This window comes from Anopheles arabiensis, chromosome 3, assembly GCF_016920715.1.
Source record: "Anopheles arabiensis isolate DONGOLA chromosome 3, AaraD3, whole genome shotgun sequence".
NCBI classification, from domain to species: domain Eukaryota; kingdom Metazoa; phylum Arthropoda; class Insecta; order Diptera; family Culicidae; genus Anopheles; species Anopheles arabiensis.
This window is the reverse complement of record NC_053518.1, coordinates 52,105,130-52,249,308: the sequence shown is the minus strand read 5'-3', so window position 1 is coordinate 52,249,308 and position 144,179 is coordinate 52,105,130. Positions and strand designations below refer to the sequence as shown.

At 40.9% G+C, this 144,179-nt stretch overlaps 5 protein-coding genes, 1 long non-coding RNA gene and 1 pseudogene across 11 annotated transcripts; 3 read left to right on the top strand and 4 right to left on the bottom strand.

The window, feature by feature from the left end:
• The first annotated feature begins 36,385 nt into the window (after positions 1-36,385).
• Positions 36,386-42,147, top strand: LOC120904045. The gene is made up of 2 exons (XM_040313767.1): positions 36,386-37,790; positions 41,798-42,147. Exons 1-2 carry the CDS (start codon positions 36,399-36,401, stop codon positions 41,834-41,836), a joined length of 1,431 nt encoding a protein of 476 aa, XP_040169701.1. The 5' UTR covers positions 36,386-36,398; the 3' UTR covers positions 41,837-42,147.
• On the bottom strand, positions 40,630-41,454 carry LOC120904047. Its single transcript, XR_005739689.1, has 2 exons — positions 41,071-41,454; positions 40,630-41,010 (listed from the first exon to the last, which is right to left on the bottom strand). It is a non-coding gene; the product is annotated as an uncharacterized LOC120904047 (long non-coding RNA).
• A 1,064-nt stretch (positions 42,148-43,211) lies between the features above and the next one.
• LOC120901514 lies at positions 43,212-44,185 on the bottom strand (annotated as a pseudogene).
• A 1,312-nt stretch (positions 44,186-45,497) lies between these two features.
• LOC120903422 (DDB1- and CUL4-associated factor 13) lies at positions 45,498-47,013 on the bottom strand. Its single transcript, XM_040312845.1, has one exon. It carries the CDS (start codon positions 46,920-46,922, stop codon positions 45,582-45,584), a length of 1,341 nt encoding a protein of 446 aa, XP_040168779.1. The 5' UTR covers positions 46,923-47,013; the 3' UTR covers positions 45,498-45,581.
• Positions 47,014-51,865: 4,852 nt separating this feature from the next.
• On the bottom strand, positions 51,866-91,785 carry LOC120900881 (vacuole membrane protein 1). 3 transcript variants are annotated; one of them, XM_040308452.1, is made up of 6 exons: positions 91,525-91,769; positions 79,743-80,032; positions 59,920-60,155; positions 59,454-59,735; positions 52,564-52,879; positions 51,866-52,495 (listed from the first exon to the last, which is right to left on the bottom strand). In XM_040308452.1, exons 2-6 carry the CDS (start codon positions 79,974-79,976, stop codon positions 52,040-52,042), a joined length of 1,524 nt encoding a protein of 507 aa, XP_040164386.1. In that variant the 5' UTR covers positions 79,977-80,032; positions 91,525-91,769; the 3' UTR covers positions 51,866-52,039. The 3 variants fall into 3 exon arrangements, with proteins under 3 accessions (XP_040164386.1, XP_040164387.1, XP_040164388.1); XM_040308453.1 differs by lacking the exon at positions 79,743-80,032 and having other exon boundaries at positions 91,525-91,766; XM_040308454.1 differs by lacking the exons at positions 51,866-52,495; positions 52,564-52,879 and having other exon boundaries at positions 59,619-59,735; positions 60,071-60,155; positions 91,525-91,785.
• Positions 91,786-95,366: 3,581 nt separating this feature from the next.
• LOC120899583 (ubiquitin-like modifier-activating enzyme atg7) lies at positions 95,367-134,072 on the top strand. Of its 4 annotated transcripts, XM_040305585.1 has the most exons (11): positions 95,367-95,627; positions 95,688-95,886; positions 95,970-96,325; positions 96,412-96,618; positions 96,682-96,826; positions 108,928-109,086; positions 109,169-109,360; positions 109,495-109,680; positions 109,760-109,869; positions 133,615-133,912; positions 133,988-134,072. In XM_040305585.1, exons 1-11 carry the CDS (start codon positions 95,425-95,427, stop codon positions 134,027-134,029), a joined length of 2,097 nt encoding a protein of 698 aa, XP_040161519.1. In that variant the 5' UTR covers positions 95,367-95,424; the 3' UTR covers positions 134,030-134,072. The 4 variants fall into 4 exon arrangements, with proteins under 4 accessions (XP_040161519.1, XP_040161521.1, XP_040161520.1 ...); XM_040305587.1 differs by lacking the exon at positions 95,688-95,886 and having other exon boundaries at positions 96,296-96,325; XM_040305586.1 differs by lacking the exons at positions 133,615-133,912; positions 133,988-134,072 and adding an exon at positions 113,780-114,067.
• A 4,937-nt stretch (positions 134,073-139,009) lies between these two features.
• LOC120899584 lies at positions 139,010-143,169 on the top strand. The gene is made up of 3 exons (XM_040305590.1): positions 139,010-140,285; positions 142,501-142,683; positions 142,752-143,169. Exons 1-3 carry the CDS (start codon positions 140,153-140,155, stop codon positions 142,928-142,930), a joined length of 495 nt encoding a protein of 164 aa, XP_040161524.1. The 5' UTR covers positions 139,010-140,152; the 3' UTR covers positions 142,931-143,169.
• Positions 143,170-144,179: the final 1,010 nt, after the last annotated feature.

Sequence of the window (144,179 nt, the reverse complement as noted above, 5' to 3'; positions counted from 1 at the left end):
TGTAAGCGAGACAACACGATTCCCTAGGCGGAATGTCGAGTTGAGGCGCCTCTAAATGGTAACTGATGACAGAGAGGAGGGGGTACTGACACACAGCTGTTGGGAAATAGAACAGTATACTTATATTGCCGGCGGGGGAGGGGGGGGTGGCCATAGGACCCCTACGATCATCGGTCACAGGCCCTAAAATTGTTGTCGCCATGGGGTGGGGGGGGGGAGGTGCAAATGGTTTTCCTGCCACGGAGCCCCAACGACCATCTTTCCGGGGGCCCTTGTCGCTAACACTCTGTCCAATTGTAGACATACGGCATACTACAGACTAGAGATCTTCGGTGACCGCCTAGTCCGCCTACCGTTAGATCCACCGCTGGTTCATGACGGGGTTTTTTTTTACTGTGGATGTGCATCCTTCCCCCTACCTGCTGCGTATGCACCGGGCAGGAGACAGTGTGGCAGTATGCAGGTTGCACACTGGATAGGAGCGGGCCCGCGGCACCGCCATCATTCCGCACATCTGCATGCCCGTCGTGGGTTCTAATCGCGTATGAACCGGCCGTCGTAGCAAGGGATTAGCCACCGGCTCCGGCTACGTGGTACTCAAGTCCTGAAAAGGCCCGTATGATCGCGTAGGCCATAATGACAATAATAATAATAATAATAATAATACTAATAATAAAAAGAAGAAGAAGAACTTAGCATAGCAGTCCACACTCAGGGAAGGACTGCCGGCAATCGGCGTCATGATAACGACTACAAACCAACAAGCCACCAGATTCTGGACAGACAGGTGCAGCACCATACGCGCACCGTAATAAACAAATCCAGAATCCTCTTTTGTATGGATTCAATTCAAAATGTTGTTTCCACTTGCGTCCGCTAGCTGAATTAGAAATAAATGTGCAACATATCGCAAGCACGTTTGCTTAGATCGTGTGTCTTTTTAATACCCCCAACAGCAGAGCCGATCGCAAAGATGCCAATGCCAATGGTTGTGTTGTCTCTTAGGTAGCGAGATCGAAAATGCATGGACTTTGTAGCCGCAGCGGATGAAAATGTACCCATCAGAATCAAATAGTTTTGGGGTTTCCAAACGCACGCACACATACAAACACGCGCGCAAACTCACACACACACACACACACACACACAAGCGCGCGCGCACACACACGCGCACGCACTAACGCGCGCGCGCGCGCGCGCGATAAGGCACCTACGAACGCGCGCACGCGAGAACGCGCCTACGAAAGCGCGCATGCAAGCACGCACCCCCCATCAAACCCCCCCTTCCCTTCCGTTATCATCAGCTATCATATAGCGCATCATCATCCAAAGCGCAAAAAAAATCAGATTAGTCTTAGACGTTCTCCTACGCTTGTTTTAAATAGGCTTCTTCACCCTCAACTGGCAGGGGCATCGAATGGTCTCATCAGCAGCGGCACGAAATAAAATAAACCATCAATACACCGATAACACTTTGAATCCCAATCCAGCTTCTCCCACAGCGTCTCAAGGCCACACACAAATTAATAAATGCTAACACCCACCAATAACAATACACAACCGCAATGCACATATATGAACCAACGCATACACCACAACAACCAATCAGCTGGCGGCGGAAGGCACGGGCAGAAGCGCCGCAATTACAAGTAAGGCAAGGCAGGGTGAGGGAGGGAGAAGAAGCGGACGAGAAAATGGGCGCCAATATTTTTAAATGTTTTGACCGTTTTTTTTGCTCCGCTGCCATAAATAGTTCGTCCATTTCGCCAACAGATGGCGCTAAACTTGCTCGACCCAGCGCAGGAATCGCTGAAGTCCAGCGCGGGTGACCAGCCAAAATCTGCGCTGGCCAGCGCAGATTTTGGTACATTTCCTGCGCTGGAAACTGCTCGAATTTGCGCAGCGGGGTACCAAAGCCCTGAGACGCTGTGGGAGCTGGATTGGGATTCAAAGTGTTATCGGTGTATTGATGGTTTATTTTATTTCGGGCCGCTGATTATGAGACCATTCGATGCCCCTGCCAGTTGAGGGTGAAGAGGCCTATTTAAAACAAGCGTAGGAGAACGTCTAACACTAATCTAATTTTTTTTTAATTTGAACATGTTAGATGCTTCAACGACATTCTAAGCATTATGTGGCACAGTGTAAAGTGGCAATATACATATTTTTTATGTGCCGAGTTTTCGGGTCTCGATACACACACACACGCACACACACAGCGGGAAAGTGACCGTTCACTCTATCATGTCGTGATTCCCCACCCCGCCCGGCGATAGGTATGAGGATGCGCTACATGATAGCTTAACCAGCCTTTCTTCCGATAAGGTAGCCGTACTCGCTCTTGCGGGAGAGGGGGGGGAGGGTTGGTGGAGGGTGCGTGGTCGCGTGCGCGACATCGGGGGTGCGTGCTCGCGAGCGCGCTTTCGTGGGTGTGTGCTGGCGTGCGCGCTTTCGTGCGTGCGTGCTCGCGTGAGTGCGTTCATGCATGTGTGTGTGTGTGTGTGTGTGTGTGTGTGTGTGTGTGTGTGTGTGTGTGTGTGTGTGTGTGTGTGTGTGTGTGTGTGTGTGTGTGTGTGTGTGTGTGTGTGTGTGTGTGTGTGTGTGCACGCGCGTTCGTACGGAAACCCCAAAACTGGGGCCCTTTCCATTTGAAATTCGTAGGCTGAAATTTCAGCCTGTCAGTTGTTTGCATTGTATAGCAGTTTTCGACCAGCTATCTAATAGAGTATAATATACAGGTGGCCTTATCCCAAGGTGTATGAATTGAGTTTGAGTATTCGTAATATGTTTTGAGTATTCGTCAAGCCTCCAGAAAGCTTGTTTGAGAAAAAGTTTTCACCCGTTCTGCCAAAAAGTGATGTTCAAAATTGGTTATAAAAAATGCTATGCGACCACCTGGACTACACACACCTTGATTCTATATTCCACCACCTGATCTCTTTAATGCACCTTAGGGTTAATGTAAACAACACCGTGTTTTCGAGCAGGTACACGCATCTAATTCTAGCTTTTAGGCTAAAATTTTCTAGGCTGAAAATCGCAGGCTAGTTTTTTGTGTGGATTTGTATGTACTATTTACAAGATTTCAGCCTCCAACTGTCAAACTCCATACAAAAAACTAACTAGAATCGTGAAGGCCCCCCACTGTTTGATTCTGATGCGTACAATTTCATCCACTGCGGCTACAAAGTCCATGCATTTTCGATCTCGCTACTTGAGAGACAACACAACCATTGGCATTGGCACCACCATCTTTGCGATCGGTTCTGCTGTTTGGGGAATATTAAAAAGACACACGATCGAAACAAACGTGCATGTGATATGTAGCACATTTTTTCCAATTCAGCTAGCGGACGCAAGTGGAAACAAAACTTGAATTGAATTCGTACAAAAGAGGATTCTGGATTTGTTTATTACGGTGCTGCACCTTGTAGTATCGTGATAAAACACGTCTTGACTCCTCGTAGTTCCACATGCGATTGCTCTTTATTGTTTATCCATCTTTCATCTGTCAAGCAACATAACAAGGTTTATATATACAACGTATCTATAAGGTTGCTATACTACATTCACTTTCCTTTTTTTATAGATAATGTATTGCTTACTAACTATTGGAACTGCTAATATAGTCGTTTAAGTAATTTGGTTTTTGAATAGTTCTTTTAGATCTTGTGGTCTCATTACTTGGCTTATAGCTAAGACTTTTATCAGTTAATTTGCTTGTGGTATCTTTGCAAGTAACATTCTTTTCTTTGTTATTTGGATCTACCATTTCGTTGTCTACTGATTCTGGTGCAAGGGGGTTACCTTCTTCTGTAGAAACTTTAAGCAAATGAGATACGTGCCTCCGGTATTTCAAACCGGATTCTTTTGATGCTATTAACACATCTCCTCCTTTCCTTTCAACCACCTTAAAAACGTCCCAAAGTTAGATGATAGTTTGTTGGTTTTACGCATTCGTTTGACCAGAACTTCGTCACCCGGGCATATTGAGCTAACTTTTGCGTTTATTCGTTTATCTGAATACATTTTACCTTTGTGTTTAGCTTCCTTATCTCTGTCTGCCACTTCTTCATGTTCAACTATTGGATTAAATATAGATGGTAATTTATCTCTTATGTTATAATTAAAAAGCATCTCCGACGGTGTTTTCTTAGTGACTGAATGAGGAGAAGATCGATACATTAATAGGTATTTGTTAAGCTCTTCGATCCAATTTGCATTCATTGATTGACTGATGACAAGTCGTTTAAGAAGGAATCGGGTTTGTCTTTCGACTTCACCATTTTGTTGCGGCCAGTATGGGGTGGTACTGATCAATTTAATGTTATTGGTGGTGCAAAACTGTAGGAACTCTTCGCTGGAGAACTGAGGCCCATTACAGTATCGGACAGAATGATAGGATTCTAGTGTTTTCAACGCAGCATGCACCCGTTGGGACAGGTTTATGTGTGGTTTGTGTGTTTGTGTTTGTGTGTTTGTGTGTGCATGTGTGTGTATGTGTGTGTGTACATGTGTGTGTGTGTGCATGTGTGTGTGTGTGTGTATGTTTGAATGTGTATTGGTGTGTGAGTTTGTTTCACAAGTATGTCGTTTCGGATAGATTTGTTAGTAGTTTTTTTGTATTTTGGGTTAGGTTTTTGTTGTAATTAGCAGGACCACCGCCCTCGCGAGCAGTGATCCCTATTCAAAAATGCAATAAGCTCAGTTTTTGATCTTATTGCCGTCACCCACGAACACATTAATCATGCGTTGACGCATCGACATCACCAGATTCTGGATCGTTTTAGGTGGAATTTTACTCCACACCTCTTGCATGTGATCGAAGAGGTGATCCAGATCTTCCGGTATGTTTTTACCCAGCCTCTTCTTGAATATTGCCCAGAGGTTCTCAATGGGATTGTTTGTTTGTTCATTGTTTTGACATTGTTGTCAGCAAGCCAAGTTTGGACAGTCCCGGAAGTATGCTTAGAATCGTTGTCTTGCATAAACATCCAAGACCGAGGAAGGTTCTTCCTAGCATGCGATAGCAAATGAGTATCAAGAATGTCTCGATAGCCAAAACGATTTAAATTACCGTGGATTCGAACCAACGGACCCATCCCATAGTAGGAGAAGCATCCCCACACCATGAGACTACCACCGCCATGCTTGAAAGTTTTGAAGCAGTACTTCGGATCAAGAGCACAATTAACAGGGCGCCGAACCAACCTGCGTCCGTCCGACCCCTGTCGATTGAATTTCGACTCGTCTGACCACAAAACCCTGCGCCAATCCTCCTCATCGAAGAACATTTGCTCAATTGCAAATAACACCCGTGCGTTTTTATGCGCAGGTGTTAAATTGGGCACTTTGCGTGGCACTCGCGCGAGTAGCCCGGCACTGACCAATCTTCGCTGAACTGTTCTCGGCGTCACCGCCAATTTCAGTCTGCCTCGGATCTGGTGCCGAGCTAAACGGATGTTTCTTCGATATGTTTACGATCTTACGGTCTTCCTCCGCCGTGGTCTTCCGAGGACGTCCGGGTGATTTGCGCGTTTCGGTTGTCCGAAGCGCGTTTGCCACAAAGGTGCGCGATCGTTCCATTACGAACTCGATCGTTCTGCGCTTAATGCCAGTAGCCGCCATTCGCTTAATGATATGGCGCTGATAATCGGTACAATGTTTACCTCGACCCATTGTAATAAAAATTGCTTGCTAAGACCGTCAAGAACACACTGGTTAAAAACTTGGACACGATTGATGCCGTGCTCTGCCTGCATTCTGCTTTTATACGCGATGAATTACATCGTTGTCGAGCAGCAAAAAAGCGTATTGATAAAAACTATCAATGAGTAAGCGAGTGAGCATCTACCCATTCAAAACCAGAACAGAATACTGCCGCGCTCATGAAACAAAACGCCCATTGAAAAGAATACCTGCGCTCTTGCTCAATGCACACACAAAGTTTTCCATGCGCACACAACGTTCAACGCAGAGATGCACGCATGCCTTTCAATGGCGTGCACTGGTGAAACACCTGTGAGGGAATGCCGAGTTCATTGTTATTGTGCGCGTTTCCATTTCGCACCGGTGTCGTATTCACATTCATTAAACAGCACACGTTTCTTCAGACAAAAACCCGCGCACTCGCACACACACACACACACACACACACACACACACACACACACACACACACACACACACACACACACACACACACACACACACACACACACACACACACACACACACACACACACACACACACACACATAAACACAAGTAACGTGGCAAAACAAGTGCACGGTGCGTTGAAAACACCAGGGTTCTATCTTAATGTCCGATACTGTATCTGCAGTAATAGATAGAGGTAGTCCGAATCGTGCAAAAATTGAGTTTAACCGTCCTATAGTCTGGATAGAATCCGTCTTTTTCATAATTTCTACTTCTATGTAGCGACTGAAATAATCTACTACTACTAACAACGAATGGCCTGATGGGAGAGGTCCTAGAAAGTCCAATGGGCACGTGTTGCCATGGTGCTGATGGCTATTCTCTTCGCTTCATTGGTTCTGGAGCGAGCGCTGCAGAGACCAGCATACATCCCCGGCAATTCCTGACGTATTGTTCTACTTGTAAGTCAAGTTTTGACCACCATACTTTGGCCCTTAATCGCTGTTTCATAATGCTCATACCTGGGTGACCTTCATGGGCTAGATGTAAGGTCCTTTCTCTTAGTGAAGCAGGCATAACTATTCTGTTTCCTCGCAACAGTATGTTGTTAGCAAAGCATAGTTCAGTAGAAAATATTTTGAATGTCGAAGTATCTTCGGTCCATTCATTCTTTTCAATTCCCTGACGAACCGCTTGAATAGTTCCATCGGCTTCTGAAGCTTATTCTATCTCTGTAAGCTTTTGCGCTACTGGTGATGCATTGGAAATAATCCATGCCACATACTGTTCAGAAAACTCATCAAATGGTTTACCTTCTACGGTCTCTGTGATCGCGAGGCGTGAAAGTGGATCAGCAATATTGGATTTCCCTGGTCTATAAATAACAGATGCTTTGTAAGATTGCAGCCGAATTACCCATCTCTCGATCCTAGCACATGGTTTCGATTTTGTACTAAATATTTTTTCTAATGGTTTATGATCTCTCGGATTTCCCTTTGAATTTATATGTATTAATACCGCTCCTAACCCAACAGGACTTGCGTCAGCAATTAACTGTGTTCTATCTCCAATATCAAAAAAACCTAGTGTTGATGGGCTTATCATAAACGATTTGAGTTTCTCAAACGCTGAATGATGCTCTGATTTCCATAAAAAAAATTTCCTTTTCAACTGTTAGTTGTCGTAATGGATGTGTAAAGGTTGCCATATCAGGGATAAATTGTCCTACATAATTTACTAAACCTAAAAAACTTAGAACTTCTTCTGCTGATTTTGGTGCCCTGAAGTTTCGTATCGCATTTAGTTTATCTTTGTCTGGTTTTACTCCTTCTGCAGATATAAAATTCTCATTTCTGATACCCCGTAAACGCATTTATCTGCATTGAGCACCACGTTCCACTCTTTGAGCCTTTGGAGAACCTTTGTCAGTCTTTTGTCATGTTCATCTCTATGCGATCCGTGTACAATAATGTCATCGATGTAATTCAAGCATCCTTCACAGCCTGTAAGAATTTGTTCCATAGTTTTCTGGAACAGCTCTGGTGCACAGTTTATCCCAAACATAAGTCTGGTGTAACGGAACAACCCTCTACGTGTGATGAACGTAGTAATCCCCCAAGATTGTTTTGAAATTTCTACCTAAAATGAAACTCATTAGGATTAGTTTCTGATATAATATATTTCGATTGAGCTATAAGCAACGTAATTCAAATAGATTAGGTTAAGAAAAGAATTTAAATCGCAATCAATCCTTAATCAACCTTCGTTTGCACTAACCTGGTGGAAAGCATTTTTAATGCCCAGACGGGAAAATACCTTTGCCTTAGCCATATGTGGTTAGAAGTCCTCAAAAGTAGGTAGTGGATGATTTTCTCTCTCAACCGCCTCGTCAGCGCGCCGCATATCTACACATATGCGAACATCGTTGTTTCCTTTAGGGACAACTACTACAGGTGATACCCACTTAGATGGCTCATTTACTTGCTCGATAACTCCCTGAATCAGTAGTTCATCCAGCTTTTATCGACTAGCTTTTCCAGGGACTCGGTATGGCTGAGCGACAGCTACTGAACCTGATTTTATTGGTATATCTACCACAACATTCTTCAAGGTCGACAGTTTATGGTTTTCGTTGTCAACCGTATTTACAGGAACGGTAATTTTCAACGCTCCCATGAGAGTAGCCGTATCACGCCCAATTAAAGTTTTGCCATCACCCTTCACAACATAGAAATCGGCAGTAGTTTCTGCTGAGCCTAAAGTGACTGTAGCAGTAAACACACCTACGAGCGGCAGTACCTGTCCGCCATATGCCTTGAGTGTAATTGTGGCATCACGGTGTTGATTTGATACAACAACATGTTGGGACTTTAGTTGCTCCCAGACAATTTGGCTGATTAAGTTGTATTTTGATACCGAATCGATCATAGCGTTTATAGGGATACCACCTATTTTACAACACATTTCGCTGCTGTTATCATATGGCGTGAGATGGAAGACGTATTCCGTGGTATTGTTATCAATATGTTTCACTGTTGTTCTGGGTTTTTAGTGCGACACCTCTTAGCGAAATGATTCATGCCGCCACATTTACTACACGTTTTTCCTTTGGCTGGGCATTTCTCGTCTTTGGCGAGATGTCCCATAAACCCACAACGTTAGCATTGCATTTGATTTGTTTCAGCAAAAATTCTTTTTATGAACAGAACACCCATCAATTTTATTAACATCGTCAACTTGATGCTGACTTCCTATGAACGATTTTTCTTGATGAGCAACTGTTTCAAGAATTTTTGCTACACTCAATATTTTATCGAGATTAGCGTCGCCTAGTCTCAATAACTCTCTACGCAATTAAGCTGACTGACAGTTCTCAATAATCTGATCTCTAATATTTTCTTCTGTCTTGTCGCCATAGCCGCATCTTTCTGCTTGTATGCGTAATTTCACTATAAAAGTGTCAAAATTCTCTCCTGGTTGTTGTTTAATTTACTGCAATATGTGTCGTTCATAGGTGGGGTTTTGTCTCGGCAAGAAGAAATTATTTAATTTTGCTACGACCTCTTCGTAGCTGTTCATATTGGGGGTATATTGTTCAATATTTGAAAGAGGTCCTCGTTTCTCAATGTTTGGTAGTTCTGGCAGAGTTTCATAAATTTGTTGGACCTTTGGTCCCACAAAATGCAATAGTAGGTCTTTCTTCCACTCCTCATCATCAATTCGAGATGCTCGAAGCATGATTTCGAAAGATTTAATCCATTTTTTCCACTCATTTCCAAGGTTTTCTCGGTGACCCTCATAATTAAACGGTTGAGGCGTCAGCCCTGGGAAATGAAATAGATCTGTAAAAATAATACAACAGAATTTAGTCATTCAGAAGAAATCAGACGTGTGCGTCTGTGAAATTCATGAGAATAGTCAAAATACATTAGGATTGTGTTTATTCACACATCCAAACATGCAGCTCTGCATTATGCATTATGAGTTTGACAACACTGCATCACACTAACACTGGTGCAATAACATAATACTTATTGTAGAACACTCGATCTTTCAATCATATTATTATTATTATTATTATTATTATTTTTTTTTTTATTATTCAGCGTTTAAGCAATTTTCAGGAAAAATCCCATCACGCACATTTGATTGATTTGCTTTTTTTATAATTCACATGTCTTTCCGTTTTTCTGCGTTTCATCCTCCATTTTGACAAAGACGCGCACTCATACATAAGCCATCCTTGCATGTATTAATACTCGACTTTGTGCCAAACACTCACATATGGATTCCGCATTGAAGCAATACCTGTTCCAACATGTTTTCCGAGTTCTGCATTCAAGCAAACAAAGGAACAATACTCATTCTTTGTTACACATAGATTCGGCGTTTAAGCGAAACTTGTTTCAACACGTTTACCGTATTCTGCATTAAAGCAAATTAGCAAGGGAGCAATGTTCTTTTTTTTTAACCACACTTTTCACTTGGATAGTCCTGCATTTAAGCAAATTTTCAATTGGCTTCATTTTTCATAAGCTTTTACGCAAGGCCGAATTGAATCGGGGTTCACTGCATTTAAGCAAATTGCAATACAAATGTACTTTCAATCACATTTTCCTTCTTTCACATTTCCGAAGTAACAAAACGAAGTAAGCTTACCAATCGTATTCATTCTATCTTGCCGTCTGATTTTGTTCCACTGCTAGTTCTCTTTGTTTCTTTTTACTCGTCGCCAAATGTAGTATCGTGATGAAACACGTCTTGACTCCTCGTAGTTCCACATGCGATTGCTCTTTATTGTTTATCCATCTTTCATCTGTCAAGCAACATAACAAGGTTTATATATACAACGTATCTAAAAGGTTTCTATACTACACACCTGTCCGTCCATAATCTGGCGGCTTGTTGGCATGGAGTCGGTATCATGACGCCGTGCGACCGGTAATGCCTTGGAATGGGTAAGGCTCGGTAGGTTCATGTCCTTTGGTCAAGTGTATTCTGTGCATTTTTCGAGCCACGGATGTAGACCCGGCAGCAACAAAGTCAAGACAAACTCTTCCTCGGTACGGATGGCGATTCAAAGGTCTTTTGCTTATTATTATTCTTGTCATTACGGCCTACGCGAACATGTTGGCCTTTTCATTACTTGAGTATCACGTCGCCGGACAGTCAGCTCTAGCTACGGCGGACGGTTCATACGCGGTTAGAACCCACGACGGGCATGCAGATTTGAGTAATGAGGTTCCTATCCAGCGTGCAACTTGCATACTGCCACACTGTCTCCTGCTCGATGCGTACGGTGCGTACGCTTACAAGTGGACAGAATATTAGCAACAAGGGAATGACAGAATATGAGCGACCCCCGGAAAGATGGTCGTTGGGGCCCCGTGGCTGGAGAACCATTTGCCCCCCCACCCCCCCCCCCCCCCCTATGGCGACAACAATTTTAGGGCCTGTTTCCGATGATCGTAGGGGTCCCATTGCCACCCCCCCTCCCCCCCTCCCGCCGGCAATTTAAGCATACTGTTCAATCTTCCAACAGCTGTTTCTCAGTACTCCCTCCTCCCGGTCATTAGTTACCATTTACAGGGGCCTCAATAGGTCTTTCCGCCTATCATGAACACCTTCCTTTCTTTGACCGATGAATCGTAACATTCCGAAAGAAAACACATTTGGCGAATGTGTTGCTCACACACGCACACTCATATCCATGCGCCGACAGCTCATCATATCTGTGCAATCTACACCATAAGAAAGCAAAAGCTTAAGGCCTTACTACATGAATCGAAATTTCAAAAAGTTTTTGGTCGAGGCCTCGCTACATGAATCGAAATTTCAAAAAGTTTTCGGTCAAAAGGGGGGGGGGGGCTGGCGAAAACTGTACGTCAAAAAGATTTCAGCTGAAATCTCTTCCGAAATCTTTTTGACAGCAACCCGAAAACTCAAAATGACAGTATCTTAGGTGTCAACAGGAAAAGAAAGAGCATAATCAAAACAAAACACGCAAAAAGCCGGCATTGTAAAAGTACGGTATTAATTATAACTTATTTTCGTGTTGATTTTAAACAAACATTCATGTGTATATTATTTTAACAGAACCAAACAAAACATTTTAAAAAATGAATGTAAATCAGAACAGATCAGGACCGGGAACGGCGTCAGAACAGCGATAGAAATCGGTACAGCAATCGGGACCTGGACTAGCAACGATATCAGTACTGGCACCAGCATCAGAACAGGCACCGGTATTAGGACGGGCTTCGGGAATAGGGCTGGCATCGGGATCAGGCCTGGCATCGGGAGCAGGACTGGCACCGGTATCAAGACTGGTGTAGTAAGTTTGGAAGATAGTTACGGTAGCCATGTAATGTGATGAGCGTACATACGGTACAACTGATCAACGCGTACCATCGCGGTAGGTCAGTGTTTCGCTGACATGTATCGAGGTAGAATAACACTTTGTTCGAAGCTTTTCGACACTTGATCGTCCAGGCGATCATAGAAACCTTTAGAGGGTTTCCCTTACTGTAAACGTTGGAGTTTAGAAGCCTTACCTTGGGTAGGGGGACATATCTAAACTCTTGAAATGAGAAGTCGATATATGTTGGTTGGGCATAGTCCTTTCCTGACAGTCCGAACGAATCTGACTTGCCATGGTCGGAATTAGTTATATTTATACTCGGGGTTTCGTTTTGGTTTTGGAATGTGTTTTTGTCCTAATTAAATGTTATTGTTATTGGTAACCATTTATAAACTGAAATTGTGTGGGGTGTGTCGTGATTTAAGGTTCTTTTTGACATTTTTTTTTATTTCAAATAAGTTCCTTCTAATTAAAAGGGTTCTTTAAATTATATTAAGCTTGTTCTAGCTTTACGTCTGTCTTCGACTTCTCTAAACACAAGACTGAATCGTTTCCTCTTTTGACGTTTTCTTCATTTTCCTTGCCTGACGTTTCCTACGTTTGGGTTTTATTTCGCCCTGATATTGCTATCTCTCTCTGCTTCTCCATTTCCATCTCCTTCTGATTCGCCGGCTATTTGAAATCTCTGTTACGTCGCAAAGCCGGTTACGTTCTTCTATGTGAAATTAATTACTTTCTTGATGTTTTTAGTACAAGTTTTACGTTCTCTCTTCTTTTGCTCCTCCTATGCTATTTCCATTCTCTACAGGGTGTTTGTCGAAGTGTATCTATGCTTCGGTTTCACTGTATTGCGAAATAAGGTTTCAACTATTGTTGCTAAAGAATAGATGTTTTCGTCGCTGAGCTTATAACTTGCTATGCGTTCTCGGTTCACCTAGTTTGCCTGCAGTAACGCCTGATTTGCTTATTATGCGTCTGTCGGGTGTTTTCAAGAAGTGTGTCACAATTGTTTTTATATGAACGGTGTGGCCTGAATTCTTCCGGTTACTTTGTTATTGTTATGGGCCAACCTGATGGTCCCGAAGATCGCCACCGACGACACTCATCGGGCGTAGATCGAAGTGTGTATGCGATCTATCAGGAGGTCAGCGAACGCGCGCTCGGCACGTTGCGTGAGTGCCGATCGGGAGGAGAGGAAAGATATGGCGCGCGCTTGAGAAAGGTCGTGTAACAAAGTGGTAGCAAATCATTTAAGAGCAATTAATAATAAACAAGGACAAGGAAGTAATGCGTTAACGTTTCTTAACGTCCTTCGAAAGAAAACGAAGACATAACAGTGGCGACGAGTTGAAAAAACAAAATAGACTTTTTCAGTGCAGTGCAGGTTAGTACGAAAGGCATTTTTAAAGTGTTCGCGTGTGAACTGCATCTTTATCCGGAAAAGAGAGACAATTCCATCGAAGCGGCATTAAAATGTTTAATCCCGAATGGGGAAAAAAACCCGGGCTTTGTTCAGCCAACGCAAAGTGCACCGATGCAACCAGCACAACCGCCATCGCAAAATCCCGTTGCTTCATCGGCACAAGCAGGACTGGTTCATGAACGGTTCTGAAACGGGAATGTTTTTGCAAATGCTGAGTCTTATGCAGCAGCAAATGCAGCAGCAGCAGCAACAGCTATCTCAGCAGCAACAAATGATGGCACACATGATGCAGCAAACACCACACACGACAGTGATTGTTCGTACCGGTCGCATAAGTGCGAGGATTGTGGCAAGTATGGGTACCGCGAAGGGCATTGTAACACTGCAGGGCGAAAGAAAAGAAAAAATAATTTCTACAAGCGCTCTTCAATAGCGACAAGGGTAGTTTCCGTTGATATTTTTAGCGTACAACAACACCGGAAATATGTGACTATCCACATTGGGCAGAAATCGGCGGATATAACAATTAACGGAAGGACTACAACGGCGATAATAAGAGTCATTCCTTCAGATTTGCAGCTATTAGGAGCCGACCTAATTGATATTTTTTCGCTTGCAGCCATGTCGATGAACCAGTTTTGCAACAGAATAGAGACCGATTCTGCAAAATGGGAGAAATAATTTCCATCTGTTTTCCACGGTACAGGTTTATGTACAAAGGCCAACATAAAGCTGCAATTGAAGGAAAATGTCCGTCCTATTTTCTGTCCGAAGCGTCCCGTAGCTTACGCTATGCAGGCAAAAGTCGAGAAAGAGCTAGACAGGCTACAAGCACTCAAAGCCATTACGCCAGTTGACTATTCCGAGTGGGCCGCGCCGATTGTCGTCGTTAGAAAGGGGAACGGTAGTATCCGCATTTGTGGGGACTATTCCACCGGACTGAGTTCGGCTCTTCGGTCACACGAATACACATTACCGCTCCCAGACGATATTTTTGCTAAGCTGGCCCAATGCAGATTCTTTAACAAAATCGACCTTTCAGACGTCTTTTTATAGGTCGAAATTGATGCCAGATACCGACCCTTGCTAACCATAAATACACATCGCGGCTTATATTATTACAATCGCCTGCCGCCCGGCATCAAAATAGCTCCTGCAGCATTCCAGCAGCTAATAGACACCATGCTTGCAGGACTAAAAGGAACATCCGGATATATGTATGACGTAATCGTTGGTGGCGAAACGGAACGCGAGCACGATGAAAATCTGCTGAATCTATTCCGCCGAATACAGGAATTCGGATTCACTATCCGTGCAGACAAATGTGCGTTCAAAATGCAGCAGATAGAGTATCTGGGTTTCATCGTCGATAGTCGTGGCCTTAGACCAAACCTAGCAAAAATCGACATAATTCAGAAGCTGCCAACACCAACAAATATCAGCGAGGTACGTTCATTCCTAGGCGCGATCAACTACTATGGAAAGTTCGTTTCGAAAATGCGCGACCTACGATACCCGCTAGCTATGCTATTGAAAGACGAGAGCAAATTTTTATGGACTCGGGAATGTGATCGAGTCTTCAGCAAATTCAAGGAAATTCTCTCGTCCGATTTACTGCTGACACATTATGACCCGAACGCCAAAATTGTGGTATCTGCAGATGCATCAGCAGTAGGACTTGGTGCAACAATTAGCCATAAATACGCCGATGGCTCGATAAAGGTTGTACAACACGCATCAAGGGCGCTAACGCAAGCCGAAACAAGGTACAGCCAAATAGACCGCGAAGGTATTGCCATTATTTTTGCGGTCACTAAGTTTCACAAGATGCCTGAACATTACCGAGATTTTAATTTCTAATTTTATCCGGCTCTTTGTAATTTTTTCTAGTTATGTCTTTTTTATTCCTTCTTTTTTGTTTTAAATATTTTCCTCTTATCCGCTGCTTATTTTCCTTTCACTATGGATTTCCATTCTGTTACATCCTTTTCTATTTCCACTTAGTTTAATTAAGTTACAGTTAGTTTAGTACCAATAGGGAAAAAACTAGGTTTTAAGTAATTATATGTTCAACCCCAGAGGCAGATATATTGAAATTAATAAATGAAATGAAATGCTGTATGGTCGTCATTTTTGCCTGCAGACAGACCACCGTCCACTAGTAAAAATCTTCGGCATTAAAAAAGGTATTCCGGTTTACACGGCAAACAGACTGCAACGATTCGCACTGACCTTGCAGCTGTATGACTTCAGTATCGAGTATGTTCCCACTGCTAAGTTCGGTAACGCCAACATACTATCGAGACTGATAAGGGAACATGCCAAACCAGAACCGGAGTACATCATAGCCAGCGCCGAACTCGAGGAGGATGTAAGTTTTGTAGCAACAAATTCTATTAATGCATTTCCTCTTAATTTTAGAGACGTTGCGAGAGCTACAAATACTGACGCAGTTTTGAAGAAGGTTCACCAGTACGTCAAGGAAGGTTGGCCTCGAAACCTGAACTACGGTGCAGACCTGGCACACTTTTTCAATCGAAGCGAAGCTTTTCAATCTTCGGTTCGAGGATGCATTTTGCTCGAGGAGAGGGTAGTGATCCCTACCAGATTACGCGAGAAATGTCTGAAGCAGCTACACGAAGGCCACCCCGGGATGCAAAGGATGAAGGCACTTGCCCGGAGTTATGTATACTGGCCAAGCTTGGATGAGGACATTTCCGAGTGCGTTAATACTTGCCATGCATGTGCGGTAGCCGCAATATCGCCTCCTCATGCGAAACCATTATCCTGGCCAGCCACTAAACAGCCCTGGGAAAGAATTCACATCGATTATGCAGGGCCCATTAACGGCGAATACTAAATGGCCAGAGGTTATAAAGGCAAATTCAACATCGACCGCTGGAACAATTGCTATTTTGAGAGGCTTTTTTTGCTCGTTTTGGGTTCCCAATTACACTCGTGAGCCCTAACGGGCCGCAGCTTTCGAGTGCTGCATTTACCGATTACTGTTGTAGCAAAGGCATACAACATGTTACAAGCCCACCGTTTCATCCACAGTCGAATGGGCAAGCAGAACCTTTAAACGGTCGGTCAAAAAGATAGAAGAAGATGAAGCGTCCCATGGAGAAGCTCTCGATATTTTCCTCCAAGCGTACCGATCAACGCTCAACGTCGCTCTCGAAAACCATCGCTCACCTGCAGAGGCAATGTTTAATCGAAAAATAAGAACAGCGATGGAACTGCTAAAGCCTCCGCCGACCACTGAAACGCTGCCTGAGGAACATGGTCGGGGCTTCAAGAGTGGTGATTGCGTTTACGCGAAGTGGTATTCGCGCAACTCTTGGAAATGGGTTGCCGCGCAGGTTGTTCGCATGATGGGGAATGTACTATATGAGGTTAAGACGAATGACGGCCGTATGCATCGCCGTCACGTAAACCAGCTGCGGAAACGGGACACCGGCCGTTCAGAGCAGTTAACTAATCTCGCGGCTCGTATGCAATTGCCGCTAGATCTGCTCATCGAAGGGCCAAGAGATGTCGTGCCATTTGAGGACCCTACAGTGATATCCTCACCGCTCCTACCATTATCATCCGACGAGGTCGTGGTATGACCTCCTCACCGCCGTTACCATCTCCACGACCAGTACCTGTCCAACGAAGAAGACGTCAGCAGCCGGTACAATCGCCACGCAGATCCAAAAGGTCCAGACGATTCCCGCGTAGGCTTGATTGGTACCTGCTGCTATAAAAAGAGGGAGATGTTATGGGCCAACCTGATGGTCCCGTAGATCGCCACCGACGACACTCATCGGGCGTAGATCGAGGATGTGTGAGGATCGGGAGGAGAGGAAAGATATGGCGCGCCCTTGAGAAAGGTCGTGTAACAAAGTGGTAGCAAATCGTTTAAGAGCAATTAATAATAAACAAGGACTTTCCGAACACATCGTTTTAAAGGAAGTAATGCGTTAACGTTTCTTAACGTTCTTCGAACGAAGATATAACAGTTATGGTATGATCTGATTAACTGAGTGTGTTATATTCATATAAAACTTTGAGGCGTTTACAAAACCTTTACCTTTTCCTATTCCTTTGACCTAATTTATTGCGTCTTTCCGCCTATCATGAATCTAATCTAATCTAATCTAAATCTAATGTTCTCCGTATGCGGGCATGGGTTGATTATGTTATTCGCCGTGAATGGATGCATGGATTGCTCTCGTATCCAGCCTATTGTTTTATTGCACCGAGTTGTGCGTCTGTAGATTTATGCATATTTCGTATCCTCGAAAAGGATATTGTTCATTTAGGATAGCGATCATGATCCCTAAGTATGATTTTTTGCTAGTCTGAACTGTTGATTATTCTGTGCTATGCTGTTGCAATGTTTTTTCAGCTGAATTTGTTAGAAATCTGAAATTATTTATGATACGCTTTTTCGAACACCGTTTCCTGTCTATGGTTTACTGCTTTGAGTAAATACAAAAAGACGGCTTGCGAAGTACAGTGGAGCGCCGTGTTGGAACGGAATGACTAGCTACCTTGATACATGTATGCACCTTGTTGAGATGTCAAAAGAAAAAGGAATAATAATAAAACAACTCTCTTGAACTTCGACCAGCAAAGAAGGTAGTTGTGCGTCGCTTCTCGTCTGGCATCCGAAATACATGAAAAATACCAAATAACCATCAGGTTATGGGCCCAGTGCATCCCACCGTATCCCAGGTATCCCAGTAATCCGATAGTTGCTTTAATTTCACAAGGAATTCACCAAGGTAAAAGGCGTGTATTTAGCTGTGAAATTGTTCCCGGTGTGTCGCTGGCATTGTGCGTTGTTCCGTGATCGTGAAACGCTACAAGATGGCTGCCGAAGGCTTGAAAGCTTGCTTTACAAAGCTGAATGCTACAAATTATGTGGCATGGAAATTTCGGATGCAAACGCTGTTAGAACGAGAAGAAGTATGGGACGTTATCGAAAAAGAATGTCCGGTTCAAGAAAGTACAGAGTTCGTATCTTGGAAAAAGATGGATCGAAAGGCTCGAAATACGATCGGTATGCTCGTGGAGGATAATCAGTTGCGTTTTATCAAAAAGGCTGAGACTGATTTCGAAATGTGGGATAACCTATGTGCCTATCATGAAAAGGCAACGATAAGCAACCAAGCGATGCTTCTTCAGCAAATCTGGCAAATCTGTGTTCGACAAATCTGGCTGAATATGGTGATATGGAGCAACACATTGAGCATGTAGAGGACTTGTATGAGCGATTAGACAATAGCGGTGTCGAGATCAGTGAACTGCTGCGAATAGTAATGTTGTTACGATCTTTGTAGGCATGGGACAATTGTGCGAGACCTATGCCGCACACTCAGTTCATTATAGTGTGCGGTTGATCGCCGCACGCGAAAAAGTGAACGGGTAGGTCTTCCGCACGCATACAGAACTAACTGAAATGTGCTCTGAAAGAGATGCAAGATAACTGTCGGTGTCATAGACCAGGGGCCTTCAAACTTTTCAGCTCGCGGGCCGCATTGCTTCAAAAATAACTATATTGAGGGCCATTTGACGCTTCTTTTAACTGATGAGTGAACGTTTAAGTCTCGTGTTTATAACAAAATACTAACGGTACTTGTACAGCTTCGTGTTACTAAAGCTTGATTTTTGTCTAAGAAAAGTAAAAAAATAATTTAATTTGAAATAGTTAAAATAACGTAATATTTATTTTAACTCTGGCAAAGGCATCGTGAGCCGTATTATAAGCTCTTGAGGGCCGCATGCGGCCCGCGGGCCGTAGTTTGGAGACCCCTGTCATAGACAGAACGAAAAAAAAAATCGTTTTGGGTCGGCAGAATTTGTCACACACAACGACACAAGAAGATCGATCGCACTTTGCGCGAGAAAGAATGCACATATTGCTAGCATGGTCAGATTGATCAATCGCACACAGCCGCACAAAAAGAACTCCTGCCGCACACTGACCCCATACTGAGTGAGAAAGAACACTCATAGCCGATGGGTCATTCGCACACAGCCGCACGCGTGTTCAGTTGGGTCAGTCGCACACTACCGCACAAAAAGAGCTCTTGTCGCACACTGCCACACGCGCGTTCAGTTAGTTCAGTCGCACACTGCCGCACTCGTATTCAATGGGGTCAGTCGCACACTACCGCACAAAAAGAACTCTTGTCGCTCACTGTCGCACGCGCGTTCAATTAGTTCAGTCGCACAAAAAGAACTCTTGCCGCACACTGCCGCACGCGCGTTCAGTTAGTTCAGTCGCACAAAAAGAACTCGTTAAGCGCACAGCAACATAAAAGAGAAAGCTTGTAGATTTTACTCGTTTAGATTAGCTTTCGTTATAAATCAACTTAAGTATATACAGTTTGTTCTCGAGCTACGTTTTCTAAGTTCTTGTGTGCAATTAGTATAATTTGGCTCAAAGGATTCTCAAATGCAAGATAAATTACTGTTTTACCAAAAATTTGAGAGCCTCTTAAAAACCAGAAATTTTCAAATTTTCTGCATGAATTGTGATACATAAATGGTTTAATGTAAAAACCTAGTTACCTAATTATGTATGAACCGCGTATCTCGGACTGACGGTATGTATAATTAAAAATGCAGCCTTAAAAGCAATAACTTTTAGTTCTTGCATTAAAATCTCGATAAAATTAAACATGATATTTTAAAAAATGGTACTTAGCTCCAATTGAGCGACTGACCTACCGCACGCGTTCAATTCATCATACTGAACGAACTACATCGCACGCGTTCACTGAAAAGAATCAAATTGCCCAAGCCTAGATCTTTGCCACCATCGTACAGCAATTTTGTTACGTCGTTGGAAAATTGGCCACAGGAGGATTTAACTATGGATATAGTTTTGGGCCGTTTGCGGGATGAAAGCTTGAAACGACAAAATCAGGATGGAGTTGGCAATAACGCAGTAAAGGCGTTGAAAGCAGACGTAAAGAATAAAAGTGAAAATATGAAGTGCTTCTGTTGCAACCAGTCGGGTCATTTCCGCAGAAACTGCCGAAAATTTCTAGAGTCAAAGAAGAAGAACGCAAGCTATGCACAGCAAGCGAGACAAACAGATGCTAGGCCAATATCTGATGACGCTCATGCTAACGTATGCGATATGGTTTGTTTCATGGCAGGTGAAGTAATTCCTGGAGCTTGGACTGTGGATAGTGTTAGGATTGGCAATATCCTACACTTCAATCCTTCAACCCGACTGGATAAACCTACAATCAACCGAACTTCAAACTGATAGAAGTGTGTGTCTGCGCTTTTCGTAGCGTCACGTTCTGTCTCTTTCTACAACCACGTTATTCTTTTGTACTCTGTATTCGACGCATTAACCTTGTACCGTGAAGTGTGAAATAAAAGCTTGAACTCAAATTCTAAATCTTTTCCATCAATCTTATAAGATAGAGGCTGTACTTATCACATGACGAATGACCGTGATTTCTTTACTGAATTTAAAAGTGATATTTTCACTGATGTGATGTTAGCCGATGGAAAGAAAACAAAATCGACAGGCCGAGGTAGCGGAACGATGTTTGGTCTGAATGACGCTGGAAAGCGGGTCGCGATAAAAATCGACAATGTACTGTATGTTCCTGGCTTGGAAGGTGGTTTGATTTCAGTCAGAATATTAGTCATGAAAGGTTTCAATGTTGTATTTGTAAGATCGCGCATGTAAGATCGCTTCCAACAAGGGCGATGTCGTCGCTGTTGGTGAAATACAAGGCAATTTGTACAAATTGAAAATGACTGAGCAGTGCAAGTTAGCTACCACAAATCTCTTACAGAGTTAACTATTTACCGTAGCCTAATAGGTGCACTAATGTACATGGCCGTAAACGCAAGTCCCGATATCTCATTAAGCGTTGGCTTACTAGGGAGAAAGGTGGAAAACCCGAATGAGAGCGATTGGGCTGCCGCTAAGAGAGTAATACGTTACTTGAAAGGCACCAAGGACACAAGTTGTTTTATGGTCCTCGAAACGGATGGATACTTGAAGGCTATTCCGATGCAGACTGGGCAGGTGATAAGCAAACCCGGAAGTCTACAAGCGGTTTTGTGTTCTTCTACGGAGGAGGGCCAGTATGCTGGGCTAGTAAAGTCCAGGCTAGTGTTACATTATCTTCCCTTGAAGCAGAATATAATGCGCTTACCCTGACATGTCAGGAAGCAGTGTGGTTGAGACGACTATTGGCGGACTTTGGCGAACCACAAACTGCACCAACTACTTTCAAAGAGGACAACCAAGGGTGTATCAGTTTCGCAACGGCGGAACGATCGAGTGGTCGTGTCAAACATATTGACACAAAACGAAACTTTATCCGTGAGCTGAGTGACCAGAAGGCTGTTAAAGTGATCTACTGTCCATCGAACGAAATGGTAGCTGATGCTTTAACGAAGCCCTTACCTTCATCACAGTTTGACAAGTTTGTGAAGCGAATTTATTACGAATCCGTATAACTTTTTTGTTTTGTCTTGAATTCGTTAGTAATTCAGGAGGAGTGTTGGAACGGAATGACTAGCTACCTTTACACATGTATGCACCTTGTTGAGATGTCAAAAGAAAAAGGAATAATAATAAAACAACTCTCTTGAACTTCGACCAGCAAAGAAGTTAGTTGTGCGTCGCTTCTCGTCTGGCATCCGAAATACATGAAAAATACCAAATAACCATCACGCCGTTTATAGGGTACCTTTTATCCGGCTATCCGTTTATCAGTGCTGTTGAGAAATGACAGTTCAATACAAAGGTGACATTGCGTTCTGAGGAGGATATTTGTAGAAACGGTTATCAGAGCACATTATCATAACAAAAAACACTATAATTCTTGGCAAATTTCAAATATTCTCATTGGAAAAATATCAAGATAATTAAAATTTGCTAATTTATATCAAAACATAAGATAAATTTCAAACAAAAATCAAGAATTTTGTGCTTAAATATATTCATTGACTCATTATCCGTGTTATTCGCATATCCGGGCGGGGTCAAGTCCCGATGGGCCCGGATAAACGGCGCTCCACTGTATGTTGATTTTTACGAAATCTAGGCTTATCTTTCTTAACGTTTCTTTCCATCTAACATTCGTAAATGATCGATAAGTTTGAAAATGTGATCGTCGTGGCGATCGCTCGCAAAGAGAAATTGATTTAAATGAAATTCATAAAATTAAGGGTTTCGTTAAAGTTAAAGATAAGTAGATATTATCAAGAAATGCTCGTTAAAGAAAATCATTTAAATTCAAATTTGAATATCGTCGTTGTCGGTTAACTATTTTTAAAAAATGTTCGTTAAAAATGATTGATTAATTTTAAATTGTCGCGTTCTCAACAATGAATGTGTTGCAAAAGTGTGGTTTGGCTTTCCGAAGCGTGTTACAATGAGTCTATAGCTGATAGTGTGTATAATAATAAGTTATGTATAGCAGATATTAAAAGCAGAGCGAAGGAAAATATGATATGCGGAGCAAGAATCCTTTTTGCGGAGCAAAGTAAATACACGTGCGTTCGGTTCAGTTAACAAAAGCAAAAAGAAATATTATTATTATTATTATTATTATTATTATTTATTTAGTTAAATTTGTTGGCCTCTAGGGTTTTACAAATGTGTTCTTATAATCTAGGGAAACATAAGGGATGAGGATTCACGAAGACGGGAGCGGAATTGGGAAACTGGGACGTTGAAGTCGAATAGGAGATATGAGTCGTTGAAGGCAGAAAGAGCGCGCAAGAAAGGGTCATTCTGGCCATGACGAGTTTGGCGGGAAGGAATAAGGAGCGGGGGTCGGTCACGTCATTCTGTCAGATTGACATATTGACATATAAATAAAGATAAATAAATAAATAAATTTGTTGTGCAGGGTTCTTCGGTGTACAACTACGTCGTTCTATGTTTGTCCGTTAACACCCCTCCTCAAAACATATAACGGTTCAACTCCCAAGACGGTTCGATGTTTGATAAACGATACCTGAGGAAGTCCCTTTATTAAAATGTCTGCTGGTTGATCAGTGGTTGGGATGTAGCACAGCTTCACTCTATCTTCATGGACACACTGCTTGATAAAGTGCAATTTGATTTCAGTGTGCTTGAGCCTTTTCGACTAACCATTCGAATTTGCTATAGCTATAGCAGACTGATTGTCTTCGAAGACTTCTACAAGTAGATTATCTCGAAGGCTCAGCTCCTCGAATAGTTTGCATGTCCACAGTACCTCACAGATGCAGTCGGATAGAGCTGAACATTCTGCTTCAGTTGATGACAATGCTACCGTCCGCTGCTTTGTAGTGCTCCAAGCTGTAGTTGCCCCATAGACTTTAATTAAGCAACCTGAGGTGGAACGCCTATCCATCACATCTGTTGCCCAATTCGCATCTGCAAATCCAATTATTTGACGACATGTAGGATCGCTTTTCTTGTAAATTAGCCCATAGTCAATTGTGCCCTTCAAGTAGCGAAGAATCCTTTTAGCATGTTTCTAATGTTCTTCCCCGGGATTACTGTGGAACTGACTGAAGTAAGAAACCGCAGCACTTACGTCAGGACGAGAAGTTATTGTCAAATAAGTGAGACAGTCGATCATCTTCCGGTACGGCTTGTTTAGGTTTTGATCGATTTCTGACTTTTTCATCTGTAGGTTCGGTTCCATTGGAGTAGATATTGGGTTACACTCTTCCATTCCGAAACGCTTCAATACGGCATTGATGTATTTCTGCTGACTCAGTTTCATGATTCCATTCATTGGCTCTCTTTCAATGCACAGGCCTAAGAACATTTTAGCCTCATCTAGATCTTGCATTTTCTTTGCAATGATAAGCACGTCGTCAACGTACAACAAAACGTAGACAGGACCAAGTTCCCTTTTTTCGTATATATAGACAGCTATCTTCCAAGCATTGACGAAAACCACAACGTGAAATGTGTTCATTGAAACATTCATTCCACGCCTTAGATGCTTGCTTTAGACCGTAAATGGATTTGTTGAGTCAACATACTTTATTCCCCTCCTCAAATCCTTTAGGTTGGCGCGTGTAAATTTCTTCTTTCAATGTTCCGTTGAGAAAGGCAGATGAAACGTCCATTTGATGAACAGAATAATCAAATTGGTTTGCTATGGCAAGCATTGAGCGTACAGTCGACATTTTTACTACAGGTGCATAAGTTTCGGAAAAGTCGAAACCATATCGCTGTGTAAAACCTTTGGCGACTAAACGTGCCTTTCGTTTTTCCACGGTTCCATCCGGTCCAAATTTGAGACGAAAAACCCATTTACAATCCACTGGTTTGCGTCCGATTGGTAGGTCCACCAATTCCCACGTGTTATTTTCAGCAAGCGATTCCAGCTCTTTATCGCTGGCTAGTTTCCATTCAGGCCAATCTGCTAGCTTTTTCAACTCATCAATACTGTCTGGAATATTTTCAACAAAATTTTAAGCATTCAATGCATAGGCAAAACACAAATAATCGTCCAATTTTGCAGGAGGCTTACAAACTCGACCACTACGTCGAGGAAGATCGCTTTCTTCCTCTTCAAGAGGATCTTGGTTTACGTTGAATGAATTATTTTCTGCATCATCAAATGTATCTTCTCCCGTATCGATTTCTACTGGAGAGAACGGCAATGTTTGCTGAAATTCTACGTCACTTTCAGCGAGATCAATGTCAGTTGCGATTGGCATAACCGATGATCGTTGAATGGATTCCATTACATTTTCAGCATGATTGGAGGCAGCCAAGGGGGTGTAAGGTCCAAGTAATTGACCATGATGGAGATTGACATTCTGATCTTGGGTATTATTGGCTTCATTGCTCATATGCCGCTGTTTAACTGATATTTCTTCGATAACAACATCTCTGGCGATAAAAATTTGCTTACCATCCCATAAGCCAGGGGCCTCCAAACTTTTCAGCTCGCGAGCCGCATTGCTTCAAAAATAGCTATGTTAAGGGCCATTTGACACTACCTTTATCTGATGGGTGAACGTTTAAATCTCATTTTTATAACAAAAAACTAACAATACTTGTACAGTTTGGTATTACTAAAGGTTGATTTTTGTCTAAGAAAAGTAAAAAATACAATTTTATTTGAAAAAGTCATAATCATTACGCATATTTATATTAACTCTGGCAAAGTCATCGTGGGCCGCATTATAAGCTCTTGAGGGCAGCATGCGGCCCGCGGGCCGTAGTTTGGAGACCCCTGCCATAAGCGATAACCACCACCGCCATAGCCAACAAAGTGACTGGTTTTGCTGCGAGGTTCCAGTTTGCTACGTTTTTCTTTCGGGATGTGGCAATAAGCTTTGCTGCCAAAAATACGAAATCGAGATACATCCGGCTTATGCCCATACCAGAGTTCATACGGCATTTTATCGGAATTCAGTGCTGCTGTGGGGCTTCGATTCAGGAGATAAACGGCCGTCAGAACCGCCTCGTTCCACATGTTTTTCTTCAGATTCGAGTCAGCTATCATAGCTCTGGCTTTGTCAAGAATAGTACAGTTGAATCTTTCGCTGACCCCATTTTGCTGGGGAGTATATGGCACAGTAAATTCCATTTGTATGCCCTTCATACGGCAAAATTCCATAAATCTCTGACCCACATACAGTGGAGCGCCGTTTATCCGGGTACCTTTTATCCGTGCTGTTCACAAATGACAGTTCAATTCAAAGGTGACATTGCGTTATGAGGAGGATATTTAAAAAAGTGGTTATAAGAGCACATTATCATAACAAAAAACACATGGCAAATTACAAATATTATCATGGAAAAAACATGAAGTTAATAAAAACTGGGTTATTTTTATCAAAAAAATAGGAGTTTTTCAAAGAACTAATCAGAAATTGGTGATTAAATATATCATTTGACTCATTATCCGTGTTATTCGCTTATCCGGTCGAGATCAAGTCCCGAGAAGCCCGGATAAACGGCGCTCCACTGTACTCTCCTCCGTTGTCACAACGTAAACGGCTAATGGTGCTGTCGAAATGAAATATGAAATAAACTACACATAAATGTGTGAAATCATCCATAAATGTTACAAAATAACGTTTTCCGTTCCATGAGGTTGGGTTCATATAACCACACACATCGCTATGTATCAATTCAAGCGGTTGGGAACTACGTGGCAGTTTATGCTCCTGGAAAGGTTGGTCTGTTTACCTTCCATGCAAGGACCACATATACTACCCTGTCCATCTGCTGTGTTAATAGCTTCTTTCTTCAGTGACAATCCTCTGACCATTTCGTCAGAAATGACCTACATTAAACCATGCTTGCCTATGTGTCCGTATCTTCTATGCCATAACTGAGCATCATCCATTGCACTCTGCGATACTAGCGCTTTTGAATTAGACGGTTTAATCGGCTTCCCGTGCACAATTCATGCCCATCGTGCTTAATAACCGCAACATTTTTCGAAATAATTACTTCCATTCCAAGCTGTCCAACGCGAGGAATCGAAAAGAGATTATACTTCAAATTGGGGACATATAGAACATCGTCAACAACATAATGCATCTGACGATCGCCGATTTTTGCTAGTATGTCCACTTTTCCTTTACAGTTGCTCTGTTTGATTTCATCCGATGCGACCTTAACCATAGTAGGCTAATGCAGTGTTTTGACGTCTCGAAGAAATTCACAAGAATTGATCATATGATCGGAAGCGCCAGAATCTAGGATCCATTTGAAACCATTTCTATCGCATTTCTTTGATAGGTTTTTGAAATCACTACATAAGAAAGTGACAGCTGTTCACTTACATTCGCTCTTTTGCTCTCGTTGTCAAACGACCTTCTATTGTTTTGCATCGCAGCAGTTCTTTCTTGCAATAGAGGACAATCAACTCGTCTGTGCCCAAACTTTTTACAATAAAAACACTTCATCTTCGGTTTGGCACCTGTTCCAGCAAACGCCATGGAATTCATGCTGTCTCTCATTTCTTCAATATTCTCACGTTTCATACTTTCACTTAGAAGACGTGCCTTGACAAAGTCGAGCGTGCATTGCTCCGGTGCCAGCGTTTCCAGAACTGTTACAAGCTGACCATACGAGTTCGGCATTGTTTGTAGCAAATAAAATACGATAAGCTTTCTTGCAGCTTTATGCCAGCAGCTTCCAGATCCCGCACCATCCACTCGAACTCGAGTAGGTGCGCCTGGAGAGAACCGGACTCCACAAACTTCATCGCTGAAAGCTTTTTCAGAAGATATAACTGTCCCGAGATGCCCTTTCGGGCAAACGTGTTTTCAAGCGTTGTCCAAATCTGACGCGGGGTTTGCTTACCCTTAATGTACTCAAGCTGGGAATCCGCGATGTTTCGCACCAGTACCGATTTACATTTCACGTCCCTCTTCTTTCTATCTTGCAGTTTAATCTCCTTGGCCAGCCGTACTGCATCCGAATCAGTCACCAAAACCTGATAATCTTCTACCTTTTCCGCTTCCTCACAAACACAATCTAAAAGATCCAGCTCCTCCAGGAGCACTTCCATTCGGAACCTCCAATTGTTGAAGTTCGCACCATCAAACAGATATACCTTCTTTTCCTCGTCCATTCTACTTTCTCCGAACAAGCTTAGAACAGCTACAACAAGAAAGAAAAATTAATCGCTTATACGTGATTTGGGTTATCCTGGGCCCATAACCTAAAAGCAGAGCGAAGGAAAATATGATATGCGGAGCAATGTAAATACACGTGCGTTCGGTTCAGTTAACAAAAGCAAAAAGAAATATATTCTGTCAGATTGACATATTGGTGTATGGTGTCATTTGTTGTGCAGGGTTCTTCGGTGTACAACTACGTCGTTCTATGTTTGTCTGTAAACAGATATGCTACAGAACTACGCGTTACGAAAAAAGAAGAGTGTTGGTATTTGCCACTAGGAATAGTACCCTACCCGCAAATTTCCGATAAAAGCCTTCTAATCGCCTTGTAATCACCGGCGAATTGAAGGCGAGCAGCAGTGCATTTAGCAGTTATTAAATGCCTTTGAAATATGTCAATGAAAAATTTCGACTTCAATTTGAAATTTTAAATTGCAACTGTCAAAAAAAACCTTACAAGCGTCTTCAGCACTGCACTGTTGTAGTGTTCCCAGATATGAGCGTGAGATTCGATAGCACGATTTACCCCAAATAACCAAGATACCGAAAACGCCACCAATTTCATGTACTAAGAATCCAGTTGCATCGAACAAAGCCAAAAAACTGTCAGTTTGGTGGGTTAAACCACACATCTACAGAAGCGGCCACTTCAATGTTTGTTAAAGTCAGTTTTTTTAAGCACAGGTAATTCATTTACTCAACATGTATCACCCCAAAATGTGTTTAATTGCGCAAAGGAAACTATAAAACTTGTGTGTTTAAGTTCATTTGTTGTGAAACATACAGGGTTTAGAATCATATAAGGTGTTGTGGACAGACCGCTGCCTCATCCTGAGGGCTCGCCGTTGACAGCAGGGCTGTCATCCGGTGACGTCCTCAGTGAGGATCGCGGCGCGAGCAGGACCGGTCGTCCTCTCCCCGCATTGCGTGTGCTGTATTTATGTTATTTATTACGTGCGTGTGTTATTGTATAACATATACCAAAGATAGTTGTAAATACACATATTCTGTTTGTGTCGTACATCGTCTATGTTTGTTTTGTGCGGACACAACAGTGGCGACGAGGATGGGATCCTCCTCGCGTAGGGGGGGATCCTACAAAGGACCGCCTGAGCACGGAGGTCACCATCGCGGTTCCACCATCGCGCAACCGCCATCGCGCAGGATGGGCACGCTTGGGCTTGCGCGAAGCCCCGAAGAGATCCTCACTCCGCTGCAGCGTATTCCGGCTAAGGCGAAGGGACAATCCGCCTTTTGCCGACGACACACGGTATCACCACCACCCGCTGCAGCGTCATCGGACACACTGGTGCAGTATTGTCGTGCGCGGCATCACGGCCGCCCCTGCTGCACCAGCATCATCGTCCAGCCCGGTGAGCAGGCACAGTGCTGAGCAGTGTTGTTAACTGTTGACATTTTTCATGACAGTCACCGTAAACAGCCGGTCAAAATAATTTTTGGCTGATGACATTCAATGCTTCCACGACACGACTGTCATTAAACGAAATTCATTCGTGTCGCTACCGTCAGGGCTGATCCAATGACATGAAATGTAAACAATGTGGTCTGAATGTCATTTGACATTTTTGAACAACACAAATCGATACGATCCGAGGATTATGAAGTATATCGTCGCTGAATATGGGGATTCTAGTGAAATAGCAAAAACTAGTGAAACGAAAGCCTTTGCACCGCACGCTCTGTTGTAGTTTGACATGAATACGGCCGTTTGCAATACGACACAGTTCACGATTCATACAGGTTGGCGAATGTCAAATGAATGTATCTTGAAAATGTCTTCATGTCAAATGACATTTTTTGACGGGAATGTCAAATGACAGAGAGAGATGGGAATGGGAAGCTTCAAATCGAATGAATGTTTACAATTTTATGTCGATGAACGTCACCGTTCGCAACACTGGTGCTGAGGCATTTCGGCTGCCCCCTGTGCGTCTTCATCGCCGGCGCTCCAGCTGCACAGGTGCATCTCGACGGCGACACCACTGTCGCCCCTGTGCAGCAACATCGTTCGTATGTGTCCCGGGTAACAGTCGTCGTGCGCGGCATCACGGTCGCCCCCTGTGCACCCACATCATTATCATCGTCATTACCATCATCCTGCGCGCCCCTGCACAGCAGTTCACCGGCAGCGACAACACGGTCGCCCCTGTGCAGCCCCACAGTGACGCCCCATCGGCAGCAGCATCCAGGAGAGCTGCCTCATCATCATCGGCGTCAGGTGCAACAGCTATCGACAACGGCAGGATTATCCGCTACTGTTGCACCATCAACAACAACACCACAGCGGCTGCAACGGAACGAGCGAGCGCAGCACATCGGCTGCCCCCTGTTGCAGTCCGCAACGCTCATCCCGTTCGAGCGTTAGGCACGGAGGCCGTTCAGCACTCTCCCCCGTTTTACACAGCGCCACTTGAGCCGTACGCTTGCCACTCCGGTTTTAAGTACATTAAAACCGCTGTGTTGGCTTAAGCCGTACCGGCTTAATTAAAACGGGGAGATGTTGTGAACAGACCGCTGCATCATCCTGAGGGCTCACTGTTGACAGCACGGCTGTCATCCTGTGACGTGCTCAGTGAGGATCGCGGCGCGAGCAGGACCGGTCGTCCTCTCCCCGCATTGCGTGTGCTGTATTAATATTAATTATTACGTGCGTGTGTTTAATGTATTACATATACCAAAGATAGTGATAAAATATATATTCTGTTTGTGCCGTACACACACCGTCTTTATGTTTCATTGGTGCGGACACAACATAAGGGAATAGTTCAATCACTTAGGGGAATGTTGCAAATCGTTAGGGGAATATTGCATGCATGCTGTGGATGTTTGCAATCACTTAGGGGAGTTGTGCAATCGATTAGGGGAATGTTGCAAGCGTACTGTGGAGCTGTCATCAGACTGTGGGTGCCGCTGTAAATACCTCAAACTATTTTCGTCAATCTTACTAACTTATCATGTTTAATTATGGCTCCGCAGCAGGATTTATTTAGTTTATCATGTGTACAGCAGAATCCCACACGAAAACAACTCCAAACGATGTTTTTAAAAAAACATCATCGGTATCAATTCGTAGCTTTTTACACCGGCACCCACAGTCTGATGACAGCTCCACAGTATGCTTGCAACATTCCCCTAATCGATTGCACAACTCCCCTAAGTGATTGCAAACATCCACAGCTTGCTTGCAACATTCCCCTACCGATTTGCAACATTCCCCTGAGTGGTTGAACTATTCCCTTATATGATTCGAAACCCTGTATTTGTGGATGCGTGTGTTTGTTTACTTGCAAATGGACTGTTTCATTTCGCTGGTCAGTGCACAGTTTATTTATTAATAATATTGCCGAAGTTATGCTGTGATGTCAGTGAATGAGTTAAAGTAATCGATGTGTTAAAATCATGTTCAGCATATTGATCTTAGCCCGCACTTGATCCATCTTATCCTCATCAACATGTTTAAAAAAAGTGGGCCAAGCGTGGGCAAGGTCAATACATCTTATTAGATCTGACAGCTCCGATTGTTCTAAAATTTGGTGGGTTAACGACTGAATCGACCACCACTAACCCACGTGGGTTTGAAGTGGCTTTACAGTGGGTTAAGGCCGATTTGGTTATTTGGGACGTGCTATGATCTCTTGCGTTAAGCTCTGAGCTATTTCACTTTATTAAAGATGGTCTGCATTATTCGGTTGTTAAAGACCAACCCTTTGAAAGGTGTTAATATATCTAGCTCATTTCGATAACTGTTAGGATAGCTCGAACGAACTCGGCCTGCGATTGTAAACGCGTGAAGTAGCAGGTCGTTAGAGGAAGAGAGGAACAGGAAGCACGATTATCCGGGCGGATTTGATCGGTCTCTTGATCGGTGAACGCCATACAAATCGGACGTGTTTTTAAACCTAGCGCTAAAATAAAATAAAGTTAAAGGTTCTAAAAAAGTCCTAAAGTCGTTTACCGGGAGCCGCAACATTTTTAAAAACACTCCAACTACACGCGACAGTACATTCATACGCGTTATTAGTGAAGTGAAACCAACACCAAGCCAAGCATCACGATGAACACCGCACAACAGCACAGCATCTCGGCAACGGATGGCACGCGTGACGAATCCGGTAAGGTAGGACAAAGCTCCACTACCACAATCTCAGCGGTCACAGAAGTGCGCGAAGAACCTTGCTACGAAGCGAGTGGAAGTATGCAGCAAGGCAAGGTGCGTGCCACGGTGGCGAGAAGTACAACCTCGTCATCGAGTAAGGCAGAAACCATGAGGAAGCTTAACCTCTACAAGCAAAAGGAGATCGATCTGCGACGCCAGTTGATCGAACTCGAGTTAGAATCTGTAAAGTTGCAACAATCGAGGATCGAGCAAGACATGGAGGAGGAGATAGACGAAGAGGAAGAAGTCCATTCTATCACGGATGCGGCCTACACATCGACGCTGATCGATTACGCTGTACCGAGGATGGACCAACGAGAGCAGCCGAAGGACGTTGACCTAGCGAAACTGAGTAGCACTCGATACGCTACAATGCTGGGTAATGAGGATACGAGTGCCGATCGTCGCAGCAAAAACGACCACAACGCAGCTACGAGTGATGCACCGGTACCCGAGAAACCAGCGGAGCAGCAAGATGCAGTACAGGTGAGAAAAGTGACTAAACCTAACGCAGAACAATGGGCAGCGAGACACGCGGTCTCGGCGCTGCCTCCCTTTGCTGGGGAACCGGAAAAGTGGGTACGTTTTATAAGTAGCTACAAAAGCAGCACAGCGTTGTGCGGATTTTCTGAAGAGGAAAATATTGAAAGATTACATACCAGTTTAAAAGGGCCAGCCTTAAATCTGGTTGAAGGTTTATTAATGCTACCTGGCACACTTGAGGAAGCGTTAGAGACGTTAAAAAAGCGATTTGGCCGACCGGCGGTCATGGTAGAAGCATTATTATATAAAATTAGGAAAACGCCAGCGGTGAAAACTGATAAACCAGAAACCTATCTAGAATTCGGCGCAGCGGTTAGAAACGCGTGTGATTATCTTAGGGTTGCGGGTTTAGAAGAACACTTGTGCAACCCAACACTGATTGAAGAAATAGTTAATCGCCTACCAGGGCATATGCAAATAGACTGGGCGATAGCTTGTGAGGAATATGTGGAGGGAACAAAACGGAAAGTGACGTTACTCGAATTTAATCATTTCATGAAAAAATAGTGAATGCAGTGGGAAGGTTAACGCACTACAGTGGACACAACGAGCGTAAGCAGGAAAGCAAACAGAGAGATAAGAATTACTCGCACGTTCATAGAGAAGGCAACCATGAAGACCAAATGTGTTACGCGTGCAAGTTGAGAAATCACGAAATACGAGACTGTAGGAAATTTGTGAGGTACAGTACAAGTGAAAAGTGGAATGTTATACGAGCAGCTAAATTGTGCATTAGGTGTTTGCGATCGCACGGGCGAAGGCCATGCAACAATCCTGTAGTTTGTTTCGTTGACAGTTGCACAAGGTAACATCACCCATTACTCCATCAATCGCCGGAAAATCAGAATGTCGCTCCGTGTAATCACAGTGCGCACATAGAAAAAAAGGAAGAATGTTTATTTCGTATAATGCCAGTCACATTGTATCGCGGGAATAACCAAATTGACACATACGCCTTTGTTGACGAAGGATCCTCCCTAACCATGATCGAAATGTCTTTAGCTAAAGAATTGGGTGTCCTTGGGGAAAAGGATCCACTGCAGCTTGTGTGGACAGGACTAATTTCAAGAATCGAAGAAGACTCGGAGCGAGTTAACCTCAAAATATCTGGGAAAAATCAATCTAAAATATTTTCACTAGCAAACGTTAGAACAGTTAGCAATTTAAATTTACCCAGCCAATCATTGTCGACCAAAAATATCTATCGTTTTCCACATTTAAAAGGCCTTCCTATACAATGTTACACAAATCAAACTCCTAAATTGCTTATAGGTATCGACCACCTTAAACTAATTGCTCCATTGAAGGTTCGTGAAGGAGCCAAACAAGAACCAATAGCGGCAAAAACACGCCTAGGGTGGGGCGTATATGGCGGAAATTGCGATTTAAATCGAACACATTATCTAAATAATTTTCATTCTAAATTTGATTTAATGATTGAAAATCAACTAAAATTTTATTTTTCTGGCGAAGATATAGGTACAAAACCCTTACCCAGACCGATTTCTCAGGAAGAAGAACGAAGTGCAAAACTATTAAAGGAAACTACAAAATGTATAGGAAACCGATAGGAAACCGGTTTATTGTGGAAATGGGACGAAATCCAGTTGCCTGACAGTTACCAAATGGCGTTGAAAAGATTGCATCAACTAGAAAAGAAATTACTACGAAACAGTGATTTGAAGGAAAATGTTGAGAACCAAATCCAACAGTACGTAGCAAAAGGTTACGCCCATGCAGCCAACGAAGAGGAGCTGATAACTGTCGATCCTTAAACCTGGTATTTGCCAATTGGGGTAGTTATTAATCCCAAAAAACCAGGTAAGGTGCGAATAATATGGGACGCATCAGCTACAGTGCAGGGAGTATCACTTAATAGCACACTTTTAAAAGGTCCAGAGGAATTAATAACCACAATACTTCCCTCTATTTACTTTATATTCAGGCAGTTTCCGTATGCAGTTAGTGGCGATATATGCGAAATGTTCCATCAGGTGAGGATAAGGAAAGAAGATAGAAATGCCCAGCGCTTTTTGTGGAGAACCGATTCTTCGTCAAATCCCACGATTTACATTATGGATGTGGAAACTTTTGGATCTACTTGTTCGCCAGCATCTGCAAGATACGTGATGGATTTAAACGCGGCAACGTTCAAGGATCAGTATCCAAGGGCTTACGATGCGATCATAAACGAACATTTTGTCGATGATTTTGTTGCAAGTTTTGAGTCTATCGGTGAAGCAAAAACGATCGCTAAGCAAGTCAAGGACATCCATTCTAATGCAGGATTTTGTATGAGGAACTGGATATCTAACCGACCAGAAATAGTGAAAGAGTTAGAAGAACTAGACAATACTAACGAAAAAACCATTGGTCTCCCAAATGAGGAGTACTCAGAACGTGTGCTTGGCATGTTATGGACGCCAACCAACGATTCTTTAGCTTACTCAACAGCATTTAGCGCTGAAGCAAAACATTTATTTGATACAATCAATAGACCCACTAAGAGACAGGTACTCAAATGTTTAATGAGTTTATTCGATCCTTTAGGTTTGATTAGTAACTTTACTATTCACGGCAAGATACTAATGCAAAATGCTTGGCGTAAAAGATTAGGATGGGATGAACCAATAGACGAAGACCTTTACGTAGAATGGAAGAGATGGATTGAAAACCTAAAATTTCTATATACACTAAAAATTTCACGATTTTATTTTGCGGGAGTTTCTAGTAAAATTTATAATACCTTGCAAATGCATATTTTGGTAGATGCAAGCGAACAGGCTTATTGTACAGCAGTTTATTTTCGTATTGTTAGACCTAACGGAAGTATAGAATGTTCCTTAGTGTCGGCAGTCTAAGGTAGCACCATTGAAAACTATATCCATTCCTAGATTAGAATTATGTGGAGCTGTGCTTGGTACAAGGTTAGCTGCTTTCATACAAGCACAGCACAACATAAACATTTCCAAAAGATACTTCTGGTGTGATTCAAAAACCGTTTTAGGTTGGATCATAGGTGATCCCAAAAGGTACGAGTCATTTGTAGCTTGCCGCATAGGTGAGATTCTTAGCGCTACAAATGTAAGAGAATGGAATTATGTCCCATCAAAACTAAATGTAGCCGACGATGGTACCAAGTGGAGTAGACAGTCTGCATTAGATTATAACAGTAGATGGTTCCAGGGACCAACGTTCCTATTTGAGACAGAAGACAAATGGCCTCAACAAGAAAACATACAAGAAATCACAGAGGGATTAAAAGCCAAGTACTGTTTGAACGTACATACATCACCGGAGACAGAACTTAATATCGAATTTGAAAATTTTAACGATTTTAAATGTCTGCTTCTGGCAACAGCACAAATGGTAAAATCGTCTAAGAACTCTTCAGGTGGAACTATTGAAGAGTCAATGGACTTTAGTAAGGAAGAACTTATTGAAGCAGAAAATTATATATGGAAATTAGTTCAACACGAAACTTTTCCAACCGAAATCGATAGCATAAGAAAACATAGATGAATCGCAGGTAATCTGCGAGACTTAAGCCCATTTCTAGACGAGATAGGAGTTTTGAGATCAGAAGGTAGAATCGCCCTAGCTAAATGCATTCCATACGATATAAAAAATCTCCAATTATATTACCAAGAAATCATAGAGCTACTAAGCTTCTTATCAAACATTATCACGAAGATATGCACCATGCTAACGGAGAAACGGTAGTAAATGAAATTCGCCAAAAATACAGTATCCCACGATTAAGGGCGACATTACGCAGCATTACGAAAGATAGTCAATTTTGTAAAATCCGCAAGGCAACCCCATGTATACCACGGATGGCCCCATTACCACCTGCTCGTTTGGCAGTCGGATTTCGTCCTTTTACCCATGTAGGGCTCGATTATTTTGGTCATATGACTGTGAAGGTCGGTAGAAGTGCAGTTAAACGTTGGGTGGCCTTATTCACATGCCTAACCATACGCGCAGTGCATTTGGAAGTTGCTCACAACTTGACAACCGAGAGTTGCATAGCATGTGTGCGACGATTTATATGTCGTCGTGGAGCACCTTCCGTGATATACAGCGACAACGGAACCAATTTTAAGGGTGCAAAGGCCATACTAGAACAGCAACTTGCTCCGATAAATAGGGAATTGAGCATTAGCTTCACAAACACCGATACACAGTGGAATGGCATACCCTCTGCTACACCGCACATGGGTGGCGCATGGGAGAGGATGGTGCGATCGGTAAAGGAAGCTATGCGTAGTATTGCTTGCGCAGAAATGAAAAATTTGAACGATGAAGGCTTGCTTACCCTAGTAGGAGAGGCTAAAAATATAGTAAATTCTAGACCCCTTACCTATCTACCATTGGATTCAGAAGAAAGTGAAGCATTGACCCCAAACCATTTTTTACTTGGTAGTTCAAGTGGTTCTAAACCACTACTAGATCACGACTGTACCTACCCTGTCAGGATTAAAGGAAGCTGGGAGCTAATTCAAACACAAACAAATCAATTTTGGCGTCGATGGGTTATTGAATTTTTGCCTGTAATAACACGCAGGACTAAATGGTTTAACGAAACAAAACCCATTGAATTAGGAAACATAGTATTTATTGTTGATGAGAAGAGAAGAAATAAATGGCTTCGCGAGAAAGTCATTGAAATTCGGAAGGGTTGGGATGGAAGAATTCGTCAAGCTGTGGTGGAAACCCATATAATGGGTACCCATATAACCAAGATACCGAAAACGCCACCAATTTCTTGTACTAAAAATCCAGTTCCATCAAACAAAGCTAAAAAACTATCAGTTTGGTGGGTTAAGCCACATGACCACAGAAGCAGCAACTTCAATGTTGTGGAAATCAGTTTTTTATGCACGGGCAATTTATTTGCTCAACATGTTTCACCTGTGTTAAAATTTTATTTAATTGTGCAAAGGAAGCAAAAAAAAAGTGTGTGTTTAAGTTGGTTTGTTGTAAAACATTCATGTGTAATATGCAGTGCTGCAAAATGTCATGACTATCACGAGATTTTCACCAATGAAAACAATCAACATATCCGTGGTAGCTTGATGTTCATTGTTCATAGTCAATAAAAGTGCATCATGACATGCTGAACACGACATGTGAATTCTTGAGTCCAACGCGATACTCTGACTGACAAACTTAGCTTACTGCCCGCATAAGCATAATCATGACTATTGCTGGCTGTGTACTGTGCTGCCAAATATCACTGTTTCAGTCACCAACGCTCATGACTGAAACGAACCTCAAATCAGCTCACGTACACAAGTGCGATGATCAGACGCAAGATGAACATAGTCGTTGTGACGTGTGACCAGATTGGTGACATTGCAGCAACCCCTCTTTGTCGGTCACTTTGACGTGACTTTGTTTGTATGTGATCAATTTCGAAATGTCACTGGTTCTATCACGAGCACTCGTGATTGAAATGAAATTCATTTCGGTTCACGTACACATGTGCGATGATCAGGGATGAGCACATGGTCGTTGTGACGTCTGATCTGATTGGTGATATTTTGGTAACCAACTCCTGGTCAATCAGTTTGTCGTGATTTTTTGGTATTTTATTATCGCGATAGACTTAGAATATACGTGGCGCGGGCGAGTGGTGTTTTATTAACCATGTGCATTTGATTACAAGCAGTAGTCGGTTCTGCTAGCTGGTTAAATGATCCCGCATCCTACATATATTGCCAGACTCATTTTGCTGATCCAAACGTTTATGTATGAACTCTCGTAAGCAGTGCACATGCAAGGATGCCGCGAGCATTGCCTTTCTGTGAAAAATTCACAAACCCGCGACAATCACGGTTGCCTCTGATTTAGTTCTAAAACTGAGAAGTTGTTTTAGAACAAAGAGCTCGCAAAAAATTGTCGCGGAAGATTTTGTGGGTCGTCTAGAAGCGGTGTGACAGAAAGTAGCCCAATTTTGCAAACAGAGCTACTTGCCTAGCGCAATAATTCTGCTGCACCAAATAGAATCAAATTATCCAGTTTGTTCCAGCCAGATTAATGCCAAAATAAAAGAAAAATAAAATTGAGCACGATTCAACTTGTTTTTTATGTTTTTTTAACAAAAAACAAGCAGGTTGACTGGGTAAACTGAGCTGATTTGATCTACTCGGTGTCAAATTTATCAATGCAATTCACCAAAAACGTGAGCGAAATTGTCGCAAAAAACGTTGTCGCTTTAAGTTTATTTAAACGGTTACGGGTTTCAATCATAATATGCCATTCTATTAAGTCACTAATATTAAGATGTGTCGTACAAATTTGGAAATTAAAAAACAGGCTATGAGCAGCCTGGTCTCCATACACCTTGGGCTTGGAGAACGATTGTTGTTGATGTGTGTTTAATATTTACATTTCAAGAGGCATAGCAAGCGGAAAACGGTTTGGTTTGTTATTCGAAGCTAGGAGATAAAATTGCAAACGGTTCGTGTTTCATACCATTTAACATATCAGCAAGTCGAAGCACACGTAGAATGGGATCGAAGTAACGGCTTCATATTTTGGAACCATGCACCAGCGTTGGATGCTGGTGTCATACTTAGCACTCATACTTAATTCATGGTAAGTTTTGCTTCTTTCTTTCACTCGATTGATTGATAAACATTATTATTTGCTATTTTTAGGAACGGTTTATAATGTAATAAGCTCGCGTGAAGTTTTTCCAGCTTAGTTAGATTGCGTTTCAACAGCTTCTACCGTGTGATTTAGCTGTTTCTCCGAGTGTTGACGGTTTCAAAGGATACCCGCTCGCTGTCGGTTACCTACCAACGCTGGATGTATACAGGAGTGCATTGCCACGATTACGACGGTGCAGGCCATTTGACGTGCCGGCTGATTCTCTGACCGATCCAGTTTTGACTACCACATTTGCTCGCTTTGATGTCACCATGCTGTTGCATGCCATCGCCGAGATAAGCATCTACTTGGCTGTGAATCCACTGGATTCGATATCGCGTATAATAAACCCAATACATCACCGACGCTGAGCATTATAACATTTACCGTGGCGTGCAGCGGATCCTGTAGAACTACAGGACGCTCCAGGAAATAATTCCCATCCTGACAATGAATGAGCTGTTCGTAGTGTTGCACATAGTGCATTGTGCTAGCACTTTCCGCACAGTTTGGTCTACGAGAACGGTGCGCTTTTTGTGCTCTTAACGTGCTATGCGCTTTGAGTTTTTGAGCCCTGTCCGCTCTTTAAGCACTTGAGGTTTGGTCTCCATTTTTCCACGTCCACGTAAAATTTTCCGCACAGTCGCGTACTTTAAGCGCTGTGTTGTAATGCGCGCATAATGTGATGTGCTGTGCGCATGATGCGCCGTTTCTAGCGTTTCGAATTACAGGCGTTTCAGGTCACAGAAGTGTTCACGGGCTATGCCGGCAAGCTGGTGAACAAAGAGAATATTATCAAGGTTTACACCATGCTCATGAACGGCAAACTCGACCAACTGACGGAGATTGCCTTTTGGTCATGGTCGGTACGATCGAGAATTTTGGCAAAACGAAGTAAAGCGTCTGGCCAAGGAACCGGCCTAAGAATCCGGTCGACTCAAAAAGATAAAGTAGGCAGTTTTCCAGTAGTTGCGTCGGCGTTCGAATTCGGTTGGAAAACGATCAAGCAGAGCTCCTCGGATGTGAACTCACTTCAGCGGCACCTCCTCATTCACTGTGCTGTTAGTGTAATAATTTTAATCGAATCGATGATATTCTTAGCATACGAGGCGTGTAACTTGTTAGTTTCTCCATAGTGAAAATATAAAAAGATGTTTTATAGATGGATGAAAAGGTAGATAGTTTTTGTTTTACATCCTGGTTTTATTATTTTCATATCCGAAAGCACTGACTCTAGACAAAGCCACCAAATTCCTGCACCTTTCATAATCCACCTTTGGCGCAATTGACACCGCGCACGGGTACGGATTTTCTAACGGGCACGGCATGCTGACACCTAGCGTCTATCCACTGCCACCAACAACAGCCCGTGTATCCGCCCCCGGAGATCACCATTAACATAGGATTCCCGTTACCATTGAACAGCGTAAAATTGGTCATCTAGACAAGAAACTTAGGTAATGTCCGCTAAAAGTCGTACTGACTCTTCCTTCCCTTCTTCCAAATCGCCTGAAATTCCAGTGCCGGCTGTTTGTGGGTCTAAGTGTTTTTCTAGAGTAACTAATAAATACATTATGAAGCGGTAATCTTTGCATGTGCACTGCTTACGAGAGTTCATACATAAACGTTTGGATCAGCAAAATGAGTCTGGCAATATATGTAGGATGCGGGATCATTTAACCAGCTAGCAGAACCGACTACTGCTTGTAATCAAATGCACATGGTTAATAAAACACCACTCGCCCGCGCCACGTATGTTCTAATTCTATCGCGATAATAAGATACCAAATAATCACGACAAACTGATTGACCAGGAGTTGATTACCAAAATATCACCAATCAGATCAGACGTCACAACGGCCATGTGCGTCTTACCCCTGATCATCGCACATGTGTACGTGAACCGAAATGAATTTCATTTCAATCACGAGTGCTCGTGATAGAACCAGTGACATTTCGAAATTGATCACATACAAACAAAGTCACGTCAAAGTGACCGACCAAGAGGGGTTGCTGCAATGTCACCAATCTGGTCACACGTCACAACGACTATGTTCATCTTGCGTCTGATCATCGCACTTGTGTACGTGAGCTGATTTGAGGTTCGTTTCAGTCATGAGCGTTGGTGACTGAAACAGTGATATTTTACAGTGCTGCTCCTGGTCCAGAAAATTTCATAACAGTGATTGACTAAAAGTTTATTCCCAAATTGTCACCAATCATATCACTCGTTACAACCACTTGAGAATTTCACCTGTGATAATCGCAATTGAGTACGTGACGCTGACAAGGTTTTTGATTCACTCAGTTTTTTTTGTGATATTGATGGTGACATTTTGCAGCACTGGTAATATGTGAATATGTGTGTTTGTTTACTTGCGAATGATATCTTCCATTTCGCTGGTCAGTGCATAGTTTTTAGACTAATAATATTGCTGAAGTTGAAGTGCAGTGATGTAAGTTAATGAATTTAATCAATCGAGGAGTTAAAATATTGACCTTAGCCAACCCTTGACCAAACTTTTCCTCAAAGCATTTTTGGAAAAGGTGGGTTAAGGGTGGGCAGGATAAATACATCGGATCGGAACTGGGAGCTACGATTGTTCTAAAATTTGGTGGGTTAACGACTGAATCGACCACCACAAACCCACGTGGGTTTGAAGTGGTTTTACAGTGGGTTAAGGACGATTTGGTTATTTGTGGTATTATGTTGTTTAAAAAGGTATTATTTTAATTTTTCTTCATATAAATTTTGTTTGTATTAATTATAGCAAGAAAATATTAATTAAAAAAAATAAACACAAAAAAGATCATAAAAATCAGGATTTGAACACACGCTTTGTCGGTTCGGAACCAAAAGCGCTGTCACTGCAGTTACATTAGTAAGGGTGCATAACCAGTATATAAAAAAGCAAAGATGGCGGCAAGCTATCTGTTCTCGTTGCGAGCACCTACACACGTAGTCCAAAACAGCCAAAGTCATACAAAATCATGAAAAAGTCTGCGCCCTTTTGTTCCGGCATCCTCGTGAAGTTTACCGAGCCGAACCGTATAGTTGTGTTCGATAAACATGTGTGCGTATCAGGTAGCAGCATTTGTACTGCTTACTTGTCGTATGCCGCTGTGATACCGAGCGAGACGCATAGACAACGCGTCAAAAGGACATGTGTAGCCGTGAGGAAATTTTTCTGTGTCTCTTTTGCCTTGTCCTTGCCTTTAGATCCTGATGAGTGAGCTCTGTCCCTCTAATGTAAATGGTAAAGATAGAATCGTATGCCATCGGCTCTGCAATCGGGCGTGGGCAGGCCCGTGGACGCCGTCTGTTCGCACGCGTTGAATCAAAAAGTTGAATGATTTCGAAGAGAACCCGTTACAGCCGTGAAAGTTTCGGTTGAAATCTTTATTCGCCTTCCAAGGCGACTAAGGCCTTAAATGCCTTCTGAATGCCTTCAAAGCCGTTTAATGCTGGTAGGGTAACCAATCCAAAAAAACAAAAAAAAAAATAAGAAAAATTTGGGATGCAGCAGCCACGACGCAGGGAGTTTCACTAAATTCCGTGCTTTTGAAAGGTCCCAATCTACTAAGCTCGCTGATAGCAGTGCTTTATAATTAAAGCAAATATCAGAAAATAGGTCTTTGCATTGACAGGTAACATACGTAAGAGAGATGTTCCACAGACTACTAATCCGACCAGCTGATCAACAATATCAGAGATTTCTGTGGAGAGAAAAAGCGACAGAAGATGTGAAAGTGTATGTAATCAGTGTTGTTAATATAATTATTGTGTCTCTCAGTACGAATAATAAAGATTGCCTTACGTTGACCTACAAGGGGGTTTGCAGAATTTCAAATTAGTAGCGGCTAGTAGTAGCGGGTCTCCTCAAACATTCACACGAAAACAAGGAAAGAAAGAAAAAAAACCGAACGACTCGGTGGACCATAAGATCCGTGTCTTATTACTCCGATCGTTACCGCCCATTGGATTGGAAGATGAAAACAAAACCAATGAATCTCAACACCATGTCCGACACGTAGCAAATGGGCCGTGTACCGTAAGGGGAACCGGGATGAATTTACGCGAACAGAACACGGATGGAGAACGGGGAGACGGACACGTGTCCTTCGCCTCCGGTGTTTTTGGGCTGGTTGTAGATCGATTTACGATGAAAAAGAGACCGGAAGCCTCCACGTTTAAGCCTAGCGATGGTGGGATGTAGCAGACTTGTTTATGCACGCGTGTATTTGCCCCAGATGTGCAGCATGAAGACGGAGGCGATGAAGAGCAGCGACATGACGAGCACTGGGACTGGGCCAACCTTGATGCCGGGGGAGTCATCGGGTTAGAAGCGCCACATGCCACCGGATCCGCTGCCCGTGTTACGATTCCGCGCGGCGGTCGCGGTCGTGGTGGTTTTGCGCTGCTTCAACGTGCTGGAACCTCCGGCCGCTGCCCGCGGGGCGGACGTCGGCTTCGACGGTGATCGGCTACCGCTGCCGACGGAAGTGGAACTCGCTGGAGCAGGCATTGTAAACTTTGACTGATGCGGACTACAAACAACGGGACAGTGAAACGAAAGCCAGTTTGAAATGTACGGAGCACGATGCACGATTCGATCGCAACTACGGACGAGGTACGGGCGCGGATCAACCTGCGCGTGCTGGAAAGGTGAATTTAGCTGTGAAAACGCGAAAGTGCCAACCGGACAATCCCACCAACAACAATGCAAAGTCGACATTTTTTTATGATATGCGCAGTAAGCGGCGACAATCATTTGTGCAATAACACTCTATGCTTTTGCGATGACATGATTGCAAAAAATGTAGAATGAATGTCATTTGACATTTTTCATGTAAGAGAACTTGCAGCACCCACGGATCGGAGTCGCTTATGTTTTCTCGCACCTACTGATCTTTCGGGTCGACCCGAACTCGTTGCACCCGCGGGTCGGATTTGATTCCGACTCCGACCTAGCGCACCAGCTGCACCCACGGGTCGGAATTGATTTCGGCTGGCTCGCACCCGACTCCGGGTCGGGTCGTGAAATGAATCGTATGACCCAACACTACTTCAAACCAAACCAGTCAGGGAGAGACACCGACTCAAGAACACTTTGCTAAGGCGGAGAGAACATTATGTACATGGGCCCAACGTGAATACTATGAAGAGTCAAGTAGTATATACGAATTAGCCCCATTTTTGGACGAACAAGAAATAATGAGGATGGGAGGTAGAATAGGAGCGTCACCATGTATATCATACAAAGACAGGGACCAAGTACCCTATAATTCTACCATAACAATCCAGAATCACATTTCTATTGGTAGATAAATTCCATTCCTAAATCAATAGAAGATTCCGACATGGTAACCGTGAGACCGTAGTGAATGATTTAAGGCAACAATATTATGTCCCTAAGCTGCGTGCACTGATAACACGCGTTACTCGCGAATGCATTTTCTGCCGGGTAAAACATGCCAAATGAAGTAACCCGCCCATGGCCCCATTACTTGTCAGGTACCCTCAATGTTCGCCTGTCTCGGTTCGCGTCCTGCATCAAACTTGCTTTATCATGTCGCCCCTTTATAACGATGGTCCATCGTCCCGGCTCTCTGTTCCATTTTGTAATCCTATCCGGATTGATTATCGCCACAGTTGTTTTGATCAATGACCAAATGATCAAAACAAATCAAAACAATGAAAACACGACAATAAATCAACCAAAAATGTATTAAAAATCGTTAATTTCATCTTTTTTTAGTTTGTTTATATTCAGTAATACTTCCCTAGTGGCCATGGTGATCATATATGATAGCCATAAAAAATGAAAACAAAAAGTGCTTGGCCCCCAGAGAAACATGAACTGAGATAAACTGAGTGTTAACTGATAATCACTCCAGTCGAAACACATCCAGTTAGTGGTCACCTATTGATTGTAATTGTACGGATAAGTAAAATAAAGAGTAAACAGAAAAATGTAAACCATTGACGATGGAATGATAACCGATTATAATAGTTTTGTAATGTAGCAATAAAAACAGCACGTAGCAAAGTACAACTAAATGATGCATCATTTGTATTTATTGACCATAATGACCTATTTCAATGCGGAAAAAGTAAGGTAATGTTTAGGCTAGTGTTCAGATCTAACAACCTTTGTTTTAGCCTCTGCTACGTAAGGTACACTACCAGGCTTCGAATTTTGGCGTTTGTTTTCTTCCTTCCTTTTATTCTTAAGCTTGGCAATGCGAATTTTAGCCTGTTGATTGTAAACCATTTTCGGTACTTGACGATGCTGGGCGATACGTCTCACAGATGGATGAGCTGCATATTTTTCCTTTAGCACAGTATTGTAGTTAAATGCATTCTTTTCACGCATTTGTAATGATCCCAGTTTTTCGGCTGCATTTGCCTTCCATACACGAATATTCATCTCATCGGATCCGGAGAATATGTATTTATTATCCATACTCCAGTTGACGCACGTGACGTGTTGCATGCGTTTTGTGTGGTATATTTCTCTACTATTAGCCTTAGCTGCGTCAAATATACGAATGGTTTTATCATAGCTTCCGGAAACAAACTCTCTTCCAGTAGGAGCATAATCGACCGATGTAACTGGACCTACGTGACCATGGTGTATTTTTAACGGGTTTGTCAACCGCCTAATATCGTACGTGTAAAGATTATAGTCTTCGTTAGCTACAGTGAAATAAAATGCTTGCATTGGATTCCACGAAAGCTGATTAGAACGTAGAGTCATCACTATTTTGCGGATGGGTTTTGTTTCACGTTGATCATATAATATTATCCCTCGATCCGAACCACATGCCGCAAGAAGTGTTGTTTCGATTGGATTGTACTTAATGTCTTGCAGCAAATCTACACCCCATTTTAGTTCCTTCAAAGGTTCGTTACGACTTTCGTCCCAGATATGGCAAGTTTCTCCACTCGTTGCAAAGTTAGGCCCCTCGTAGCTATGCGATAGCGATGCTAGAACTGTTTTAGTTATTATCATGTTCGCTGGCTTAACAATATCAACTCCTGTTCCGTTGGTATTGAAATTCCATGTCATAATTTTCTTATCGTCGCCAATCGTAATTAGGCTGGATTCGTCGGAGCTGAATGCAATTCCTCGACAATATCCGACATGGGCATTAATACTCATCATACATGATTTATCAGCCACATACCACAGCTTGACATCGCCGTCGTAAGCACCACTTGCAATAAGAGATATTTTAGCGAAGTTCTTGGATATGACTGCAACGCCATCACAATGACCATCAAGATTACCGACGAAAGGCTTCGCAAATACTCTTTCCAGTTTGGTAGCATTCAAAGCACGCACGTACTCCCTTGTGCTTTGAAATGGGTGTACTTCTCTATCATAATTACGGAAAGATTTGTGAATATCTTGTTTAGTCTCACGGACATATCGGTCAGGATTCCTTGTAATAACTTTAACTTTCATATTCGATAACGTGGGGAACTGGGATGTAGTTCGATTCACAAATAAAAACAATTAAAAGTCTAACCATCCTCGTGCTCGATAAATGTCACAATTATCAGGCCGCGCTCTAGCAATTGCCGAATAAGATCTAAGGCTGCGCTTTGGCACCAATCCAAGGTGGATTAAAAATATCAGGTGGTGGATAAGGGCCTATGGGGAGTCGCCATAGTTGAGGGACTTTACGTCATTTTAGAACCGTTACCATTGGTTTACGCACACAAAGCTTAGCAAATATAACAGATTTCTTTGTTATTATGTGCATTTTTGTGTGTCTATTGATTTTATCGAAAAAATTAGAAATATTAACAAAAGATTTGATGATTTGTTTACGCACGAAATTTAAAATCATGTGAGTATGAGTTCTAATCTCACGTAAATTGTCCATGTGGCTCGTAGATAATAAGAAATCAATGTAAAAATTGAAAAAAATAATGATTTCTTAATTTTAATCAACGAAAATGTCGAAAACAAAATGAATTATAGAATAAATTCACGGAATAAAACAAAATAACACACTTTAATCCATGTTCTAATGTTTAATAAGAACTCGCAAAGTCCTAAATATATTTTTAAAGAATATTTAATAAAAAAAAATGGGGTAGATAAATTTAATAAACAAATTTAATATATGTACACAAAGTTTGAATCCTGGGGACCTTACGTCAAGTGACGAATTGTCAAAATGCTCTAGAGTCCACCACCTGATATTTTTAAATCCACCTTGTTCTAGTAGCAAATTAACACGACATCCGACACGAACAAACGCATATAATCATATGGAGGTGCACTGTCAGACACAAACATCAAGTCGAACATATCAGTTGATTCTGTCTGGGATGTACGATCGGGACGGACTGGTGGTACAGTCGTCAACTCGAAAGACTCAACCAAAGTGGGTAGAAAGGAGGTGTCGTCATGTAGAACAATTGGGCATCGGGGCTTTAGAAAAAAGCACAAAACCATGATCGACGGCAGTTGTCAAATGCGACGAATGTTGCTGGTATTTGGATATGATATATGAATTGTTTTCGTTTAATAAACATTTTTTTAGCATTAAAAATTCGTATTTTGCATCCACACTTCATAAATCGACATTTTACACGTTATAATGTAGCTGCTGCCTGTAAACAAATATCGACGGCTGTTGTCAAACCGAATCTCAAAATGGCAACATGCCAAACGCTAAGAAGACACCTCCTCTATATTCCACCTTGGACTCAACAACATGCCCGCCATGAGTTCAAGCCCCGAATAGACTGTGCCCCCATACATAGTACAGACTATCCTGCTACGGTAACAAAGAGTTACTGAAAGCCAAGCCCACTTCACCAGTGGGTACAGGCAGGCCTTGGCCGGCTGCGGTTGTTGTGCTAAAACGAAGAAGATGTTCGATACCCACCGAAACGCTACAATATTTAAAATAGCTACAATAATATTTGCAATGCTTCACAATCAATTATAACATCAAATATATAGGTTTGAAACGTATTAAACTATTGTGTGTACACAATGAATGTGTTTGCAATGTATGTGTTTTGGCATGGACGTTTGTTTGCATTTTTCAATATTAAATTAGATTGATTTATGTTATTATTGATGTGAATAACTAGTAAATGATTTGTTGAATCTTCCCCTGCCAATGGATATTCATTTGAACTATGAAAATGCTTCATCTTCGAGATGAAAAGAAAGGCGTATTGCAGTGCATCATGACAGGTCTATAAGACATCAAACAGCTGACAGAGCACCTATCGAACAGAGCAAGGATAATGTATTTAGAAGGTTGATTTTTATCGCTTTTGCTGGGCGACAGTGTGGGGGACATCTGTCACTCTCTGCATACAAATTTCATCACCCCGCACCAGCCCTCCCCGATTTTTATAACGGAGCCCCCGGAAGAGAAATGTCAAGTCGAGAAATGTCATTTTGCTCTGAACAACTTCACCTTGTCATTTATAACACCTTGGAACAGAGTCGTAATTGTTTGTCTTGTTCGATTGGTTCCAGAGCGCTTGTGATGTTCGATACCTACCTATGCTTTGAGTACCTTGACTGTCAACCGTTTCAACCGTTCAAATAGACATAGAGCGAAAAACGTCGCGCGCGACGACGTCTCGCGCGGCAAAAGTACGCCTGTTTTAACCGCCGTGGATGAGCAAATTAATAGATTATCATGTATTAATATTGCTTATTTTTACATGATAATTAGAAAAGCAACAATTTTTGAACAAACATAAAAAAGAATAGCAATCGCTAATAAAGATAAAACTCATTGATAATTCATGAGTATAAATAAATAATAATATCACTATTACCCAAGCGCCACAGATTAAGCTTAAACGACTGGAAAATTGAATATCCATAGAAAAAAAATGAAAGCTCCACAGCTTCATTGATTTGATCAATAGATGGCGTATTACAACTCATCATTATATTGCTATCCTTTTCTTGCAATGTGTTTCGACAAGTTTCATCTAATCATGACCTATGTAGCCTTCTAACTTTCCGAGCAAAAATCTATATGAATGGTCGTGTGGTCAGATACGTGAGTATCAACACCAACGACCATTACTCAAATCTCACATGCTTCAGTGCTGGTGGTTTCCATTGGAGTTTAGTATTTAAACAATCGTATCGCCGTTCTAGTTCTAGCGATGCATAACTTCAATGCGAAACCATACAACAGTACAGAGGAAATGAGAAAGCTTTCCTCCAAGCAAGGAAGCTCAACTGGTTGGGTATCCCAAAAACAGATGGCGCCACCAGCTTTTTTGCTATTTTTAGAATGCATGGGTCGTTTGCCGTCTGCTAAACGAAGTCTTTCTATATTCCGTTTAGGTAGAGAACTTGAGTCGTTTAGAAGCCGTTTAGTGGTCGTTTAGTGGATTTGTGGCACTTGGGTAGGCTATCATTTTAAACAGCAATCAGAGTTGTAACATCTTCAAGTATTATAATTAATTAAAATCTTATACATAAGGAAGGGTTACTTATAAAAAATGATCATTTATTTATTTTCCCAGCTATTGATAAAGCAGGATAATGAAATACATACAAGTATTTATTAACTTCATTAACCTAACTTTAAAAAAGAGGCCTCGCACCTAATGTAATCCCGACAGACAACCCGACAAACAAAGAGAGCGAAATTTACAGGCGAGGGGCATGTAGAAACAGGGGGAAGGGGTTCGGTCGATTTTGTATTGGCCGCCATAGTCGAGTGGAAGCGATTTTTTTCCGGATTGAGAGTGAGCGCGCGCAGCGCCCTCTCGCATGCCTTCAAATTACACGAGGCGCTCTCGCGATACAAAACAGCTGATCAGCTGATACCCCTCCCTCCCGTTTTTTTTCCTCTCGCGCTGCGCTGGATGCGCGGATCAGCTGTTCTTGCTCTCTCGCGTTTCTTTCGGTTTGCGCTGCGCTGTTGCCGAACTTGCGCGCTGCGCTGAACACCCCCTCCCGCGCGTTCTTTTCGGTTTGCGCTGCGCTGTTGCCGCACTTTGCGCGTAGCGCTGGACACCCCCTTCCCCTCGTTTCTTTCGTTGCGCGTTGTGCGCTGTGCGCTTTCGTTCACTTTGATTTGCAGCGTAATAAAATCGCATGCATCGAAATAAAACTTAAACACATCAAACTCGTTTGATATTTTAACACTTTATTGAAACTTAAGGCACAGTTCCACACATCGCTAACCACAATCTTGCCACAAAACCACACATATTTTTTATTATAAATAATTAAAAAAAATTGTCACTTCAAGCACCCGATTTACTGCCTGTATGTTGTGTATGTTGAATACTGTAAAAAAAGCATTGAAATAAAGCAGCATAATTTACATATTCATGTTGAATTATGAAAGATTAACGCTGCTTTATTTCAATGCGCACAACACTTCAACACTTGAAAATACGACCGAGGCCGTAATAATGTGAATTGAAATAAATAACACTTCAACACTTCACTTCAAATTACATCGAGCGCCCGGGACTTAGGCTTAAACGCGCGCGGCCTCACGCTGCGAAGGCTTGAACTGTACTGACGATTTTGTGTGGTAGCAAGAAAGGGAACGCACGAGGAACACTCGCTGCACTAGTGAGACACCGACACCAGCAAGCCGCTGCGAGAAAACCAAACTGAGCGCGCAGGCTGAAAGTGAACGCACACATTCACACATGTGTGATTGTGTGAGTGCGAAAACTGTGTAGAAAGCAAAAACGCTCTCACCGCCGCGTAATTCCGCGTATTTCCAACCGTCTCCCCCTGCTTCTACATGCCACTCGCCTGAAAGACGCACACTTTTACATTCTCATTGCTTGTAGGGATGTTTATTCAACATAGCCGAAAACATAGATTCAATAGGTAATAATTAAATTTCATATATACAATTTATATACAGATATTTTTAATATTTTATACTTTCTAATCATAGGAAATGTTACTCCAATTGAAAGTTTTTGGGATGTTTATGAACTTCCTTCTTTCAGACTATTTTTCATAAATCATAATGCAACAATGAAAAATATTAAACTTGTGATTTACTTGTTATTTAAAAATTAAATCTCGTAGAACTCGATTCATCTTAAAACAATTAATTTTTTTTTTCATCGCAATTTAAAATATTTTTTATTCAAATAATGTACACTGGTCAGTCGCCTGGATGACAAAAATGTAGTAAAAATGCGCTGAGGGCTGAGCCTTACTTTTACCCCACATTTATGTGTGCCGTCGAACACTGAACGGAACGTTCGAACGCGTTCGGTGTAGTCAGTTTCTTCCAAAAGTCCTGGTCGTTCTTTTTGTTAAGAACCTCGTTCGTTCGTGCACTTTACCGAACTGTTCGAACGGTACGATTCTCGTTCATTTTACACATGCCTAGTATAAATCAATGAAATTATTTCAATGCAAACAAGTAACGTCCAAATCACTAAAACCGGTATTTGTTTATTTATTTTCCATGACATGAAGAGTCTGACAAACTATAATTTGGTAGTACTACATCATTAATCTTTTTACATAAATGCTATATCGAAGCAATATTTTTTATAGAGTCCTAAAATATAGCGACTGTTACTCTTGCCTATGCTTTAGGTTTGCTTTTTATTTGATGCGGCATGCAAGGAATAATTGCTGTCTTGTAACTTCCTCATACGCTTACAATAACTTTGAGCAAATGTATTTACAATCGATGTTAAGAAGTAACATATCATGGCGAAAACGAAATACTCGAACAAACTAGCCAATAAATTACCATCTGAAGAGTTAATCGATTGCTTGTGACTATTTCGGTGGAGACGCTGCTTCTGGGTTTCAAAGAATCCTTTAAAAGGCTTTTGCAACCGTACACCAACCATTGGAATGAGTGCAAGAATGTCGATGAACTTGTCAACCAAGCTTTCGTTAAAGGATATGATAACGAAAATTTTCTGTATATGCATTTTAATCACCGCTTTACCGATAAGCGTAGCACCGAAAAACTTCCAGAAAGGAACCAGAAAGTGACCACATGTTATTCCAGCCAGATCAAATAATGGATTCGGGATCTATATTGACAAATTAAAAGATTTCATAAAATAAAATGCATAAGATTTCGGAATATTTCTATACTCACACTAGCACACAGAAGAATACCAAAAAATCCTACACGTTCAACAATATCCTCCATCATCAGTTTACCTTTATCGAACAAATTCAATTTTTCACCTTTTTCTTTGCGCTTTTGAAGTTTTTCAAGTTCTTGTAAATTCTCTAATTCTTCAGTATTATTACCCGAGAGCCTAGCGGCCTTAGCCATAAAGTAGGGTGGAAGTTCTCCCAATGCAGTTCCGGCTCCCCACAGAAAAGCTTCATAACGAACCTTTGTCATAATAGACCATAACGATGGTACAATAAGTTCTGCAGTACCGTTCTCATCAGGGCAAAGTATTCTGAAAAAAAAAACCAGACATAAAATAAATTTAATGATCTTATTTGGAATACCTTCTTCTTGTTTTGCACAACAACCGTTGTTGATTTGTTTATGCCAGTACCACAAATGGACTTGATTAGCAGAGACTTATTGATTACATGACAAAACAGTTTTGAGTACAGAACAGTACTTATAATATTCTTACCAGATGTATTTTCTTTATTCTATCTCATTCGCTTTGCACGCTGCATTGTATCTGCTTGTATTGTGTATGTATGGGATATCTGCGCATGTCAGTGTTCGATATGAATCATTAGTTTTCAACAATTCGTAATAATTTTGACTTTTTTCAACACATTTGAAGAGACAACTAGATATAGCAACGAGTCTTCATCGTTACTTAAGATGTCAAAATTGGGGACGTGAAAATTAAAAAAAAATGTATAGGAACGAAACTAGATTATTTTCCAAACGAGATGGTACTCGTTCCAGTATGACAGTATGTTCGGATGAAAAAATATAGAACGAGTTTAGAGTTGTGAGAGAGGTAGGGTGGAGGGGGGTGTTCCGATACACTAACACAAGGATCGTAGCCTACGGTACGGTACCAATCGCTCATAGCCAAAGGTCTCTCATGTGATCCAATGTGGAGGGGAGGGGGGGGGGTCTCCGCTTAACACTTTGACCGCCGGCCTGACGTCACAGTTTTTGAGTGAGCACGTAGCGCATGGCAAGAGAGCGATCAGAGCGACAGTTTCTCGTGCCATTGTTATCACTCTTTTGTTTCATTGCGATAAGCGGCGTAGCACATGTCGTTCTCGTTCCCTCTTTCCTACCTCATTCGGTTTCAAGAGAATCACAGAGCGCCAGATGCAAAGCTGAACGGTGAGCAAAACCGTCATGCGAATTTATATGACACGGCGCTTAAAGTGTTAATACCTATCGTTGCGATCGCTAGCAAACCATTTCAACCCGATCTGGGATGCAACCAGATATATAGAGATAATTTCACGCCGTGAAGCGTGAAAAATAACCAAAATTAACTTGGCTGAAACATTTCACGTCTAATTGTATGTACCCAGCTGTCGTCTTGTATGGTTCGATGAAAAACCAAATATTTGCCGTGGAACATATTACTTTTGTATGGACCTGTCATCGAATGTCATTGAATTTGGCTTCACGCTTCAAGCCGCGACGCAATTTGGCGGGATGTCTGGTTGCACGGCACCGTTCCGACCGCACCTACCTACAGTACTGTTCCTACTGTATCAACCGTTTCGAAAGAACATACTGGGTTAAACATTTTAACTTAATTCGGATCATTCTGTTTAAAGAATTGATCGAACCTGTTAAGTTCGCTCCGATGTGTATCACTAGTTCTAGATGCCACTGAGAGCTGTCCGTAGTGGGCAACCGCTTGCGTATTACATTAAGTCCCGGGTGCTCGGTATTTTAATTTTGTGAAGTGTTGGGGGTAAATTTTTTTTTTTTATGAAGTGTTGGGCGCATTGAAGAAAAGTTGCGCGAATCTTTCATTGTGAATTATGAACAAGCAATTCATGCTGCTCTTTTAATCATTAATTTTTTACAGTATTCATAAAAACGGGGCTCATGGTAACTCAGCGACTGCCTGAAGAAGTACGACGATCATTCGAATTTAAATAAACTAAAATTATGCAACCCCATATTACAATTTTCACCACAAATTCACAACAGTCCTTGATTTGAGCAAAACAAGGCGTTTGGTGAATTTGCCGCCTTATGCGACCGGAGGTCTGCGAAAAAAGGCCGTACATGGCTTGTAACAGTATTCGCTCTCTTCGCTATGTATTGGTATTTGTGTATGTATTATTTACAGCTGTTCTTCGTGCGTTGTAGTTTTCGATCTCAGGGCGGTTCTTCATTAACGTCGATTTTTTTTAGCTTCGCTTCGATATGATCTTGTTTCTTACCATCAAGGTCTACGCAAACTATGTGGCCGTGCGAGGCCTGTGGTCGAAAGGATTAATTGAGTTCGCTCGCTCTCCGTATGAGTTGACTATAAAATCAATCAAGCGCAACATAAAATCAATAATTTAAGTACTTTTCAACACCAATCTTAGGAAAGTGAGAGTGTAAAATGGTTTTAAACATTTTTTCTACCTATTGGCATTAATTAAAACATTTACCAACCCGTATTCGCGTTGCCGAAAATAGGAGCACTGCCTTCCGAAAATAGGAACAAAACAGTGTTTGCATTTTCACGAATGTTTCAAAAAAATACACTTAAATCGGCAAATAAAAAATATCACAACATAATATGTTAGTTTATCGTTCAAAATAACGCCACTTTCCTGAAAAGCAATAAAATTGTCAGTGTACAAGCAGTTTTTGTGAAACTAATGTACTAACCTGCCCAACACTGGTACAATTACACTATCAGTTGGATGTGAAATAATGGGGTGAATAACAATGGGCCTGATCGCCAACGAAAGTCGATAAAATTTATCCAATCGGTTAATATGCTCGAATCCACCAGTGGAATTTATTTTCCACTGGTGGATAATTTTCTCCACTGGTGGAAAACTCTTTCCGATTCAAGTAGCCATTACTTTGGCTCATCTGTCAATCACACTTTTGTTTACGTCTCGAGGTGTTGTTTTGCGGAATGAATTAAATACAGTCAACTCTCTCTTATTTGAGAGGCGATGGGACTGTCAAATAAGAGGGGTTTTCAAATTACAGAGGTTGAAAGTGAATGAAAGGTCCATAAAAACAAGAAAGAGACAGAATATTTAGTATGCAGCCTTAACTGTTGCTATAGGAAACTGTGAACAGAATCGCCAATTTGAGCATACATCTTTCAATAACCATGGCAACACCATACACAAGTAAGAGGGATACAGATTTGAGAGGTTATCCATATTAGAGGGACAAAAATGTACTGGAAATCAAGGGACTGTGAAAAATGTTAAAATAAGAGAGATTTCTCAAATTGAAGAGGTGTCAAATAAGAGAGGGTTCACTGTAGTATATTTGGATTATTTACGGACTATCTAGTGAATAATCTACACCAAAAGTGGCCTTAGACAGTACCGACTGTAGGCCTATTTTTTGTGTTCTATTATATTATAATATTTATTCCTAATTAAGTGTATTACGTGTTTACGCGGGAGAATAGTGAGCTGTTGCTAAGAACGCATCGCGGACCCGAAGGCCCCCTAATCTCCCCTAATCTCCTCTAATCTCTCTCTCGACCTCTCCCTACGTTCCCTCTTTTCCGATCGGTACCGAGGTATCGATCTCCATCGGTACCAAGACGGTGGGCACTCGTGCTCGTCAGCCGACAAGAGATCGCTCGCGCGGAGAGCGCACCTGAGTGCCCCGCTTTGTAATGCATCCAACACTATTCAAACAATCCGGGTAAAGTGTAAAACGGGTGGTAGCCTGAGCAAGTTTAGATGAAAAAAAAATCGTATGAACTGGAGGACGAGGTTTGAATCCTTTCAGAAACCTTCACATCATCTGGCCACTTAAATTTAAACCTATACCTATGTAATGTTATGTAATGAGGCTGAGGGGCTACGGGGGGGGGGGGGGGGGCGTGGATGGAAAGCCCAGCATATATGGTGTATACAGTAGTCTCATCGCAGGCCTCCGTCAACGATAGAGGCTCCATGGGCGAAGGGACTCAAACACTATAAGGGGTTATATATGAGGGATCCTGACCAACCCCCCTCCCCCCAGCAACACACCAGACAAAACATTGAAGTGTGCTTGATCAAAAGCCAAATGAAGAAACTGACCCACACCCCTCGTTCAACACCTACAGACCCCACTCCTTTTACCGCTTAGGGCCTTAAGGTCAACACCCTAAATCCGCAACTGTCCTTAAGAACACTTTACGGACTGGGTCGTCCGTTTCCATGCGTGATTCCACACATACGGGGCCAAGATGATATCGTCAGATTTGATAAACATAAAATAACTACGTTAAAATGTTAATCTATGCGATTCAGTAGAAATGCGCTATTCAAGTATACATATTGGTTTAAATGAATGAACAAAAAAGAATCATTGGGTGATGCGTTTGTCACGAGGCGTAGAACTTAGCGATGTGTGAGTCAATCCGAACATTCCCGGGCCGTAGCCCATAAGCGACCGAAAGATTTTGGGGATAGTCCGGAAGGTACAAGTAGGCAACACCCTCGATAGGTGCAAGAAAACTCCAACAATTCTGATCGGAGCTCACCGCTCCAACGGGTAAGATAGCTACTTTCTTGATAGCTTATACTTTCTTGTACCTAGTGATCCTATGCGTCTTCTCAATCTCATTGCATTCACGTGTCGATTCTAATATGCCGTCACCCACCTCCGTGTCAAGTCATGATATGGAAATTCTAGCCTCGGAAATTTGATGCTAACGATCTCCTGATTATGTTAACTGAACGCACCGTCATATGGTTGGACAAAAAAGAAGGATTAGCAGAAAATTATTTTATATGTTGGTTTCTCATTTTTTACCTTTAACTATAAAGACTAGAAATCTATTACAAACCTAAAATTATGTGTTTATTCTTTATGAAAAACAGATAAATTTATATTTCCTAAACAAGAAATTTTTTGCTGAATGGAGTGATAAAACTTTTCCAATAACTCAAACAGCGATAAAAAATCCTGTTTTGTTCGCTGTTAAACATAGTTTTTCATATTATTTAGTTTTCCACTGTTATATCAACTGGTATCCAGCAGTGGATATGACTATCCGACTGAAATGATTTTTTTGTATGACTGCATATCCCACTGCTCGACATTTTAACCACGTTGTAATGGCGGCAAACTCCATTTCACTCCACTGCCATGCCGATCGGATACCGAAACTTGTGATTGAGAAAACGCAATTAGATCACATTGGAGTTTTACTAACCGGGTGATCAACTTATCGACTCCGTTTCGTCAGGCCCAATTTATGATGGCGTCGAGTTCATTTTGTATTGATTTCATTTGCTTTTGATGAATAACAAATACTAATGTATTTAAAAAAAATCGGGGTTTAAGCTAAAATTCTTATTTGAATAATTTTAACGAGCCCGTTATTTCGTAATTCACTTACACTGCCAAAGAGACATTTGTTCTAAATTTTTAACCATGATCTGCTCGAACGGATCACAAGATACCAAAAATTGTGCGTGATAAAACGTGTTGAAAGCATCAAAATTCGTTTATGCAGTTCAATGCTCTTCTTTTATTGGATGATGATGGCGTCAAAAACGTGATAAAACGTGTTGAAAGCATCAAAATTCGTTTATGCATTTCAATGATCTTCTTTTATTGGATGATGATGGCGTCAAATTCGTTTTAGATTCATCTGCTTTAATGTTTGAGGAAAAAAGAAGGCAAATTTCGCGCGGCGTTATTTTGTGTACATTCGGTGAGTGTTGGTATAAAATGACGATCAGTGATAAGGATTGGAAACGTTATTTATCAAAGCATAGAGCAGAAAAAATTAATAAAATCCACATCACAGTGGATTTTAAAGGGCATCTTCCAAAAATACCTTAAACTACTGATGTTTAAGGGAAAATTAAGGCGGCAGTTTCAGGAAAATAGCTCGAAATCCCGATTTTCGAGCTAGAAAATGTCACCCGAACAACAAAATCGGGCATTTTTTGAGCTCGGTTTCTAGCTCGCTTTCCGCCGAAACCGATCGAGAAAGCGAGCAGAAACGTCTGAAGAACCGATCAAAGCTCTTGATCGATTGAAGCGTTTACGGTCGTTCGAGAGAGCGTGTTGTATGTGTTTGTCTCTTTCTGACAAAAAAGCTCCAGCACGCGACAGTAGCCGGCATCGCGAATAAATGAACTTTTTTTAACAGTCGTTTAAAGATCATTTTGGTTTAACCGAGTTCATTTGCTGTTCATTCCTGTTAAAATAAACGATCGTTAAAACAGTTAACGACTGCTCGATATCGCATATAGACAAACACGGGGAAAAAATCGAGCAGTATAATTAAACGACTGTTAATTTGAATCGCATACGCCCTTAACAGTCGTTTGTTTAGTCGTTAAAATTAACAAATGAATTAGATGCGATCGCGATGCCAAATTCTAGCAATTTTTAACGACTCTGGTTAATTTTTAACGACTGTTAATTTTAAACCAATTCTTTCGCGATGCCAGCTAGTGTTGGCGCAAAAATGATAATGGTCGAAAGTTCACACCCACGATCTCTTTTTCTCCTCTCTCCCCATCCTTTTACCAAGCTTTATCATTATTAGTTCTTGCTCTTTAGCTACATTGAGCGAGAGGTTGAGGTTGAATTTTTACCTTAAATTCTCTAAATAGAACTATCTTGGGACTATCCCAAAATATTCGCCAAATTAACACCCCGTGCTCTTCGAGCTTGTTACGTGCATGTAGAAATAGACGAGGCAACCGTGAAATCCATGATCTTTGTATTAGTGCAAAAAAGAGCTATGCATCGACCTGTATAATACATGGACTTTGGACGTGGCAGTCAACACGTTAAGGGAGATTACTCGAATTCTCGATCATCCGTACTCTAAAATGTCAATTAGGTGAAAAATGGGTGTCAATAATTTGAAAAATACGTACTCATTAGGATACGGCGGTTCAGGGAAGTTGAGAGAACTGCACTCATATGCTGCTAGGGTTACGCTGGCAATATGTGGTCCTAGATACAACAAAAATGTATGCAATCCGGTTCCAAGTCCCACAGAGGATAAAATACCCAAACCTAACCAATAAATTACGAATATTCCTTTATGTTTCAAGTATTGTACAATAATTTGGTGTTGACCTGGTGTATAAATAGCCACAGCAGTGCTACATATTACAATTAATAGGGCGGTTAGCTGTGCTCGTCGATGAAGTAACCTGCAAAAAAGATAAATATTTTAATAATATTTTAATAATATGTTATTGTTCTAATTATCAATTAACCAAGCATCATTTGGATTGTTGCATATTTATTATTACTGCAATACGCTAACACAGCAACATATCAACATAACAAGAACAATCAAAATATCAAAAAAAACTTATTTTGAAAATGCCTTACCTACTTAGGTTAGTTTGCAATAGATATATTACTTCAAGGCTTGCATATTTTAGTGTTTTCATTGGTGATGCCCACAGCACTAGCGATTTGATTTCTTTGGCAAATTTCTTATTATCATTTTTCTGCGATACTGCATTGTTGTTATTATTACCATTTCGATTTGAGTTTTTGTTACTATTTGAACTACCGGCGCTCATTTTCATGGAGATGTCCGCTCTGTACTCCAAACGATGGTACTGTATGTATAGAGATGAAGATAAAATCGAAGAAAACATGTAATTGGACCTGCAATGTCATTCCTGTTATAAAAATGAAATATCATTCGATAACGCAAAAAGGTGATTTAGGATGAAGCAGAGCATAGTCATAACATAGAGCAAGTATATCAAACTAGCGGCCCGCATGCGGCCAGCGAGAATATTTTGAGAATTGCATAAAAAAAAGCAAAAAACTAAAAGCACTGCAAACCAAAAATCTATTATTTGTATTTGTCGAAGTGTAACAATAGTTTTGTCGGTATATTTATCGAAACTATCATGAATGTACCCATAACATCTCATAAACTTATGTACAGAATAATCGAGATCCTTAAGAAACATTGGTACCTATTGCCAACGACGTTCGATAAATATATCCAGTCGATAAATATATCGACCAATATAATAACAAATATGGCGGATTGGTATCGTGAAGCGGCAAATTTGTCGATCGATAAAACGGTGGAAGCAACTGTCATGGCTGCCATAGCAATAGTGGGTAAAAAGTCGAGCAGTCATTAAAAAGTAGATAATTTGTATCGCGAATGACAAAAATTGACTATAACGATCAATATAATTATCAACTGCTTCGAAGCAGTTAATAAACAGTGCAGAGTACACATTCTACGTGTGTCAGACAGTGATTTGGAGTAATACATCTTGAATTGGAATATGTAATGTATACAAAACAATTTATTAGGATATTTCGTATGAGTTTATTATAAATATTAGAAAAAATCGTCCCTTATACAAAAAATAAGTAAAAAATAAAAATAAACTGGATAATTAATTTAATTAATTCAAAACAACTTATTAGGAAAATGTGTTAAGATGATAATTCATTACTTCTACTTGGTATAACGCCCTATGTGGACATATTGGCCAATACAGGCTCTCGAGACTTATTAAGTACCACGCAGCCGGAAAGTCAGTCCTTGTTACGGAGGACGATCCATTTTAGATTTGAAAGGGTATGTTGTTAAGTCATGCGTGTTTCACGCAACTGCGATACCTATATTCAGAGCTTAATAATTTTATGTAAGACGAAATCTTTTTCTTTGATCATTTCATCGTTAATTAAACGGCATTTCCCTGGTCAGTCGTCAATCTACACGATATAAAAATATGCCCGTCATGAGTTCAAATCTAAAATGGACCGTTTGAAGAGAAGCGTGTAGCAACATCGTGCAGCAACCGTAGTAAGGATTGAATATCCGGCTGTGTGGCACTGAATAAATTTCGAAATACTATGAAGGCAGTCATGCTCCCGCAGGATGTTAGGTCAAATAGAAGAAGAAGTACATATTCTTCTTCTTCTTATTTGACACAGCAATCGTTGTCAGTCAAGACCTGTCTGTACCACTAGTGGGCTTGGTTTTCAGTAACTTATTTATTATCAACACAGGATAGTTAATCCTACATATGGGGGCACGGCTTATTCGGGGCTTGAACCCATGGCGGACATGTTATTAAGTCGTACGAGTTAAAGATAATGCCACGAGACAGGTCCTGATTTTTTTTATCGTAGCCATTGCATTAAGATCATCCTGGACTGCTACCTAGCGGTGAAGTTAAAACCACAAGCGTTTGAATGACTTCATCATCATCGAATTAAGCCCAGAAAGGTTTAACACCAAGCTCGGAATCGTCCGGAACCGAAACCATCTGGAGCCGTCCGTAATCACCTAGAACCATCTGGAGCTATCCGGAACCATCCGCAGGCGTCCTGATCGAGCCGTCCGGAGCAGTTAGTCGGTAGCCGGAATTGTCGGACGCCAGCTCTGGCTGCAGGCTAGTGGCTCCGGACAGTTCAAGACGGCTCAGAACGGCCGCATACGGCTCTGACTATTCAAACAAATCAGCTTCCACGACACCTGATGTTGACTAGCAACTCCGGGTGGCTCCAGTTGGCTTCGTACGAAAATATGGGTTTGATGAATCTGGATTGAAACATGCAAATTTCAAGCTGTGAACGTACGCATGTCACTGAGATCTAGAACAATACAGAACGTCCACGAAAGTTGTAACATTTAACATTTATAAACACAATATAAACGAAAAACACATGTTTAAGTCGCTTTTTGGTGCTAACTGGTGTGCGCATTCGTAAACAAACCCAAGTAAACAAAGCCAATTTGACAGATGGCGAAACTGCTCGATCGGTTTTTATATTTGTCGATATAATTTTATCGACCGGTAAGTGAAATGCGTACGCGATACCAATTCGAGTAGATAAATTAATTGGTCGATATAGCCAAACCGGTGGTTAATTTTTATCGACTGGTTGGCGATAGGTCCCATTGAATCAAATGCAAACTCAGTTGTATTATGTTTCGATTTAATTCTGAATATTAGCATAATTTTGTGCACACTCGATTGCACATTCTATATGGAAAAATTGATTTGCGTTGACTGTTTAGAAATGAAAAAGGAATGAAAATAGCTTGATACACATTTGCAAGGAATGGAATAACTTGCAAACATCGCAAAAACTAATGATGGATTGTCGGAATCGCAGCCACGGCTCAAAACATTTCCTATCTTTGCTAATCCGACCCCGATTCCGGCCTAATGTAACCAACAGTTCCGTTCAGCGCCCTCCGCTGCCTATAGAGCCGTTTAGAGCCATTTGGATCCGTTGGAGTCATCGGTTGTCGCACGGAGTGGCTAGTCTGCAGTCAGAAATGGATCCACGTAATGTGACAATCTCAATGCCCCCGTCTGCCGAGTAAAGGATTCATTCGGCTCCGAATTGCTCCGAACGGATTTGCACGGCTCCGACATTAGAATGTTACATTTTTGATGTTCGATTGGAACCACTTTTAATCATGCCACCATAAAATGTTAATATCCAATATTTATGACTCATTGAAAACGATTGTAGCTAGGTTGGAATTATTTGTACTCCACATTCTACAAGACGAATTAATGTACTTTCCAACCTCCCCAATAATCAAAACGAAAATGAAATGATTACGCTTAAAACTAAGAGATTTAGATTAAGGATTAAAATAATCGAAATGCCAAAGCCCTGCCATACATAGCATATTAATAGATTAGCTCACACAGTCCATACCTCAATTTGCGAATCATTCAAGACACTTCAAGAGTCAAAAAAAGATTTGCCGATCTTTATGGGATCACACACTACGAATCTTCGTCATATAAAATTGTCGTAATTTAATAAAAATATTCGTAAAATACGGGTTCTTGTTACAAGAAATGAATGTACCACCAGAACACTTGGATCTTGGAAATTAAAGAAAAATAATGTTTAAACACGTTTTATTATAATTTTTCTCCTGATCTGTCGAAAATTTGCAGGCAACCATATTTACCAACAGAACTGCCATGTGAGAACGTGACTAATGAAAAATATCCTATTTTAATAATAAGGATAAAAGAAATTGCATGTGATTTGAAAAGTACATTAAACATTTTTTTTAATAAAAAAAACAATGAAAAATAATATCACAAAATTGTTAATAAGAAACGATTCCAGATTTGAAGCGAGGAATACAAAAAAATAATTTGTTTAACAATAATGATTTTAAACAGTTTTTTATATAAATTTTGGGTTTTTTTCTCAACTTTGCGGTCAAACTTAAGCAACACGGCCTTTTTAGACCGTTCCTCCTGAATAAAAATTTGATTTTATGATTTAATTCCGCTCTCACAAGTTCATGAGCGACAGAGAGCGTGGAAAAGCATGATAGGGTAAGTGTACCAATAGTGGTTCAATTTGTAGTGTTACAGATGTGTTTTAATGGATTTAAAGTGTCAGGAAGGACAATTTCTGAATATTTTAATGCAAAGCAATTGGAATATGTTTTATCTTCGCAATCACAACCAATTTTACCATGAAACACATTAAATTTACGAAAAAAAAATTGTGACTGATTCTTGTACCTATAATGGTGGTATGGTTCCTATAGTCGTCGTATTGTGTTCCTATAGTGGTGGTAAACAAAGATACCTCCAAAACAGTGTATAATATCAATGAAACTTAGTTTCAAAGCTGTTTTCGTATGAATAGCAAGGATTGCTGCCATAATAATGATATCTTGCGTAAATTGATCGTAAAAAATGTATACATTTGATTGATGAAACTATTGACCAAAGTACAGTATAAAACCTGTCGTCAACCCACCCCCGGAACAGAAAGCTTGATTTGAGTTCGATTTTTTATTCAACGAAATAAGCGAATTTGGGCCTTTTTTGGTAAATTACCTACATAAAACTCATTTCTGTTGCTTATTTTTAGTGAAAATAGTACATGTCTAAAATAGGGTCAAAAATAATCTACAATGTCATGTTTTTTATTGATTTTATAACTATAGCCACTATAGGAACATGCCTGTTTTGTGTACCTATAATGGCACTATGATAAAACACTTAAAAATGCATAAATATATAAATATAAATAAATTGACCAATCATGTAGTACATAGCAACTGCATGTATGATACACGCTGTCGCACCGTTGCAAAAACGTGCTTTTTTAGTGCTACTAATGAGCACGTTTTTGAGAACGTTTTGAGCCCGTTTTTCCATATAAAATTTGTTAAATGTCGCGCGATAATGTCGATTGGGTAGTGGCAACCCCAACTAAAAAGACCCAAACAGTGAGATTACACTGTATATCAGCGGGAAAGCAAGCGCGTTTGCAGGCGCGTTGAATTTGACGGTTCAATCCGTTCAACCGTTACACCCATTAGGCTGCGGCGTACTCGCTTCGTCTGTTTTGGCAAATATATGCACACTTTTAAGCCATGCAATTAAAGGGTTTTCAATGGAATAAACTACAGTCCATTCGCTTATAACAATTTTATAACTCATTCGCTTATAATAATAACAATTTTAATACACGCTTTAATACGCTGTATATCACTTTATCACACGTTAGCTTATGTAAGCTACACTGTGCTATTTAATAACGAAATTGTAATTTTCTATTGCACATCTCTCAAACTCATGACGGTTTGATTCGATTTTATAAAACACATTAGCCAAGGCGCAAAATTAAATTTTACACATATTACACCTTCAGCGTGTTTATCTTTCGCTTCCTGATTATGTCTCATTGATTATACTATAATAACTACGTTACTATACTACAATAGCTACAACAAACAGTGCATACGACCCAGTCTTAATTAAAAAAACTTTCACAAATTTGGATCGTGAAAGTGAAACGTGCAACTGCAAAACCACCATGACGAAAATGAAATGAAAACCAATAAAGAACGCTTGTCAGTAAAATTTAATTAAATAACTTAGTCAAATTATGATAATTGTATCCAGTAAAGATTCGTGGTGTGTGTGAACGCAAACATATTGGCGAAACTTTTTTTTGACACTTATTTCTGGTGGAAGGGGAAAGATGCGCGAAGAAAGATATGGCTTGTGAGAACGTACCTATTCTCCATTTTGTTTAATTGTCATATTCGTCAACCTGCTAGAATTCGATGAACAATTCTGATTTGTTTTCCAATTAGCTTAATGTTTGTACGTTCTTTCTGAGTAAAAAAAAACAAAAAAAAATACTTTGTGTTTTTATACCATATTTATAATGGGATTTTTTTTTGAAAATTTAAGTGTTTTTATCTTTTACTTCTGCTATCTCTCTACATAATTTTTTGTTTGTTTTCTTCAATCTCTCTTTTAAAAATATCTTTGGCACCCATGAAACTAATTCTATTATATATTGTCATGTTTGATATTCTGCTCTTATTTGCTAATTCATCTGCAGTTTCGTTCCGATGAAATTCCAACGTGGGATGGTATCCACACAATTTTGAATACGTGGATATGTGTTAGTCTATATATATATATATCCCCTATCCCCTATCTCTACGACGGTTTGACGAGCTGAAAAACGTATTTAGATTGATGAAAATCATGAAAAAACTTATTTTATTTTATTAAAATTATTTATCGTATAACATGTGTTGGTTTCCATAAAAAAAATCTACACAATACTTATTTATTGTAATAGTCGTTATTGTTTCCCCGAACACATGAACACATATCTTTCGATGCCACATTTTGACCGATGTCCGCGTGAGTTTTCAAAAACACATGGAATAAATAGATCAGCCATTCCTTTATTTAAATCATTTCACTCTTTTATTTACTTTTGTTGAAAAATGTTGCTACTTAACTAAATAAACTAAATGTATTCAACCGACCCGTCAATTTCACGGATTCCGTAGAGATAGGATGTCACGTATGTATCTGAGGCCGCAAATACACGACGCGCGTTTCCGCGGGCGCGTTCAAACGCGTATAACAGTTCCGCAGAGATATCCTGCATGAGCATCTCTGCGTTTCCGCGGTAGCGTGTTCGAATGACATTTCATTTCTATGGCTAGATTGTTATACGCGTTTCCGCGGGGGCGGAAACGCGCGTCGTGTATTTGCGGCCTGAAAAACTATTGAAGTTAAGTAATACTTATGCTACAAACTCACAGTATGTTATGTTAGATAGTGACGAAACGTAGTTTAAGTATTTCACTTCATAGTTCAAATTTCGCCAAATTGATGGGTTCGTAACCTAGTGTTAGTGCTTTCATCCTTGACAATTTTTGAACCTCTAGTATTGTAATTTTCCATTTTCTCTATGGTGCTCTTATAGTTTCGTTGTTCTTTTTTTATTGTGTTCCTATTTGAAGTGTGAGATTTTTGAATATCATGGGTTTTGATGTGCAACCATTTGTTTCGCTCTCATATAGTTTTTTTTAATATAGTATAGTCCGCTTCATATATTTTTTCTTCATACATTATGTAATTTTTATATTTTTTGAATGTATAGTACAGTGGAACCTTTCATAATAAGTGCCCATTATAAAGAATTTTTCGCATAACGAGCAAATCTAAATACTCTACGAATAAAATCTCGCATGACGAGCAATTTCATTTTTGTTCCCGATATGTAAGAAATCGTGATCATTTCGATTGCTCCAATACTAAGATTTAAGCATCGTTCGTTTTTTTCGGCTCGTCTCACGAATTATTCATCGTATCCCATAGATTTTTGGTTCGTTCCCATAATTTTCAGGTACCTTCCAATCGGATATCAATACAATTGAACCAAAAAATTCTGGAAAACGGCCAAAACATCGTGGGAACGCACAAAAAAAAATGGGATTAAACCAAAAATTAATGGGAATCAACCAATACATCGTGCGAAACCCTGTAATACGACCCAGCCATATAACCTTTCATGGGGTTTTTATTCATAACGAATGCTCATTATCTGTTTCATTGACCCACCTTACACGCATACTTTAGCCAAAGAAGTACTCATTTTGCGGTAGAAACTAGTAATTTAAAAAAAAATTAACACTCGGTCAATCTGCTGTCTGGTCATCACAAGTTATCGCAAAACCGATCAAAGACTAGCATGTGAAAAACTAATCGGAGCAAAAATGTCTCCAGTATTTATTGTACTAAGCTATGGCTATGCCTTGTACACACTCAAGGTTTCTATAAATACAAACTTCTTAACTATGAATAACTATTAACTACTTAACTATGATGAGCGCAATCAATTCAATTAAGTTCATTCGCGAACAATGACGAGTCCGTTTGAACGGGCTCTATCGATTGAATTGTATAGGTATCATTTCCCCACCAACAGAACACAGATCGAATGAGCCAGTTCGAACGAGTTCGATGAATTCAGTTGTGTTGGTACGATTTACACACCAACAGAACACAGACCAAAAACAGATGGACCAGTTCGAACGCGTTCGACGAATTCAGTCGTATAGACACGATTTCCACACCAACAGCACACGTTGACAGTTGGAGGCTGAAATCATGTAAATAATCCATACAAAACCACACAAAAAACTAGCCTGCGATTTTCAGTCTAGAAAATTTTAGCCTAAAAGCTAGAATTAGATTCGAGTACCTGCTCGAAAACACGGTGTTGTTTACATTTATCCCAAGGTGCATTAAAGAGATCAGGTGGTGGAATCTGGAATCAAAGTGTATGTAGTCCAGGTGGTCTCATAGCATTTTTTCATAACCAATTTTGAATATCACTTTTTGACAGAACGAGTGAAAACTTTTGCTCCAACGAGCTTTCTGGAGGCTTGACGAATACTCAAAGCACTCTTACAATGTTCTTTCAGAAGCAGAAGCGATAAAAATCAGCCTTCTAAATTCATACACCTTGGGATAAGCCCACCTGTATATTATACTCAATTAGATAGCTGCTCGATAACTGCTATACAATGCAAACAGCTGACAGGCTGAAATTTCAGCCTACGAATTTCAAACGGAAAGGGCCCCACTGCTGGAAAAATTCAAACGCGTTCGATGAATTGAGTTGTATGGGTGCGATTTCAACACCAACAGAGTACGTTTCGATCTCAGATCTCGATCTCGCCGTGGGCGCGTGCACTCTACGTACAGATTACTCTTTTCAGAACAGGTGGGGGAGCTGAGTTTTTCGGCACTCATCGACAGGTGGAGTAAGTGAGGTAATGTCTTCAGTTGAATTGCTATATTTATTTCCTTCTTATTTGACCAATTAGATGGTCTCTTCGACTTTGACCGTAGAAGTGGGCAGGACGTGGATTTTAGTGTGTAGTGTGCCTCCCTTATGTGTTTCACAAGTGTGAGGTGTATTGATAGGTGTGTTCTTGTGTGTATTCTTGATCTACTTGCTTATCAAGGCGAGAATTTAGATACTAAGAACTGATCAATACATCACTGTTTCCACTTGGAGGTGTTCCGTATGGTTGTGATTGATATAATCCCTGCATCCCTGCATCCCTTCATATAATATACCTGCACTTTTCTTAACCTGAAACCAAATATTTCATTGTTCATACAAATTGCATACAATAATACAATTGCTCTTACTTCAAACGGTATCTCTGCAACTAATGCATGCATGAAATGTGTTTAATGGTGTGGTTCTTGTACATCCTGTTATTTTCGCGAGGGCTTGGTTTATGTTGGTGTCATTTTTTTGTTTTTTTTTTTTATATTATTTATATATGAAGTTCTAAAACTGTTTCTAATCATGACTCGAAAGAAGCTCTGGATTCATATTATTCCTTTTGCTGCATAAATTAGTATTATGGTAAGTCTATTAGTGGCTATATTTTTATGTACTCTATATGTTTGTTAAATCTTGGTTGGTTATCTATAATAGTCCCAAGATATTTACATGAGTTTGCTTTTTTTCTTTTGCAGAGTTTCAGAGTATTATTGAGGTTTATGCTATTGGTTTCTTTTCCAATTTTTTTTGTTATTTGTTATTTATTTATTAAAATTCAACGAACCGCAAGTGGCCCACTTGAACCGAATGTCATATATTTAGTTTTTACAATAGTTAAAAGAAGGTTTAGAGATTATGTTTAGTTTGTGAAAGTATTAAAAGCTGGTTGTCGGTTATTTTGGAGTTCTTGTTTATTTCTTCAATTACCTATGTTCACGATATCGTCTGCATATTGGACAACATTAATATTTTATATTTTTTATTGTTAAAAACCATTTGAAATGGTGGTAAATTTGTTAAATTCAGTCAGAATCACATCAAATAATTAATTTGGTGACTAAAATCACCCCCTACTTGCAAAATTACACGAAGTTTCTTGATATTTTAACTGGAAATTACGAGATTCGACTTACGCCGAAATTCGAGATACGTGGTATTTTTGCGGGCGTTTTTGGTCCCCATTAACGGTGTTCCTCGGGGACCGCCTGTACTCTTTTACAGGCATTTTCGAGATCAACAAATATTGCTCCAATAGATGTTTTGCTTCGTTTATTTTAAAATACTCGGTTGGTAAGATAGTTTACACACTGATTTATTGTGCTTTTTTAAATCCAAAAGAATTATCTGGAAGTCTGAAGTTCATTTAAAAGTGTTTGTTTAGTGTGTAAAGGACGGCTGAGTTTAGTATCTTTGTTGGAGTTGGTTCAAGAGATATAGGTCTTTGATTATTAATGTCGTTTGGGTTTTTTTTTTTTGTGGATCGGGAATGGCTATTATTTTTATGTTTTTAAGTGTTTGTTTATTTTTCCTTTCGTCCCCATATTGTTGGCATCCTCAATATTTTTTTGAAGGGTTTAAATTCGTTTAAATTTCTTAACATGTTGTAAGTGATTTTATGTTTGGTTCTATGTTCTATTTGTTTGAAATTATGTCTAACCATATTCCTTTGTTTAGATACGGGTAGTCCGGGGGTAGCACTAATTGTAATTTAAATTTGGAATTTTTGCTTTGTTCGAAGTTATTTTTAAAGAATTTAATTGCTCTTCATCATTATGTATATTGGATTATTTGTGATGGTTACATAATATTTCTATTTTTGTCTAAATTCCTTAGTTCTTTGGTTGTTATCTGATCATTTATCTTATCTATAGTTTTTTTGGTTTCTATTAGATTTTTAAATTTTATTTACAAGAATGGTTGTTCTTTCTTTTCCAACTTTTATTGCCTGTTCAACCGTGCGTGTTTTGTTGAATATTTTCTAGGCAATATTTCGAATGGCAAATGCAGTTTTTAATTGTTTATAACACCATATATTTAACTTGTGTTTTGTTTTGTACGTGCTTTTTTATTATTTGTTGAATTATTTAGAGCAGGTGTCTTCAAACTAGGGCCCGCGATGACTGGGTTAAGGTTTAATTAAATAGCTTTCTTTTCTTACTGATTTTTTTTTACTTTTGAAAGATGTAAATTAAGATTAAATAAAAGAAAGCTGCAGAAAATTGATGTATTTCAATAGAATTTTCTTATTAAAACGAGATTTGAACTTCCACTCATTCTAAAGGTAGCGTTAAAATGGCCCTCAACAAGGTTGATTGTGAAGCAATGCGGCCCGCCAACTGAAAAGTTTGGACACCCCTGATTTAGAGCATTGCTTGATTGTTTCTATTTTAGGTGTCTGTATTTTCTGAATCTTCACGATTCTAGTCAACTTTTTGGATGGAGTCTGAAATCAGACAGTTGGAGGCTGAAATCATGTAAACACTCCATACAAAACCACACAAAAAACTAGCCTGCGATTCTCAGTCTAGATTATTCTAGTTTCAAAGCTAGAATTAGATTCGAGTACCTGTTCGAAAACACGGTGTTGGTTACATTTACCCCAAGGTGCATTAAAGAGATCACATGGTGGAATCTAGAATCAAAGTGTATGTAGTCCAGGTGGTCTCATAGCATGTTTTTTATAACCAAATTTGAACATCATTTTTTGACAGAACGGGTGAAAACTTTTGCTCAAACAAGCTTTTTGCAGGCTAAACGAATACACAAAACACTGCTCAAATCTTCATTCAGAAACAGAAGTGATAAAAATGAGCCTTCTAAATTCATACATCTTTGGATAAGCCCACCTGTATATTATACCGACTTAGATAGCTGTTCGGAAACTGTTATACAATGCAAACAGCTGACAGGCTGAAATTTCAGCCTACGAACTTAAGATGGAAAGGGCCCCTTTGGTGATAAATTTCCTATTTGTTAATTAATAAATTGGGTGAGTTATTATTTATGTTTAATGTGATTTCTTTTGTTCTGTAATTACTTGCTCCTATTTAGGTTTCTGTGATTTGTTTTTTGATACTTAAGGCGATATCTTTCGAGATTATTGTTAGGTCTATTGCAGTTTTTCTCTTGATCCTATCGGTTAGGATTAGGCTTGGGCAATTCGGTTCATTTCCATGAATATGAACGTACTAGTTGTTTCATTCAGATGAACTGAACGTTAAGGACGATTCATTCGTTCATTTCAGTATGGGAAGTTGTTTTATTTTGCAATAAGAAAATAATTAGTGCATTGCATCTTGAAAATTATTAGGAGGATCCTTTTAACGATTGGTAGGACGTTGTTTTCATGAACGTCCTGGTATTACGGTTCACGTTAATATTTGAATGGGGGGAATGAACGGCCTAGCTTTCTAGGACGTTCTTTATTTCGAGGGATAGGTGGTTCTTTTCGTGAACGTCTTGATCAGATGGTTCACGTTCATAATTGTATGGGATAAAGTGAATAAATCGTACAGTTCTGTTACTTGAGGCACAACTCTAGTTAGGATGCATGCGTATTTGTCATTTTCTAGGATAATCAATGGAGAATTTTCAAGATGTTCAATAATATTCTCTTCTTTTCTGCCAGTTTTATCATCACCCTAAAACTTGGGATGAGCGTTGAAGTCACCCATTATAGTTATGTTTTTTATAATTATCTTATGTGTTGTGGGTAATTTTGTGATTGTGTCTTTAATTTCAATGCTGCTAGTTTGCAGAGCTATGGATATTGAAACTTTGACTATGATTGTGTTTACCACAATTATAGCGGTAGTTTGAATTGATAATATAGAAACTGTTATTGTCTTTATTGTATGTAATGCCTTATTTATCATTATGCAAGTTCCTCCATGGCCATAAGCTCTATCAGTCCTTATTATGTTGTATTCTGAGATGTTTTTATTTTTATTTTCTCTAGTCCAGATTTCCTGGAGGCAAATACGGTGGATTTCCTGTTCTTGAGTTAGATATTTAAGTTCTTCTATATTTTCCATGGTCGGAATTGGTTTTATTTATACCCAAGATAAGTTATGGGTTTCGTACATTAGGTTTTGGAATGTGTTTTTGTTCTAATTAAATGTCATTTTATTGGTAACGATTTATAAATTGAGATCGTGTGAGGAGTTTGTCGATGTGCGCCGATGCTGCGGTTTTACTATAATGCGAAAGAAGGATTCAACTATTGTTGCTAAAGAATTGACGTTTTCGTCGCTTGCTATGCGTTCTTGGTTCACCTAGTTTGCTGCAGTAACGCCTGATTTGCTTATTACAGGGTGTCCAAGTCACTTTCGAATGTAAACATTGTCATTCACCGCATTCCACATCGATCTGATATTTCATTTCCATCAAAATAATTTTTAATAACTACAGCATGATTTTCAACACGACTCAAGCTGGATTGAGTTTGAAAGATCTTTGTTATGTGTTGAAAATCATGTGTTGAAACTGATATTTCATGTTAAAACAAGTAAACCATTTGATAGCTGTTGAAATACATCCTGAATGCGGTAAAGAACTATGTTTACATTCGAAACTGACTTGGAAAACCCTGTTTGCGTGTTTCTGGTGTAGTAAACTTGTCACAATTGTTTTTATATTTACATTGTGGCAAGAACTCTTCCGGTTGTCTTGTAATGGTATGATCTAATTTGCTGAGTGTGTTGTAATGAATGTGTTGCAATAGTGTGGTATGGCCTGCCGATTTTTTTACAATGAGTCTATAGCTTGTAGTCTGGCTTACAAAAAGATCTGTATAGCAGATATGCTACAGTACCATTTCCCTGCGAATTTTCCGAGCTTCTTTAAAAGTGATTCTATTTATTGCCCCTCTGCATGGGATGGCAGAGTGGTAACGTGTGTCACCACATATCCAAGCTTGGGTACACAGGCTTGATCCAACCCCTTGGGCTGATGATATGGCAAACCAGAAGGGGGGTGAGTATCCCGGGAAACCGGGTGCCTGAACGTCAGGGGGGGGGGCAACCCTACGCTAAACAAAGCGGTCACGTGGGCACGGGGCCAGTCACCCAGTCCCACGCATTTACAGACTACAGAAAGCACCAGGAATCATCGAAACGGAACCAACGATACCGACCCTACGCAATGCCCCAGGACTACTCTTAAAATGGGCTCATGGAACGTACGCACTCTAAGCGAAGCCGGAGCCTTGAAAAAACTTGATGATGCCCTAGCCACACTGAGCATGGACCTCGTGGCTCTACAAGAGATTCGGTGGCTAGGGAACGGTGTGCAAAACAGGCGTGGTAAGCATTGCTACGACATATACTACAGCTGCCACGACCGCCAGCGCGTGCTCGGTACGGGTTTCGCCGTAGGTCCCCGGCTGAAATCCGTAATCATAGATTTCAAGGCTATAAACGATAGGCTATGCACCCTGCGCATGCGAGGCAAAATCTTCAATATAAGCCTCATAAACGTTCACGCCCCTACCGAAGAGAAAGAGGAAGAGGCGAAGGACCTGTTTTACGGTCGCCTCGCTAGAACCATAGATGCGTGTCCCAGGCATGATCTCACAATCATCCGGGGGGACTTCAACGCAAAAGTCGGTAGGGAGCCAATGTACCGCCAATACACTGGCTGTCACAGTCTGCATGAGAACAGTAACGATAGTGGTAGTAGATTGGTCCAGTTCGCCACAGCGATCTGGTTGTTGGAAGTACCAAATTTGCGCGCAAAAAATCCATAAGGTAACATGGGCGCACCCGGATGGAGTAAACCTCAACCAGATCGATCACGTGTTAGTAAGCTGCCGACGACAGTCGAGTCTGTTAAATGTCAGAACATATCGAGGAGCCAATATCGATTCCGATCACTACTTGGTTGTCTTAGTAATACATTGTAGAATCGCCCGCCCTCGCGCCAATGGGGGCGGAGAAAACACGCAGCCTCGACTCAACACGGACTCTCTAAAGGACATTACTGTCCAGCGGGAATTCCAAGCCGCGGCATAGAACGCGTACATGCGCAGAGGAATATTCACGGCTCAGACGCCGCCACGAGTTCACCGCTCCAAGAAGCATGCTTTGGAAGAGCAAAACAAGCGGGAACTTGAGCAAACCAGAGAGGCGTACGGAACGACACGAAAATTTTAACAAGCGATAGCAGGTCACCGAAACAACGTTGTACCTAAGGTAACCTGCTGTCGCAACAAGGATGGAGATCTGGTCAGTAACTAGCCAGAGGTTCTCTCGCGGTGGGCTCAGTACTTTGATGAATTACTCAACGACCAGTTTAACGAACAGCTAGAAGCGCCACTAGCAGATAGTGTCATGCTACTGCCACCTAGCATAGAAGAAACACGAAAGGCTATCCGTCGGCTGAAAAATAACAAGGCACCCGGAACCGACGGAATTGCAGCTGAACTGGTCAAGAATGGAGGTGCCCGACTAGAAAACGAGATTCATCAAACTGTCACTGAGGTGTGGGATAGCGAATCGATGCCTTGTGATTGGAATCTCGGCATCATCTACCCCATATACAAGAAGGGAGACAGGTTGGACTGCAACAACTACACGGGTATTACGGTGTTGAATACCGCCTATAAAATATTCTCCCTTATCCTTCAGGATCGCCTTGTCCCGCACGACGAAGAGATAGTCGAAAACTATCAAAGAGGATTCTGAAACGGAAAATCTACCACTGATCAGATCTTCACCATGCGGCAAATCTTGGAGAAGATGGCTGAATACAGAAACGACACATACCATCTCTTCATAGACTTCAAAGCCGCATACGATAGCATAGCCAAGGTAAAACTGTACGACGCTATGAGCTCATTTGGAATCCCGGCTAAACTGATAAGGCTAGTTAGAATGACTATGACCAACGTCACTTGCCAGGTAAGGGTGGATGGAAAACTCTCAGGACCTTTTGCTACCACCAAAGATCTGCGCCAGGGGGACGGGCTTGCTTGTCTCCTATTCAACCTGGCGCTAGAGAGGGCCATCGATGACTCGAGGGTGGAGACTACGGGAACCATCTTCTATAAGTCAACCCAGATCCTGGTATACGCTGATGATATAGACATCATTGGTCTGCGGCTCTCCTATGAAGCAGAAGCCTACCAAGGGATCGAGAAGGCGGCAGAGAACCTCGGATTGCAGATAAATGAGGCGAAGACCAAACTGATGGTGGCAACATCAGCGGGCCTACTAATAAATAATTAGAATCTACGTAGGCGTGATGTACGGAGAGGCGAACGCACTTTTGAAGTCATCCCAGAATTCACCTAGTACCTATATAGTACCAGTAGTTACATACGCCTCTGAAACATGGACACTGTCTAAATCTGACAAAACCCTCTTAGTCGCGTTCGAGAGGAAGATGCTCAGAAGGATACTTGGCCCCGTATGTGTGGAAGGACAATGGAGGAGCAGCTAAAATGACGAGCTATACGAGATATACGGCGACCTCACTGTCGTACAGCGCCATACAATATAAAGCTCGCCAGGCTCCGGTGGGCTGGCCATGTTGTACGCATGAAAACGGAAGACCCAGCCCGTAAGTCTTTTTAGGCCGTCCACAAGGATAGAGGAGGCGTGGTAGGCTCAAATTGGGGTGGCAAGATGGCGTGGAGGCGTCCGCCATTAAGGCCGGGATAACGGACTGGCAGACGAAGGCGCGAGACCGTGAGCGGTTTCGGACACTCCTGAGGCAGGCCAAGTCCGCAAAGCGGTTGTAGCGCCGGATAAGTAAGTAAGTATTTACTGTCTAAAAACATTTTATTTCGTTTTAGTCTTGAAATAATGGACACTCCTTTTCTAGCGTTGAATAGTTTTCGCCATATTGAGCCCATTTCAACAGATTATTGCATACATGAACGATTCATGATAGTTCTCACTGCACTTGGCACGTTGAGCCTCATCGGGAACGAAAGTCGATAACGGAGTGGATAATTTAGTCGGTCGGTTAGCAAAATTCCTATGTTATCCAATTGCGTTTTCCCAATCAGAATCTTCGGTATCCGATCGGCATGGCAGTGGAGTGGAATGGAGTTTGCCGCCATAGCAACGTGGTTAAAATGTCGAGCAGTGGGTTATGCAGTTGAAAACTTCATACAAAAAAACTATTTCAGTCGGATAGCCATATCCACCGCACCTCCCCAGTGGAAAACTAAATAATGGGCCCTTTCCGTTTGAAATTCGTAGGCTGAAATTTCAGCCTGTCAGCTGTTTGCATTGTATAGCAGTTTTCGAGCAGCTAATTGAGTATAATATACAGGTGGGCTTATCCCAAGGTGTATGAATTTAGAAGGCTGATTTTTATCGCTTCTGCTTCTGGATGAAGATTTTAAGAGTGTTTTGAGTATTCGTCAAGCCTCCAGAGAGCTTGTTTGAGCAAAAGTTTTCACCCGTTCTGTCAAAAAGTGATGTTCAAAATTGGTTATGAAAAAATGCTATGAGACCACCTGGACTACATACACTTTGATTCTAGATTCCACCACCTGATCTCTTTAATGCACCTTGGGATAAATGTAAACAACACCGTGTTTTCGAGCAGGTACTCGAATCTAATTCTAGCTTTTAGGCTAAAATTTTCTAGACTGAAAATCGCAGGCTAGTTTTTTGTGTGGTTTTGTATGGAGTGTTTACATGATTTCAGCCTCCAACTGTCAAACTCCATACAAAATACTGACTAGAATTGTGAAGGCCCCCAATGTTAGAAACAGTAACAGCGAACAAAAAAGGTTGTTTAATCGCTGTTTGAGTTATTTAAGATGTTTTATCACTCGAATAAGCTATAATATTCTTATTTAGAAAATATAAATTTATCAGTTTTTATAAAGAATAAAAACACATAATTTTAGGGTTATAATAGGTAGCGGAAATTGGGGCAAGTGTGCCACCTTAAGCATTTCTAGCTATAACTCACTAAAACGTGTTTTTCAAAAGCAAACAAAACAGTTTTTGAAGCGTTATAAAAAGGGTCCAAAAAGACGTTGGTTTTTGGGCTATGGGGCAAGAGTGCCACTCGTATGGGGCAAGACGGCCACCTGGTTAAAAACGTATTTCTTAGATAATTGGAAATTGTTACGTTTGTGACACTAGAATATGTGTTCCTACATGGCTTGAGTCACCAATGATCCCTTTTTCATCACAAACGGTATCCGAATATGTTTTTTCACTGGTCTGGTTTTCCGGAGCGGAATCCGCTCATAATAGGGGACCACACTACTGCACGCTACAACAATGTTTACATTTTTGACAGCTCGCGCCTATGAAATATGGTGGCACGCTTGCCTCAAACAGCGGTGGCTCTCATGCCCCAAAAGTTGTAACTTTTTTGAAATTAGATTTTTCAGTGACAAAAAGAAAGTTTTTTCAACTATCCCACATAAAATTTCACGTTTTCTCAGCTTTACGATGGTGTAAATATTTTCTCGGTTGATTGTTCCCATGATTTTTGAGAGCTTATTTGGTTTGATTAATAAACTAAAATATTCTGCTCAATTTTGAAACTCAATAAAAATCAGTTCAACACAATGGGGAAAATCGATTTATCTATATAAAATTCGGCACAGTATACTAATCGAACAGTATCGGCACAGCACTAATCATAGGAACGCAACCCACTGTGTACACAATTGATCATTTTACTAAAGTTTCTATTCAAAAAATGCTTGGTGGCAGTCTTGCCCCTATGGCACACTTGCGACCATAATTTTCTTTAGAACGTCGGTTTTGTAGTACACGCAGCATTGATTTTCACGTTTTTCTCTATGAATACCAGTAGGAGCTTCCCACGTTTGGATACATCTCCCAAAAACCATCACTGACGCGGTGTTTTGGAACCGATCATATTGGACATTGAGTAGCTGTTGCAAGATTAAGAGTTTTTCATAAGTGAAAATGAAGTCCCAGCGTGCCGCAAAAGTAACAGTTTCAGACAAGACGAATTACACTTTGACAGTACAAATTCTAACACTGCATTCAATAAAACTCATTCCGCGATGAAACGAATGAAACTTTAGCTCATATTGTCAAAATTTTCTCATGTTCCAAATGTTCTGCATAACCCCCCTCTGCATCATATGGACTTTGATTTTGGTATTGAGCTGATTTAAAGCGGTTTGCGCATTTCGCTTTTGGAGCACATTAATTTTAAAACTAGGAAATATACTGTACATAAATTACAGATTATCAAACTTTTTTTTAATAAACACAGTGAAATCTCCTCTCCCTATGGTGAAACTTCAAGCTACCGTCAGCTTAGAGAGATATTCATGATATGGAAAACTAATGGAGGTGTCGCTATAAAGTAACCAAGAATCCAGAGAATATAGCTTTGACCAACATTTTTCTCTTTTGTCATCCAAAAATTGAACTTAAAGATTTAAGTTTGAATATCCCAATTGAATATACAACTTAGAGAATAGCCCATAGTCGCCCCGTACATCTTAGGCAGCGGTCAAATGTTGTTGCGCGCAACATTGTTGCTCGGAAACATATCGCTGAGGTGGTCTATGAATGTTGCTGGCAACATTTCACTTTGACATTGTTTAGCGTCAAAAATTAACCAATTAACAGCTCAGAGTTTATTTTTTATCATTCACTTGTTGAATAAAGTGTTGAAAAAATAAAATATACACCAAAAAATGTATTATAAATGCAAAAATTCCAAATTTAGCGGATGTCAACAAAACACACTGCTGCTGTGTCATTTCATACACCCGATTACCATGACCAAGGTAAATACAAAATGTTGCCAGACAAAGATCAAATTGGTTCGAATTTGGCCGGCAACAAAGTTGCGCTAGCTGTCAAAATCCATACATTTTGCCAGCAACAATGTCGCGCGCAACAAGATTAGACCAGTGCCTTAGAGAAGCAGCACTGTATTAAAACACAATTTTAACATCACGACCCGATTGAACGATAAAAGCAATGTGATTGATAACAATGAAATGAAAAAATAATAATTTCGTAAGTTTTAAATGCGAATAACAACAATTTCTACACAAAAACTATTATTTACTACATTTTTATCACCTGTTTCGCATCATCGAACGATCCAAGTACGGAGCTATCAATTGTGTTGTTGTTTTCGTTATTTGGAGATTTGTAACGAGTGTTTTTATAACCAGGATAGCTACCGCCGGATTCATTGCCTAAAGTTGTAGAACCGCCAGATCTCTTATCATCAAAGGTGAAGCTTCTAGTGTCTTCGGTATTTTTTTTCATTTTCATTGATTTATTTTTAGCAACAACCCCCTTTTTAGGCATAACAACGATGTTTTACAGTGCACAGTTTCTCAGGTTTAAAGCAATTCGGCAGTCGTCTAGAACGTAAAATACATTAAAAATATTAAAAATAAGCATGAATGATTGTTACTTTCAGGTTATTACTATTAGTAAAACGTAGCAAAAGCAAAACGCTTTTAAAAACATTTCTGTTATTTAAACGATATTCAAATGATAATGTATAATTTACAGTAAAAGCTACACATAGCAGTAAATCACAAATAACAAATCACTTCATTTTGCTAATAATGCAACAACCTCCACAACCCATGCAGAATTTGAAAATTGTGCAATTGACATCAAGGATGTTATAAGAGACCAAGTGGTGGAATAGCCATTCTGACAGCAAACCATTGGAGAACTCATATGTCATTTTTCCTAACTTTTAATCGGCAATTAAAGAAACTACGTTTATTTTTAATTTAATTACATTTTAAAAATCATAGAAAAGCAAAAAGCAATACGGCCTTTCCGGTCCGTTCCTCATGCATTAAAAAAAATCTTACCCCTATTCATAGTTTATTTCGTTACATATGTCACAAAAACATAAAATTAATCAACACGAAATTTGAAAATGTATGGCTTTTGACATAGCGACTCTCATTGGTCTCTGGTCCCACCTGGTCTCTTATAACATCCTTGATTGAAATCGACGATTGTGTTTTTTAATTCGACAGTGCAGCTTATACCATCTGACTTGTGAACAAGTGGTTATTGAGACAATTATTGTTTAATCCTAGCGTCAATAAACGTCTACCCAGGTGATGATGATAATGATGCCCACCACATCAAGGGTAATGTATTTAGAAGGTTGATTTTTATCACTTTTGCTGGGCGACATTGTGGGAAACATCTGTCACTCACTGCATATAAATTGCATTACCCCGCACCACCCCTCTCTGATTTTTATACCGGAGCCAATGTGGATTTAAAAATATCAGGTGGTGGACTTTAGTGCATTTTGACAATTCGTCACTTGACGTAATTGTCAAAATGGATTCAAACTTTGTTTACATTTATTAAATTTGTCCATATAATTTATCTACCCCATTTTTTCGATTGAATATTCTTCAAAAATATATTTTGGACTTCGCGAGTTCTTATTTAACATTAAAACATGGATAAAAGTGTGTTATTTTGTGTTATTACGTGAATTTATTCTATGATTCATTGTGTTTGCGATATTTTTGATGATAAAAACTAAGAAATTATTTTTTTTAAATATTCACATTAATTCCTAATTATCTACGAGCCGCATGGACAATTTACTTGAGATTAGAACTCTTACTAACATGATTTTAAGTTTCGTGCATAAACTAATCATCAAATCTTTTGTTAATATATCTCATTTTTTCTATAAAATCAATAGACACACAAAAATGCATGTAATAACAAATAAATCTGTTCTATTTGCTAAGATTTGTGTGCGGAAACCAATGGTTAACGGTTTTAAAATGACGTAAAGTCCCTCAACTATGGCGACCCCCTAAATGCCCTTATCCACCTGATATTTTTAATCCACCTTGGCTCCATCGGAAGGCCTGTCAAAATTTTATATGGGATTTGACAGATAACGTCGGATTTGTGATTTCGTCGTACGACGAAATAAAAAAAAATGATTTCGTCGGACGCCGCATCCGATGATATCTGTCAAGCAAGCAAGCAAAATTTTTCGGGAATAATGAACATGAAATGAAAAACACCTCTTTCTATTCTTCAGCCCTATCTCTCACACGCATCGATGAACTTTTGCACCCTTGTTCACATCTCTTTGTTCATTGTGCTATATTTAGGGTAAGTCAGGGTTGGTTCGACACTGTGGGTAAGTTCGACACCTTGTTGTTTTAGTATTTATAGAACTTTTTGAAGAAAAAAAATTTATACACATTATTTATATTAACTGTTTCGAATATTTGAGTCACATTTCACTGACCAGAAACCTATCAATTGTCAGAAAAAAAATAACAAAATAAACACATGGTGGTTCTGATTGACAGCCGATGTAAGTTTTTACTTCTGAGACTTAATTAGTTTTGGCGTTTATTCAACAAAATTAAAGATTCCGTGTTAATAGTATTATTTTATAAACACTATTGATTATTTTTGTATCAAAGGGCGTAATTTTTATATTAAACTGTATAATATAAAATGTCACTAAAACTTGTGTTCTCAATGAACATTGAGCAAACGCATGTATAAAAATCGAAAAACCAACTTTGTCACAGGTTAACACCATAAACTTCTTCTTCTTCTTCTTTGGCACAACGTATGGGAGCACGGTCTATTCGGGGCTTGAACCTATGACGGGCATGTTCTTACGTCGTACGAGTTGACGACTGTACCACCAGACCGGCCCAAACACCATAAACACTTTCTTAAAATAGATACTTATACTTAGTTGAAACAAAAATATTTCACGTTTTATCAAAAACTTACTGAGATATAGGCCATCAAAGTATAAACTTTGAGTTTTTGTCCCAAATTTGAGCTATTTTTCGACCGGACATAAACCATCATATTTTATTTATTTATTTTTTTTTTATTCAGGAGTAACGGTCCAAAAAGGCCGTATTGCTTAATCATATTTTATTATATGATAGATAGATTTTGATATATTTATTATATATTTATTATATATTTATTTAAATTATGATATATTTATTTTGATATTTTATTATATGATAGATAGATTTTGATAATCAATGTGTCGTTAGGATATGTTATGTTGTCATACTTTGATGTTATGCCTGAATAATTTGCAAAAACTTGTTTTCAAAGTTCATAAACGCCAACCATCACTGCCGAATTTTTGGATACAGTGGAGCGCCGTTTATCGGGCCTTGTCGGGACTTGACCTCGCCCGGATTTGCGAATAATACGGATAATGAGTCAAATGATACATTTTATCACCAATTCCTGATTAGGTTTTGGAAAATTTGCTTATTTTTTGTTAAAAATAACCAAGTTTTTATTGCCTTTATGGTTTTCCAATGAGAATATTTGAAATTTGCTATGAACTATAGGGTTTTTTGTTATGACAATGTGCTCTTATAACCGCTTTTTCAAATATCATCCTCAACTCTTCTTATGTATGCGGATGACCTAAAAATTTTCTTTCCTGTCTCTTCTTCTGAGGATTGTTGTGAACTTCAAAATGTACTATCCTCTTTCTCTGTTTGGTGTGAACATAATGGCTTGCGTCTTTGTCCACTAAAATGCAACACCATCACGTTTGGTCGGTCCACCCGTAAGGTACTTTGGAACTACACGTTGAGAGATATTCCCATCAATCGTGTAAATTCCGTCAAAGATCTTGGCGTCTGGTTGGATGAAAAGCTTACGTTCAAAGACCATATCGACTTTGTCACAAGCAAAGCTTACCGTACTTTGGGCCTTATTACCCGTCTGTCTCATTTTATCCGTGATCCCTTGTGTCTCAAGTCTCTCTATTGTTGCCCTATTTTCGATTACGCTTGTGTGGTTTGGTCCCCCAATAATGTGCAGGATATTGCTAGATTGGAAGGTGTTCAACGCAAATTTACTCGACTTGCCACGAGGCGTTTTCTTTCGGGTCATGATAATGCAGTAATCCCGTCTTACCCACATCGTTGTCGACTCTTGGGTCTGGACTTGATAAAAACTCGCCACTCGCACTTGCAAGCTTGTTTCATTGCCAGCGTCATCCTTAATGAGCTTGATGTTCCTTATCTTTTATCTGCCATTTCCTTTTATGCCCCTTCCCGCCATCTTCGCAATAGGCCACCTCGTTGTATTCCCACCCGGCTAACTCGATATGGGCAAAATGACCCATTCCTTAAAGCTCAGATTGCATTTAATTCATACTATCATTTGTTCGATTTTAACACTCCTTTATCCCTCTTCCGTTCTCGTCTTCACTCTTCCTCATCCTTATCCTTTCCTTAGTAATTAAGAAACATTGTTAAGCCCTCGAGGCGGACATTTGTAGAAATAAATAAATAAATAAATAACGCAATGTCACCTTTGTATTGAACTGTCATTTCTCAACAGCACGGATAAAAAGAAAGCCGGATAAAAGGTACCCGGATAAACGGCGCTCCACTGTATTTCCATTTTAAGGAGCGATTTTTTTATGATTCGACTCGATTTCACTCGTAAATCGAATATCATAGGAACTTACTTATCATAGGAAAGATCAACATTTTTCCTACGTTTTGTCGCTGAATTTAGCTGCGACCATCCGCGACCCCAAAAATTATTAAACTTTTTTTTCGAAAATAGCGCAAGCGATTTGGACATGTGTTGTTACAGGAGCCATACATCACCAGTATCCAACTACCTGTCATAAACCGATATTTGAGACAAACTGACATAAAAAACAAAGCTGAACAGAAGAAAACCAGTTTAAAAAGAGGTCGTAAGATACGAATCAGCTCTTTTCAAGACCAACCGTGAAAAACTCGACTTTTTTTAGCGAGTAATACTTTAAAAATTCGTTTTTAGTAAGAAATTTATTCCACCTTCGTTTTAATTCCTAACAATTGATGTTGATGCTGTTGACTACTAAGCAATAGTGAAATGTTGTGAGCGCTAATTATTTATCATTAGCTGTCGTGACGATTTGAATATGGGACTGCCCTGTATAGTAAGAGCAATTGTATTGAATGAAGCATCACGACAATAACACGAGACATTGTTTTTCATCCCGGCGTCCCATATAACAATGGGGAATTATTTCTATGGCAAACGGGGTGTGAGGTAGCGAGAAACAGGTTGCGACGAGCGAGAGGCTCTGTCAATTCAGAGAGAGGGGAATGAAATAAAGGGGGAAGCGAAGAGCAATACATAAGGAGAGCGCGAATGCCATGGCGAGGAGTAACAAAAGATGAGGAAGAAATAGAAGAAGCTATGTAGGAAGCAAACAGCAACACATACGGAGAGCGAGGATGCTATAATGAGCGGTGACAAAGAAAGAGAAAGAGTGATATAAAACAAGGAGCGTGACAACACATGGAGAGAGTGTAGCTAAGGGGATAAGAGAAGAGCCACACATACGAAGAGCAAGAATATTTGCGCTTGCTATAGCTTGCTCAATTTTCATACATGCCGCTCTTATTAAAAAGCCGGTAGTTCTTCGCTGATGATCGTTTGAATCAAATAAAAAACTTTTCGCGCAACGGTACCGTTTGTATTTACGGCCGTTTTGTACGTAAAATCGGAAAGTTTGAATGACTACCTTTGTCCATCGACGCATTCGCCTGGAACCGTCCGAAGCCATCCGCAACCGTCCCGAGCTGTTTGGAATCGGCTTTGGATGGATCCAACGAATACGACGGCTGAAGTTACCGACTAACGCAACCGGCCAGTCCTGGTCGGCTACAACAGATGACACCAAACATTACCGAGATTGCATCTACCTTTCACAACTTGCGATTATTGTGGAGTAATTCGGCAGCGATTCCGGTGTTTTTTTCAAATTTATCCATCGCTAATAGCTTGACCCTAAATAGCCACATTCATGATTCTCAGATGGAGAAGAAAACACAGACAAATTGACTTGCGAGCGCGCTAGGGTTTTTCTTCTCGAGACCTTCTAGCGAACTCAAAGAATACTTTCGATCTCCAAGACTCGCTCGGCCACTTATTTTGCGTAGAGATTGATGGCAAGAAACAAGAACGCATTGAATAGTATTTTGTTCACTCATAGCGTAGGCAGGTACGTGCAACCAAGATAGCCGAAAACATTGACGATGGATCCAACACAATGCCGGTAAAGTATGAAAACCTAAATGATTACGCTCTTCTTCCAATATTCTCTTCAATCACAGCAAAGAAACGCAGCGAAAAAAAACGTGCGAGAGAAACGAAGATCCGCCCTCAGATTAAAAGCCACAACGCACCAAGAACAGCTGTACACAATACACTCATAAATACATATACAGAGCGAACAGAGCGGATACAGGTACAAGCCACGCACGGCCGAGGTCCCACCCCCTTTTTTCGCAAACCGCCGTTTGCATATGCCGTCATATTCACCAAACCTCTTGTTTTGCTGAAATCAAGAGGTTTTGAGGTGAATTTGTGGTGAAAATTGTTATATGGGGTTTGTATGGCCGTTGCCCACTGTGCAATGTGGGTAAAATCGACACCCCACTTGCTAGTGGCGTAATGCTTATTTGTAGCATGTTAACTTTTTTTTGATATCGTAATTTTAAAGCGCCTATATTTTATACATATGTCCCTTAACTATGTATCACAAATGTAATGATCAAGCTGAGCAAACACGCAATTAAAAATACCGCAGAAGCTTTAAAACTCACGATGTCAACAAACCAAGGAAGTTATAATTATAGAATTCAGCTATCATTCTGTCATATAACGTTTGCCAAACTCGGACTCAAAACATGTATATGTACTTGTACAATACATGGTTTAGGCTTATTAAAATTAATATTGTTATGGCTTTGAACGTATTTTAGGTTTACTTTAGGCCGGTTTAGACTTAAATGAAGAAAAAAAAGCTGGTATGGAATCACATTGACCGATGTTCGACGTATTGCAATCAGGGGAAAACCTTAAGGTGTCGAAACTACTCCCATTTCCCCTAAAGGGTTTAAAACCGAAAGATCACGAAGCGTGTTCCTGAAATAGTTGCGGTCGAATGGTAATGGTGTTATGTTTGTACCATGGTCTTAGTTATTCAATCTTTTTTTCTTAGTTCAATCCTTTTTTTATTGTTTTCATTGATAATTTAATGTTTTATTTGATTTTTAAAACATCCCACTCAAGTAACTTCAGACCTCTTTACTCATTATTATAAATGCATATGGTATATTCAATCTTTTCTGTTGATTATTTTATTTATTTATTTTAATTAATTTAGTATCAGTACCCCTTCATAAAACAAAAACAAGAAGGAACATGGATTTTGGATAGGCAGTGCGCTCGCGAGCTAGGCAGTTTTTTCCTGCATAGATTTTGGATAGGCAGTGCGCTCGCGAGCTACCCTGATTTTTTTCTGCATGGATTTTGGATAGGCAGTGCGCTCGGGAGCTAGGCAGTTTTTTCTGCATGTATTTTGGATAGGCAGTGCGCTCGCGAGCTAGGCAGTTTTTTTCTGCATGGATTTTAAGTATACAGGCCGCTCGCGAGGTACCCTGATCTTCTCGCTACGGATTTTGGACAAGCAGTGCGCTTGCAAGCCAGGCTGTTTTTTTCTCTCTGTTTTGCGCATACGATGCGGTCGCGCTCTACGATGTTTTATACGTGTGTTTTGTATAGGCAGTGTGGGTCGACGACAGTAGCTTGTGATGTTTTTTTTTTTTAATAAAAACGTTAATTTGAGTTTCAGTTTAACCACAATAAAAATATTTGATTTTTTTACATGCGGCTATTTACATTCCGTATAAGCCCAACAGTATTATAGATTTTGATTTTTTTTCTCGGGGCAACTATTTTCAAACGAGCTTTTTTATATTTTTCTATGCGAGCGGGCGAATCATATTTTTCTGGAATGAAGAGCGACGAGCGCCCGCTCACTAATGGGAGCGAGCGAACTTTATGATTCCCGCTCTTCTTGCCCATGTCTACAAGGGTGCAAAAGTTCATCGTTGCGTGTGAGATAACCGGGGCGAGTACCGGCTTCGAGCGACGAAATCCGTTCGACGCTCATGAGAGAATGAGAATCATGAGATACAATTGTCAAGCATTTAAAGACGTTTATATCTACGATTTCATTCGTTACATCATTATTGGATGATTTGTTATCAATTATAAGGCAGCTTTACTCACTTTCTTGAAATTTGAATTTAACTTAGTTTAAATTTAGGAGGGACGACATGATTGGATTTACTTTATAAAATGTCAAATTTAATGTTTTTCATAAATTTGTTACACTGTTTTAAAAACTTTATAGAAAAATATCGCAAAACATTTTCACCATGTAAATAACGTTTATAACTCTTTAAAATAAAATCAATCAGTATTTTTATACATTTTTATAAAGTAAATCCAATCCTGTCGTCCCTCCTAAATTTAAACTAAGTTAAATTCAAATTTCAAGAAAGTGAGTAAAGCTGACTTATAATTGATAACAAATCATCCAATAATGATGTAACGAATGAAATCGTAGATATAAACGTCTTTAAATGCTTGACAATTGTATCTCATGATTCTCATTCTCTCATGAGCGTCGAACGGATTTCGTCGCTCGAAGCCGGTACTCGCCCCGGTTATCTCACACGCAACGATGAACTTTTGCACCCTTGTAGACATGGGCAAGAAGAGCGGGAATCATAAAGTTCGCTCGCTCCCATTAGTGAGCGGGCGCTCGCCGCTCTTCATTCCAGAAAAATATGATTCGCCCGCTCGCATAGAAAAATATAAAAAGGCTCGTTTGAAACTAGTTGCCCCGAGAAAAAAAAATCAAAATCTATAATACTGTTGGGCTTATACGGAATGTAAATAGCCGCATGTAAAAAAATCAAATATTTTTATTGTGGTTAAACTGAAACTCAAATTAACGTTTTTATTAAAAAAAACATCACAAGCTACTGTCGTCGACCCACACTGCCTATACAAAACACACGTATAAAACATCGTAGAGCGCGACCGCATCGTATGCGCAAAACAGAGAGAAAAAAACAGCCTGGCTTGCAAGCGCACTGCTTGTCCAAAATCCGTAGCGAGAAGATCAGGGTACCTCGCGAGCGGCCTGTATACTTAAAATCCATGCAAAAAAAAACTGCCTAGCTCGCGAGCGCACTGCCTATCCAAAATACATGCAGAAAAAACTGCCTAGCTCCCGAGCGCACTGCCTATCCAAAATCCATGCAGAAAAAAAAAACAGGGTAGCTCGCGAGCGCACTGCCTATCCAACATCCATGCAGGAAAAAACTGCCTAGCTCGCGAGCGCACTGCCTATCCAGAATCCATGTTCCATCCTGGTTTTGTTGTATGAAGGGGTACTGATACTAAATTAATTAAAATAAATAAATAAAATAATCAACAGAAAAGATTGAATATACCACATGCATTTATAACAATGAGTGAAAAGGTCTGAAGTTACTTGAGCGGGATGTTTTAAAAATCAAATAAAACATTAAATTATCAATGAAAACAATAAAAAAAGGATTGAACTAAGAAAAAAAGATTGAATAACTAAGACCATGGTACAAACATAACACCATTACCATTCGACCACAACTATTTCAGGAACACGATTCGTGATCTTTCGGTTTTAAACCCTTTAGGGGAAATGGGGGTAGTTTCGACACCTTAAGGTTTTCCCCTGATTGCAATACTTTTGCCAATGTAAACTTACTAGTAGACATCGAAAAAGCTTTTTTGATTCATTATGTGCCTTCTTACAAGAAACTACGTTTCCTGGATTGATTTTGATAACATTTTGATAAAAATAAAAACGTGTGTTTTTTTTTTGCATCACAACTGCAGGTAAGATCGACACCATGATGGGGTAAAATCGGCACCTTGTGGGGTGATTACGACACATTGGCTATGGCTTTAAAATAACAAACTTTGATGGCCGGTTTTTTTCATTGAAGTTCAACAGAGTATTTCATACCAATTTTAAGAAAAATTTACACAAAACATTATTGAAATATGCGGAAGAAATAAAGTTACAAGCAAGAACAAAAATTTCATTACAAATAGCACCAGACTCCGTATAGTAGAAGCTACCGAGATAGCATCTGGTTTACTTAATGAATGTTTAAATTTCCTTTTAAAAAATAACCTGGCAGACAGTATTTTCCAGTAATCTTCTTCTTTTTTCAGAAAATTGAAGGGCGTTCAATTTTATTTTTCTCTGCCAACTCGAAAGCCAAAAGTCGAACATCGGTCAATGTGATTCCATACCAGCTTTTTTTCTTCATTTAAGTCTAAACCGGCCTAAAGTAAACCTAAAATACGTTCAAAGCCATAACAATATTAATTTTAATAAGCCTAAATCATGTATTGTACAAGTACATATACATGTTTTGAGTCGCGGTTTTCTCCCCATACAAACGGGAACGTTCGACCCCGGCAGGTAGAATTCATTCTTTCACGCGCTTCTTACGGGCTCTCAATGGTACGTTATTTTAAAACTGAGCGCCAAGTGAGCGCCTTCTGACAACCGCAGCGAACGGATCTCGTCGTTCGAAGCCCATAGTCGCCCCGAATAGGGCTGAAGAATAGAAAGAGGTGTCATGATTTTGTGTTCATTATCCCCGAAAAAAATCGTTTGGGTATAAAATGAATAGGCGCAAGGCGTTGGGAGTGACAAAATGCTGATTTTTTATTTCAAAATAATTAAGCCGGTCTCATGGTAAAGTCGTCAACTCGTACGACTTAACAACATGCCCGTCATGGGTTCAATCCCCAAATAGACCGCGCCGCCATACGTAGGACTGACTATCCTGCTATGGAAGGGGGGAATCAATTGGTCACTGAAAGCCAAGCCCACAAGTGGGTACAGGCAGGCCTTGACCGACATCGGTTGTTGAGCCAAAGAAGAAGAAGAAGAACTTATGTCACTTTTTTTTTATTAAAACAAATCCAGCCAGGAAATAAAATTGACGAATGTTTATAAAAATTAACAAAATATGACGTTCGCGAAAAAGCGTAAAAAACAGCTATTTGGTGCAGTAGTGACGCATTGCTTTGAAAATAATGCTAAAATGCATGTTTCTATTTGATTTATGTACCAATTTATTACTTCTTAAACCAAATATCGATGATGTTCAGGGGTTTGAGCTTTTTGTCGTACCTGTGTGGATTTTTGATGAGGCCACGAGAAAAGCTATTTATGCAGTGGACAAGCAGTTTTGACAAAAATAAAATTTGTTCCAACATTTTGTCACCTCCGTGGCGCCGAACCATATACAGTCTGTTCACGAGTTACGCGGATCTCGAATTACGCGGATTCGGAGATACGCGGTTTTCTAAATTTGATAGATCAAATGTCAATTCAGTACAATTTGCGGCAAGAAATGTCCAGTGCAGTATGAATTGCTTTTTGCTAATTAACTTACAAGCAAAAAAATATCCGATAGGCACAATTCGTGTCGAATAAATGATTAAGTGTGTAAATGTACTTAATTGAAAAAAAAATTACAGAATAACCAATTGTATTTCGGTCGAAACCGCGAAATTCGAGTTAGGGCGAAAATGCAAACACCGGAATTCCGCTTGCTGAAAAATGTATGGATGTGACAATTCGGGAGAGTTACAATTGATTCTTCGTATATGGGTTTGACAGCATGCGGAATTCCGCGGCCGCGAAATTCTGGTCCGTGTATTTTTGGCCTTACGCGGATTTCCCGGGAACGCACAAACCGCGTACCTCGGAAACAGACTGTAGTTATAACACTATGCCTAAGCACATCGCATTAGTTCACAACAAATTACACTACGATTGTTCAGAAACGAGATCAGGATAAACTAATTGTTGGGTTGAGCCATTGCAAGAATCAATAACATAGTTGATAAATATTTCAATTATTTTATACATAGGATAATGAATTAACTATCAAAAACCATAAATACGCACCTTGCTGATCCTAGCTATTTGACCCCCGTTCAATATCCAGAATCAAATATGTGGAACGCTTCTCGATGACACGAAAAAAAAATATAATACTTGTAAAAGGCAGAGATTTCACTGTCAATTAATTACAAGACAATTGATGATGTGAAATAGCTTTGTAATTAGTAAGAAAACTTGGTCAAAACAATCAGCAAATCAAGTATGCCATACGTGTTCAAGTCAATGTCATTTCACTCAAAAATTTATCAAGATGCGGACAGAGACATGTGCTTCTATTTGACACATGTTTATTCCCAGCGAACATAACACCAGAGTGACCAGAAAAATTGATTTGTGAGCAGATCCGAATCGAGGATAATACGGACGTCACACGAGGCGTAAACTCAAAAAGTTTACGCTTGATTTGTATGGGAGAGCGTAAACTTCCTGTTAAAATATTATAGGGTTGTATGGCTGAAATCCAGTTTACGCCAAAGCTTACGCATCGTGTGACGTCCGTATAATGTATTTAGAAGGTTGATTTTTATCAAGTAGGAATATAGAGAAGGTATCTTCTTAGCGTTTGGCATGTTGCAATTTTGAGATTCAGTTTGACAACAGACGTCGATATTTGTTTGCATCAGCTGCATTATAACGTGTAATATAGACGTCACACGACGCGTAAGCTTTGGCGTAAACTGGATTTCAGCCATACAACCCTACAATCTTTTGACAGGAAGTTTAAGTTCTCCCATACAAACCAAGCGTAAACTTTTTGAGTTTACGCCTCGTGTGTCGTCCGTGTAAAATCCCAAGCGCCACAGCTTAAACGACTGGAAAATTGAATATCCATAGAAAAAAAAAATGAAAGCTCCACAACTTCATTGGTTTGATCAATAGATGGCGTATTAAAACTGATTATTATATTGCTATCCTTTTCTTGCAATGTGTTTCGACAAGTTTCATCTTATCATGACCTATAAAGCCTTCTGACTTTCCGAGCAAAAATCTATATGAATGGTCGTGTGGTCAGATACGTGGGTATCAACACCAACGACTATTACTCAAATCTCACTTGCTTCAGTGCTGGTTGTTTCCATTGGAGTTTAGTTATAGTTATAAGTTATAAGTTTAGTTATAACTTCAATGCAAAACCATACAACAGTACAGAGGAAATGAGAAGGCTCTCCTCCAAGCAAGGAAGCTCCACTGGTTGGGTATGCCACAAACAGATGGCGCCACCAGCTTTTTTAAGAATGCATGAGTCGTTTGCCGTCTGCTAAACGAAGTCTTTCTATATTCCGTTTAGGTAGAGTGCTTGAGTCGTTTAGAAGCCGTTTAGTGGTCGTGTAGTGGATTTGTGGCACTTGGGATGCCGATCTATGGAATGTGGTTGCCAAATATAATTTTTTATTGCTAAACGAATGTTTATTAAACGAAAACAATTCATTTATCATATCCTAATACCAGCAATATTCGTCGCATATGACAACTACCGTCAATCCTGCCCTACCCGCAAATTTCCGTTAAATGCCTTCTAATCGCCTTGTAATCACCGGCGAATTGAAGGCGATCAGCAGTGCATTTAGCAGTAATTAAATGCCTTTGAAATATGTCAATGAAAAATTTCGACTTCAATTTGAAATTTTAAATTGCAACTGTCAAAAGAAAACCTTACAAGCGTCTACAGAACTGCACTGTTGTAGTGTTCCCAGATATGAGCCTGAGATTCGATAGCACGATTTACGTGCTATGATCTCTTGCGTCAAACTCTGAGCTATTTCACTTTATTAAAGATGGTCTGCATTATTCGGTTGTTAAAGACCAACCCTTTAAAAGGTGTTAATATATCTAGCTCATTTCGATAACTCTAATAAAAGGAGAAATGAGATACACATTTCTCCCATCCTGATAATGAAGGGTGAACAGTGTAATTATTATGTTATTTAAAAAGGAATTGTTTTAATTTAGCATCACATAAAATTTTGTTTGTATTAATCATAGCAAGAAAATAGTAACTTAAAAAGAAATAAACACAGAAAAAAGATCATAAAAATCAGGGTTTGAACACACGCTTTCTCGGTTCGGAACCAAAAGCGTTGTCACTGCTTTATTTGGCAGTTACGTTTGTAAGAGTGCAAGACCAGGATATAAACAATCTAAGATGGCGGCAAGCTATCTGTTCTCGTTGAATAAAAAAGTTGAAAGATTTCGAAGAGAACTCGTTACAGCCGTTAAACTTTCAGTTGAAATCTTTATTCGCCTTCTAAGGCGACTAACGCCTTAAATGCCTTCTGAATGCCTTCAAAGCCGTTTAATGCTGGTAGGGATATGAAGAACAAATGAGTACAGGCGGTCCCCGAGATACACAGTTAATGGGGACCGAAAACGGCCGTCAAATACCGTGTACCTCGAATTTCCGCGTATGTCGAATCTCGTGATTTCCATCTAAAATATCACTGATTTTCGTGTAATTTTGCAAGTAGGGGGCGGTTTTAGTCACTTTATGAATTATTTGATATGATTTTGACTGAATACAACAGTTTTAAGCCATTTGAAATAGTTTTTAACATTCGATCAAAACGGAAATTATTTGGCAATTTACAATTTATGTGTCAAATTAGTACAATTTGCTCATAGAATTGTCAAATTTAGAAAACCGCGTATCTCCGAATCCGCGTATAAGGCCCGTGTCTGTGCTCCATCGGATGCGATTTTATCGGAAGGCCTGTCAAAATTTTATATGGAATTTGACAGACAACGTCGGACGTGCGATTTCGTCGTACGACGGAATCAAAAATTTTGATTTCGTCGGACGCCGCATCCGATTTTATCTGTCAAACTAAATGTGTGGTGTTTTGTAGGAACAATCTCAACTTAATTTTTCATAATCATTATATTATTAAAATCATCCAAATAATCGCAATATTATACGAAAAAGCGTTTGACAGCACGTGCGATAAAATCGCATGCGATGGAGCACAGACACGGGCCTAAGAGGTACCATGTATCTCGAAGACCACCTGTATATCTCTATCTAAAAAATATGTGTGGAGACTATTTTCAACGCATTTTTTCGTAATTACACGTTTTTAGTTGTCCTGCCGAAAACAGATACACTGCCGAATACTGGTACAGTTACCCTAATATTTTGTTGTTTCTTTATAAAGATAATCATTACAGTGGAGCGCCGTTAATCCGGGCTTCTCGGGACTTGACCTCGCCCGGATAAGCGAATAACACGGATAATGAGTCAAATGATATATTTTATCACCAATTCCTGGTTATTTTTTGGATTTTTTTTTATTTTTTGATAAAAATAACCCAGTTAAACTAACGTCATGTTTTTCCAATGAGAATATTTAAAATTTGCCATGTATTATAGTTTTTGAAATGACAATGTGCTCTAATCCGCAATGTGCTTCACAATTCACGACAATGTGCTTTTCAAATATCCTCCTCATAACGCAATGTCACTTTTGTATTGAACTGTCATTTCTCAACAGGACGGATGAACGGAAAGCCGGATAAAAGGTACCCGAATAAACGGTGCTCCACTGTATTTGATATGATTTTAAACATTTGACATCTGAAACCAAATCGCACGCGGCGATGCGGCAAAATCAAAACCATTTGATTTTAACGCATCGCCGCATGCAGCATATTCGCAAGTGCTGTCATTAACGTCAAATCCCATACAAAAGCTTGCGGCAAAATCGCATGCTGTGAGGTTCTGACCGTTCCCTCAAAATGCTCTAGATTTCACCACCTGATATTTTGAATCCACCTTGTGTCAAATCAAAAAATGACATGTTGCTCTGAATAACTTCACCTTGTCATATGAAAACACCTTGGTTTTGTGTCCATTTTTACATATGAACGTAACAAGTTATAAATAAATTGTGAAGTCTCCGCGTATTTACAATGACTGATGGAAGCTTAGGAATGTGTATTTTAAAGTTTCTTCCATTTCAATCTTTCATTCACAACGATTTTTGGCACAAGTATGTCGATATTAAAATAGACATCGATCGTTTAAATGAAACAGGTCGAACAATTATCGGTACTATAGCCTTGAGAAAGAATAAGGTCCCAATGGTAGAAGTGACATGCAGTTCTCTCAACACGTAAGAAGAATTTTACTTCTAAATGCTTGAAATGGAGCTTACCGATCCAATATTTTTCAGAAAATACGAAGATGACTCGGTTTTAGGATTCCGATGCAAAGGAATTTTGTTAAATCATAATACGTTAGAGACTTTTAAGAATTGTGATAAAAAAGCACTTCTTAAAATAGAAGCCATTAAGTTATACAGTGATCTGCTGAATCAGGAATCAATACAGAGCAGCTCAGATTTAGTGAAATTTTGTTTGCTTTCATTTGCTGTAAGTGCAGTATATTGCTCTCTGATATCGATGTGTAATAAGTTTAACAACGAGTTATCTACAAAACCCTTGTTATCTCTTAGGATCTAAAAAAATATAAATTCTACCACTGGTTTGCGTTTCCTGCACCTACGGAACTGATATTCAAGTATGATGATGAAAAAACTATCACATCAATCTCAGAAGAAAGACTTCGATCGTGCATCGTTCAGTTTCTGTATCGAAAACCTACACCAAATGAACCTTTTTTTATTTATCATGTCAATGAAGGGATCAAACTAATCTCAGAGTATATCCAACATCACAATAAATTAGCGAACTTTCGTGAACAGGATTTAAATAATTTATATTTTTGTTGCTATGACCCATCGGGTCACAACATCTCTTCACCTCCCGGTTGGCAATTAAGACAATTTCTAACGTATCTCGTGATAACAAGGTATTGTATTTTTTTTTTCATTAACTATCATATGTAATTATACCAGTAGCCCTGAATATCTATGTTTATTATTATTATTTACATAGTCCTGCCCTTGCGGAACAAGGAATAAAATGTATTCGAATAACTGGCGGCACTGCATCTGAACTTCAATTTAGTGAAATGAGAATATTTCTACCAAAACATGTGTCGAACGTAAACAGCCTGTCATCTTGGGTAGGTTGGGAATCAGATGAAAGTGGAAAATATCTTCCACGCTTAACATCTTTGAATAACAGCATGTCTCCGAAAAGGTAAGCATTTGAACATTCATGAACTCAAATATAAAAGCTAAATACCAACAATGATGTTTTCAGACTCGCAGAGAATGCTATAAACCTAAATTTGAAGCTTATGAAATGGCGTCTAGTCCCTTCAATTAATCTTAACGCTATCAGTCGTACTAAATGCCTTCTACTAGGTGCTGGAACGTTGGGATGTAATGTTGCTAGGTCTTTATTGGTAAGTCATTATTAATTATTTGTTATTGGTTAATTATTAATTTACATTCAACGAAACGCGAGGGACCTTCTTGAAGCGAATTCTCTTACATACTTTGCATTAAAGCCACATTTCAATCATCGATTTGTCACGTTTAGTGTTAGGCCGCAAATACACGGCGCGCGTTTCCGCGGGCGCGTTCAAACGCGTATAACAGTTCCGCAGAGATATCCTGCATGAGCATCTCTGCGTTTCCGCGGTAGCGCGTTCGAATGACATTTCATTTCTATCCCAATGTTCATTTCTATCCCAGGTGTTATAAATGACAAGGTGAAGTTGTTCAGAGCAAAATGACATTTCTCGACTTGACATTTCTCTTCCTGGGGCTCCGGTATAAAAATCGGGGAGGGCTGGTGCGGGGTGATGAAATTTGCATGCAGAGAGTGACAGATGTCCCCCACAATGTCGCCCAGCAAAAGCGGTAAAAATCAACCTTCTAAATACATTATCCTTGATCCCAAGTGACATTTGTTCTAAATTTCTGCTCGAATGTTGCTCGAGATACCAAAATATGTGGATTTTTGTATGATAAAACATGTAGAATGTGTCAAAATTTCGTTTGTGCGTGCGAATGACCTTCTTTTATTGGATGATGATTGAGTCCAAATTGTTTAAGATTAATTTGCTTTAATATTTGACGAAAAAAGAAGGTACTTTTTGTACAGCGTTATTTGGTGAAAATTTAATGATTTTTTGTACAAAATGACTGTACGACCAGTAATAAGAATAGGATACGTAATTTCCCAAAGGATAGAGAAGAAAGAATTGAAAAATACACTTCACCGTCGATTTTAAAGGGCTTGTTATAAAAATCCCTTAAACTGGTGCAGTTTAAGGGAAGTTTAAGGTGCCAGTTTAAGGGAAATAGCTCGAAACCCCGATTTTAGAACTCGAAAATGTCAATTGGGATGGCTAGATTGTTATTGATTGATTGGGATGGCTAGTTTGAGTTTGAGAAGTTTTCGATCGCTTTGCGCAGCGGGTTGGGATATCTCTGCGGAACTGTTATACACGTTTGAACGCGACCGCAGATATAGTATTTGCGGCCTCACATATGCGCGTCGTGTATTAGCGGCCTTAGGAAAAATAATCAACACATAGAAGGTCGTACGGCACGAATACAATTTAACAACGCATCGCGCGATATGTGAGGCCGCAAATACTATATCTGCGGTCGCGTTCAAACGTGTATAACAGTTCCGCAGAGATATCCCAACCCGCTGCGCAAAGCGATCGAAAACTTCTCAAACTCAAACTGCAAACATATTTCGCATTCAAAATTGTTGCAAATTTATAAATGAAATATTTCGAAATTTTCAGCGCTGAAATTTGCCCGTGCCTTCCGCCGCCAGCTGATTGGGTGTTGTGGTGTATGCGTTGATACTCATATGTGCATTGCGGTTGTGTATTGTTATTGGTGGGTGTTAGCATTTATTAATTTGTGTGTGGCCTTGAGACGCTGTGGGAGAAGCTGGATTGGGATTCAAAGTGTTATCGGTGTATTGATGGTTTATTTTATTTCGTGCCGCTGCTGATGAGACCTTTCGATGCCCCTGCCAGTTGAGGGTGAAGAAGTCTATTTAAAACAAGCGTAGGAGAACGTCTAACACTAAACTAATATTTTTTAATTTGAACATGTTTGATGCTTCAACGACCTTCTAAGCATCATGTTGCACAGTCTAAAGTGACAATATTTTTTTTTTTATGTACAGACATTTTTGAATTGAACCCATACAAAAGAGGATTCTGGATTTGTTTATTATGGTGCGCGTATGGTGCTGCACATGTCTGTCCAGAACAAGCCAACAGGCTTAGAGTCGGTATCATGACGTCGATTGACCGGTATTGCCTTGGAGTGGGTTCGGATCGGTAGGTTCATGTTTTGGTCGAGTGCATTCCGTGCATTTGTCGCGTCACAGCGGTAGCCCGGCAGCAACAAAGTCAAGACAAACTCTTACCCGGGTGTGGACTTCTATGCTAATTTATTTTTATGATTATTATTATTATTATTGGCGTAATAGCCAACGCGATCATGCCGGCTGTTTTAGGACTTGAGTACCACGTAGCCTTATCCGGTGACTAATCCCTTGCTACGGCGGATGGTTCATACACGATTAGAACCCACGACAGGCATGCAGATGTGCGGAATGATGGCGGTGCCGCTGGCCCGCTCCTATCCAGTGTGCAACTTGCATACTGCCACACTGTCTCCTGCCCGGTGCATACGCAGCAGGCAGGGGGAAGGATGCACATTCACAGTAAAAAAAAAAAAAAAAAAACACCGTCCATGAACCATGAACCAGCGGTGGATCTAACGGTAGGCGGACTAGGCGGTCACCGAAGATCTCTAGTCTATAGTATGCCGTATGTCTACAAGTGGACAGAGTATTAGCGACAAGGGCCCCCGGAAAGATGGTCGTTGGGGGTCCGTGGCTGGAGAACCATTTGCACCTCCCCTCCCCCGCATGGCGACAACAATTTTAGGGCCTGTTTCCGATGATCGTTGAGGTCCCATCGGAAGGATCGTAGAGATCCCCTTCCGCCGGCAATTTAAGTATACTGTTCAATCTTCCAACAGCTGTGTGCCAGTACCCCCTCCTCCCGGTCATCAGTTACCATTTACAGGGGCCTCAATTCGTCTTTCCGCCTTTCATGAACACCTTCCTTTCCTTGACCAATGGATCATAACATTCCGGAAGAAATTACATTTGGTGACAGTTTTGCATACACACGCACACTCACAACCATGCGCAGGATGCTTAGCATATCTATTTAATCCACAACAGACGAAAGCAAAAGCTTAGTGTTAGAAACGTGTTAGAGCGATTTAGGGTTCTGCGCGTTGCACAGCAAACCCTCCAGCTTGAGCTGGCGTTTCCTTAGTCATTTTTACATTGCAGCAATTGAACTAATTGCGATTTTTTGGTTTGATTTGTGAAAATGCAACTTCATCGCCGCAATGTTTGTTAACGGCATTTTTAGGCGCCACAACAGCTCGCGAGCATTGACCACACGCGAGAAAGAGATGGCGCTATGGAGGGAAAAGGCACGGACGACGGCTGACAGCGATTGGCTGCTTGGCGCACCAACATATCCAAACCTTCGACAGCGCGCTCAGGCGAGGGGTATGAGGCGGAGCCAGGGACGGGTAGCTCGACGAGCTGCTTGACAAATTTGCCGTTGGAGCAAAGATAATGTATCTAGAAGGTTGAGTTTTATCGCTTTTGCTGGGCGACATTGTGGGACATCTTTCACTCTCTGCATATAAATTTCATTACCCCGCACCAGCCCTCCCCGATTTTTATAACGGAGCCCCCGGAACAGTTATGTCAAGTCGAGAAATGTCATTTTGCTCTGAACAACTTCACCTTGTCATTTTAAAACACCTTGCGTTGGACGGAAAAAGAAGGCATGATAAAATTCTCCGAACGCCATGATTTCTTCCGTCGCTTTGCACCGCGGGATGTTTTCAAGCGTTTACCCTAGCGATTCAAAACGCTCGAAAGTAGTAAGGAAAATAGAATATGTAGCGACCAGACCGCCATCTGGCGTGAGAATCGTGAGCGATCGTGACATCCAGGGACAAAGACACGGATCTCCGTGGAGCGCACTCACCAGGCACACGAATGTGTCAAAGTGACGTGCGCCGCGTGTCCAGCGCTACACTTCCTGCTGTCAGCGAGCACATTCTCTCTCTTGCGACCCAACCTCGAAAGCGAACAGACCTCTTCCTTCGCTCCGCGCTCGAAAATTCCTCAACGTGAAACCCTCTCGAACGAACGTGCGCAACCGTTCATAATATAGTGTAAAATAAAGTTCCTTATTACCTACTCACGAAACCCAACGCGTTCGCGACATAAAAAATTAGGGACCACTTTTGTGGCGCCCCTAAAACTGGTGACCCCGACGTGATCGCGTGCGCGAGTGAGTGAGTGGTAAACTGACGAACACCGTGTCCAGCCGGAAAAAACGTGTTTCCATTGTTCCACGGTCCGGACCGACGGCAACGTTCCCCCCATCATCGAGGAGCGGCCGACCACGAAGGAGGCACCACGCAAGCGCAGCCAGCGAAAAAAACCCCCGTGCACAAACCCCGAACCCACGTGAGTGCAAATCGACACCGAAGGTGGCCGACAGTGAAGAACACTGTTCTGGAACATTTTTCCCCGACGGAGCGACCGATCCTAGCGGAAAAGTTTCCTCTCGGTGCTGAGCGATCGCCGAACATTTTGCTGACACACCCCGCGCCGTGTCGCACACCCGCCGAGCATTTTGGTACCCGTACGTGTTTGCGCACCCGCCGATCATAACCTCACACGTACCGCCGAGCGCGCTCCAGACCCACGCGGTTTTTGTGTGTGCACCGTGTGTGTGTGTGTGTGGGTGAATGTGCGCAGGCCGACACCGAGCGGATTGCGTCAGAATTTTGCTCGAGCTACGTTCGTGAATTTTTTCGACCGTGCACCGAAGACGTCGTCAGCGCACGCAGCCATCGTTCTCTTCTCGCCGACACCATCGACCGAACGCCACCGAAGATCATCGCCCCTCGTTTCTCACACCACCGTCATCGACGAACGCAGCCAACGAGCGACTAATCCTAACACGATCGACCGCGTGTGCGGATTTTTCTTCGCCGAAGGATCGACCTAGCCAACCTCAGCTGGACTTGCCTGCGCCCCGCCACTAAGGTAAGATCCACCCTTTTTTAACTAACCTTAGTCGTAAGGATGTTGCACAGTCCGCCGGTCCGCGACGTATCGACTCCCGATGGCGTAACCCCGAGTGCCGATCCAGCCGCGAGTGGATCCAAATCGCCTCACGTACCAACACCGCCCGTTCCGAATACCCCGCGCGTAGCAGGGCCGTCCGCCTGCGACGCCATGTTTATGCCGCCCGAATCGCAGATTGACACTTTGAATGCCATGCAGCTGAAACCACCGGAGATGGACACCACTGACATTCAAACCTTTTTCTTCGCATTGGAAAACTGGTTCGATGCGTGGAATATCACCACGAACCAACATATTCGCCGTTTTAACATTCTTAGAACGCGTATACCGCTTCGTGTCCTTCCTGAGCTTCGCCCCCTGTTGGAGAACATTCGACAGTACGCTACGGACCGTTACGAGGTAGCAAAGCGTGCAATAATTGAGCATTTTGAAGAGTCGCAACGAAGCCGTTTGCATCGTCTGCTTGCCGAAATGAACCTCGGGGACCGAAAACCATCGCAGCTATTAGCGGAGATGCGCCGCGCCGCAAATGGAGCAATGACGGACTCTATGCTGATAGATTTGTGGATCGGCCGTCTCCCGCCATACGTCCAGTCCGCCGTTATTGCCACTAACACGGATACCAACGAGCGAGCTAAAGTAGCAGACTCTGTTATGGATTCGTTCGCGTTATACCACCGAACGGGCCCGTACCAAACCATCCACGAAGTACGCAACGAGGACTTCGAACGTCTTTCTCGGCACGTAACGGAATTAGGTCAGCGCTTGGACGCCGTACTGAGCAAGCTCAACGAACGAGAACGCGCGCGACCACGCTCACGTACCCGGCAACGTCAACCGAACCAGGATGCGGTAACACCCAGCGGACACTGCTATTACCACACGCAATACGGGCAAGCGGCGCGGAACTGTCGTCCCCCTGCTCCTTCAACAGTCGGCGGCAGGGTAGTAACTCGGCCAGTGCTTCCGATTGACGCTTAACCAGAGGCCAACCTCAACAGATACACGTACTTTCGACCCATAGCTATCGTCTCGTAATAACCGATCCAAAAACTAACATCAAATTCTTAATCGATACCGGTGCAGACGTTTCAGTAATCCCTCGACAACACAGTTCCGTCCCGAGTAAACCCTCCACCATGAAGCTGTTCGCCGCTAATTCTACACCAATCCAGGTTTACGGAGAGTCGCTCTATACTCTCGATTTGGGACTTCGCCGATCTTTCCTTTGGAACTTCATCATCGCAGACGTGGGGACAGCGATTATTGGAGCCGATTTTCTCCAACATTTCCATCTGCTCGTGGACTTGCGCAAAAATGTCTTGTCGACGCCTTAACGAACGTACGTTCTACCGGAGTGCCGAGCCAAAACCCGTCGGAACCAACCGTAAAAGTATGTGATTCCACCTCACCGGTCGCCACTCTCCTAAAGGAATTTCCCGGGTTAACTGCACTATCCACTCCTGGCACCTTACGGCAGTCCGAAGTGACGCACCGAATCGAAACGACGGGGCAACCAACATTCGCAAGACCTCGCCGATTACCACCCGAAAAGTACGCAGCTGCCCGCAAAGAGTTCGAATCACTCGTCCAGCTCGGAGTATGTCGCCCCTCGAATAGCAGCTGGGCCAGCCCGCTACATATGACAAAAAAGGCCGACGGCACCTGGCGCCCTTGTGGTGATTACCGCGCCCTAAATGCAAAAACCGTACCCGACCGTTATCCACTACCGTTTTTACAGGACTTCACGATGCATTTGCAAGGCAAGATCATATTTTCCAAGGTCGATTTGCACAAAGCATACCACCAGATACCAATTCATCCGGATGATATAGCGAAGACAGCCATCACGACACCCTTTGGACTTTACGAGTTCACTACCATGCCCTTCGGATTGAGGAACGCAGCGCAAACATTCCAACGCCTTATCCATGATGTCCTACGAGGACTCGAGTTTGTTTTTCCGTATATCGACGATATGATCGTAGCATCAACGTCCGAGGCAGAACACCACGAACACTTACGCCAACTTTTCGAACGATTGGAGAAGCACCAACTAGCCATCAATCCAGCCAAGTGCGAGTTCTACCGGAACGAGATTTCCTTTCTAGGCCATCTGGTCAACGCTTCTGGTATTCGTCCTCTCCCCGATCGAGTCCAAGCCATCAGCGAGCTGCCACAGCCAACGACGATTATGGAGTTGAAGAAGTTCCTCGCCATGATAAACTACTACCGACGTTTTCTGCCGCACGCCCTGGAAACGCAAGGTATACTTCTCGAGATGACTCCAGGTAACAAAAAGAAGGACAGAACGCCATTAACCTGGTCGCTAGAAGCTTCCGAAGCATTCGCCCAATGCAAAGAGCAACTGAAACGTGCAACGTTATTGGCACATCCCGTGAAGAACGCCGAACTTTCTCTATGGACCGACGCTTCAGATTTCGCAGCCGGAGCCGTACTTCACCAACGCACCAACGAAGACCTGCAACCACTAGGCTTCTTCTCGAAACGTCTCGAAAAGGCACAGCAAAAGTACTCGACCTATGACCGAGAACTTACCGCCATCTATCTCGCCATACGACACTTCCGATACCAGCTAGAGGGTCGGGAATTCTGTATTTATACAGACCACAAGCCTCTAAGCTTCGCCTTCCGACAAACGCACGACAATGCTTCACCTCGACGAGCCCGGCAGTTAGACTTCATTGGCCAGTTTTCCACCGACATCCGTCACATCGCCGGAAAAGACAACGTTACAGCCGATCTGCTCTCCCGCATAGAGACAGTGCACGCGACACCGACCATCGATTATGAGCGATTAGCAGAAGAACAAGAGCGCGACCCTGAACTTTCCGACATTCTCAGTGGGAAAATTCAGACGGACCTGTTCCTGCAGAAGACACCAATACCGGGAAGCCCCAAGTCACTCTACGCCGACTGCCCTGGAGGTATCATCAGACCGTACATCACCCGATCGTTTCGAACACAACTTCTCCACGCCGTACATGATCTCAGTCATCCCGGAGCCCGCGCCACAGCTAGACTAATAACAGAGCGTTTCGTGTGGCTCAATGCAAGGAAGGAATCCCAGGACTTCGCTCGGAACTGCTTAGCCTGCCAGCGCGCTAAGGTAGGAAGGCACGTCAAAAGCCCCTTGATACCGTACCCTGCAACAACAGCGAGGTTCAGTCATATCAACGTAGACATAATTGGACCATTTCCCATCAGTAACGGTAACCGATACTGCCTTACGATAATCGACCGATTTACTCGCTGGCCAGAAGCAATACCGATCTCGGATATCACCGCATCTACCGTCGTATCAGCACTACTATTCCACTGGATCGCCCGATTCGGAGTTCCGGCGCACGTAACAACGGACCAAGGGAGACAATTCGAATCCTCCTTGTTCAAAGAGTTGACGAAAGCCCTAGGAACGAAACACATCCGTACGACAGCCTATCACCCGCAGGCAAATGGAATAATCGAGAGGTGGCACCGCACTCTTAAAGCAGCAATCACCTGCAAAGACACCGCAAGATGGAGCGAACACCTACCGCTAATACTGCTTGGGCTACGAACCACGTTCAAAAATGACATCAACGCCTCGCCAGCCGAACTTGTGTATGGAACGACGTTGACCATCCCGGCAGAATTCTTCATCGCGAAACCGCAAAATGCCCTCGCCAACCAATCCGACTTCGCCAAAACGTTAGAGGAGACGATGAGCAGCATTCGACCACAGAGCACCGCTTGGCATACCAACCGCACACCGTTCGTGCATTCCGATCTGAACAAGTGTACTCACGTGTCCATACGCGACGACACCGTCCGACCTGTACTAACTACACCTTACCACGGTCCATATAAGGTTCTTACACGCAATCCTAAGTCTTTTCAGATACTCCTACGTGGACAGCCAACGCTGGTCTCGATCGACCGCTTAAAACCAGCGTATGGCGCAGAAGAGGAAGCCACCCCGGCCCCGCAGTGCTCGTGGGAAGGGCTAACGACAAACCTGCTGCCGCCAATAACCGACCACTCGGAAACTCTGCCGTTACCGGACGTCCAGGCAAATTCGGACCGCAGAGACGCCACCGCAGCCTCCAAACCGACGTCACGCGAACAACCAGTGCGTAATCAGACGACACCCGCACCACCATCGCACCCGACGACATCGAGACAAACCGACCGAGCCACCGTCGACGCCCCACCACCCTCCATCCTACGCCGCAACGACCAGACGGTATCGACCGGCGTCACCAGGTCTCAGCGGAAGGTCATCATACCTCTACGTTACCGGTGACACCGCTCTAGGAGGGGAGTACTGTAGCGACCAGACCGCCATCTGGCGTGAGAATCGTGAGCGATCGTGACATCCAGGGACAAAGACACGGATCTCCGTGGAGCGCACTCACCAGGCACACGAATGTGTCAAAGTGACGTGCGCCGCGTGTCCAGCGCTACACTTCCTGCTGTCAGCGAGCACATTCTCTCTCTTGCGACCCAACCTCGAAAGCGAACAGACCTCTTCCTTCGCTCCGCGCTCGAAAATTCCTCAACGTGAAACCCTCTCGAACGAACGTGCGCAACCGTTCATAATATAGTGTAAAATAAAGTTCCTTATTACCTACTCACGAAACCCAACGCGTTCGCGACATAAAAAATTAGGGACCACTTTTGTGGCGCCCCTAAAAATATGAAGTAGCCGTCTACTTCCCGTTCTACTTTGGTTGCTTAAAATCAGAAAAATGTAGAACATGTGGGTTCCAGGAAAGAGCAAAAAATGAGTTCTCGAGTGTCACCACACACACACACACACGCGACGACTAACTCACGCTTACGTTCTTTGTTCTGCCCCCCCCCCTCACTCGCCCCACAGATCTATTTTTAGATCATCACACTTCCATCGACGGCGGTCGATGTGACGGTGTGTGTCGTCTAGTGTGTGTTGTCGATTTGGTCAGAAGAACTTTTTCTTTCACACCAAATCTCTGATGTCGCCGTTCCGATTTAACCATCGCGACTTTGATCAGTGCGCGCGGTTAAAACGACCTTTTGTATTGTGTTGTACGTAGCGTGCGCGCCAAAATTGTAAGAGTGCGCGGAGAGTGTATGTGGGAGTGTGGGGGTGGGGGAGTGAGAGACAGAGACAAATTTCGCTACACATTAACACATACATTCTCACTGCACGGGTTGAACTGCGAATACTCAGTTCTGAGAGAATATACTCGAGCGCTCGCGCATGAGTGTAAGCAAGCGCGGCATAGAGGATAGAGGAAGACAAACGATTATTTTGCTCCAAGCTTTCTACTTTTGTCCCGTTGGGTATATGAGACAATGCCCGCACAACAAAATCGAGCAGGTGAACGCATTTTTGAAGTCGTCCCGAATTCACCTATGTCGGATCAACGGCCAGTTCCGACAATAGCATGGATGAGTTGCGAGCAAGGACGCTGGCTGGCAACCGGTCATTCTTCTTCTTCTTCTATTTGGCATAACGTCTAACGAGGACATGTCGGCCTGTACAGACTTTCGAGACTAAATTCATTATCACGCAGCCGGATAGTCAATCCTTGTTACGGAGGAATGGTCCATTCCAGGCTTGAACCCCTGACGGGCATGTTATTGAGTCGTTGGAGTTGACGATTGTACCACGGGACCGCCTCATTACCGGTTATTATACTGCCTGAAAAATCAGTCAATGACCTCAATGAACCTGTCGCAACGGACGAAGCAGGGATTATATAGCACCTATATAATACCGGTTCTCACATACGTCTCTGAGACATGGGCACTGTCCAAACCTGATGAAACCCTTTTGGTCGCGTTCGAGAAGATGATGCTCAGAAGAATTCTTAGCCCCGTATGTGTGGAAGGACAATGGAGGAGCCGTTATAACGACGAGCTGCAGGATGGCATCACTTCCGTGAGGCGTTTTTGGTGGGGTGGCCATGTTGTATGCATGGAAACGAACGACCCAGCGTAAAGTCTTTTCCGCCATTTTCGCCTGTAATGATTGTTTTAAAAATGAAAACCAAAGTATGTAAAAAAATTTCAAACATTGGGGCCAGACATTGAGTCAGTTTTTTGTATGGAGTTTGACAGTTGGAGGCTGAAATCATGTAAACACTCCATACAAAACCACACAAAATACTAGCCTGCAATTTGCAGTCTAGATTATTCTGACCTCAAAGCTGAAATTAGATTCTAGTATCTGCTCGAAAACACGGTGTTGTTTACATTTACCCCAAGGTACATTTAAGAGATCACGTGGTGGAATCTAGAATCAAAGTGTATGTAGTCCAGGTGGTCTCATAGTATATTTTTTAAAACCAAATTTGAATATCACTTTTGATAGGATGGGTGAAAACTTTTGTTCAAACAAGCTTTCTTGAGGCTTGACGAATACTCAAATCACTCTTAAAATCTTCATTCAGAAGCAGAACCGATAAAAATCAGCCTTATAAATTCATACACCTTGGGATAAGCCCACCTGTATATTATACCTACTTAGAAAGCTGCTCGAAAACTGCTATACAATGCAAACACAATGACAGGCTGAAATTTCAGCCTAAGAACTTACAACGGAAAGGGCCCCATTATTTGTAAATTGCCATGAGAACCTTATCAAATTTGTGAACAACGGTTCAAAAACCGACACAAAAACCTCAACAACGATTTTATAGCATATTCTAAATATTTGTTGCTGTTATATCTTCTTCTTCTTCTTTGGCTCAACAACCGATGTCGGTCAAGGCCTGTCTGTACCCACTTGTGGGCTTGGCTTTCAGTGACTAATTGATTCCCCCCATAGCAGGATAGTCAGTCCTACGTATGGCGACGCGGTCTATTTGGGGATTGAACCCATGACGGGCATGTTGTTAAGTCGTACGAGTTGACGACTGTACTACGAGACCGGCCACATACAAGGGCTGTTATATACTAAGGATTTAATCCTAGCCTAATATTTTTTTTCCTCCTACTACCTACATCATTGGGGATGTTCTCTTCGACTACAAAGGCGCCCGTAGCCGTCTGCTTGTAACGTTTGGTCGAGAATTCGTAAGGTAGTTTATGAGCCTAAATAAGGGCTGGCTGAAGTAATGTGTTATTTACTACATTAGATAAATATTTGCAATTCCGGTAAGAATACATGCAAATTAAGAGAAAAAAACTGGGAAATGGGAAATAAGACAAAAATAGATACATTACCTTTTTTCGTGTGCGATGTTGCAGTGCATCAAACCATCAAAATAATTAAAACTGATCCATTAATAACAATTAAAACAGTATTTATTTATTTCTTTAAAATATTGAAATTGTTTTTAGGCTTGGGGCATTACTGACATTTCAATAGTCGATTGCGGACATATTTCCTTATCGAATCCGATTAGGCAATCTTTGTATCGGTACGAAGATACATTAAATGGAGGGAAACCAAAGGCTTCAACAGTTGCTGAAAGATTATTAGAAATTAATCCATCCGCGGTAAACGATTCACTTTTATATTGTTGACTTTAAATGTTTTTAAGTGAAAATTGAAATTAAAAAAAAAAAATATTTTTTGTAGAAAATTACCGGAATAAATTTGAAAATTCCCATGCCTGGACATCCCGTTGGACTAGGAAACGAAGTAAATGAGACGAGAGAGATATTGACCAAGCTTATAAATCTCATACAACAACATGATGTCATTTACTTACTGACGGACTCGCGTGAAAGTCGTTGGTTACCAACAATGCTTGGTCGGTTTTATAACAAGGTGAATCATTTAACTCTTAACCGCGATTAAGAGGAACCGCGATATATATATATATATATATATATATATATATATATATATATATATATATATATATACATATATATATACCTTTCCTTTTTTGTATGACACAGATTGTTATGAATGCAGCTCTCGGATTCGATTCTTACCTTGTTATGCGACATGGATTTCAAACAAACAACATCATGGAAGCAGAAGGCGATACTAATCTCTCGTCGACAGTTATTGCAGGATTTCATAAGATCAACTGCTGTGATTTAGGATGTTACTTTTGCAATGACATTGTTGCTCCTGGGAATGTACGTGTATTTGTATATGTTATTCCCGATTGCTTTTGTATTGGGTGCATGTTTTTTATGCTTTTTCTTTTATTATCAGTCGATGAAGGATCGTACATTAGATCAACAGTGCACTGTTACGAGACCAGGTGTATCGAGTATGGCTTCAGCATTAGCAGTAGAATTGATGATATCGATCATTCAACATGGGTAAGTAAAAAGACATTTATTTTAGTCTAATCGATGTGTTTCAAGAATGGCTTCAGTATTAGCACAATAATTCTTGATATCGCTCATTCAACATCGGGATATCGAACATTGTTTATTATTAATTTCTCCATTTTTTTTTTGAGCAACTCGTGGCTTCGAGAATCGGTCTAAATTAGTTGCACTTGAACCGTTCTGTACAAACGGTGTTCAGGTTGTTTTGCATAATTTGCTGATTTTTATTTACTGGTAATGTTTATATGTGTTTTCATTGTTTTTTTATTCAGTAGGAACGGCTACGGCCGTATTGTTTAACGCTCCATAGTTATGTGAAACTGAAACTAAAAAAATCAAAATGTCAATGAAAGCCAAGTCCATTACTGGTTTAGGCAGGCCTTCACCGACAACGGCTGTTATGCCAAAGAAGAAGAAGAATATGTGTTTATGTGCCAAAGAAGAAGAAGAATAGCGTTTAGTTCAATTTTCTTTATTTTTACTTTTCCAAATCGGTCTCTCTCAAAATGGGCGCCAAACAGAATGATCGTTTACGCCAAGGAATTCTGACAGCTCTCTTGATGACAGCTCGTACTCTGCGTACGAGCCACGCGAACTGCACAGTGGGCTGCTACAGTACTCCCCTTCGAGACTAGGATACGTACTGTTGAAGATGGGTAGGAAACACCACTCTTCGGCCTGAACGAGTGGTCTTAGTCGGTGGTAACTCAGAAGAACTGGTAGGTGGAGCAGGAACACTTGCAGAAGATTCTTGTAGGATGTGGGCTGGTTTGAGGCGGTCTATTGATATAGATACTGTACGACCTTTCACGTTGATCTTGAAGATTTTTTCTGTTCGATCCATAACCTCATAAGGCCCTTCGTACGGTGGTGAAAGTGTTGGTCGTATGGAATCATTGCGAATAAAGACGAATTTACATGATTTTAGTTCGGTGGGAATAAAAATATTCCGAGAACCATGCCATGAGGTTTGTCTGGGGCGTAATGATCGCATGGCATTTCGTAAATTAGCAACAAACTCAGCTTCATTTGTTGTTTCGCCAATATAGTTGAAAAATTCAGAGGGGATACGAAGTGTGGTACCATAAACCATCTCAGCTGGTGATGCTTTAATATCTTCTTTGTATGTTGTTCTTAAGCCAAGTAGTATCACTGCGAGATTTTCACACCAGTGTTCATTATCGTGGCAGAGAAGAGCTGCTTTAAATGTTCTATGGAATCTTTCGATGATTCCATTGCTTTGAGGATGGTATGCAGTTGTACGCAGGTGTTGAACCTAACAGGCGGTTTAATTCCAAGAAGAGTGATGACTCAAATTGTCTACCTTGATCAGAAGTAATATATTTGGGTACGCCAAAACGCGCAATCCATCCCGAAACTAGAGCATCAGCTATTGTAGAAGCAGTCATGTCCGGAATAGGTAAAGCCTCTGGCCATCGAGTAAATCTATCGATTATAGTCAAGCAGTACCTATTTCCTCTGCTGATTGGAAAAGGACCGACTATGTCGATGTTAATATGGGAAAATCGATCGTCTGGAGAAGGGTATTGAGATAATGGTGATTGAGTATGCCTTGATATTTTTGAACGTTGGCATTGTATACAACTTCTCGCAAAGGCAATGCTATCTTTTCGAATATTTGGCCAAACGAATCTTTCGGTCATCAATTTGGCTGTGTTTCGTGTCCCAGGATGCGATGATTAAGTACCGCTCGCAGCGCAATATTTCGAAATGATGGTGTGACATACGGCCGAATACGATTAGTAGAGCAATCACAATATAATTGTGTGTTGCTGCCTGGAATCTCAATTAATTTTAATTGCAGCGACGATTCAATTGTACCTTGCAATATCTTGCGGAGTTCCTCGTCATTTTTTTGATCATTTGCCAGCGCAACAAAACCCATCGAAGGCAATGTGTGTATAGCTGATATGCGAGACAGCAGATCGGCGACGATATTTTCTGTACCATTTATGTGGCGTATGTCAGTAGTTATTTGGCCTATGAAATCTAGTTGACGGGCTTGCCGATCAGAAGCTTTGTCGAGTTTTTGGCGAAATGCATATATAATGGGTTTATGATCAGTGTAAATATGACAGCTGCGCCCTTCCAGCATATACTTAAAGTGACGCACTGCCAAATATATTGCTGATAATTCTCGATCGTAAGTACTATACCGCAGTTGCGCTTTATCAAATTTTTTGGAAAAGAATCCCAGGGGTTGAACCTTTCTCTCCACAATTTGATGTAATACAGCACCAGCGGCAATGTCTGAGGCATCCACCCAAAGAGAAAGCTCAGCAGATTTAGCAGGATGAGATAATAAGGTGGCTTGTGTGAGTTGTTGTTTACATTGATCGAAAGCTGCAAGAGTGTTTTCAGTCCAGGACAAAGGAGAGCAGTTGTAGTTGTTTCCTGACCGATAGAGCTAATATTTCGCAGGCTCATAGATTCGACAATAGCATCAGCTATAGTCGTCTTGTCAGCGGCATCACCACGCGAAGCGATTACTGCTGCTTGGGCGTGAGCAGGAAGTCGAGCTGCCCATAAGTCTAGCAGCAAGGTGTCCCCTAGAGAATCGCCGGCAACTCGCTTCATCTCGTTAAAAAGATGGCTAGGCTTTAAATTTCCAAGGGGCATTTCAGACAACACACGATGCAAACGCCGCTGCTGGCTGTCAGCGAAATGTTCCGTCAGCTTTGATTTGATATATGCGTATTTTCCACTAGTTATTCTAGGTATTCTAGCGTATTTTCCACTAGTTAGGAGTATTCTCGACAATTGTGCGAAGTTCACCAAGTTTCTGCGGGGGAACCTGAGCCATGACGATATTGTACCGTTGAGAGTCATGTTGGGCGGTGATTCCAGATGCAGCAAACCAAAACTCAAGGGACATAAAATATGCGTCAATGTTGGTGTCGGCCATAACTGGTGGGTTAAGACGCGGGGTAGCAATTGCTGCAACAGTCGCGGATGATGATGATGATGATGCTACACTTTCACCAGCATAAACATGCTGAGCACACGGTACAGCTGCGTTCTCGTTCTCCATTGTTTGTATTAGTTCGTAATTGTGAAAAATATTGACGGATCACGTCGGGGTCACCACTTTAGCGTTTAGTTCAATTATCTTTATTTTTACTTTTCCAAATCGATCTCTCTCAAAATGGGCGCCTAACAGAATGGTCGTTTACGCCAAGTAATTCTGACAGCTCTCTTGATGACAGCTCGTACTCTGCGTACGAGCCACGCGAACTGCACAGTGGGCTGCTACATGTGCGATATAAAATTTGTGTATGCTAGTTAATTTGGCCCGGTTACAGAATTCTTCTTCATCTTCTTTGGCACAACAACCGTTGCCGGTCAAGGCCTTCCTCTACCCACTAGTGAAAATGAGCTTTTCTTTCAGTGACTTATTGTTACCATAGCAGGAGAGTTAGTCCTACGGTACCCCTACCCATACCAAGACACGGTGTATTCAGGGCTTGATCCCATGACGGCTACAGGATTAAACAATGTAATTTTAGGGATATTTAATAGCTTAAGAATGCACACAAAGGTCTTCTTAAGACAACGCAAATCGCAAGTGCCTCTTACGCTTTGTTTGTAATAGCTTTTTCGAACCAATCAAACCCTTAGAATTCCATTCCCGCAGGTGATAGAAAACTCATCCATCGAACCCATCATACCGTCAACTCCATACAATTTTGACCGGAGTTCGATGGGTAGCTGAATCGCTTCGCGTGGTGATTTTTCTGAGACTGAAGATTGTCATGTGTAATAGGCGGATGGATACAGAAATTGGTTCAGAACCCATACCGATTCTAGTACTGTTGTCAAATCCATATCCTTCTTGCAACTTTTAAATAACCCGCATTCAATTCGACTCTAATTCCAGGTCTTATAGTTGATCAATAACTTACATAGGCCATCTCGAACCCATACCTGCCATGAACCTTATCCTGATCCCCTTTTCCATCCATAGTTTTCTGAGTATGGTTACTAGGATCATTTCAAGCACATTGCATCAAATTCAAGAAATAGAGAAAGCAGACAAATTTCACCCTAACAACGAATAGAAAAAGGGAGAATTCAATCTAGAGCGTAGGGTGCATATTAGAGAGTTGGTGGAATAATGCTCACAGAACATGGCGATGTGTGACAACCCTTACATTTTCATAGCCAAAAGTAAGCGACTTCAATAAAAAAACGTAAAAAAATAATAAATAAAATAATAAAAAAATAATCTTGAAAAATCTCGGATTACCATCCCAAAATATAAAAAAAGGCTTGAAGCTTATAAGCGCCCCTGAAAGTCATTCATTTGCAAATAGTTTACCAACCATATGCATTATGGTGTTTAAATAAAATAATTATAGTGATTATTCATTTTTGGTACATCATGTGCGTTTTAAGTATCTTAAGGTTAGAATACCAGTTCTGATGGTGTTGCTAAGCGTTTTCATGATTTTCTAGATATCGACATGGTTGCATCAGAATGGTCAAAGAATTTTGTAATGTTTTTGAAAAATGTTATCCAGAAAGTTGGTAAATCTTTTGGATCTTTTTCAATATTTTGGGCGATAAAAATCCAAAAAAACTAAAAAATATATTTAATTTTTTAAAATAATGGTTTGCCTGTCAATACTAAATAACTGAACTCGATAGGAATCGACTTCATGTAAGGGTATGAAAGAAATAGTTACACAGTCAGTTTTAGTCAGATAGTCATTTAAAATTTCGATTTATAAAGATTCGCAAGAATATAAATAGATAGAACACATTGTTAACCTACAAACCCCGTCAATTGTGTACGTCAATACGTCAAACTATTTAACGCAATACGTTAAAAATACCTGCGAAAATTTGGTTGTCAACTTTACGGTTAATCTGGCGTCTTAAATTTCCCCTATCATACGTTATCACACGGGGGAAAATACAGGGTTTACCAAGTCACTTTGCGATGTGAGCTGCACAATTCATCTCACTTGAGAGGTATTTCTATTCTGAAGTGCTACTTCATTTGGCCCGAAATAATTTTCTATTCCGCCGCATTCATTTTCATCCATTATATGAAGTCTTTTCGCGCGTGTTTGTATGTGTGCGTGCGTTTGGAAACCCCAAAACTATTTTATTCTGATGCGTACATTTTCATCCGCTGCGGCTACAAAGTCCATGCATTTTCGATCTCGCTACCTGAGAGACAACACAACCATTGGCATTGGCATCTTTGCGATCGGCTCTGCTGTTGGGGGTATTAAAAAGACACACGATCTAAGCAAACGTGCGTGTGATATGTTGCACATTTATTTCTAATTCAGCTAGCGGGCGCAAGTGGAAACAACATTTTGAAGTGAATCCATACAAAAGAGGATTCTGGATTTGTTTATTACGGTGCGCGTATGGTGCTGCACCTGTCCGTCCAGACTCTGGTGGCTTGTTGGTTTGGAGTAGTTATTATGACGCCGATTGCCGACAGTCCTTCCCCGAGTGTGGACTGCTATGTTAAATTCTTCTTCTTCTTCTTCTTCTTCTTATTATTATTATTATTATTATTATTATTGTCATTATGGCCTACGCGATCATACCGGCCTATTCAGGACTTGAGTACCACGTAGCCGGATAGTCAGCTCTTGCTACGGCGGACGGTTCATACGCGGTTAGAACCCACGCCGGGCATGCAGATGTGAGTAATGAGGTGCCGCGGGATCGCTCCTATCCAGCGTGCAACTTGCATACTGCCACACTGTCTTCTGCCCGATGCATACGCTGCAGGCAGGGGGAAGAATGCACCTCCACGATAAAAAAAAACCCAGTCATGAACCAGCGGTGGACCTAACGGTAGGCGGACTAAGCGGTCGCCGAAGATCTCTAGTCTGTAGTATGCCGTATGTCTACAAGTGGACAGATTATTAGCGACAAGGGCCCCCGGAAAGATGAACGTTATGGCTCCGTGCCCCCCCCCCATCCGCCGGCAATTTAAGTATACTGTTCAATCTTCCAACAGCTGTGTGTCAGTACCCCCTGCTCCCGGTCATCAGTTACCATTGACAGGGGCCTCAATTCGTCTTTCCGCCTTTCATGAACACCTTCCTTTCTTTGACCGATTGATCATAACATTCCGGAAGAAAACACATTTGGCGAAAGTGTTGCACACACACGCACGCTCACACCCACGCGCAGATGGCTCAGGATATCTATGTAATCTACAGCATACGAAAGCAAAAGCTTAGGGTAACAAAGTTATGCTTGATGCTTAACACGTTCAGCACGATGACATGTCCCAGGGACTACCAGTGAACTTTCCAGGATGCCGGTATCATAATCAGCTTGCGTTCTAGATGCCGGCCGAACGGAATGTTGGTGGAAATCAGCGCCGGGCTGAACGTGTTAATGCGAATTAGGGTTCTGCGCGTTGCACAGCAAACCCTCCAGCGTAAACTAGCGATTCCTTAGTCATTTTTACATTGCAGCAATTGAACTTATTGCGATTTTTTAGTTTGATTTGTGAAAATGCAACTTCATCGCCGCAATGTTTGTTAACGGCATTTTTGACGCCACAACAGCTCGCGAGCATTGACCACACGCGAGAAAGAGATAGCGCTATGGGGGGAAAAAGCACGGACGACGGCTGACAGCGATTGGCCGTGTGACGCACTAACACATTCAAACCTTCGACAGCGCGCTCAGGCGAGGGGAATGAGGCGGAGCCAGGGACGGGCAGTTCGACGAGCTGCTCGACAAATTTGCCGTTGGAGAGAAAAGGAAGGCATGATAAAATTCTCAGAACGCCATAACGCCTTCCGTCGCTTTGCACAGCGGGCTATCGCTACCTTGCTTGCTGACTAACCTTTGAGGTCGGAGTCGCGACAGCGATAGATGTGCTGCTGGGGACACGGATTTCCAAGCCTAATTATGCCATATTGCCACCAGCGATTACACCACAGAACCCCCCACCAGTGGCGGAGTCGCGATCAACAATACTAATTGTGTGTCGCTGGTTGTAATTCGGTTGTAGTTTTAATTGTCCACCAAGAACCGAACACCCTTTTTTTTGTATTTTTCTTTTTGGGAGAGACCTTCCATTTCAAACGCAGGTTTTATACGGTCTATAGCGGCATGTTCACCGTGAAAAATTTTCTACATCTCCGAACCACCTCATATGGTCCTTCATACGGTGCCTGTAGGCTCTTCTTTACTTTATCTACACGCACAAAAACATGCTTACATGTATCCAAACCTTTCGGTATATATGTGGTTGTGCTATCATTTAGTTGGGTAGGATTTGGATCAATTCGTCTAAATGCTTCTTTTAATTTTTGGATAAAATCCGGCAAGTCTTCTATTGTTTTTGGAGCAGAAGGTATGAATGCTTCGGATGGCAGCCGCAGGCTTTCTCCGTATACCATTTCTGCTGGTGATCCATTCAAAGCGTCTTTGTATGCTACGCGAATGCCCAGTAGAATCAAGGGCAGACGCGAGATCCAATGAGTAGTGTCTTCACACGCTTTTAATGCAGATTTTAAATGGCGATGAAATCGCTCAACCATTCCGTTGGCTTGAGGGTGGTATGCAGTCGTTTTGATGTGATTTGTTCCCAGTAATTTTGTCAGTTCTTCAAATAACTTTGATTGAAACTGTCTACCTCTATCGGTAGTAATTGTTAATGGGCACCCAAACCGTGGAATATAATTCCTAACGAAAGTTTTTGCCACCGTTAATGCTGAGATATCAGCCATAGGGTAACACTCCGGCCAACCCAACGAGTGAACCGATCCACGATGGGAAAAACCTTTCTGATAAGAGTTTCCGTGAGGCACGAATGCCTGGATGAGACCAATTGTGCAAGCTGTAAAATGTTGATTTCCTTAGAGAAAGAGGGACATATAACCTATTACGCCCTGTGGATGACTCAAACATTAGGTTGTTCTTATCGAGAATCAGCCCATTCAATTTATATTTGGAGTCTTCCCTTTTATCTTTTAACATTCTTTGTAGCTGATCATCTATTTGTTAATATTTGGCAAAATTTTCGTAAGAAATTTCTGTGATTGATTCGGAATCTCCGACTCGGGATAGGGCATCAGCAACGACATTATTCTCGCCAGTAATATATCTAATGTCCGTTGTGAATTGCGAAATAAAATCTAGTTGCCTACTTTGTCTCGGCGATTTCTCTGCTTTGGACATGAGGGCATGGACTAGTGGTTTATGGTCAGTATAGACCGTAAATATTCTGCCTTCTAGGAAAAGTCGAAAGTGCTTAATTCCTAGAGTTATTGCAAGCAATTCTCTGTCGAATGTGGAGTACCTCTGTTCCGTGGGCATTATCATTTTGGAGAAAAACGCAAGAGGTTCCGGTATTCCCTGGTTGACTTGCTGCAAAACTGCCCCAACGGCAAAATTGGATGCATCAGTCGTCAGTGTGTAAATGGCGTCACACTTAGGATGCACAGGCATGGTGGCGTTCGATAGCTCACTTTTGATGTGTTTTAGGGCCTCCTCGCATTCGTCTGACCATACGAATTCTTTTTTGCTCTTTTTGCTGTGTTCCTTCACCAGTTTGTGTAGCGTTCTTAACTTGTGTGAAACATTGGGAATAAAGCGATGGTAATAGTTTACCATTCCCAAGATTCTTTGAAGTTGTTTTACAGTAGTTGGCGCGGGAAAGTTGCAAATTATTTCAATTTTATCCGAGGTTGGACTTATTCCCTTTTCACAAATGGTGTGACTTAGGAAATCGATTTTATTAACACCAAACACACATTTTGATGGCTTGAGTTTTATGTCGTGGTCCGTTAAACGTTTTAGAACCATATGTACGTGCTCTAAATGGGACTCACGCGACGGGCTGGCGATCAAAATGTCGTCAATGTAGACGAATACAAAATCTAGGTCGTGGAAAATGTTGTTCATTAGTCGTTGGAAGCTTTGACTCGCATTTCTGAGACCAAAGGGCATCCTCAAGAATTAGAATAACACAAACGGTGTAGTTATCGCCGTTTTGTGAACGTCTTCCTCGGCTACCGGTATGATGTGATATGCCCGCACGATATCTAACTTTGTAAAAAAATTACAACCATCTAGATTCATTGTAAAATCTTGTATGTGCGGGATCGGATATCGATCTGGAATTGTGATAGCGTTCAACCGTCGATAGTCGCCGCATGGTCGCCAATCTGCATCGGATTTGGGTACCATATGTAATGGCGAAGAAGCTGACGAAGATGATACTCTACAGATTCCCAAGTCCAACATGTGTTGGAATTCCGCTTGAGCAATCTTCAACTTCTTTGGTTCGAGACGGCGGGGTTTGGCAAACGGCAGTGAACCTTTTGTTTCTATATGGTGGACTACCGAATGTTTGACTGGTTTCTTAGAATCCGGCGGATCCATCAGTGATGGATACTCTTTTAAAAGATTCTCAAAACCATTTGTGTCGATTATAAAATTTTTTGGAGTTGGCGTGTCCACAAAAGCAATAGTTGCGATCGTTTCTTGTCCCGTAAGATGATCAATCAACCTTTTCCTTCTGAGGTCGACCCATAAGTCGTTTTTCGCCAAAAAATCAGCTCCTATTATCGGTCGATTTACTTCGGCTAGTATAAAACAATGAGAAAATACTCTCCTCAGGCCAAGGCTTAGTTTCAACAACTTTGTTCCATAGGTAGCAATAGGGCTTCCATTAGCTGCTACAAGTGAGTGTTCTGTCTGTCTGATTACTTTCCCTAGCAAATTGTAAGGAATGACGGACACATCGGCTCCTGTATCCACTAGGAAAGTGAATATTGTCATTTCATCATCTATAAAAAGGCGATAGGAGTCGAATATTGCTCTTGGGTTGTCCGCCACTACCGTTGAGCATATTAGTTTTTTTGTTGAGAAAAATTACAAGCTTTTTGGCATCTTCGTGCTTGATCACCAAATCTAAAGTGAAAATAGCACATTGGATGTTTTCGAACCTGTGACGGCTTTCTTGAGCGACTGCCACTCGATGATCGATTTCGTTGGCGTCCTCTAATGTTACGATCTGGTTGTACTGAGATCGTTTTTAGCATGTCTCTCAATTCGGCAATTTCCTGCCGCAGGGTATTCATTTCGTTAGAGGGATTTCCACCCGATGTTTCTTTGAAGGAAGGCCCTGCGATTGACGAAATCGCACCGGCTTGGGTTGCTTCCCACAGCCTGTCTGCCACCTTTAAAAGTTCACCGATGTCCCGGCTGCCTATTGCAATTACCGAGATTTCGATTGTTTTGGGCAGCCTTGATAGCCAAAGCTTACGGATAAGCTCCGTGGTGAGGTTTGTTGAGTCACCGGCTAGTTGGACCATATGTCGATAAAAATCCGACGGACTTCGGTCACCCATTTGTACATGATACAAGAGTTGGGTAATACGGTGCTCCTCACTCACATTGAGCCTATCTAATAACTGGCTTTTGAGGTGTGTGTAAGGGTTGCTAGGTAATGGAGCCGAAACAATATCCATTATCTTTGCCAAAATGTTTTTTGGAAGCACACTCAATACATAAGAGTACCTTGTACGTTCCCTAGTCACATTCGAAACTTCGAATTCCGCTTCTGCTGCCACAAACCATGCGGATGGAGCGTCTTCCCAAAAATTAGGTAGTCTGGTCGAAATCCTTTAGATTTCTAAAGGTGTTATCCTTGGTTGGTTGGTCTCCGTCACTGGAGGTCGACCCGGTGCCATAACTGGGGATTGCTGTGGAATTTCCCTGTGCCCAGCACTGTCCCCATCGCTATCGTTCGTCTTCATCTTCGGCCTTACAATGTTTTTACTCCCTGTCTAAACTCGTAAGTAAACTATATATGTATGCTCACTTGACACGAATGATACAAAATTATTGATATATAAATGTGATAATCGCGAAAGAATATATGTAAGAAATTATATTAAAAAAAATTAAAATATTTTTAAAATTTGATAAAAAAATGTGCGAGTGTCATAGATGAATTGAACAACGCAGGTAAATAATATGTATGGTGTTATATAAAAAAAATGTTCACTGTATGAATTTTACAATTCGCCTTACTGTACGCAATTGCGGAAGTATGTAGCGTGAAAAAAAAAAATAAAATCGTAACAAAGCAAAAAAAAAAAAAAGGAACGAGCTCACCGATCTTTCCCATGTATGGTGTAGCGCACGGTTGGCACCAGCAATCGAACGTCTCCCTCGATGGTCGCTGAGGCCGGTCGCTGATCCGCTTCACGTTGACCCGGTTGATGAAGGGATGTCTTCTGCGATGTTAAAACCGGACAGGTTATCCGCGATGATCACACCGCGCTGACGATGATTTCTTATGATGTCGCCGGTTTCGCCACGATGTCCGTGATGACGGTGGTCATATCGATGGTCACACCGTGATGTCAATGGTTGCACCGTGCCAAGTACGATGGTAGCTGGCCGTCGCCCGGTCCAGGCGTAAATATGATCCTTGTAGTCTCAGCGGAACGGCTGCACTTTGTACTCCGAAGAGGATCGCCGCTCCTTATGGTCCGAGCGTGATAAATGCGATGGCCGCGCCTCGTGGTCCGAGCGCGGTAAATGCGATGGCCGCGCCTCGTGGTCCGAGCGTGATAAATGCGATGGCCGCGCCTCGTGGTCCGAGCGTGGTAGGAGTGGATTTTCTGACCCGCCCGGTAAAGTTACGTGTCTTCGGAGGATCTTCCTCTCATCTGCTGGTGTCCTCTGCACTGATAACCACGGTCGTGGGTGCGCGGCTTTATTCGGTACGTTCTGTTACCTTTAATGTACGGGTGTACGAGGATGCTTTGGGTACGGTTGTGCGTGGTCGGCTGCGCGGATGATCCGGGAGGTCGGACACTTAGCACGTGCCTCCGGTGTCGGTTTTTGTCGGTGGACCTCAGAGCGGTCAGCACCACAAGGCGGAGCGGTCGGAACAGAACGTTTATAGCACGCGGTTGGGTAACCGGCAAAACGGTTGGGGTGCGGCGGTACGCTAATCGTTGCCGATAGATTTTTCGTAGCCACACCAGCGCGGTGAAGCACAATCTCAGCACCCTTTTTGCACCACTTCCTGGGAACCTTTTCACACCACTTTTTATCACCACTCGCGACACGTTATCGGATCACCTGATCACGTCGGGGTCACCACTTGTTGGTTTTGTACAACTTTTATTCACGCACTCGTATAATGCCGCACCGTACAATTATATTCTCCCGCTCTCGCACCGTACAATTCGAAGGATAATTCAGAAGAGAGCGATCGTCCGATCGAACACCTACTTTTATGCGCACCTGCTTTGCTCTCACGCACCTTGCTTTGCTCGGCCCTACGCTTCGTGTACTACGCTTCGTGTGCCATACTTCGTGTGCTACGCTTCGTGTGCTAGGCTTCGTGCCCTTATCTGTTCTAACTCTGTTCTAGATGTTCTAACTCTAACATCTGTGCTAACGGTTTGTAACGCTTCCGTTATCCTATCGCTACCTTGCTTGCTGACTAACCTTTGAGGTCGGAGTCACGACAGCGATAGGTGTGCTGCTGGGGACACGGATTTCCAAGCCTAATTATGCCATATTGCCACCAGCGATTACACCACAAGGTGTTAATTGGAGATGCAGTTGATGCAGTCAGCCCTTGTTTCGTCAAAGTTACAAAATTAAAATACATAAATACATGAATGTAAATACGCCGAAAATACAGGCGAAACTCTTTCAAACATTACCGATTTTGGTCGTAATTTGTAGGACATGCGTAACATATTAAACATCACATGTAATGTGAAATAGAATAATCAAATTGATGATGATACAACATCTGAAGCCCAAGAAACATTTCTGGAAAGATAGACATATTTATGGAGGACCAGGAAGATGGCTGGTTGAAAAACGCTTCTGATGATGGTGATGCAAGTACATTGCAGACCGTGCTGCATAGTACAGCTTTTCTTTGTATAACACTTTGACCGCCAGCCTGACGTCACAGTTTTTCGAGAAAGCACCCCAACGGGACAAAAGTAGAAAGCTTGGAGCAAAATAATCGTTTGTCTCGATCTATCCTCTATACCGCGCTTGCTTGCACTCATGCGCGAGCGCTCGAGTATATTATCTCAGAACTGAGTATTCGCAGTTCAACCCGTGCAGTGAGAATGTATGTGTTAATGTGTAGCGAAATTTGTCTCTGTCTCTCACTCCCCCACCCCCACACTCCCACATACACTCTCCGCGCACTCTTAAAATTTTGGCGCGCGCCATTTATAACACAATACAAAAGGTCGTTTGAACCGCACGCACTGATCAAAGTCGCGATGGTCCAATCGGAACGCCGACACTCCAAGTCACAGATTTGGTGTGAAGAAAACGTTTTTCTGACCAAATCGACAACACACACGCAACGACACGCATCGACACGCCGACGATGGAAGTGATGATCTAAAAATAGATCTGTGGGGCGAGTGTGGTAGGGGGGAAGGGACAAGAGAGGAGAATTCGTATAGAGAATACTCCAAACGACCAAAACGCGATGATTGGGTAAAACTATGGACCCTGATATGGGGCCCTATCTCAGTACCCATACTGGTACCCAAAGGCAGACAAATTTAGACTTATTTTTTGAGAGAGAGCAAAAAGCTGATGCTCCTCCCTCTTAGACATGGGCAAATTGAATCAGAACTAAATAATTCATTCCAATCTTTACACTGAGTGAACGAGTACTGCACCACCAGATAAATGGAAATGATTCTTTCGCACGCTAGCGGTGCGGTATTGATTCTCCGTGCGGAAACTCTCCATACCGATCATGAAAGTGTGCAACAAACCACCACACGCAATGCGGAATTCATTATCCTATTCAGAAAATCAGCATGCTTTTTCGACCTGATAGTGTGTTGACTAGAACTAGAAAGCTTGATAATTCTGTCATCCATGTCTTATTTCCCGATCCGCAAAATAGCGATACACTCTCGCTCTAGCAGTTTTTTTTCATCAGACCAAAACTGCTGGTAATTTTCCATATGTTAGAAGAGCAACCTAGTGTCGGCTTTGAATACAGGCGGTCCCTGAGATACACGGTACCTCTTATACGCGGTGTTCTAAATTTGACAATTCTATGAGCAAATTGTACTGGTTTAAAGGCCGGGCTATATTGATCGTACTTCATAGCGTAATTTCGATTTTCACTAGCGGATCTGGCGGCGACTGACTGAAGCATTTTGCCAAACAATTTGTAGCCGCTTCAGAAAATATGTTATTTTTCCGTGTTTTTTACTTAACTGGTCTGAAAAAGATATGCAATTGATAGATAAATATGTTGTGCAAGTATTTCAGCCATTTTCGCATCAAAAAACGATGAAAAAACTACTTAAATTTGAGATCATGCATGACCATTCCCCCGACGACCAAAAAATGCTTCGGTCAGCCGCCGCCAGATGCGCTAGTGAAAATCAAAATTACACTACGGAGTACGGTCAATGTAGCCCGGCCTTAACACATCAATTGTAAATTGCCAAATAATTTCCGTTTTGATCGAATGTTAAAAACTATTTCCAAAGGTTTAAAACTGTCATATTCAATCAGAATCATATCAAATAATTCATAAAGTGACTAAAACCGCCCCCTACTTGCAAAATTAGTCGAAAATTAGTGATATTTTTGCTCGAAATCAAAAGTTTCTATTTACGCAAAAATTCGAGATACGCGGTATTTTGCGGCCGTTTTCGGTCCCCATTAACCGTGTATCTCGGTGACCGCCTGTATATGAAAAAGATTCTAATCATGAACTATAGTTAACCACCGTTTTTTTAACTGTACGATTAATTGAATGAGTTTTATAAATCCGTTGTTTTGAACGGCGATATTTTTACATTTTTATAAAAAATATTTTAAACGAATAAAACACAAAATAAATAAACGATATAAGAAAATTAAATATATCGAGATACATTTAAAGTTTATTTGAGCTTTTTTCTCTGCTTGTAAATGTAACGTTATAAAAATACAAAATTAAAATAGGGTGGACATTTTTTCTGCATTTACTCGATATTTAAAAATTTACCGCACCTCGGGCTTGCGAAAGAATCACCGCACGCGTTCAGTTCATTTCACTGAGCGAACTGGACCGCACCTGATCTTTAAAAAGAATCATTTTTCCCATGACTACACCCTCTCTCCCACTTCTCTCTCAAATTTCATTTGTGACATCTCCTAGATGGAAAGGGAAGGAGATGTAGCAAATGAATTTAATTGGTGAGGAGAGGGACTCATTCCCCTACGGACAAAGAGCGCCCTACGGACAAAGAGCGGGTAATTTTTATCATGGTGTGCGTAAAAACCTAGAGTAAAGCCGATGGAAGATTTCCTAAGCTTAAAAAAGGGGGCGGGAACGGCCCAAATAGCATTGGAGCGTTACGTTTCGCGATTTTTGTATGGAGGCGTTACTGCTCGCTACCTGCTCATAACACTGCTCGATAGCAGTCCTTAGTGAGCAGGTAGCGTGTAACATTCTATGTAAGCTCAAAGAAAGCTCAAAGCTCAAGCGTTACTTAGCGAGTGCTCGAACCACAGTATAACGCTGAGGGTTCTGTATTCGGATGTAAACAAAAACACACACACTTTTTTTTAAATTTCGATGCACATTGTCCAGTACAACGATAAAATGTATTTTATTTAACTATTATTCAATACTTACATGCCCCAATACATGGTTTTACACGTTTAAATACGATTTCAACCATCACTTTGGATGGTATCAACGGATGCCGACGGCGTTGTTGTCTCTGCGTCAGGCACATGTATTGTTGCCGCTTCTACCCCTCGGGTGAATCGTTAGAAAGCTGTATCACAACGATTAAACGCTCTAAATGTACCACTTGTAAAGCGATACAAATAAAATAAAACACATAATACACCGTACAACACACTTCTTCGCAACACTTGCACATAAACACCACTTGTCGATGCGGTGATACAATGTCCTGGTTGCAGTGGAAAAACAACAAGGAAAGATTAGAATGCTTTCATATATGACATTATTTTATAATACTTTCCTTTCCATGCTATTTTGTGGTGTATGGCAACGTTGGTTGAGAATGTGCCGATCACGATCACAGCCGGCTTTAGTGATTGTTGTAGAAACTGTAACAAAGATCAATATCATTAAATCTGTATTATTTTTACAATTCATTGTGATTTCATGAAAAAGTAAAGTGAAAAAGTAAAGTAAAAGTGAAAAAGTAAAACATTTCATCTTACCGGCGTCGTATTTCGTCGGCATACACACACACACACACAGCTGCTCGATCATACTCGGACGAATGTTGCCAAATTTCGGGATGAAATGATGTTTTTCCTGTGGAATAATGTGTTCAAGCATTAAAAGATAGTTTATTTACTGAAATATGCACAGAACACTTACCTTTTCCCGAGTTTTCACATAAAATTTCACGATTATTCTGCACACAATCTTTACGGGCGGTTGTCCGTGCTTGTTTACGTTTCTAACTTGACAGATATGCGAGCTGTCATGTGACGAAGTCAAATACATTCAAACCTCGCCAATTGCAAGTCTGCTTTTTCAATTGAATACAAAATTCCGAGTTGTTCACATAAATTTGAGAAAAAGTCAGTTTATCCACATTGTATAAAATAACAAACATGACAAAATACGCAGACATTAGTCGTGTTACAAAATGTCTTTCTAATAAACAAAATCTATCTTTTTTTTGTAGACATATGATATAAATGCAATTAGCGAGTTCTAATTGTATCATATATGTTGATATTTTCAAAGCGGTTTAAGTTAAAACAAACATCAGTGTTTTTTGAAATAATCAGAAAGATAATAATAAACTTAATAATGATTAAAATGTATTTTATTACATTTATGTACAACGATAACCTAACTAGTAAGCATGTTCATGCACGTGTGTAATTATTTGATAATTTTTTTGTGATCCCTATATGAATGTTATTAAGTAAAACAGACAATTTACTCTGTTCCTTTTTCAATTCTTGAAGATAAGGTTTTTTTTTAATAGTAACATGTAGGTTTGTTTAAAAAAAAATATATAAATACATATATATAAACACACATACATATATAAATATAAATATAGAAATATAGAAATATATAGAAAGATATATATATATATATATATATATACATTTATTCATATGGTATATGATATTATAATATAGATAATATACTATATATAAGTTGTTAATATAATTATTTTTATATCATTATACCGATGGCGGAAACCTTTAATTTTTTCATAAAATTTTAGTACAAGTTTTTGTTAATTTTGTTTTAAAATATGTGATCTGAATCGTTATGAAATATCCATCACTCATCTTTTCCAAATTCAGTTAAACCATCTCGCTTTGCTTTGAATTCTAAGTCAGAATATGTATGGGGTGCGCGGTACGGGTAAGAAGAACATAGGGGCGGGGGTACAAATAAACGCATCACAACACCAAAGTCTGGGTGAGACGGTGATGGTGTGAAACGCTTCTTGCTTCAAGCTCTTGCGGTAACAGCGTTAAAGGCAACAACAACAACAGAGAATAACGCATCGCGTAGAAACAAACACACCGTTCGTGGGTATGTCAGGGGGGGAAACAACGGGAAAAGCTCAATTCTCTCTCAGCGATGCCGCTTGGGTCCCCAAATAGCATTGGAGCGTTACGTTTCGCGATTTTTGTATGGAGGCGTTACTGCTCGCTACCTGCTCATAACACTGCTCGATAGCAGTCCTTAGTGAGCAGGTAGCGTGTAACATTCTATGTAAGCTCAAAGAAAGCTCAAAGCTCAAGCGTTACTTAGCGAGTGCTCGAACCACAGTATAACGCTGAGGGTTCTGTATTCGGATGTAAACAAAAACACACACACTTTTTTTTAAATTTCGATGCACATTGTCCAGTACAACGATAAAATGTATTTTATTTAACTATTATTCAATACTTACATGCCCCAATACATGGTTTTACACGTTTAAATACGATTTCAACCATCACTTTGGATGGTATCAACGGATGCCGACGGCGTTGTTGTCTCTGCGTCAGGCACATGTATTGTTGCCGCTTCTACCCCTCGGGTGAATCGTTAGAAAGCTGTATCACAACGATTAAACGCTCTAAATGTACCACTTGTAAAGCGATACAAATAAAATAAAACACATAATACACCGTACAACACACTTCTTCGCAACACTTGCACATAAACACCACTTGTCGATGCGGTGATACAATGTCCTGGTTGCAGTGGAAAAACAACAAGGAAAGATTAGAATGCTTTCATATATGACATTATTTTATAATACTTTCCTTTCCATGCTATTTTGTGGTGTATGGCAACGTTGGTTGAGAATGTGCCGATCACGATCACAGCCGGCTTTAGTGATTGTTGTAGAAACTGTAACAAAGATCAATATCATTAAATCTGTATTATTTTTACAATTCATTGTGATTTCATGAAAAATAAAGTGAAAAAGTAAAGTAAAAGTGAAAAAGTAAAACATTTCATCTTACCGGCGTCGTATTTCGTCGGCATACACACACACACACACAGCTGCTCGATCATACTCGGACGAATGTTGCCAAATTTCGGGATGAAATGATGTTTTTCCTGTGGAATAATGTGTTCAAGCATTAAAAGATAGTTTATTTACTGAAATATGCACAGAACACTTACCTTTTCCCGAGTTTTCACATAAAATTTCACGATTATTCTGCACACAATCTTTACGGGCGGTTGTCCGTGCTTGTTTACGTTTCTAACTTGACAGATATGCGAGCTGTCATGTGACGAAGTCAAATACATTCAAACCTCGCCAATTGCAAGTCTGCTTTTTCAATTGAATACAAAATTCCGAGTTGTTCACATAAATATGAGAAAAAGTCAGTTTATCCAGTTTGTATAAAATAACAAACATGACAAAATACGCAGACATTAGTCGTGTTACAAAATGTCTTTCTAATAAACAAAATCTATTTTTTTGTAGACGTATGATATAAATGCAATTAGCGAGTTCTAATTGTATCATATATATTGCTATTTTCAAAGCGGTTTAAGTTAAAACAAACATCAGTGTTTTTTTTTAAATAATCAGAAAGATAATTATAAACTTAATAATGATTAAAATGTATTTTATTACATTTATGTTCAACGATAACCTAACTAGTAAGCATGTTCATGCACGTGTGTAATTATTTGATAATTTTTTTGTGATCCCTATATGAATGTTATTAAGTAAAACAGACAATTTACTCTGTTCCTTTTTCAATTCTTCAAGATAAGGTTTTTTTTAATAGTAACATGTAGGTTTGTTTAAAAAAAAATATATAAATACATATATATAAACACACATACATATATAAATATAAATATAGAAATATAGAAATATATAGAAAGATATATATATATATATATATATATACATTTATTCATATGGTATATGATATTATAATATAGATAATATACTATATATAAGTTGTTAATATAATTATTTTTATATCATTATACCGATGGCGGAAACCTTTAATTTTTTCATAAAATTTTAGTACAAGTTTTTGTTAATTTTGTTTTAAAATATGTGATCTGAATCGTTATGAAATATCCATCACTCATCTTTTCCAAATTCAGTTAAACCATCTCGCTTTGCTTTGAATTCTAAGTCAGAATATGTATGGGGTGCGCGGTACGGGTAAGAAGAACATAGGGGCGGGGGTACAAATAAACGCATCACAACACCAAAGTCTGGGTGAGACGGTGATGGTGTGAAACGCTTCTTGCTTCAAGCTCTTGCGGTAACAGCGTTAAAGGCAACAACAACAACAGAGAATAACGCATCGCGTAGAAACAAACACACCGTTCGTGGGTATGTCAGGGGGGGAAACAACGGGAAAAGCTCAATTCTCTCTCAGCGATGCCGCTTGGGTCGTTCAGCGATCGCTCACACTCGCGCGTATTTTTTTGTTGTCTAAAGCTAAACAAAAAAACAAACACGCGTAGATCTTTTTTTCATCACTTTATTGAAAAATTTACATAACTTTACAGGATTTCAGACATTTACATACACAATATTAAACTAAACTAAAATCGATCGCTCCATCGATGCAAACGTTGAAGTGGCCGAATATCTGCGTAGATCCTTTTGTACACGTTGATTTCTGTAAAAAAGGTACGAAATGAAGCTGCGCGATGTACATAACATGCATTACGAATCATTCACGCAGCTTCATTTCAATTCGCACAACACTTGAACACTTGAACACTTTACAAAATCATAACACCAATCGTCCAGGACTTAGGCTGACGATTTCGTGTGGTAGCAAGAATGAGAGCACACAGAGGAACTTTCGGTGCAGCAGTGCAAGCGAGACAGCAATATCAGCACAGCGCTGCGAGAAGATCAAACTGAGCGCACTGGCGGAAAGTAAACGCACACATTTACACATTTGTAACTGTGTTAGTGTCAAAAATGTGTAGAAACCAAAACGCGCTCTCGCATCTTTATATTTCACACCGTTTCTCCGCTTAACTCTAGGTTTTTACACACACCATGATAAAATATCCCGCTCGTTGTTTGTATGGTCACCATTCACCGCGAATATCGAGAATTTTATATTTGCTGGCGGTGTTTGGGGAATCGGCGTTCCGTGTGGACCACGGATGCTAAATGAAAAATGTGTGTATATTTTCGTACAGTATCTCATTGTCACGAAACCTTACAAATATTACTGCGCGGTCGAATAAGGAAACGCGCATCGAATCGATGGAAGAAGGGAGTACGAACGAGGGGGGAGAAGAGGAAGCACAGAGAAAAACGCTGCACATTCACTCATACATTCTTACAGCAGCAGGCAATTCGCGAGAACATGAAATCGGGAGAGTATATTTTAACGCTCGCGAATGAGTGCAAGCACCCAAGCGAGTCAACACGCTCGAAAGTAGTAAGGAAAGTAGAAATGAAGTAGGCTTCTACTTCCCGTTCTACTTTTGTTGCTTAAAATCAGAAGAATGTATAACATCTGGGTTCCAGGAAAGAGCAAAAAAAAAAAAGAGTTCTCGCGTGTACACCACACACACGCACGCGACGACTCACTCTCACGCTTACGTTCTTGTTCTACGCTCCTCCCCCTTCTCACTCGCCCAAACAGATCTATTTTTAGAACATCACTCACTGCACGGGTTGAACTGCGAATACTCAATTCTGAGAGAATATACTCGAGCGCTCGCGCATGAGTGCAAGCAAGCGCGGTATAGAGGATAGAGCGAGACAAACGATTATTTTGCTCCAAGCTTTCTACTTTTGTCCCGTTGGGTGAGTGCAAGCAAGCGCGGTATAGAGGATAGAGGGAGACAAACGATTATTTTGCTCCAAGCTTTCTACTTTTGTTCCGTTGGGGAAGAGAGCGCATTCTCTCCGTGGTAGCGCTCCATCCGCCATTTTAAATTTTCAGCCGAAAACAACGGATTTCGGATCCGATCTTGGGCCGGGCTCCCACCGCGTGTTTCTACCAACCCCTCGCCTGAAAATTTCGTTCTCTTTGTCTGTCGGGGAGATATCGCACTACCACCAATATACCGTCCGTGAGTTGCATCTATGGGAAGGTCGCTCAAAGCAGTCGTACTTCTGTAAACATTGCTTGTTGGGTGGTAATGGTCTATGCTTTTACCCTCGTGTCGTGAAATGTATTTTCGTTCTATCTTCTGTTTTGCTGGTCAGAAAAGCCCTTAAAATTCTTCCAAAAATATGTTATCAAAATTAGAACAGTTTTTAATTTTCTCTTGAATCTCTTCTCTTGATCTTTTGAAGCTGTGCCTGTTATCATTATTGAGGCGACAAATACAACACCATAGCCTCACCAGCGCCGTATGTCAAAAGCATCGGCCCATTTTGTCCCAAGCGTAACTGCCAATTTTGCCCCACGTGAAGCATTTTTGTATGTTTTGTTATATTAGTAAAAATACGCATTCAATCGCCTTGCTTTCTTGGGAAAAATTGTATAGAAATATCATATCTTTAAAAAAAAATATCATGTAAAACTGCAACGCATCCCTGTGACACTGGTTTAAGGTTATTTTCGAAGTGGCAAAAATTACATCAATATGCTACTAAACCTTATTTTGCATTTTTCTTGGTTATTTGCTATGCAAGGGTTATGAAACTTACATGGTGTTCATACAACACTAATGAATTCATTTTGAGCATTGGAAAGTATCTTTGTAGTGAAATAATGCTTAAATAGAGGGTGCCTATTTTGCCCCATGTTGATGTTGATAGGTGTTCCGGGTATGTCCTAATCCGGGAATTCGTACCAGGAGGGGGTTGAGCCCTCGCGGCAAGAGGAGGATTCGATATATTGTCGGCTCTCTCAGCACTGGCACTTGAAAAACGTCACTGTAACATTTTTTTTCCACTATGCCCACTGCACCACAATACCACTTCACTTTTGAACAAAAATTTCTTATGAGAGTCCACCAGACTAATGTCTTTAAACACACATTTCTTAAAAACTTACACTATGAGCATACACAAAACAAGTTATATCCTTGAGTCAGAACACTTTACGTAGCGCTTTGAGAAAAGTGAACAACGTAAAGTGCGGTAGGATAATTCTTAATTTTTTTTAGATTTTTAGTTTAACGTCTCGCTGTGAAAACAACGAACGACGTAAAAGGATATCTAAGTTTGTTTTTTCTCACACGCACTACACTGCAGCAAAAAAATCCTGAAACACCAAACACGAACAACACTTTCCAGCGCTGCACTGTATGGACACAGGAAGCTCTGCACTGATCCTCAAATGAGATGAATTGTGCAACTTACATTAGAAAGTGACTTGGTAAACCCTGTAGCAATTAAATGGTCTATTCGTCTGGTAGATAATACGGGATGAATGTGAAAATATTTAAGATAAATGCAGTAAATTCTCTCTAATCTAAAACTTCGCAAATCGAAAAACCGCTTTTATTTCACAGTCCCATCGGCAATGAAATAAGAAAGGATTGACTGTTGTGTATTCCTATCTTTAAATATATCAAGAAAATAGTTAATAATACAATATATTTACGGAATAACATTGGTTTTTGTTATGCTAAACTACAAGGCCCTTGTCCAATATATGTTTAAACGTGAAATAATAATTCATTAAAACCAATATTAGTTCAACAAAAACATTTTATCGAAAAAAAGTTGTCCATAAAATACATGAACAAGTACAAAAACAAATAAAAAAGGTTTTAAATGAAAAGGTTTGTCAAGTGATGCATTATTAAAATGCTCTAAATTACACCACCTGATCTCCTTAATGCGCTTTGCTAAACAACTTCACCTTGTCATGTTCATATCCCAATCTCAATCCAAATCCCAATCCGAATCCGAATAGAATCGCAACAGAATCCTAATCCCAAACTAATTGCAATTTAATCCCAATCCCATACAAATCGAAATCAAATCCCAATCGCAATGGAATCTTTTACAAACGGGTCCGATCGAATCTTTTTAGGGATTAAAAATTTTGAATCTTCCGAATCCTGAATCTCAGAACACTAGTAGGGGAAACGTTGCTTCTAAAATTTCCTCTCTCTCCCGCGTTGTGTGTCTTAAAACGCGTTGAGTCTTGTTCACTTCCGGAGCGAACGTTTTGGGCGTGAACAGTGACTGTATCGTAATTCTTATAAATGAGTACAAATCATGCTCTATAATTTATTTTAACCTTCAATGACGATATAAACCTTTTGTTTTTTAGGGATGCGCCAGCATACTATCGGACACCAAAATCTGATCCACATGCTCAACAACAAGAGCCAGAAGGAATGCTTGGAATAATTCCGCATTCAATACGTGGCAGCATTTCTACGCTACAATCAATGGTTACAGCTACGGCACGTTATACAAACTGTGTGGCATGTTCATCTTTAGTTCTCGAGCGCTATGCCACCAGTGGGCAGGATTTTATTATAAACGTTTTAAATGGATCAGAATCGCTCGAAGCTATAGCGGGATTACACAAATTAATATCTAGCATCAATGAAGTCAATATGAAGGTAAGTTGGAATATAGCATTAAAAATAAAATAATTCATTGAAATGTTTCATAAAAATACATTATGTATGTTTTAGGATACGCTTGACCTCGGTAGCGACTTTTCTGATGATTACTAATATTTTTTCCGAATAAATGTATCCAACATTATTTGTAACGAAATGGAAAATTTTGAATTGGGGTTTAATCCGAAAAAAAAATACAAATGAGTCTTCTATATAATTCCCAGCGCAATTCTCATTAATTGCAAGGCTGCTCTCATTCCCATACTGACCAAACTATTCAACAAATCCTTGCAATCGAAATGCTTCCCGCGTCTTTGGAAATCATCGTGGATGTTTTCTGTTTATAAAAAATCTGACAAAAGTAATGTGTGCAATTATAGAGGAATTTCTATGTTATGTGCGTGCAGTAAACTGTTTGAAAAGATAATGTCTCGTGATATGCTCCAAGCCTTTTCACCATTAATTTCTAATGTTCAACATGGCTTTATGCCGAAACGATCGATTGAGACCAATCTAATATACTTACTTAACTTTTGCCACTCCTATATTGACAAGGGCTTACAGGTTGACGTCATTTATACTGACTTCTGCGCTGCTTTTGACAAGGTCAACCACTTTCTATTGCTATCTAAATTATCAAAGTATGGTGTTCACACAAATGTTGTTGAGTGGTTAAGAAGTTATTTAACTGATTGTTGCATTAACGTTAAGATAGGAACTAGTTTATCTGCCACATTCCATAATTTATCTGGTGTTCCTCAAGGGAGTATATTAGGACCTTTACTATTTACTATTATTTATATTTATTAACGATGTCGTGTTTGCTATTCCTCATGTTAAATTGTTATTATATGCTGACGATCTAAAAATGTTCCTACCTGTTAAATATTCTGACGACTGTGAAATGTAACAAAACTCGTTAAATTATTTTTCTGCATGGTGTTTTAATAATGAAATGTTACTTAATGTTAGCAAATGTATTTGTATAACATTCTCAAAGAAAAAAAACCTATTATTTATAACTACAAAATCAATGAAGACAGCGTTCCACGTTTTTCTCAGGTTCGGGACTTAGGAGTTATTTTAGACAGTAAGCTTAGTTTATCTAGCCATTATGAAACTATCGTCACTAAAGCTCTTAAACTGTTAGGATTTGTCTTACGTGTCTCGGCCGACTTTAAAGATCCTTTCAGTTTAAAAACATTATACTGTTCTCTAGTCCGTCCCATCCTGGAATTTGCCAGTGTAGTTTGGTGTCCCCATCAAATCACATACATAGATAAAATTGAAAAAATTCAGAAAAAAATCACACGTGTTATGTTTCATCGTCTTCCCTGGTCAAACCAAATTCCACGTCCTTCGTATAATGTTCGGTGTTTACTATTTGGCTTAGAGACTTTACAGCATAGGAGAACTACGGCTCAGATAACTTTCATGCATAAATTGGAGATTTTGATGCACCTGACATTTTAAATTTTATTTGCTTTTCTACTCCCTCTAGAGGTCTTAGAAGTAGAGAGCTACTAAGAAGCCCTTTTAGATCGACTGGTTTTGGTGCCAATGATCCACTGCTCAAAATGATTGATGTGTATAATAGGTTAGGGTTATCAGCAGATTTCAATCAATCCGTTAGTCAGCTGCGTCAGCATATTCAAGTTAGTTCTAGGGCCATAATTTAAACTTGTACACTGTAAGCATTAAGTTATTTAGGCATACTGCCCGATAACTTTGATTTAAATAAATAAATAAATAAATAAATAAATAAATAAATAATTGTTCTATCGTAACAATATATGTCATCGCTCTCTCTTGTTGGCTTGCTCACGGTAGAGCACGAATCGTGACGTGGCCCGATCAACAATCATTCTCCAGGATTTTCAGTTCCTGACTGAAGACTCCCTTCTATGTAAACACCCGATCACCGACAAGTCTCGCTTCACCTGATCCAACCATCGAGCTTGCTGAGCTATCCTGCGCTTCATGCCAAATTTGGGATCGCTGTCCAACACCTTCTTAGTGGGGCATGGAGCATTGAACAGGGCTCATACATTAAATATAACGCAGACGTAATTTCTCCTTGAAGGCAGAAATAGACATACTACAATCAAACAATTCTAACACTTCAATGAACTCGAAAGTCATACGTATTGTTGCCACGGTTGTAGCAATCTATTTATTTGAGTAGTGTTTTAGACCTTCTTAGAACTGGCGCTCGCGTATTATAAATTTTCGCCGCACAGTTTAAAAATAAAAATAAAAATTCTCTCGCTTGACTTTTGTTACTAACTTCCTCGATGGCGCCTATTCTTCGTCAGCTGATCCATCTTGACCCCGCTTGACCCTGTTTTGTGACCGCTGCCGAACTTGTTTCTCATTGGCCCTATTTTTGGATCAGCTTGTTGTCTCGCCTTAAGGGTTATCATATTTGCTTATGTTATTTGCTATAGCTATTCGAGCTGTCAGCTGACAGCTCGTTGTTTTGATATTGTTTGGTGCATCTAATATGCACGAGGATGATATCGTGCCAACACGTATCATCGGGTATTATTATTATTATTATGGTATTATCGTATTATTATGGTAACGCAGCGTACGATTCGAGAGGGAGCGAGCAGATTAATCCTGCCTGATGTTCAGCTCGATGGCAGGCTCCAGGAAACAACTGTGCACATGCATAGCAGTGGCGTGCACGTAAAAAAATCGTGTTGTAAGAATGATTGTGGTCTTACAAAAATTTCATCCACACAGTACTATTGATGAACATAGTAGTGTTGACAAAATATAACTCAATTTTACTACATTAGGTTGATTGCTGAGTAGCACCGAGTCCGAGACAACAGTGATGGTAGGAGGGCTGATCGGGATAAGTTTGCCATGGAAGGAGTCGAACTGCATACGTGCCCGCAAGAGAGAGAGAGAGAGAGAGAGAGAGAGAGAGAGAGAGAGAGAGAGAGAGAAAGAGAGAGAGAGAGAAAGAAAGAGAGAGAAAGAGAGAGAGAAAGCGAGAGAGAGAGTTAAAGAGAGAGAGAGAGAAAGAGAGAAAGAGAGAGAGAGAGAGAGAGAGAGAGGGAGAGAGAGAGAGAGAGAGAGAGAGAACTTAATCGTTGTCGCCGTGCGCTGCTCAACAAGAGAGCGCTACGCGTTGACCGAGAGAATTCTTATCAGCTTAAAATCAGTCGCGTTCTGAACTCTGACCCGATCAGTAGCGTTCTGATCCCCACACCAACAAGTCGCGCTTTGACCTCTGACACAGAAAGTCGCGTTCTGACCAATCTGTTCTAAAGTGAAATAAACTTGTGAGTTAACAATATCTTACAAACATATACAGTGTTCGGACAATTAAAAGTGCATATCACATCTAACCTCTAACCCCCAACAAAGGCAAAATATTTTTTCTGTCAGTTCTCAAATTTTTCATCAAATTTATTGTCTTTCTGAGCTTTATCACAAGCAATCATTCAATTTTTATCACTCACGTTGTTTTTATCAAACACCAACAGTAAATTCAAATACTTCTATGGACTTTGACAGAATTATCCTCTCAAGAGCAAATAGGAAATGAGCATGTCCAATTCCGATTTCCAGACCAGTAGTTATCTGTCAATTACGAAATGACAGAAATGATGTCCGGGTGTTTGGTACGAAAACGACGGTACAGATTCCCAAGGGGTATCGGTTTTACGATCTTGCTGCAAGGTGCATGTTGAAAAGTCGCGATGTCATTTTTATCAATGAAGGTGGTGATACGAATGCGCAGATTGCCGAGCTAGGTAGCACAGTGTTGCTTGATTTCGGTGAAGTACAGGGAAGCAGCCAGCCGATCTCATGGTACAGTCGTCAACTCGTACGACTTAACAACAAGCCCCAAATGGACCGTGCCGCCATACGTAGGACTGACTATCCTGCTATGGGGGGTAATCCATAAGTCACTGAAAGCCAAGCCCACAAGTGGTACAGGCAGGCCTTGACCGACAACGGTTGTTGAGCCAAAAAGAAGAAGAACAGGGAAGCAGTCACAATGATGAAAACGATATAGAGCATGTACGCGACAGCACGGCGGGAGACATACCATCACATATCAGCACGAATACTCCATCAACTAGCATGACTGAAGTAGAGCCTCAGGTGTTGAGACGCAGTAAACGTCAGCATAAGGTTCCAGAAAGGTTCAACAATTTCGTGGTTGGCAATACGACCGCACCTGGTTCAATATCGTCTGACGAAAGCAGTGATGATTATGCAAGTGAAAAAGGTGAACCGGAAGGGGTTGCTGCTTTTGGAAGAGTTGTGCAGTGAGGAACCGAAGAGTTATGCAGAGGCAATGACTTCCTGGGATACGGATCAGTGGAAGCAAGCTATAGCTGAAGAGCTCGAGTCTATCGAAGCTAATTACACATGGACGCTGGTAGATTTGCCTCCAGGACGTAAAGCGATTGGGTGCAAATAGGTTTATAAGCGCAAAACCGATGCAGATGGTAAGTTAAGCCGATACAAATCCCGATTAGTTGCACTAGTTAGTTGCATTAGTAGTCTAATGACAGTAGCAGCTAAGAAGAACATGGCGGTGAAGCAATATGACATCAAAACCACATTCTTGTATGCAAAGCTGGAAGAAGAGATTTACATACGGGTTCCATGTGGTCTGAATCTTGATGGATAGGTCTGTAAATTGAACAAGGGACTTTACGGACTGAAGCAGGAGGAAGGTCATGGAATCAGAGACTGGATGAGGAGTTGAGACGTCAAGGCTTCGACAGTTGTTTGGCATACACTTGCTTGTATCGAAGGCGGCATCGAGGAAGCTGGTGTTACGTTCCCGTTTACGTTGATGACTTGATCGTGGCGCAACGATAGCCTTACGGAATCTTGTTCTTCTCTTGTCACGTCTTCCGTCCATTGTGGACACAACGGGTACGTTATCCCTGTAACTCCAAGCTCCTGTGCTATTCCGTGCTTCATAAACGTGGAAGTAGAGCCGTCATCTAAAAAGGCGAACGTATCTACTCGCCCCCTGGGCCCGTGCAGCGTAACGGTTACGTATTTTAAAAGTGTCCCGTTGCAGCAACGGCACACACAGCGTGCGTCATAATTTTATGCGTGAAACTCCTAACATTTAAGTTATTCATGACAAATTGTATCGACGTTTTCATACTTTGACGAATTTTTACGAAAGATATGTAAAAACTTAATGTAGTGCAATTAAAAATAGTGCAATATCATTAGCAGAACATAATATTTTGATATTTGTTTGTAAATTCAGATCCTAGGAGCTACTACTTTTTTGAACAATAACTGTAGAGACACAAATTTTGTCTGAGTTCAGAACAGCAACAGGGAAGATGTCGTACCCTGAGTGTGGAGATGTGTGTGTGTGGGGTACCCCTGTACCAAAATACATGCGACTTTTCTCGAACGGATTGATTAAATGGCGCCCGATTAGACGATCCGATAGAAGCACTTTTCAGACTTAACGGATAGTTTGAATGACGCGACAATGTCGTGTTGCAGCAACGTGTGATATGTATCATGCGATGTCTTTTCACCGTGCATGCGTCTGTATTTGTGAATTCATGCAGTGGTTGCGATGAGAACGAAAATTCGCTCACTCACACAATCACAACCCCCGACCCGTACACGGAACGTACGCGAGCTGTCAGTTTGTAATGCAAACAAAGTGTTGAAGTGGATCTACCCAATGGGACAAAAGTAGAAAGCTTGGAGCAAAATAATCGTTTGTCTCCCTCTATCCTCTATACCGCGCTTGCTTGCACTCCTGTGCGAGCGCAAGAGTATATTCTCTCAGAACTGAGCATTCGCAGATCAACCCGTGCAGTGAGAATGTATGTGTTAACCCAAGGGGCATCGCTGAGAGAGAATTGAGCTTTTCCCGTTGTTTCCCCCCCTGACATACCCACGAACGGTGTGTTTGTTTCTACGCGATGCGTTATTCTCTGTTGTTGTTGTTGCCTTTAACGCTGTTACCGCAAGAGCTTGAAGCAAGAAGCGTTTCACACCATCACCGTCTCAGAGAGCGGTACTTGTTGCGACGCAATGCGTTGCGATTTTGCCAAAATGTATGGGATTTGACAGACGCATGCGTTAACGACGCACGACGCAGCGTCAAAGTAGAAAAAATTCTATTTCGACGCACGTCGTGATGCGTCTGTCAAACTAATGTCATCATTTTTGGAGGGAGATAATGTTTTGATTGGAAAATTGAGTTGAAAGCCGTACAGGATGGATGAAGAAAAATTAATAACACTGGTAGAGCAAAATAAGTGTTTGTGGGCCAGTAGCCATAAAGAATATAAAAATCAATATATGAGACAACAAGCATGGAAATCAATTGCGGCTGTATTGAACTCCACTGGTAAGCATGTTACAGATCGTCAAATCAACTGCGTAGTCATGAACCTTAGAATTATTTACATAAAAGTACATCTTAAATGGAAATAGAACAATACATTAACTCATAAAATGTATTTCTCATTTTTGTGCTGTTAAATCTGAAAATATTTAAGTTGTTACGAATTTGGGCATAGTGAAACATTGCATAGTGAGCTTTTCCTGCGTCGCAGTCGCAAGGTGATCTTGATGTAGTGCAAGAGTGTCTGGAATCGCACCGGGTCCGGACTTTTCGATGTCCCAAGTATTTTGAGCCAACACTTCCCCAGTCCTTGAAGCCGGTTTAAAATCAACGCCAGCAAACGAGTCAAACGGGGCAACACTTATCAACATCGAGATTGCCTTAAAGCTCATGACCCGCTCTGGTGACGGTGCCGTTCTGTTACTTCAACGCTGGTCATCGGTAGCCGAGCGAGCCTCCGTTGTGTATTGAATCCCAAACTATCATGTAACTATACTGACTGTGCAATTGGCTGCGGGTTTCGCGTTGGTCTTCGGACACTATACCACCGATGACTCGCGATGGTATGACGCGGGCTGACATTCGAAGCGACAATGCAAATGGTTGTTTCATGGGTGTTCGAAATCGGACACTTCTAATTTATCCACTGCTGTCGCTTACTAAAATCTTTGAAGCGGATACTGGCGTTGTTGTGATGCCACCAAGGCAGATATTTATCGGTGTTAGGATGCTTGCATACCTGTCCCGAGAAACGACTCTGACTTCGTAGACCGTAGATCAAGACCAGAGAAGTGCCTCCTACTCGAATTTTGTTTTCTCTCTTCTTTCTTGAAGGGAAGTAAAAAAGGATAAAACACAGTACTCTAATTTAAGGTAAAAATGCATCGTTAAGTAGAAAGAGCAGTCGGATTGCGATGTGAATTTCGAATAAGTGTTTGATTTTGAATACCCAGTGTAGCATATTGATGTATCGGATCCTCCATTTCGTCAGAGGATTTTTTTCTTGAAAGATTTGCCTGTGTCTCAAATGTACATTTGAGTACCAGTACAATAAAGGTATATTCTCTTCTTTAACCATTGGGATAGGTGCTTACTATTTACCTGCTTTTTTATGATGTGGAATGAACGCCGGAATCCAGCATCCAGCCTACACCAGTAAAATTTAATTAAAAGCTTCTTAAATTTGCATTGTAGAGTTGTGAATGAACTGTGACTATGGGGGGAAATTCAATGCTTTTATTGTTCGTACTTATTTTCTGTTATAGGTTTACTTGAATCTACGTACATATCCAATTTAAGGTGAATTTTAAACACCGTTTTCAAAGAAATAATTTTTGAAAATCTCCCTCACCCTATAAGCATCGCGTGAGGGATGATTATGACTATTTCTGTTTACGGTAATACCAGTTGGATTTGTCCATCGTAGGATTTTGCGTGGTTTTTTTAAATTTGAGCAAATATTATGCAACAGCATGCTTGTACAATAATTGTTACATGATCAGGAGTCATTTGAAGCTCCGTCATTAGACACCGTCATCTCGTAACTAGTATGCCAAAAGCACACTCAATAATCCGCCTCGCTCTTGCATGCATAAAATTAAACCTAATTTGCTCTGCCGATAAATTATTAAATGGATAGGGTCTGAGCAAATATGTTTTTAAAGGGTATCCTTGGTCCCCTAATAAAACGTATGGCATAGGTTCAATTGACCCTGGAAGTGGTTTCGCTGGAGGGATATTTAGCTCTCCATTCTCTATTGCTTGGTACAATGACGAGCTATTAAACACCCCACTGTCACTACGTCGTCCATATTCACCTACATCGATAAATATAAATTTTCCATGTGCATCAGCGACAGCTTGTAGATGCAAAGAAAAGTACTTTTTGTAGTTAAAGTAATCTGATCCACTATTAGCCGGTGCTTTGATCATCACATGCTTGCAATCGATGCATCCGACGATGTTGGGAAAATTGTATTTTTGCCAAAACTCTCTGCTAATTTGTTGAAATTTTTCAGTTGTTGGTACCGGCATGAATTCGTCTTTCATCATCTTCCAAATAGCATCGCAAGTTTCATACACTATTTTAGCTATTGCATTATGACAGATCCTAAAATCAAATGACAGAGCCCGAAAATTTGTTCCAGTAGATAAGAATCTAAAATTGAAAAAGTATGGTAAAAATAATAAATTATTTTTTTGTGATATCAATTTTCAGAAAATGAAGTAAAAAAGCGGTGGAGATCTCTACGTGACACATATTCGAGGAAGTTAAATGATATGAATCAGCCTTCAGGATCGGGTTATAAACATGTAGGTTGGAAATATTTTCAAGTTATGTCCTTCTTGAAGGATTGTTATGCGTCTAGGCCTCGAGAGGGGAATGTTCCTATCCGCAAAGGTAATACTCTATTATTCATTATTTTATTGATGTTATTATTGAAGCGTTTCATTTTTTTTATATTACAGATCCTGTCAATGAGGAATACTTAGAATACGACTACAACAATAACGAGGTTGAACATCTAGATGAGGATGAATCATATTCTATCTTCGATTCCGAATCATCAAGAACTGCGACAAACAGCCCTGCGCCGTCCAAAAAAAAGAAAACAAACGCAGGATCCGTTGCTAGAGGAGCTTCTTGAGGTAGAACGGTCAAAGCAGGAAACATTAAAAGCCCTTATCGAAACGCGGCCGAAAACATCATCAAATTATTTATTTTTTAATAGTTTGATTGAACCTGTAGATGCTTTACCTTTACATGTACAGCTACAGGTAAAAGAAAGCATCATGAAAGTTGTTCATGACGCCATGTTACTTAATGAATAATTAAATACGTTCAAAAATTATAGCAAAAGTAAATAAAATAAGATATACTGTACAATTAATGTGAATAACGTCATCATGAACATATCAACAGATTGGAATTCAATACAGGAAAGATTATAAATAAGATTGGAATCATTTTAATAGTAAACTCGGCATCAAAATATAATACTCAGTAAATAATTTACCTTAATGTGACCATCAACCGTTCTTCTAAAGAAATATGTTGAATATTCCGCTTCTTTTCGCTAAGCTTGGGGCAATTTTATTGAGAATGTAAAAGAATGTTTCTTTAGGCATCCTCATATATTGAAAAAAAGAAACTTCATCTTCCAGAAGCTGGTTGAATAGAGTATGGAACTCTCCATACTTCGTCCTGTCGGCATAAATTTGCTTAATACTGGCATTAGATCGACGTCGTTTTGCAAGAAAATACTGAAGTACCAGGTTAGGTTCTGCAACAATGCTACAGATAATCTCGTCGAACATCCTTAAAAAGAAAAAAAAAAGTATGTTAATTTGCAGTTACATTAGCAGTTAAGTTAGCAGAGGACATGATTTTAGTGCAAATTTCCAGTAGAAACGGGATTTTACAGCGAACCTCATTTGCGAGATGTTATGTAAATCTATTTTCAGTCTACTGGTTTCAACCAACTTCCGATAAAAGCGATAATGGTGTAAACGTTCGACGTTTACTTTTTCGACTTGTACTGGCCGTATTGTCGTTTGAAGGACCAGACGCTGTAACTACCGTACTACACCAAGTTTACTGTCTTGATACAGTTTGTCTCGTAACTCTTTATGAGTAGATATAATAAATTACCTTTATTTCAATTAGTGATGTTTCAAACAATTTAATTTAATGGTTTATTTAGCAGCAATCATTAAAGAAATCTATCACTCCGTTTATCTAAACCAAACCATTATCAGTTTTATTTATGTTTGTTTACGTTTTTCTTTGTCAGATGTGTTTGACATATCTATGCAGAACGCAGCGAACAGGTACCAGCTTGCGTCACGCAATGCGTTGCGATACGCTGCGTCGCAACAAGTGCCAAGCCCTCACCC

Coding starts and splice junctions, on each gene's coding strand:
- LOC120904045 (XM_040313767.1), top strand. CDS start 36,399: ATGCATTCCATACGATATAAAAAATCTCCAATTATATTACCAAGAAAT. Junction 37,791..41,797: donor TTGTTGTAAAACATTCATGT/GTAATATGCAGT, acceptor TTTGCAGCACTG/GTAATATGTGAATATGTGTG.
- LOC120903422 (XM_040312845.1), bottom strand. CDS start 46,922: ATGAAAGTTAAAGTTATTACAAGGAATCCTGACCGATATGTCCGTGAG.
- LOC120900881 (XM_040308452.1), bottom strand. CDS start 79,976: ATGCCTAAAAAGGGGGTTGTTGCTAAAAATAAATCAATGAAAATGAAA. Junction 59,736..59,919: donor TTGCAAACTAACCTAAGTAG/GTAAGGCATTTT, acceptor TCTTTTTTGCAG/GTTACTTCATCGACGAGCAC. Junction 52,880..59,453: donor GAACCGCCGTATCCTAATGA/GTACGTATTTTT, acceptor TTTTTTTTTCAG/AATACTTTGCCCTGATGAGA.
- LOC120899583 (XM_040305585.1), top strand. CDS start 95,425: ATGACTGATGGAAGCTTAGGAATGTGTATTTTAAAGTTTCTTCCATTT. Junction 96,326..96,411: donor ACGTATCTCGTGATAACAAG/GTATTGTATTTT, acceptor TTATTTACATAG/TCCTGCCCTTGCGGAACAAG. Junction 109,870..133,614: donor ATATCGATCATTCAACATGG/GTAAGTAAAAAG, acceptor TTTGTTTTTTAG/GGATGCGCCAGCATACTATC.
- LOC120899584 (XM_040305590.1), top strand. CDS start 140,153: ATGGATGAAGAAAAATTAATAACACTGGTAGAGCAAAATAAGTGTTTG. Junction 140,286..142,500: donor GGCTGTATTGAACTCCACTG/GTAAGCATGTTA, acceptor ATCAATTTTCAG/AAAATGAAGTAAAAAAGCGG. Junction 142,684..142,751: donor GAATGTTCCTATCCGCAAAG/GTAATACTCTAT, acceptor TTTATATTACAG/ATCCTGTCAATGAGGAATAC.